At 42.8% G+C, this 144179-nt stretch overlaps 2 protein-coding genes and 3 non-coding genes across 6 annotated transcripts; all 5 read left to right on the plus strand.

Moving 5' to 3' along the window:
* Positions 1–2278: 2278 nt before the first annotated feature.
* On the plus strand, positions 2279–57712 carry atg16l1 (ATG16 autophagy related 16-like 1 (S. cerevisiae)). 2 transcript variants are annotated; one of them, XM_064984119.1, is made up of 20 exons: positions 2279–2567; positions 6918–7029; positions 7168–7261; positions 7623–7728; positions 16221–16294; positions 26982–27233; positions 27781–27846; positions 28292–28378; positions 30466–30528; positions 30803–30847; positions 32205–32307; positions 33556–33661; positions 42631–42701; positions 45627–45698; positions 48459–48579; positions 48783–48888; positions 50424–50573; positions 50947–50994; positions 51287–51388; positions 54678–57712. In XM_064984119.1, the coding sequence occupies exons 2-20, from the start codon at positions 6924–6926 to the stop codon at positions 54769–54771; spliced, it is 1866 nt and encodes a 621-aa protein (XP_064840191.1). In that variant the 5' UTR covers positions 2279–2567; positions 6918–6923; the 3' UTR covers positions 54772–57712. The 2 variants fall into 2 exon arrangements, with proteins under 2 accessions (XP_064840191.1, XP_064840192.1); XM_064984120.1 differs by lacking the exon at positions 30803–30847.
* LOC135553522 (small Cajal body-specific RNA 6) lies at positions 32436–32702 on the plus strand. The gene has a single exon (XR_010457602.1). It is a non-coding gene; the product is annotated as a small Cajal body-specific RNA 6 (non-coding RNA).
* LOC135553524 (small Cajal body-specific RNA 6) lies at positions 33710–33977 on the plus strand. Its single transcript, XR_010457603.1, has one exon. It is a non-coding gene; the product is annotated as a small Cajal body-specific RNA 6 (non-coding RNA).
* Positions 47994–48257, plus strand: LOC135553525 (small Cajal body-specific RNA 6). The gene has a single exon (XR_010457604.1). It is a non-coding gene; the product is annotated as a small Cajal body-specific RNA 6 (non-coding RNA).
* Positions 57713–107341: 49629 nt separating the features above from the next.
* Positions 107342–142351, plus strand: LOC135552466 (S-arrestin-like). The gene is made up of 14 exons (XM_064984121.1): positions 107342–107389; positions 107632–107692; positions 107815–107859; positions 108081–108280; positions 122842–122901; positions 122986–123053; positions 124912–125047; positions 139328–139412; positions 139502–139574; positions 139782–139919; positions 140039–140116; positions 140256–140270; positions 140467–140523; positions 141832–142351. The coding sequence occupies exons 1-14, from the start codon at positions 107342–107344 to the stop codon at positions 141920–141922; spliced, it is 1155 nt and encodes a 384-aa protein (XP_064840193.1). The 3' UTR covers positions 141923–142351.
* Positions 142352–144179: the final 1828 nt, after the last annotated feature.

Consider the following 144179-nt stretch of genomic DNA (forward strand, 5'->3'; position numbering starts at 1 on the left):
ATATGCAGCAGCTGTTAAAAGGGTTGAGGGTTTGAATGGTGCTCCTGATGTGTCCATGGTGGTGGATAGGCCTTCATTGCAGGCTGCAGGCAGTGGTAGAGGCGACATGGGCAGCCGCCCAGGGCGGCAACTTGCCGGGGGCGGGACAGGGCGCCCGCACAAAAAAATACGGAATGGTGACATTTGCGTGATCGGTTTTCTATCGCTCATTTGCACGTCACGTCAATGATATCATGTCACAATGTGGGACTGTGGGTCAATTAACCTTGACAGAGTGGGCGCCATGATTCTAATTTGTGAGCTAGAAAGGCTACTGCCTGGGAAGGTCATAGTTTCATTCACATTCATAGTTTCATAGACATATTGTTGGATTTTTTTCTGGTTTGTGCGGAATCATTAGGAATAATATAAAACCAGTCTGCACACCACCAAGGTGAATTGGTTTAGTCTTGAGTCTTCGTTGACAGTGTTGGGGGATGGGTAACGTATTGATGCTCGAGTGCCAAATCAACACAAATTTGTTTCTATGTCTTTTTTACTTATTTTTGCTATCTGAGTCTTATTTTTGTATATATATATATATATATATATATATATATATATATATATATATATATATAAATACATATATATGTGTGTTATAAATGTTATGATAATTTATTTGTGTTGTTCCAAATGTCTGAGGGGGGCTGAAGGGGTCGGAGGTCGCCCAAGGAGCCATACAAGCTAGAAACGCCACTGGCTGCAGGGGTTGCCTTTCATCAGCAGAACCCTGATATTTCAAAGGTTAAGAAGGTAGACTTTGTGGCCTTTATAACTATGGTGATTAATGGCACTGCCAAGGTGGAGAGAAGGTCCAGGAAAATAGTATTATTGTGGATGTGCCGGAGAGGTTTCTCGGTGGAGGAGTTATATGCAGTGGTGGGCCGTCAGGGCCAGCAAGGCCTTCTCTGCTGGCCTAAACATCATCAGAATAAATTTATTTTTTAAATATATTTTCCCACAAATATGTATTAAATTATTCCCCAGAGTAAGAGTTACACTCTTCATTTCATACCGTTCCTCTTGGTTGCACTGCTTCCAGCCCCAGGTTGAGATTTGGAGGGCTGGTCTTTATGTTAGATATTTTATCCAATCATATTCAGCCATCATGTGTTGCCAGGGGTCTAAAATCTGCCCTCGGGCCTTCAGAATCAACAGTGCGGGCGCTTGTAGCTTAAAGTGAATGGTAATTAAAATTTAGTGTCAACCAATCAGCTTTAGAGTTGGCTATTGTACGCCTGCTGGCTGACTCCAGTGTTACACAGGAGCCAGCTCGCAGGCGTAGTGCCTGCACGTCTTTTGATTGGATTACCAATATTGAGAGGCAGGTCCTATATGGGCAGGTCTCAGAACTAGGAAACTGAACTAGGAAACTGATCAACAAATTACTACTAAGCTGTTTTTTCAACCCACAATGGCGGAAGGAGAAGATATCGATTTGGTCGAGGATATAATTATAACGCCATTCTCAAGACAAACTTTTCAAGAAAAGTTAGTCATTGTCAGGAGAGGTAGACGCCGACGCTACAAAGCCGATGCTACAAAGACAGGCTCCGAGAAGCACTGCAAACTACTGCTGGGAATGCCTATTATTTGCAAGTGATCGATTTGGTGTTTGGAGCCACACTGGCTTTGCAAACCTGAGTTGTCTAACCAAGGCATCAACGAGACACCAAAGTACGGCTGGGCACTTACAAACAACGGTGCTTTTGAAAACTTTTGGGGACACCCGAGTGGATCTACAGCTCAACGAACAAGCGCGCAGGGCAACGAAGCTGCACAATGAAAAGATATTGTACTCTTCCCCTGCAATTCTCTGAATAAAAATGTCAATTTCAAGGTGAAGCAACGCCTGGTTATACTGCGTTTCTGTCTAAATGTATAGTGTCTAGAGCCATGGCATCATAATGATGGTAATAAGAGGTGGATTAATTCGGGTGGGACTGTGTAGGACTTCACTGAAGGCTCAGGCCCCAGAACCACGGCACGCTACTGGTTATATGGAATATTTTCACAAGCCGTACCACCCTCTCAGATCCTACAGCCTGAGAAGGGAGATATGGAGATTTGAAAGAAGGAAGAAGTGAGAGTTTTGGTCAATTTACAATTTTTATTTGGGTGGATTAAGTTAGTTTCTCTATCATGTATGGATTAAATTATTTCCCCCTTTTTAAAAAAAAAACCCGTCCAGTTGGTGGCGCCAATACATATTTTTGGGATGTAGTCCGCCATAAAACCCACAGAAGAAGAAGCAGTACCTACACCTGGTTGTTTGTGACCAAAATGTGCAATCCGAGATGATTTTCTGTTTATTTTATAAATAGTTTTGGCTCTCGTCTCCGCTGATGAATATCGACTATCTTAATTCGCTACCTGGCTGTTAGGTATCACAAGCTAGCCATGTGGTTTAAATAGGAAAACTTTTTTTCAAAAGATCAACCAACGCCAATTTCGCACAAGTAAGCAGCTGAAAACTACTAAATGTCATGATCTGAGTGGATGTGGAACTATCTACGCTAGCTAACGTAAGTTAACATTTCCATGATGCTATTTATCACGCTAGCTAATGACTGTGTTTGAAAACATCGCTACATAGCTTGCAAGCTAGCGTTAGCAGATAGCCTGCTAGCTAGCTTGTCGTACTACAGACGTAACGTACGAATTTGTAAAATTAAAACTACATGTATCGTTAGCTAGAAAACATTAGCTACACAAACTAACGTTAGGTATTTTTAACTAGCTGGCTACTAGCTAGTTAATGTAGGAGGCATTTGTGTCGTAAATTTAGCTAGCTAACGTTAGCTTGCTAACAAGCTCCTAGCTAGACCAGAGCGGGCTACCATAATCTTCGAAGTTGACAGGTTAATTCGCTGTTTATGATTGTGTATAGTACTTGCTTGCGCAGTCAATCGGAAGGCTATGCCTTTCACCAACACCACATGACGTTGTTACTGCTCTTGTAAATGATTTAACAAGCCGAGCTCTCTGCCATCCAAGACTTCTAATTTACCAGGCTGTGTTAGAGGAAGGCCCAACATTTTTCAGACTCAAGTCACCCAAGCCATAGACTGTTCTCTCTGCTACCTCATGGCAATTGGAACCAACAGTACCCTAACAGCTTCTACCCCAAGCCATGAGACTGCTAAATAGCGAATGAAATGGCTACCCGGACTGCTCGCATTTACCCTTTTTTCTCTCACTATTTTACCTACTTTACGCACACACACTGGACTCTACCCACACACTTGCACATACTAACACCCCACCACACACACACTACATGAGCCTGCACACATGCATACTGATGCCTCACACTTTCACACATGATGCTGCTACTATCATATCTATGCTGTTGTCACTTTGCCCCTACCTAAACTCAGCAAAAAAATACACGTCCTCTCACTGTCAACTGTTTATTTTCAGCAAACTTAACATCTGTAAATATGTGTATGAACATATGATTCAACAACTGAGACACAAACTGAACAACTTCCATAGACATGTGACCAACAGAAATTGAATGTGTCCCTGAACAAAGGGTGGGGGGTCCAAATCAAAAGTAAGTCAGTATCTGGTGTGGCCACCAGTTGCATTAAGTACTGCCGTGAATCTCCTCCTCATGGACTGCACCAGAATTGCCAGTTCTTGCTGTGAGGTGTTACCCCAATCTTCCACCAAGGCACCTTGAAGTTCCTGGACATTTCTGGGGGGAATGGCCCTTACCCTCCGATCTTGACATGTTGCTTCAATAAATCCACATAATTTTCATACCTCATGCCGCCATCTATTTTGTAAAATGCACCAGTCCCTCCTGCAGCAAAGCACCCCCACAACATGATGCTGCAACCTCCATGCTTCACGGTTGGGATGGCGTTTTTCAGCTTGCAGGCCTCCCCCTTTTTCCTCCAAACATAACCATGGGCATTATGGCCAAACAGTTTTTTTTTTTTTCATCAGACCAGAGGACATTTCTCCAAAAAGTGCTATCTTTGTCCCCATGTGCAGTTGCAAACCGTAGTCTGGTTTATTATGACGGTTTTGGAGCAGTGGCTTCTTCCTTGCTGAGCGGTCTTTCAGGTTATGTTGATATAAGACTCGTTTTACTGTGGATATAGATACTTTTGTACCGGTTTCCTCCAGCATCTTCACAAGGTAATTTTGCTGTGATTGATTTGCGCTTTTCACACAAGTATGTTCATCTCTAGGATACAGAAAGCATATCCTTCCTGAGTGGTATGATGGCTGCATGGTCTCATGGTGTTTGTACAGGTGAACGTGGCACCTTCAGGCGTATGGAAATGTAATGACCCAGACCTGTGGAGGCCTACAAATGTTTTTTTCCTGAGTCCTTGGCTGATTTTATTTAATTTTCAAATGATCTGAGGTACTGAGTTTGAAGGTAGGCCTTGAAATACACCCACAGGTACCCCTCCAATTGACTCAAATTATGTCAATTAGCCAATCAGAAGCTTCTAAAGCCATGACATCATTTTCTGGAATTTTCCAAGCTGTTTAATTTCTTATGGTATTAGGGAGGCTTGCGTCCCTCTTGGCCAAAAGGCAGGGAATATGCTGTGTGGCAAATTCAAATAAAATTATATAAATCAAACTTTCATTAAATCACACATGTCAGATTTTAAAAAGGCTTTTCGGCGAAAGCATAAGAAGCTATTATCTGATAGCACAACAGTAAACAAAGAGTAGCATATTTCAACCCTGCAGGCGCTCCACAAAACGCAGAAATAAAATATAAAACATGCCGTACCTTTGACGAGCTTCTTTTGTCGGCACTCCAATATGACCCATAAACATCACAATTGGTCCTTTTGTTCGATTAATTCCGTCCATATATATCCAAATGTCCATTTTATTTGAAGCGTTTGATCCAGAAAAAAACGCAATGTCACTACAAATTATTTCAAAAGTTGCCTATAAACTTTGCCAAAATATTTCAAACTACTTTTGTGATACAACTTTAGTTATTTTTAAATGTTAATATTCAATCAAATCATGGTCTCTGTTCAATACAGGAACATAACAAACCAAGCTACCTTTCACGTCTTGCGCAACTCTCACCAGTGTTACCCATTTCCTAGATGGTCGTACTTCATTGCACAAATGAATAACCTCAACCCAAGACTGGTGACATCCAGTGGAAGTGGTAGGAACTGAAAACAAGTGCCTAAGAAATTGTTTCCCAATGAGAACTCCCTGAACAGACAGACTTAAAAAACCAAAAACAATTCTGAACGGTTCGTCCTCGGGTTTTGCCCGCTACATAAGTTCTGTTATACTCACAGACATGATTCAAGCAGTTTTAGAAACTTCAGTGTTTTCTGTTCAAATCTACTAATAATATGCATATCTTATATTCTTGGCATGAGTAGCAGGAAGTTGAAATTGGGCATGCTATTTTTTCCAAAAGTGGAGATGCTGCCCTCTATACACTGAGTTGACTGTGCCTTTAACTTAAGGTATTTAAACTTCTGACCCACTGGAATTGTGACACAGTGAAATAATCTGTCTGCAAACAATTGTTGGACACATTTCTTGTCATGCACAAAGTAGATGTCCTAACCGACTTGCGAAAACTTTGGTTTGTTAACACTTACTCCACAAATTCCTTGTTAACTTTTGACTTCAACTGTACCTGTGTGAACAACAGTCACAACTCTATGTACATTTATTCCGTTGACAAAATGCTATGTTCGTCCACATCAGTGCATTCTTAACAACCTAACCATTACTAAACTTCTATTAGATCAAATGAGCAATTCCATTTTTTTGTTGACTTAATCTGACACTCATTAACCACCATACAGAAACTCTTATTTTCGTGGACTGATTTTTGGGCTTAGTAAACCCTGTCGCTTCGCCTCTCTGGCTCTCGTCCATGTTTTTTTTTATTTTTGAAATTGTATTGATATATTCCACCTAACATAACATGCTGACCAGACCGGACGCGTTGAATTGCTTGCATGTGTACATTTATTTCGCAGTCATTGCACCCACGCTACTCGCGGTCATCAGCGAGCGTCCGGGTGGCCCGGCGCTGAAATCGAAATCCGTTCTTTTTGTGACACGCAACGCGCTACATGTCCGGCCTCATTTCATTGGTTTTTCTGAGCATATTCTATCATGGGTGATTTCCTGACCCTGTAATGCAAACAACGCTTCTTATAACACCAATGCCCACTTCTAAGTTAACCTCTATCCCCTAGGCACTCGAGTAGATCTGAAAGGATTGGAGTGGATAGGTATATGCAAAAGATGACGTCCACACTCCGGTAGGTTGTAGTAATGCTTTAGTTGGTTGCCAACCGCCATATTAAGTCCAAAATAAGAAGCCTGAAGGAGGAGCGATGACGAGAAACGAGATCGGTTTACTGTTTTTATCTGTGGATTAATTGTCGGAGTTGAGGACATTTGTGCATTTCAGGTAAAATAACAACCCAATGTCATACCCCAGGACAAATTAGCTAGCAACAGCAAGCTCGCTAACTAAATTGCCTAAGTCTTATGCTTTTTGACCTGTCCCCAAATTAATATAATTCGGGGTTTGTTTTGAAATTTTGACCTGAATCTCCTGATCGTGTCTGGTATGGGGGTACGAAATCCATATGCATGTGAGCGGTTTGGTCAGCATGTATGGCATTTTGAAAGATTTCATAATCAAATGGAACATGAATTTATTCTAACAAGGATGAAGCAGTACTCGCCTTGCCCATTTATTCTTAGACTTGGCTTTACTTGATATATTATTACTTAATATTGAAAGCCGTGGTGTGCCTAGATGCTTTTGCCAGTCATTTCTCTTGAAATGGGTTCACGAGACGGGGTGACGGATGTATTAACTTTTTGGTGGGTGTGTGCAGGTGGTGATGGCAGAACGTCGTGTGGAGTGTTCATGGAAGAGGCATGTCGGAGAGCAGCTGAAGCAGAGGGACCGTGTGCAGAGGCAGGCCTTCGAGGAGATCATCCACCAATGTTAGAGCCACATACCATATCTCAGTGCTCAAGATGCTATTGATGTGAAGATGCTTTTTAGTTCTGCTGCCTGTGCAGGTATCCCAGAAAGTGTGTTTTTATTTATTTAAATAAAGTTCCTTTTTGTGTTTGTCTCAGATAACCGTCTCTTGGAGAAGTCCGATCTACAGGCTGTTCTTTCAGAGAGATACCAGTCGGACAAATATGACTTTCAGAACAGACATGACGGCAGGTAGGCCTCCCCGGATTTGACCTTTGTACTTGTTTGTGTGTTGCGAAATCAAGCTACTACCCTATTGCTTATACCTATCCACTCCAGTCCTTTTAGATCTACTTGAGTACATAGGGGATAGAGGTCAATTTAGAAGTGGGCATTGGTGCTATAGAGAACCGTTGTTTGCATTAGATTGGATGGTGTTCCAGAAATCCCTTGCTTGAGAGAGTCTAAATGTGATCCTTGGGACGTCCAAATCTTAGTTACCACTGATGTTGAAACGGTTAAGGTAAGTGTTAGGGTAGGGATTTCCCAAGAATCTCGGATAGCACTAACCTTGCTTGTGACCTTGTATAACCATTTGTGTTTGATTCCTCAGCCCGGGGGCAGACTCGAGTCGCAGCGACAACCTACAGCAGGAGATGGCCCAGATGCGAATCAGGCACCAGGAGGAGCTGACAGAGCTTCATAAGAAAAGGGGCGAGGTTAGCTTGTTTATTGTGCCTGCCCGTCCAACGTCCAGCCCAAATCTTCCTCTGGAGAACTACACTGTAGGCTTTAGTACGGACCCTAACCTGGCACAGCTGACTCAGCTAATTGAGGTTCTGGGGAGCAGCTAATTAGTAGAATTGGGTGTGCTCAATTAGGTTTGGGAAGAAATCTGGAGGGTAGATCTCCAGAATGAGGGTTGGTCACCCCTTGGCTGTGTCTGAAAATGTTACTAGATGCCAAATCCTTGCTTTCTCATTTCCTCTCAAACAAACTGGCCCCGGTTTGAGGCAAAAATAGAACTGGTTTAAATTAACCACTTCATACACAGAACAAAAATGTATACTCAGTCAACAATTTCAAAGATTTTACTGAGTAAAAGTTCATAAGGAATTCGGTCAATTGAATTGAATTAAATTAATTAGGCCCTAATCTATGGATTTCGCAAGACTGGGAATACAGATAGCTTAACCTCTCTAGGCTAGATGGGACGCTACCTGACCAATTTCCAGTGAAAGTGCAGGGCGCCAAATTCAAACTACAGAATTGTAAATATTTAACATTTTGAAAATACACATGCAATATGTCAAATTAAAGCTCAACTTCTTGTTAATCCAGCCACTGTCATATTTCAAAAAGGCTTTACGGCGAATGCAAACCATATGATTATCTGAGGACAGCACCCCATCAAAAAAAAGACTATCATATTTCATCCCGCCAGGCGCGACACACAACTCCAGAAATAACGATATAATTCATGCCGTACCTTTGTGATACGGAGTCGGTGAACATATCTCATAGTAATGGGGCAAGTTGATTGGCTTTGAATAATAAATGGAAGGGCAAGCCATCAGGGCCTGTGGCCTTACCACTTTGCGTTACCTTCAGACCATTTTATTTCATCTAGATGCCGAGGGTTATCCAGAACTTTACTCATGTCCATAACTTGGATATCAATGGATGGAATATCTAAAGTTGTCCATAGCTGTATTATCTGATGGTGTTTTGGATTTGTGGAAGTTGGAATAAAATTACAAGTTGTATTAATATTAGAGGGATCACTTGTAATTTTATGGGACGAGTCATATACCTGAGAAATAAGGTGACTGGCTTTTTAAGTTGGTGTGCCAACAGGAGGCTGGCCTTGTCACCATTTTCGAAGTACTCCCCTTTGTTCATTGCAACAAACTCTGCTTTCAGTAGAAAGCAGGTTAAATGGAGTTTGAAGTTTTAGCCTCTGTGTATAATTCAGGGAATGGTGAAGTTGTATATTGGTGGTCTTGTGCCAGGATTGAGTCCAGTAGTTCTTGAAGTTTCAGTTCTTTGTTTGACCATTTTTGCGCATTGTAAGAAATTCTTTCCCCGTAATACACCTTTGGAAGTATCCTAAAGAAGAGGGAGAGGTGTCGTCATGAATACATCTGTTGGTTGAGATAGTCACAGAATTCTTTGTTAGACAATATGGTCCTGTTAAATCTTCAATTCTAATTTCTTGTGTTCGAAGTTAAAGCTTAGGCATTATTTTGGGCGTAAGGTCTGAAATTACTATAGCAGAATATTCTGTAGTCTCAACTGCGGTGAGAAAGGTTCGATCTAAAAAGTAGTCTATGCGCGAGTAGACTTGATCAACATGAGAAAAGTTGAAGTGCAATGTTACCGGGTGGTGGACGCACCATGGATCAACACAACCCATTTGGGTCATGAATGTAGAAAGAGTTTTTGCCTTCACGGAGGTCCCCGCCGACAATGAGGCGGTGTGTGTCAAGATATTAGGGAGAGAGGCTAAAATATGTCATAAATCTAGTAAAAGTGATCAACATCACCAACTAAGGCCAAAGTAAACCATGAGAGTTCAGAATCTCCATTAAAAAAAAATGTATAGATCAAGCAGACCCCAAATTTAAAAATGTGCATTCGGAAAGTATTCAGACTCTTAAAAAAAAAAAAAAAAAAAAAAAAAATTGTTACAAATTTTGTTACAGCCTTATTCTAGAATGAGGGGGGGGAACAATTTAATCCAATCTACACACACTACCCCATAATGACAAGGCAAAAACAGGTTTTTAGAACTGAAATATCACATTTACCTAAATATTCAGACCGTTTACTCAGTACTTTGTTGAATCACCTTTGGCATTGATTACAGCCTTGAGTCTTGGGTATGATGCTACAGTCTTGGCGCACCTGTATTTTGGGAGTTTCTCCCACTGTTATCTGCAGATCCTCAAGCTCTGTCAGGTTGGATGTGGAGCATCACTGCACAGCTATTTTCAGGTCTCTTCAGAGATGTTGAATCGGGTTCACGTCCGGGCGCTGGCTGGGCCACTCAAGGACATTCAGAAACTTGTCCCGAAGCCACTCCTGCGTTATCTTGACTGTGTGCTTAGGGTCGTTGTTCCTGTTAGGCTGGGACGAAGGTTCACCTTCCAAGGTCCTGAGCGCTCTGGATCAGGATTTCATCAAGGATCTTTCTGTACTTTGCTCTGTTCATCTTTGCCTTGACCCTGACTGGTCTCCCAGTCCATGCGTCTGAAAAACATCCCCACAGCATGATGATGCCACCGCCATGCTTCACCGTGCCAGGTTTCCTCCAGACGTGATGCTTTGCATTCAGGCCAAAGAGTTCAATCTTGGTTTTATCAGGCCAGAAAATCTGCTTCTCATGGTCTGAGTGTCAAGGTGCTTTTTGCCAAATTTTGAGCAGGCTGTCATGTGCCTTTTACTGAGTGGCTTCCGTCTGGCCACTCTACCATAAAGGCCTGATTTGGTGGAGTTGTAAGAATATTTTGAAGATACATACACAATGCACAGTACCAAAGGTCAAGAGGACAAATATTCAAGAGTATTAAGATCAATGGAATTAGTTGTTTGTCTGTAATGGGGGATTAATGATCAATGGGTCAGAGATATGGGAGGAATTTCAGTCCTGGACTCATAGCTACATGGCAAGTTATCATTGGTCCAAATTGTTTATGTTGAACCTGAAATAGTATACTTGTAATTTGGCCATTGACCCAGTTTTATTGCAAGAAATTCTAATTGGTCAATCACAGGCTAGGGCTGGGTTAAAAAACAACATCCTGTCCCTTTGTTCTGTGGAGAGAATCACAGAAGAGAAGCACAGGGGAGAATGAACATCTACCTCCCACAAGATTTTGTTCTCTTTGAATAAACTTATTTTCCTCCCCCTGATTTGCTTTGGGGTCTGTTTTTATTGAAGAGTAACATCAACTGCTTAGAGTGCTTCAGATATGGGAGAACCTTCCAGAAGGACAACCATCTCCACAGAGTCATTCTGGAGCTCTGTCGGAGTGACCATCGGGTTCTTGGGAACCTCCCAGACCAAGGCCCTTGTCAACCGATTGCTCAATTTGGCCGGCGGCCAGCTCTAGGAAGAGTCTTGGTGGTTCCAACTTCTTCCATTTAAGAATGGAGGCCACTGTGTTCTTGGGGACCTTCAATGCTGTAGAAGTGTTTTGGTACCCTTCCCCAGATCTGTGCCGACACAATCCTGTCTCGGCGCTTTACAGACTTCCTTTGACCTTGTGGCTTGGTTTTTGCTCTGACATGCACTATCAACCCTGGTACCTTATACAGACAGGTGTGTGCCTTACCAAATAATGTCCAGTCAATTGAATTTAACACCGGTGGACTCCAATCAAGTTGTCGAAACGTCTCAAAGATGATCAATGTAAACAGGATGCACCGGAGCTAAATTGAGTCTCGTAGGAAAGGGTCTGAATACTTAGTGGGGCAAAAAAGGATTTAGTCGGCCACCAATTGTGCAAGTTCTCCCACTTAAAAAGATGAGAGACCTGTAATTTTCCTCATAGGTACACTTCAACTGTGACAGACAAAATGAGAAAAAATATCTAGAAAAGCACATTGTAGGATTTTTAATTGATTTGCAAATTATGGTGGAAAATAATTATTTGGTCAATAACAAAAAAACATTTGACGAGGTTTTCACACACCGTTTCTGGTATTTTGGCCCATTCCTCCATGCAGATCTCCTCTAGGAGCAGTGATGTGTACCTATGATAAATTACAGGCCTCATCTTTTTAAGTGGGAGAAGTTGCACAATGGTGTTTTGGGGCTGTTGCTGGGCAACATGGACTTTCAACTCCCTTCAAAGATTTTCTATGGGGTTGAGTTCTGGAGACTGGCTAGGCCACTCTAGGACCTTGAAATGCTTCTTACGAAGCCACTCCTTCGTTGCCCGGGCGGTGTGTTTGGGATCATTGTCATGCTGAAAGACCCATCCATGTTTCATCTTCAATGCCCTTTCTGATGGAAGGAGGTTTTCACTTAATCTCACGATACATGGCCCCGTTCATTCTTTCCTTTACACGGATCAGTCATCCTGGTCCCTTTGCAGAAAAACAGGCCCAAAGCATGATGTTTCCACCCCCATGCTTCACAGTAGGTATGGTGTTCTTTGGATGCAACTCAGCATTCTTTGTCCTCCAAACACGACGAGTTGAGTTTTTACCAAAAAGTTATATTTTGGTTTCATCTGACCATATGACATTGGGAGAATCTTCTGGATCATCCAAATGCTCTCTAGCAAACTTCAGATGGGCTTGGACATGCACTGGCTTAAGCAGGGGGACACGTCTGGCACTGCAGGATTTGAGTCCCTGGCGGCTTAGTGTGTTACTGATGGTAGACTTTGTTACTTTGGTCCCAGCTCTCTGCAGGTCATTCACTAGGTCCCCCCGTGTGGTTCTGTGATTTTTGCTCACCGTTCTTGTGAGATCTTGCGTGGAGCCCCAGATCAAGGGAGATTATCAGTGGTCTTGTATGTCTTCCATTTCCTAATAATTGCTCCCACAGTTGATTTCTTCAAACCGATCTGCTTACCTATTGCAGATTCAGTCTTCCCAGCCTGGTGCAGGTCTACAATTTTTGTTTCTGGTGTCCTTTGACAGCTCTTTGGTCCTTGGCCATAGTGGAGTTTGGAGTGTGACTGTTTGAGGTTGTGGACAGGTGTCTTTCATACTGATAACAATTTCAAAACAGGTGCCAGTAAAACTGGTAACGAGTGGAGGACAGATGAGCCTCTTGAAAAGTTACAGGTCTGTGAGAGCCAGAAATCTAGCTTGATTGTAGGTGACCAAATATGTATTTTCCACCATAATTTGCAAATCAATTAATTAAAAATCCTACAATGTGATTTTCTGGATTTTCTTTTCCTCATTTTGTCTGTCATAGTTGAAGTGTACCTATGAGGAAAATTACAGGTCTCATCTTTTTAAGTGGGAGAACTTGCACAATTGGTGGCTGACTAAATATTTTTGTTGCCCCACTGTGTAAGGTATTTCTGTTTACTATTACTAAATTAGCTGAAATTTCTACATTTGTTTTTACTTTGCAATTATGGGGTATTATGTGTAGATTGCTGAGGACTTTTTAAAATATTTAATCCGTTTTAGAGTACTGCTGTAACATAGCAATGTGGAAGAAGTCAAAGCATTGAATACTTTCCTAAAATACCATTATCATGCATGTCTTGAAACTGGGGTAGCGGGGAAAATGCATTTCATCTATGTGCTTACAGTGAATGGAGGATGCTTTTCCCGTGGTTCATTTTCATGCCAGCCAGGTAGACTATACTCCTGTTGTAAAGATTAACAATGTGCTTAATATTAGGAACGTTGAGAAATAAATATAGTAGGCCTAGCCTATAGAAAGCTGATGGGATCCTCTTTAGTACAGGCCATCACTGTTTTCTCGTTCTTTTGCATAGCCTATAGAATTGTGGTGCAAAATGAGCTCCTAGGTTCTCATCAAGTTTTTGATTTTCGAACACATTTGTATTGACGTCAGTGTATAAATTGTCGGCGTAGAGAACTTAGTTTACCTGAAATGTTAACAACCCAATGTTTATATCCCAGGATAAATTAGCTAGCAACAGCAAGCTAGCTAGCTAAATTGCCATAAATGTTTAATGCTTTTTGACCTTTCCCCAAATTAATATAATTGGTTCACTTTTTAATATTTCAACCTGTGTGGGGGGGGGGGGCAGACTACGTGATGCATGCAGTCTGGTCAGCATGGAAGTCTTCTAACCAAAATATCAGCTTTACAGGGACTATGCTGGCCTGTAATAGACTTGGTCAGGGAGAGGTTGAAAAATGTCAGTGAAGACACTTGCCAATTGGTCTGCGCATGCTTTGAGTACACGTCCCAGTAATCCGTCTGGCCCCGAGTCTTTGAATGTTGACCTGTTTAAAGGTCTCCCTCACATCGGCTATGGAGCGTGATCACACAGTCATCCAGAACAGCTGATGCTCACGTGCATGCTTCAGTGTTGCTTGCCTCGAAGCGAGCATAAAAGGCTTTTTGCTCGTCTGGTAGGCTCGTGTCACTGGGCAGCTCGCAGCGGGCTTTCCCTTTTGTAGTCAGTAATATTTTTCAAGCCCTCCCACATCACACGAGCGTCAGAGCCGGTGTAGTAGGATGCAGTCTTAGTCCTGTATTGACACTGCCAGTTTGATGGTTTGTCTGAGGGCATAGCAGGATTTCTTTTAAGTGTCCGGATAAGTATCCCGCTTCTTGAAAGCGGCAGCTGTAACCTTTAGCTCGATGCGGATGTTGCCTGTAAAACATCGCTTCTGGTTGGGTTATGTACGTGCAGTCACTGTGGGGATGATGGCGTCGATGCACTTATTGTTGAAGCCGATGACTGAGGTGGTATACTCCTCAATGCCATTGGATGAATCCCGGTACATATTCCAATCTGTGCTAGTAAAACATTAAAGTAGCATCCGCACCATCTGACCACTTCAGTATTGAGCGAGTCATTAGTACCTCCTGCTTTTGTTGGGGATTGTAATCAGGAGGATAGAATTAGGGTCAGATTTGTCAAATGGAGGGTGAAGGACAGCTCTGTTTTGGTGTAAAGGTTTTCTAGAGTTGTTTTTTTTCTCTTCCTCTCTGGTTAAACTTGACATGCTGGTAGAAATGAGGTAAAACGGATTTTCTTGTTTGCTTATGGCCTTGTACAACTCGCTGAGTGATCTTAGCATCGGTTTGTGGTGTTTTAATTGATGGCTAAGAATAATATGGATGTGAACTCTCTTGGTAAATTGTCTTGAGGTATTCTACCTCAGGTGAGCAATACCGCGAGACTTCTTCAGTATTAAACATCGAGTACCAGCAGTTGCCAAATAACCTGCCCTCGATTTACCAGACGTAGCTGCTCAGTCCTGCTGATGCACGGAGAAGCCAGCCAGCTCTATATTATCCGTGTCGTCGTTCAGCCACGTCTCGGTGAAATGTAAGATATTAGTGTTTAATATACCTTTGTTAGGATACTCTTTTTAATTGTAGATCGTCCAGTTTATAGTTCACTTTTTAGTCTTTAAAGATAAAATCTTCTTCCAGTTCGAGGTGAGTGATCGCTGTTCTGATGTCCGTAAGCTCTTTTCAGTCATAAGTGGTATCAGCAACATTATGTACAAAATGAGTTACAAACAATGCAACAAAATAGCACAGGTGGTTAGGAGCCCGTAAAACTGCAGCCATCCTCTCCGGCGACATGTGTGTATAATTGTCTTCACTATTAGTCTACAATGTAGAAAATAGTAAAAATATAGAAAAACCCTGGAATAAGTAGGCGTCCAAACGTTTGACTGGTAATTGAGGCAGTCCAAACTGAGTCAGAAGTTCCCAGTTATAAAGAGGGGCATGTGCTATGCCACTGCTTTATAATAAGTTAAGAGTAACTAAAATCTTAAGATGTCAAATGATATCATGCTCAGTGCTCCAGCTATGCATTTGGTTTAGCTAAGTGGCTAGATGTCAAGATCAAGTTTCTTGGTTACTTCAAACATTCAATCCCCTCCTGGCTCAAGATCCCTGTTGCCTAAATTTGTTATGTGTCAAAAAATAGAAATAGCGCCCCTTGTATTCCGGTAATACTGTATTCTCCGGCATGAAGTGATTATATGCAATGGCAACTGAAAAAGTGGGTATGTGGCGCACCCCTGTGTACACCCTCCACTAAATCACTGTGTATGGGGCAGGAGTGGGACAGAGGACCAGAATCAAAGGCTCCATTGTTTTTGACTTTGTCATTGGCCTCATTGCCTTATAACTCACAAGACTTATGTAGCCCTGTCCCCAAAGATGCGGTGACTGATGGCTGGAAATAAAGGACTGATCATGAGTCATGATCGATCGAAGGGGTGAAATGTGTATAAGTTTTGTGTTAACCATGTGGCTAGCTGTGATTTCAAAGTAAGCTTGTTGCTCAAATGACTTTATTTACTAGACAATATCTGAAGAGCATACGACTGTTGGTTGGCTATTTAATTTGATTCAAATAAGTCTTAAAATGTCTGCGACTGTAATTTGGAGCACGGTCTGGATTTAAGACCTTGACTTTCCATTTGTTTATAATTGGGTTTGTTTTGTAACTATCAGTTGCGGATGTTTTTGACTGAATGTCTTGCTCTTCTCTCTTGCTCTGCTTTCATATAGCTGGCCCAGAGTGTGATTGAGCTGAACCACCAGATTCAGCAGAAGGACAAGGAGATTCAGCACAATGAGGCCAAGTGAGTTTACTCTACATGTTATTTAGTCTCTGTGCTTGATTGGGACTTTTTGTACTTTCCAACACTCCAGCTATTTGCTATATTGTTACCTACTGATGTCGTTCCCATGAACCAGAGGTATGGTTTCTTCCTGATAAATCAGGGATTTCTGACCATCCTATTTACACTGAACAATGGGGTGTTTCATGAGTTGAAATGAAAGTTCCCAGAAAATGTCCATACGTGCCCCGGTTATTTCTCTCATTTGCACAAATGTTTCCATCCCAGTTAGTGAGGATTTCTCCTTTGCCAAGATAATCCATCCACCTGACACGGGGCATATCAAGAAGCTGATTAAACAGCATGATCATTACACTGATGCACCTTGTGCTGGTGACACAAGGCCACTGTAAAATGTGCAGTTTTGTAATGCCACAGATGTCAGAAGGTAAGGGAGAATGCAATTGGCATGCTGACTGCAGGAATGTCCACCAGAGCTGTTGCCAGAGTTGAGTGTTAATTTCTCCGCCATAAATCGCCTCAATGTTTTAGAATTTGGCAGTACGTCAAACCGGCTTCACAACAGACCACGTCTATGGTATCGTGTGGACGAGCAGTTTGCTGATGTGAACGGAGTGCCCCATGTTGGGGTTATGGTTTAGGCATGAATAAGCTATAGCCAACAAACACACTTGCATTTTATCGATGTCAATTTCAATGCACAGAGACCATAATGAGATCCTCAGGCCCTTTGTCAGGCCCTACGTCATTCATCCTCCGCCACCACTTTTCAGCATGATCATGCACGTCGCAAGGATCTGTACACTATTCCTGGAAGCTGAAACTGTCCCAGTTCTTCCATGGCCTGCATACTCACCAGACGTGTTACCCATTGAGGCTGTTTGGGATGCTCTGGGGTTCTTAAACCTTTTCAGCCTGGGACCCAAACTAGAAATTCTGTTTTCCTGGGAACCAGGAAGACCTGCAACTATATGTAAATATGGGTACATTACATTGCCCTAACGCCAAAAACAAATGCAATATAGACGACAACAATAACCTAATACTCATAAATAGCTATTCATGTTTGATCCCCATTTAAAAACTCTTGCATATCTGTCTAGGTTTGAACTGTTGCTGTTAAAATACAATATATAATATAAATTCTGAACAGGAATAAACTGATTTGATCACATCACACATGTCTAATAGAAAACACAAGCTAAGTTTTTAATAGTGCAAGCCTAAGTAACAATACAGATGAAAAATGGTCAGGCCTATTGTACATCTTAGTTTAGAAATGATTGTTGAAAAAAAGTATAGGTCAGAACTGTGACTGTTAAAATACCATTTTTATATGAAATGTAGTAATCTGATCACATCACACGGGTGTAGACCAGAAAACACAAACACGCAATCCTAATGAGAGTTTGGCTGGTTGACTTTTTAAACAAGCAGGTCTATTCTGGCTGCTGTTTTTGACTGCAACCCTGACGTCATATGCAGCATTCTGTACTTCTAAAGGGGTAAAAGCACATTATTACCACCCCCCCCCCCCCCTTGTTCCAACTCGGGAGAGACAAAAAAAGGTTGAGAGCCATGCGTCCTCTGAAATGCATCCCTGCTATGCCGCATTGCTTCTTGACATACTGATCGCTTTACCCGGAAGCCAGCCGCACCAATGTGTCAGAGGAAACGCTGTCAGCTGTCGATCGAAGTCAGCGTGCAGGCGCCCGTTCCGCCACAAGGAGTCACTAGAGCGTGATTGGACAAGGAAATCTCTCCCCTAGTCCGGACGGTACTGGGACAATTGTGTGCTGCCTCATGCGTCTCCCGGTCATGGCTGGCTGTGACACAGCCTGGGATCGAACCCGGGTCTGTAGCGGTGCCTCAAGCACTGCAATACAGTGCCTTCGACCGCTGTACCACTCAGGAGGCCTTGTACTTGTTTTTTAAGAATTCAAGAGTTGAGAACACTGACTTGTATAGGTATGTGGTGCCAAACTTGATCAGAACATCTACTGCCATCTCAGGCAGGCAGGAGACTGCTTCCTGCTGTACCAGTAGATGACCAACCCAGAACTGTGAGTGTTGTCTCCAAAATGCATATTGCTTCAGTTTATTCCAGTTCAGAATAAAAATTATTACTTTTATTTTAACAGCAACAATTCCAACCTAGACGTGTTTTCAACAGTAAGATGTTAAGTAGGCCTGGATTTTTTTTCATCTGTACTGTTACTTAGGGTTGCAGTAAGTTTTTTTTTTTTTTTTTAAGCTAGCTTGCGTTGGTTAACGTTAGCTAGCTAGTTGTGTACAAGGTGATTGTTTGAAAAAGAAACTCACTGTATTGTAATCCCTTATTTCTGCTTACATAATCATCACCTGTTATAGAATGACAACAATACCTTGAGAGCTGACTTACTATTCCATTGTTGAAGCACTGTTTCCTGAAGCCAGGGGCGCCATTTTGGTTTTAGAAGTGGTTTAGAAGATATCATTATTAAATATGTTTAACTGATTAAGAAGACTGAACTCGATCATAGTTAATTTGGTAATAAATATTGTTGCACCATTAGACTAACAAACTACAGACTTTAAGACATCCTCTCCATCAAATTTCAGCCAGACTGACCAGCAAGCCTGAGCTGCCTGCACCCCCCACCAGCCTAGTCAATAGCTCAACTCCAACCCAATTCAATTTCCTCCCCAGTTCCCACCTTAAAATGTTTTAATTATCAATGAAAAGGTTACAATTTTATAAATAGCCCACATACTACTCAAATATACATTTAAAACACAAACAGCAATTTCATCAATTAATCTCACAGGACAAACAGTAATGTACACCTATTTTTACTTGCACACTATAGCTGGGTTGCCCCGTCCTGTCCCTAGGGGTTTACCACACTTCAGTGCCCCAACTCCGCTTTAGGATCTTAGTGAAACATTCATTTACTAGTTTTGGGTGTGTTAGGCCAATGCCGGTGACAACCCACAACAGCAGACCACCAGGACTGAGCAGCCCAGCAGCTAGGGATTGCCTAAATGGGTATTTCCCCTGACATGGGCATGTTTTCAATACAGACTCCTTTATTCTAACTGTATTCCATATAAGGCCTCCAGACCTTATGACAGTTGCCCAGTTTACCCTTAATCTTGTAGTAAATCAAAGCTAGTGATACTTAACTTGACATTTCCTGAGGATAACCAACCGTCCAATTAATGGACATGCATTACTTAGCTGCTATAAGTGCTTGGTTTCATGGTTTTGTTTGCTTATCTGAAGAAACTAAGGAAAAGGGAGAATTTGTAGGCATGTTGAGATAAAATAACATACTCTTTGAAAGAATTCAGCCAGCCTTCACAAGATCATAACATATGCAAATGTGTCCCCTTTTTGTGTTTTACACCTCAGCAGGAAAGACATTTCTGAATCCATGTAATTCCGTTTCACTGGCATGTAGTTCTTTCTATGGCTGGTTTTAAACTATATAGTAATTTGTCTAAGATATGTTTGAATCTCCAGTCATGTTCATATCTTTTAACTCTTAATCATCAATAGCTTCTTCCAGGTCTTCCTCACATTTTTTTGTTTTACTGGTTTTCTGTCATCAAAAAACAAACCTTCATACAGTTTGGAAATCAACTTTGGAGGTTTGTCGCACCTGCCTTAACCTCTTGATTACTACACATCCTGGGCCCGGGAGCGTAATCCTCAACTGACATAAATATTACTAGAAAATATTCCTTTTCATGAAATCACAAGTGAAATATATTGAAACACAGCTTAGCCTTTTGTTAATCACCCTGTCATCTCAGATTTTGAAAATATGCTTTACAGCCAAAGCAAGAAGAGCATTTCTGTAAGTTTATCGATAGCATAGAATTATGACTAGCTAGCAGCAGCCAACCTGGTCACAAATCAGGAAAGATATTAAATTGTTTACCTTTGAGCTTTGGATGTTTTCACTCACGAGACTCCCAGTTAGATAGCAAATGTTCCTTTTTTTCCAAAAATATTATTTTTGTAGGTGAAATGGCTCATTTGTTCAAGTTGGGCTGAGAAATCGACCAGAAATTGCGGTCACAACAACGCCGAAAAATATTCCAAATTTAGCTCCATAATATTGACAAACATGGCAAACGTTGTTTATAATCAATTTTTTTTATTTTTTTATTTCACCTTTATTTAACCAGGTAGGCTAGTTGAGAACAAGTTCTCATTTGCAACTGCGACCTGGCCAAGATAAAGCATAGCAGTGTGAACAGACAACACAGAGTTACACATGGAGTAAACAATTAAAAAGTCAATAACACAGTAGAAAAAAAGGGGAGTCTATATACAATGTGTGCAAAAGGCATGAGGAGGTAGGCAAATAATTACAATTTTGCAGATTAACACTGGAGTGATAAATGATCAGATGGTCATGTACAGGTAGAGATATTGGTGTGCAGAAAAGTAAATAAATAAAAACAGTATGGGGATGAGGTAGGTGAAAATGGGTGGGCTATTTACCAGTAGACTATGTACAGCTGCGGCGATCGGTTAGCTGCTCAGATAGCAGATGTTTGAAGTTGGTGAGGGAGATAAGTCTCCAACTTCAGGGATTTTTGCAATTTGTTCCAGTCACAGGCAGCAGAGTACTGGAACGAAAGGCGGCCAAATGAGGTGTTGGCTTTAGGGATGATCAGTGAGATACACCTGCTGGAGCGCGTGCTACGGATGGGTGTTGCCATCGTGACCAGTGAACTGAGATAAGGCGGAGCTTTACCTAGCATGGACTTGTAGATGACCTGGAGCCAGTGGGTCTGGCGACGAATATGTAGCGAGGGCCAGCCGACTAGAGCATACAAGTCGCAGTGGTGGGTGGTATAAGGTGCTTTAGTGACAAAACGGATGGCACTGTGATAAACTGCATCCAGTTTGCTGAGTAGAGTGTTGGAAGCAATTTTGTAGATGACATCGCCGAAGTCGAGGATCGGTAGGATAGTCAGTTTTACTAGGGTAAGTTTGGCGGCGTGAGTGAAGGAGGCTTTGTTGCGGAATAGAAAGCCGATTTGATTTTCGATTGGAGATGTTTATGAGTCTGAAAGGAGAGTTTACAGTCTAGCCAGACACCTAGGTACTTATAGATGTCCACATATTCAAGGTCGGAACCATCCAGGGTGGTGATGCTCGTCGGGCATGCGGGTGCAGGCAGCGATCGGTTGAAAAGCATGCATTTGGTTTTATTAGCATTTAAGAGCAGTTGGAGGCCACGGAAGGAGTGTTGTATAGCATTGAAGCTCGTTTGGAGGTTAGATAGCACAGTGTCCAAGGACGGGCCGAAAGTATATAGAATGGTGTCGTCTGCGTAGAGGTGGATCAGGGAATCGCCCGCAGCAAGAGCAACATCATTGATATATACAGAGAAAAGAGTCGGCCCGAGAATTGAACCCTGTGGCACCCCCATATAGACTGCCAGAGGACCGGACAGCATGCCCTCCGATTTGACACACTGCACTCTGTCTGCAAAGTAGTTGGTGAACCAGGCAAGGCAGTCATCTGAAAAACCGAGGCTACTGAGTCTGCCGATAAGAATATGGTGATTGACAGAGTCGAAAGCCTTGGCAAGGTTGATGAAGACGGCTGCACAGTACTGTCTTTTATCGATGGCGGTTATGATATCGTTTAGTACCTTGAGTGTGGCTGAGGTGCACCCGTGACCGGCTCGGAAACCAGATTGCACAGCGGAGAAGGTACGGTGGGATTCGAGATGGTCAGTGACCTGTTTGTTGACTTGGCTTTCGAAGACCTTAGATAGGCAGGGCAGGATGGATATAAGTCTGTAACAGATTGGGTCCAGGGTGTCTCCGCCTTTAAGGAGGATGACTGCGGCAGCTTTCCAATCCTTGGGGATCTCAGACGATATGAGAGGTTGAACAGGCTGGTAATAGGGGTTGCGACAATGGCGGCGGTTAGTTTCAGAAATAGAGGGTCCAGATTGTCAAGCCCAGCTGATTTGTACGGGCCCAGGTTTTGCAGCTCTTTCAGAACATCTGCTATCTGGATTTGGGTAAAGTAGAACCTGGAGGGGCTTGGGCGAGGAACTGCGGGGGGGGCAGAGCTGTTGGCCGAGGTTGGATTAGCCAGGCGGAAGGCATGGCCAGCCGTTGAGAAATGCTTGTTGAAGTTTTCGATAATCATGGATTTATCGGTGGTGACCGTGTTACCTAGCCTCAGTGCAGTGGGCAGCTGGGAGGAGGTGCTCTTTGTTCTCCATGGACTTCAGTGTCCCAGAACTTTTTGGAGTTGGAGCTACAGGATGCAAACTTCTGCCTGAAGAAGCTGGCCTTAGCTTTCCTGACTGACTGCGTGTATTGGTTCCTGACTTCCCTGAACAGTTGCATATCGCGGGGACTATTCGATGCTATTGCAGTCCGCCACAGGATGTTTTTGTGCTGGTCGAGGGCAGTCAGGTCTGGAGTGAACAAAGGGCTGTATCTGTTCTTAGTTCTGCATTTTTTTGAACGGAGCATGCTTATCTAAAATGGTGAGGAAGTTACTTTTAAAGAATGACCAGGCATCCTCAACTGACGGGATGAGGTCAATGTCCTTCCAGGATACCCGGGCCAGGTCGATTAGAAAGGCCTGCTCACAGAAGTGTTTTAGGGAGCGTTTGACAGTGATGAGGGGTGGTCGTTTGACTGCGGCTCCGTAGCGGATACAGGCAATGAGGCAGTGATCGCTGAGATCCTGGTTGAAGACAGCGGAGGTGTATTTGGAGGGCCAGTTGGTTAGGATGACGTCTATGAGGATGCCCTTGTTTACAGAGTTAGGGTTGTACCTGGTGGGTTCCTTGATGATTTGTGTGAGATTGAGGGCATCTAGCTTAGATTGTAGGACTGCCGGGGTGTTAAGCATATCCCAGTTTAGGTCACCTAAAAGAACAAACTCTGAAGCCTGATGGGGGGCGATCAATTCACAAATGGTGTCCAGGGCACAGCTGGGAGCTGAGGGGGGTCGGTAGCAGGCGGCAACAGTGAGAGACTTATTTCTGGAGAGTAATTTTCAAAATTAGTAGTTCGAACTGTTTGGGTATGGACCTGGAAAGTATGAAATTACTTTGCAGGCAATCTCTGCAGTAGACTGCAACTCCTCCCCCTTTGGCAGTTCTATCTTGACGGAAGATGTTATAGTTGGGTATGAAAATCTCTGAATTTTTGGTGGCCTTCTTGAGCCAGGACTCAAGACACGGCAAGGACATCAGGGTTAGCAGAGTGTGCTAAAGCAGTGAGTAAAACAAACTTAGGGAGGAGGCTTCTGATGTTGACATGCATGAAACCAAGGCTTTTTCGATCACAGAAGTCAACAAATGAGGGTGCCTGGGGACATGCAGGGCCTGGGTGTACCTCCACATCACCCGCGGAACAGAGAAGGAGTAGTATGAGGGTGCGGCTAAAGGCTATCAAAACTGGTTGCTTAGAGCATGGGGGATAGAGAATAAGAGGAGCAGGTTTCTGGGCATGGTGGAATATATTCAGGTCATAATGCACAGACAGGGGTGCGGGTACAGCGGAGGTAAGCCCAGGCACTGGGTGATGATGAGAGGTTGTATCTCTGGACATGCTGGTTGTAATGGGTGAGGTCACCGCATGTGTGGGAGGTGGGACAAAGGAGGTATCAGGGGTATGAAGAGTGGAACTAGGGGCTCCATTGTGAACTAAAACAATGATAACTAACCTGAACAACAGTATACAAGGCATATTGACATTTGAGAGAGACATACAGCGAGGCATACAGTAATCACAGGTGTTGAATTGGGAAAGCTAGCTGAAACAGTAGGTGAGACAACAGCTAATCAGCTAGCACAACAGCAGGTAAAATGGCGTTGACTAGGCAACGGGGCCGACAGATAAAACATAAACAAGCAGAATGGAGTACCGTGATTAATGGGCAGTCCAGCGTGCATCAGCTATGTAGCCAAGTGATCAGTGTCCAGGGGGCAGGGAAACTGGATTGAGTGTTATCCAGGTTAAAAACTAACAATGACTAAATAGCTTGTAGCTAGTTAGCTGGTTAGCTTCTGGAGGTTCTTGAGTGTGTTCTAAAAATTAAAAATAATAGCGATTCTGTATCACATTGGGTGAGGCAGATTACCGGAAGGTATAAACAAATTAAAAATCGAAAAGAGAGTAAATATGGGTCCAGTGAGTGTTTGGGATGTGGCGATTCAGACGGTTAGCAGGCCTGTGCTAACAAGCTAACAGTTAGTAGGCCGGGGCTAAACAAGGTAGCAGTTAGCGGACCGGGGCTAAACAAGCTGGCAGTTAGCAGGCCGAAATAGCAAGCAAGGAGATAGCAGGGGCTAGAGAGTTAGCCTTTGGGGGACGTCACGATGGGGTGAGTCTGTTTATTCCTCTTCATGCGGTGACATCGATAGACCGGTCGTGGGTCCGGGTATTGTAGCCCAGGAGTATGCTACGGTGGTAGGTATTGTAGCCCAGGAGTATGCTACGGTGGAAGCACAGGGGCTCTGGCCGGGCTAGCTTCAAGCTAAGTGGGTGGAAACGCTAGCCAGGAGTAATCATCCGGGGTTGCGGTTTAGCAAGATAGCTAGTTGTGAAGATCCAGCTGAAAGATGTTCCGTTTGCGGTGGGAATCCGGGGATAAAAATAAATAGGTCCGTTATGCTCTGGTGAGAGTCGCGTTGTTCGAACTGGCGAGAGCTTTCCGAGCTAAAGGTTAGCTGATGACCGGTTAGCTGAAGACCGCTAGCATAGCTGGTAGTTAGCTGGCTAGCTTCAGTTGAGGGGTTCCGGTTCCGAAGTAAATATAAATACTTAGGAAAAATAGCTACATTGGGTGAGGCGGGTTGCAGGAGAGTATTTGGAAGCTGAGGTTTAGCAAAATGTTTTAAAAGATATGTTAAGAAAAATATGTAACGAAAAAAGACATATATATATATATATATATGGGACACGTCTTTCTGCTACGCCATCTTGGGACAATCCTCAAGGTGTTTTTAAAATATCCGATAATATATCAACCTGGACAGTTGGCTTTTCACTTGGACCGGGAGGAAAAATGGCTACCTCTGTTTTACGCACAAAACACTGACTTCAGCTGACTACTGACGCAATTTTGACGTTCAGGCTCATTTTTCAAAATAAAAGCCTGAAACTATGTATTGTGACACCAGACACATTAGGGAAGCCATAGAAAAAGGAATATAGTTATCTCATTCACTGCTCAATAGGGACGCATTGGAACGCAGAGCTTTCTAAATAAAAGTCCCTTCCTGATTGGATTTTTCTCAGGCTTTCGCCTGCAAAATCAGTTCTGTTATACTCAGACAATACATTTTTACAGTTTTGGAAGCTTTAGTGTTTTCTATCCTAAGCTGTCATTTATATGCATATTCTAGCATCTTGTCCTGACAAAATAGCTGTTTATTTTGGGGATGTTATTTTTTCAAAAATGAAAAGTGCCCCCTAGATTCAAGAGGTTAAACAGCAGTTGCCCTGCCAGCTACATTAGTCAACTGAAGAGTTGCCAGTTTTTGCTCTACTTGCTTTTACAACTTGGTAAAAGAGCGCAACACATACACACTGAACTATGCTCAACTCTCCTATGCTGGTCCAGCCAGCCTTCCAGGAGCTTTGCCTTCACACAGCATGTCAGCCCGCTTTGGTGTCCAACCGGCTGGATTTAGGACCTCGAACACTCCAAACAGCCTACCCAACCGCTCAGAGGCGTCCACATGGTCCCAAAGCACACTGTTGCTACTTTGTGTATCACATTGCAATGATCAGACTGGGGTTTACTGTCATGCTGTGGATGTTTGGTCAGGACTTTTAATTTTTATTTATTTGTTTAAGAGACCCATTACTAAGCACTTCTCCACACAAAACACATTGTGGGTGCTCCTCGTTATTTGTCAATGTTTGTATGAAACCAAGAGTGAGAAACTCATCGCTGTATTTGTGTTTCAAAACGATTGATCTCAGTCAGAACTTCTGGCTAGCTTGAGTCAATTCGATGACAGCGGTGAGTGATGGTGTGTGGCAGACAGCCTACCTTCTGCTGAACGACAGCGCTGCGGTTAATGGGTTGCGGAGTGATCTTCAAGAGAACTGCCAAAAAAAGATCCGGTGAAGCACATCTCCCTCCCACTCGCTTAGCTGCCAAGCTGAGCAGAGGCACCGCTGCTAAGCAGAGCACACTGAACAGGGAGCACAGTTGCACTTGGTCTAATTAATGAAATAATAATTATACATTTACTCAAACACGTTGCGACCCAAATTTTTAAGAAAGGCTGTTCTGAATCAATGTGTACAACAGCATGTTCCAGTTCCTGCCAATATTGCATAGCAAAGTTGCATAGCCATTGAAGAGGAGTGGGACATTCCACAGGCCTCAATCAAAAGCCTGATCAACTCTATGCTAAGGAGATGTCGCGCTGGGTGAGGCAAATGGTGGTCACACCAGATACGGACTGGTTTTCTGTTTCAAGCACCTACCTACCTTTTTTATTAAGGTGACCAACTATGCATTTCTGTATTCCAAGTCATGTGAAAGGATTTGCTTATGAACTAACTTTTTATTGTTTTATATTTTTGTTCGGTATAGATTAGATTATTCGACATTGCAACTGACCATCCCAAATCGTCTTTCCTCCTTTTCCCCCTGATACGATTACATTTTTCTGCCAATCTCATCTGCCAGGATGCAGGAGTACCAGCGGCAGATTGCCGAGCTGGAGGGAGAGTGCCGGGAGCTGCGTGGACAGCTGCAGGACCTGGAGCAGGCTAACCAGACGCTGAAGGATGAGTACGACGCACTGCAGATCACCTTCGGTGCCCTGGAGGAGAAGCTGCGGCGCACCACCGATGACAACCAGGAGTTGGTGTCGCGCTGGATGGCTGAGAAATCCCAAGAGGCCAACAAGCTCAATGCGGAAAATGAGAAAGACTGCAAGTGAGTGGGGTTGTCCTGATACCGGGTATCACGATACCAGGAAGTATCATGGCAACGAAACAAAATATGAAGCATATTCTATTTCTTGAGGAAAACAACTTTGTCTTGTCACTGAGTCACATTTTATTTATTCCAAGCTTTAGCACTCCATATTTTACAGAAACCGAACCTACAAGTGAGTGAACCAGGGCGTCACAGCTTGACTCTGCTCTAATTGTATCATATCCTAGTGTGATGAGGGTGCATAGAGCAACTGGGTGGCTGGCCTGGCGCTGAGAAGGCTTGGAGACCCAGCTGTGGCTCAGGGATCACTCTTCTAGTTGCCCCCAAGTGGCCTGCATGCAATTTTAGTACTTTTTGTATTTTAATCATATAGCAAACACTCTTATCCGGAGCAGCAAGCAATCAATGGATTCAACTAAAGCAGGCAGGATGACCTCATGTCACATTCATTTTTAAGTAAAACCTTCCAAATAAGTGTTTAGGTTGTTGTGTAATCCAGTAATAAGTGCATTTTATCTAGTTATTCTCATGCTTTTCGTTCCAGGCGCAGACAAGCCAAGCTTCAGAAGGAGCTTGCAGATGCTGCAAAGGAACCCCTGCCCATGGACCCGTGAGTATTATTTACCATAGAACCACAGACTGCTCTGAGCAGAGGGATAGAGTAGTTTGTGAGCTAAACTGGTCAATTCTTAACTCCACTTGGGGTGACTCACCTTTTTTTAGTTGGGTTCATTTCTATGGCAACGAATGCATCAGCTTTAACCTTTTCCGTGGCAGGCTAACTCCACTTTATCCTGAATGAAGTGTTTGAGCTGCGAGTTCAGGACCAATCAGATTTTCTTTACTGTCGCAAAGCGTCTTCATAATACCCTTCATTCTCGGTTCAATATTTGAGGAAGATGACATTTAAATATTTTATTAATCAAATGTACAATTTAAATGCATATCACACTATACAGTTAATTATGGCAAGAGCGGATGCGAGGGATTAAGGAATTAAAATTGAGACTCACCCCTAGGATTGGTGGTTGACTTTTCTGGTCTCCTGTTCTCAGGGACGACGACATCGAGGTTCTAACTGAGGATTCTGGGAAAGGCACGAGAGAGGCCTCTCCCAACCGGCCGCTCAGCCGCACCCCCAGGTGGGAGTGAGACTCAAACATGTTCTTAGTGAAACCCTGTCCAGAAATGTCCCCTTTCGCCAGTCCTACACACTTGATGTAGATCTAAGAATTTGATAGATCTAAACAATATGGAAGTAGCTCCACCTTACCCTATGAAAGGCTTGGGTGAAATCTTCAATCAGCATATTGTTTATACCATACCTGGGTTCAAATGATTTGTTCTTTAAATACTTATTTTCAAATGAACGTACTATAAAAAGCCCACTTAATCAGATTTTTTTTCTTCCAAATACCATACGGACCTGGGTTGAAATGCATGGGAGTATTTATTTGTTGTATTAGAAAATACACTATTTCCAAATACATTCCAATATTCAGCTACTAAATATATAATCCAAATACTTGCAGTACTAGTCAAAAGTTTGGAGACACTTACTCATTCAAGGATTTTTCTTCATTTTTACTGTTTTCTACATTGTTACTACATGATTCCATATGTGTTATTTCTTAGTTTTGATGTCTTGACTATTGTTCTACAAAGTGTCAAACAAATCAAAATTATATTTGAGATTCTTCAAGATAGCCACCCTTTGCCTTAATTACAGCTTTGAACGCGCTTGGCATTCTCTCAACCAGCTTCACCTGGAATGCTTTTTCATGTCTTTGAGGAGTTTGAGGAAGCTCACATATGCTGAGCACTTTGCTGCTTTTCCTTCACTCGGCGGTCCAACTTATCCCAAACCATCTCAATTGGGTTATGGTCGGGTGATTGAGGAGGCCAGGTCATCTGATGCAGTACTCAATCACTCTCCTTGGTCAAATAGCCCTTACACAGCCTGGAGGTGTGTTGGGTCATTGTCCTGTTAAAAACAAATGATAGTCCCACTTAAGTGCAAACCAGATGGGATGGCCTATCGCTGCAGAATGATTTTGGTAGCCATGCTGGTTGTGTTCGTTGAATTCTATATAAATCACTGACTGTGTCACCAGCAAAGCACCCCACCACCATCACACCACTTGCTTCATGGTGGGAACTACACATGCAGAGATCATCCTTTCACCTACTCTGCATCTCACAAAGACACGGCGGTTGGAACAAAATCAATTTGGACTCATCAGACAAGTTCAGATTGCCACCTGTCTAAATTTCTATAACTCGTGTTTCTTGGCCCAAGAAAGTCTCTTCTTGTTGTCCTTTAGTTGTTTCTTTGCAGCAATTTGACCAAGAAGGCCTAACTCACGCAGTCTCCGCTGAACAGTTGATGTGTGTTACTCTGTAAAGCATTTATTTGGGCTGCAATTTCTAAGGGTGGTAACTCTAATGAACTTAACCTCTGCTGCAAAGGTAACTCTGGGTTTTCCATTCCTGTGGCAGTCCTCATGAGAGCCAGTTTCATCATAGTGTTGATGGTTTTTGCGACTGCAATTGAAGGAACATTCAAACTTGTTGACTTGTTCCTGATTGACTGGCCTTCGTGTCTTAAAGTAATGATGGACTGCCATTTCTCTTTGCTTATTTCAGCAGTTCTTTCACCAAATAGGGCTGTCTTCTGTATACCACCCATGTCACAACACAACTGATTGGCTAAAACGCATTAAGAAGGAAAGAAAGTCCACAAATGAACAAGGCACACCTGTTAATTAAAATGCATTCCAAGTGACTAACTCATGAAGATGGTTGAGAGAATGCCAAGTGTGCAAAGCTGTCATCACGGAAAAGGGTGGCTGCTTTGAAGAATCTCAAATATAAAATATATTTTGATTTATCACTTTTTTGGGGTTACTACATGATTCCATGTGTTATTTCATGGTTTTGATGTCGTCACTATAATTCTACAATGTAGACAATAGTAAAAATAATGAAAAACCCTTGAATGAGTAGGTGTCTGGGCTTTTGACTGGTGCTGTACTTCCAAATGTGTCTTGAAAGTAATTGAAATACCTTAAATATTTTTTCAACCAAAGTCTGGTTTATACTCAATATTTCAAATCTTTTCAAATCTACACAAGTGCCTAGAAAGCTGGGGCTAGGGATTTTTCTGGACCGGGACGTATATTTTTGGCGGAGGGTATGAAATAACCCTCTCTGTGATCCTTTCTTGTAGTAAACGTATCTCCGGACAACCTCCTCAAAGCGGCCTGTTGGACTCGATCTCCAACATATTTGGGTGCGTTTGCTTGGTTCTCTGTGGCGAGTCTGAAGTCTTCCGCTCTATGGGTGTCTGTCTGTTCGTCTGTCCTGGGTTGTGTTCATAAGGCACCAAACGGAAGAGTTGCAAAAAGTATTGCAACAGTGTGCGTTAATGAATACACCCCTGGAAAGGGGCTTTTTTCGTTTTCTGTTTCATTACATTATCAAACATTTTCCCTTATGTTACTGTGGATCCTTTGGATGGGTGTGTCCTTCCTGTTGATGGCTTCTCTCTGTCTGTCCGTCTGCAGCGTATCTGAGTCTGTGCATCCCGGACTCCTTCCTCCAGACTCCAGGTGAAACGTCACTGTGGTGTCTGTAGGGCTGACAGCTGTGTGCACGCCTGTGTGTGTGTGTGTGTGTTAGTGGAGGCATCTTGATGTAGCTACTAAAAATAATCCAGGATGATGGCACTATTAAATTTGGCTTCTCAGTGAAAACAAATCCCACGTGGGAAACTAACAATCTGAACAAGTGTTTTAATTTATCTAGGTTAAATTCGACTGACCATCAAATCTTAAACTGATCGATTGATTGAAAACCTGGTCTCGGGCATAACTTTTGCTTTGTTAGTGATTCAATGGCTTTAAAAAAAAAAATCATATTTATGCAAATTCATACATTCTGGAACTCTTGCTGAATGTTACCTTTGTCTTTAAAAAAATAATTTATTGCTTGTTTTGAGTACAAGACTAATTCCATCTGTGAATGGGGTAATTTGTTTGATAATTCCAAAGTGCTCCATCTCATAAGTATACCCTCATTAGGGTGCAAATATCACATACTGACATGCTTTTCAAAGCACCTGCGTCTTTGTATGCGATTTCCCCACCCTTATATCGTTATGTAAACAAGCGCGGAGACTTTGGGGTGTTCCATAAAGCAGGATTATTAAGTTAGCCAGTCAGCTTTGATAAGCAGTTATTTATATGTATGTATGTGTACCTTTTTATTCATAAAATTAAAAACATATTTTAAAATTTTATGAATAAAAAAAAAGGTACTTTCAACATGGGTTGTTAGATATGAAGTCTAATACCATGGTAATTTCATGTCTTTCTCTTGAGGCAACATTATGTTTGTTGGCTTACTGTAAATAAGTTAATTGTTTTTGCTCCATGTTGGTTAGCTTCCCAGCTAAAGTGGTTTACAGTTGGCAACCGCTCCTACACTATTTAGCTACTGTGACACTTGGCTATAGCGTATTGGACATAGTATGAAGCCTTGTTTGTTTGAAGGATTTCCGGTGTGGATTTACTCAATCTACCCTGCGAGTGTTGCATTTTCCTTTCCGTTAGCATAGAAACCGACTAAAATGAAGTGTGAGACAGTTGTGAGTTGCTTCTGCATGTCTTGTTGGTTACCGTTTCAGCTATGCTACGCTTGCGGTCTAGTTTGGCCGTTAGCGGCAACTGATTTGGGATCCTAGAAATCCCTGGCTTCCATTTGCTTCATGACGAGTTCCCTGACTACTTCCCACTTCCATCGCTCTGCTTTCTGACCCTGCACTGGCTTCCCTGGGACCATTGCATGTTGTGCTATGAGTTCCGTGACCATATGGTTGTATTTCGACTTCCCTGAATGCATTTTGTTTTTGATTGTCTGCGTGTTTAAGGTGATTAGTAGTTTTACAGCTCTCCTCTCTGTTGACAGGCGTCGTCCTGGGATCTCTTACGGAACATCACCTGAAAACACGGAGACGACCTCCGGAGTGTGTGCCGATGTCCGCGTTCCCTCCACTGCCCTCCATGTATTTGTAAGTATCTTGGTTTCATTTTCCTAGTGTTTTGAGATCAGGCCAGCTCTCACACGTGGACATGCGCACATTTTTATGAAAGGCGGGAGTCTTTTTTAAAATTTATTTATTTTAGGTCAGGTGCTGAAGGTCGATGATGAGATGTAAAAGGTCTGATTGCCCAAGTCCCTTCCCATTGTCCCCTCTGCTCCCAGCAGCCCCTGCTCTACTCCCAGCATGCTCTAGTTGTGCATCGTTGGTCACAGGGGCTGCTGACAGAGAGGATGACCTCACATCCTGTCTCTTTAAAAGACCAAGGTGTCAGAGTGATGGACATCCAACATGGCCAATCACCAAGGAGTGTGGGGTTGTGGGATTGGGATAGGTAGATGATCTCAAGTTTTCAAGCTGAGACCTAGACTTTAGAAAACGATGCAGAAGAGAAAGAAAAATAAATGTGATCGGCCGCCTTGACTCAGTCTTATGTAGAAAAATTTGAAATTGTGTTTTTTCTATTGAATAAACGCAGAGACACAGAACTACAAAATGGTATATCATACATTGCATTTGAGGAACAATGGGAAAGTAATTCTGCTTTGAAAGTTGTAACCCCACTTGAGAAAATGGCCCTTGACTATTTTGGGACACCTATTGGAGAGGTCTTTGTGTACACCCATTCAGGATTGTTCACACCTTTTTTTAAGCCAGCCCCACCCATCTCTTTAATGATTCACATGTGAGGTCATGTGTTAACAGTGAGTAGTGTAGTAAAGATTAAGACTAAGTGGTAAAAGTAGTAGCCTACAATGATGAAAAATTCCTGGTGAACAAAGTGTCCAGATAAAAATATTTTATAAATAGATGACACTTTAACAACTTTATTTGTATTTACAGATGGCGTACAAGTTTAAGGCACATGAAAGTTAACATGTTCCAGAAGGCATTTCTGCAAAAAAAACCTAGTCGATATACGGCTAAACTAGTCACAAATGGCTTTTATGGACTTTGCCAATTGGTCCACAGTTCCTTTGAAAGTGTGTGACATTTGTTTTGTGGTTTAAAAACAACCTCTATCTACAGTCACTGCCTGTATTTACTGTGAAAATCCAATTTTAGTTTTTATTAGGCACCAAATGGACAAATTCTGCAAATAAGATGTTTTCTGTCGCAAAACCCTTTTTGAAAAATGTTCAGTTGCGTGTGTGCCTATATCAACATGAATAACGCTGATGACCTCTGGTCACCACTGTGTGGCATTTGTCTGTTCAGGAAGCCCATGATGGGGAAGTGAATGCGGTGCGGTTCAGCCCAGGCTCCCGACTCCTGGCCACCGGAGGGATGGACCGCAGGGTCAAACTGTGGGAAGTGGTCTCAGGTATGTGACGTCTTTGTATGAGGAAAGTGTGTGACTTGTTGATCTGGAGGTCAGTGATGAAATGTAAAAGGTCTGATTGCCCAAGTCCCTTCCCATTGTCCCCTCTGCTCCCAGCAGCCCTTGCTGTACTCCCAGCATGCTCTAGTTGTGCATCGTTGGTCACGGGTGCTGCTGACAGAAAGGATGACCTCGCATCATGTGTCTCTGAGACCAAGGCGTCACAGTGATGTTGGACATCCAACATGACCAATCACCAAGGAGTATCAGGGTGTGGGTTTGGGATAGGTAGATGATCTCAAGTTTTCAAGCTGAGACCTTCATGACAGGAGAATGATTAGTTCACCAAATGGGAGTGTCAATTATGTATGTGACAATTTTAGTCTTTCCATTAAAACGCAAAGAAAAAAATCTTTAAATAGGCAAATCGGTTAAGTACAAATTGTTATTTACAATGACGGCCTACCCTGGCCAAACCTGGACGACGCTGGGGCAACGCACTATGGTACTCCTAATCACGGCCGGCTGTGATACTGCCTGGATTCAAACCAGGGACTGTGACATCTCTTGCACTGCCTGATGCAGTGCCTTAGACCACTCGGGATCCCCCTTTCCAGCCAATGACTCAACATTCTAACAGTCCAATGAATACATTTCAATTATGTGACCCGAAGAATAATCGTTTGGTTGTTTATGAAGATCACATTAGAATACTTAAACTTTTAATTTTTTAAAACATTTTTTAAACATGGCATTTGTTTATTACTTAAAGGCCCTCAACTCTGGACCTTGAAGCCAGTTACACTGCATTATTTTTTATTTTTTTCATTTTCCCATATAATCAGGGACTGATTTATACCCGGGACACCGTGTGTGTAATTTTTATTATCAGGTAGAACAGAAAACCAGCAGGCTAGATGTATGCATGTATGCATGTATGCATGTATTTAAAAAAGCTAGTTCAAGAGTTAAATCCATTATTTTGTTTTGTCAGGTTTAAAGAAACATTGTGGAAATAAGAGTGTATTAAAATATGCTATTCTGTTTATTTTTTAAGTTACTCGTCTTTGCTTAATAGCTAGAGCTATGCTGCTGCTCGAGTGGTGCTGAACGCATGGACGGCGTGGATATTCTTGGGAAAAGTTAGTTGTCAAATAACAAATTCAAGAGATGCAGCTCTATTTCCAAATAAGTGTCACAAACTGCAGAATATGCTCTTTCTGATACTACATAGAAATCAAAACGTTTTACCTGCATGGAGTCTTTCTGAAGCAGGATTTAATTGTGATGCTCCTTTCCCTGCATCTGTCAATTCTAAGCTGCGCCCATCTCTTCGTGTACACTGATAATATTGTCACTCATCAGACTGTCAATTTAATCTTGTCTTTAGGCTAACTCTTATGTGTGAAATTAGTTTCTGTATACTTTAAATGTGGTTTTGATGGGCTGGCTGCATAGGCTGGCTATCACATTTGCTTCCCCTCACGCATCAACTCGGATAGAGTCAAGCATATGTTTTGCAATATTCTAAAAGCCTACTGCAATATGTAGCATGTTTTTGTTTCTTATAGTAAATAAAGTGGTACCCTAACTGCTGCTTTTCACAAATTAAAACATAAGAGTATCTTATCTACCCATAAGGCATGCGGTCAAATGTGAGTGCCAATGCTGATAAGTAAGCATTCGTTATCATTCAGTTAGGCCTAATTTAAATTCAATTGTGTGGTAATGTGCACGATCATTGCCCTTTAATCCATTTGACTCACCACCTGGATTTGGTTTTATGTAGCAGAATTTGAAATTATTATTTTTACATTTCATTAAATTAGAGAATCAAAGCTACACAATGTCATGCACTACATTTGAGGAACAATGGGAAAGTAATTATGTTTTTAAAAGTTAAACTTGTAAACTCACTTTTGAGAAAAGGGTCTTTTGAATGTTTTATCTTGTGAAGAGATGTCTTCACCCATTCAGCATTGTTCACACCCTAAGCTTTAGCCCCACGCATCTCGTTTTGCTCTCTGAGCATTCAGAGCACACTTGATGCTCTGGCCAATGATTTGTTTACCACTGCTCTGCTGACAATTTCATTACGCTTTTTTTCCGACTTTACTGACACTGGCCATATTCAACGGGTGTAATGTCATACACGTAAAGTTAGCCAGGGAGCCAGCAAGTTAACCTTTCGACAACATTCCGGTGAAAAGGCAGCGTGCGATTTATTTTTTTATTTTATTTTTTTTATAAATATGTACAGTATATCAAGTGAGTACACCCCTCACATTTGTCAATATTTGAGTATCTTTTCATGTGACCACTGAAGAAATTATACTTTCCTACAATGTAAAGCGAGTGTACAGCTTGTATAACAGTGTACATTTGCTGTCCCCTAAAAATAACTCAACACACAGCCATTAATGTCTAAACCGCTGGCAACAAAAATGAGTACACCCCTAAGTGAAAATGTCCAAATTGGGCCCAATTAGCCATTTTCCCTCCCCGGTGTCATGTGACTTGTTAGTGTTACAAGGTCGCAGGTGTGTTAAATTTGGTGTCATCGCTCTCACACTCCCTCATACTGACTGGTCACTGGAAGTTCAACATGGCACCTCATGGCAAAGAACTCTCTGAGGATCTGAAAAAAAGAATTGTTGCTCTACATAAAGATGGCCTGGGCTTTAAGATTGCCAAGACCCTGAAACTGAGCTGCAGCACGGTGGCCAAGACCATACAGCGGTTTAACTGGACAGGTTCCACTCAGAACAGGCCTCGCCATGGTCGACCAAAGAAGTTGAGTGCACGTGCTCAGCGTCAAATCCAGAGGTTGTCTTTTGGTAAATAGACGTATGAGTGTTGCCAGCATTGCAGAGGTTGAAGGGTGGGGGGTCAGCCTGTCAGTGCTCAGACCATACGCCGTACACTGCATCAAATTGGTCTGCATGACTGTCATCCCAGAAGGAAGCCTCTTCTAAAGATGATGCATAAGAACGCCCGCAAACAGTTTGCTGAAGACGAGCAGACTAAGGACATGGATTACTGGAACCATGTCCTGTGGTCTGATGAGAACAAGAAACTTATTTGGTTCAGATGGTGTCAAGCGTGTGTGGTGGCAACCAGGTGATGAGTACAAAGACAAGGGTGTCTTGCCTACATTCAAGCATGGTGGTTGGATTTTTATGATCTGGGGCTGCATGAGTGTTCGCCGGCCCTGGGGAGCTACAGTTCATTGAGGGAACCATGAATGCCGACATGTACTGTGACATACTGAAGCAGAGCATAATCCCTCCCTTTGGAAACTGGGCCGCAGGGCAGTATTCCATCATAATGACCCCAAACACACCTCCAAGACGACCACTGCCTTGCAAAAGAAGCTGAGGGTAAAGGTGGTGGACTGGCCAAGCATGTCTCCAGACCGAAACCCTATTGAGCATCTGCGGGGTATCCTCAAACGGAAGGTGGAGTGCAAGGTTTCTAACATCCACCAGCTCCATGATGTCGGCATGAAGGATGACTCCAGTGGCAACCTGTGAAGCTCTGGTGATCTCCATGCCCAAGAGGGTTACGGCAGTGCTGGAAAATGATGGGGGCCACACAAAATATTGACACTTTTGGCCCAATTTGGACATTTTCACTTGTTGCCAGCGGTTTAGACATTTAATGGCTGTGTTGTTATTTTGAGGGGACAGCAAATTTACACTGTTATACAAGCTGTACACTCCTTTACATTGTAGCAAAGTGTAATTTCAGTGTTGTCACATGCAACGATATACTCAAATATTTACGAAAATGTGAGGGGTGTACTCACTTTTGTGATATACTCTAACTTTCACACATTAACAAGTCCAAAACAGCAAATGAAAACTTCTTGTTAATCTACCAGGTCATAGCCAAGTAAAAAAAAAACACAGCCATTTTTCCAGCCAAAGATAGGAGTCACAAAAAGCAGAAATATAAATACAATTAATCACTAACATTTGATCTTCATCAGATGACACTCATAGGACATCATGTAACACAGTACATGTATGTTTTGTTTGATAATGTTTATATTTATATCCAACAATCTGTTTACATTGCTGCATTACGTGCAGTAATGTTTTGATTAAAAAACATCCGGTGATTTTGCAGAAATACTTATAATAAACATTGATAGAGACTTCTCCTTAATGCAACTGCTGTGTCAGATTTAAAAAAAAACTTTACGGAAAAAGCATAATTTGAGAACGGCGCTCAGAACCCCAAAACAGCCAGAGGAATGTCCTCCATTTGAGTCTTCAGAAGTTCGAAAAAACACAATATTCACTTATGATCTTCATCAGAAGGGACTCCCAGGAATCCCAGTTCGACAATCAATGACTGATTTGTTCCATAAAGTTTATAATTTAGCCACTTGTTAGCGTGTTCAGCCCAGTAATCCATCTTCATGAGGGACGAGCACTTCGCCCAGACAAAAACTCAATGTTCCGTTACAGGTCGTAGAAACAAGCTAAACGATGTATGGAATGAATCTTGAGGATGATTTTAACATAAATCATCAATAAGGTTCCAACCGGAGAATTTCATTGTCTGAAGAAAAGCACTGGAACGAGAGCAAACTCCGTCGCGAGTGCGCGTCACAAGCCTAATACTCTGACAGTCCACTGACTCAAAGCGCTCTTATGAGCCCCTCCTTTATAGTAGAATCCTCAAACCAGTTTCTAAAGATGGTTGACATCTAGTGGAAGCCCTAGGAAGTGGAACTTCATTCATATCTCACTGTGAATTCAATAAGGACTGGGTTGAAATGACCAACCTCAGATTTCTCACTTCCTGTTTGGATTTCTTCTCAGATTCTTGCCTGCCATAGGAGTTCTGTTATACTCAGACATCATTCAAACCGTTTTAGAAACTTCAGTGTTTTCTATCCAATACTAATAATAATATGCATATATTAGCATCTGGGGCAGAGTAGGAGGCAGTTCACTCTGGGAACACTACTCATCCGAAAGTGAAATGCTGCCCCCTATCCCGAAAAGTTAACGTTAGCTAGCTAACAGTACACTTTAGCTTAAGACATGTTGCTAGCTAAGTAAACACTGAACCTAGCTAGGTAAGCGGAGCCTAATGTTAGCTAGCAAAGCAAACGGTTCTGGGATACCAATGTCATACACGTTAGCTAGGGAGCCAGCCAGCTAACAGTGCACTTCAGTTTGAAATGGAACTACTTTCTCTCAAGTAGAAATGTGTAATATCTGAATGTAGCTAGCTAGACTCTTACCCATATATCATCATGCATGATGGAACAGTCTCCCCTTCACGAATGCCATGCCACGGTTGCCCTTAGTTTGAAGATGTGATCAGGAGACATGTTTTCTCCTTCTCTTTAGCTATCATACTGTAATTCCACTGATTTCAAAACTTGATCCTCCAGAAAGTGGAGAGCAATACTTATTCAGCTCCACTATACATTAAAAAGCCGCTTTCAACAGGATTACCAACACATACTGACCAGCTCAAATGGACAGAAGCATCCTATATGGCAGACCAATCCGAACTCCTCTCTCGGCATGTCCAGCCTACTCATTATCTCTGCTAACAATGGCTAGTGGGAAGAGTGCTGTCTTTCTGTTGCTTAACTTCTTATGGCTGCAATCCCGTTAACGGGAGCGATATGACAACAGACAAAGTGTAGGGCACAATTAACATTCCTCAAACATACATGTAGCCCATACTATTTTAAAGCTATTCTCGTTGTTAATCCCACCAGTGTCCGATTTCAAATATGCTTTACAGCAAAACCACCACAAATGATTGTTAGGTCACCACAGCCACAGAAAAACACAGCAATTTTTTTTGTTTGTTTCAAAAAGCAGAAATGGAGATAAAATTAATCACTAACCTTTGATCTTCATCAGATGACACTAATAGGACTTCATGTTACACAATACATGTGTTTTGTTTGAAAAAGTTCATTCATCAAAATATGAGTTTACATTGGTGCGTTACCTTCTAGTTCCAAAAACATCCAGTGATTTTTTTAATTTTTTTTGCATAGCCACATCATTCAACAGAAATACTCATCATAAATGTAGATGATAATACAAGTTATACACATGGAATTATAGATATACCTCTCCTTAATGCAACCGCTGTGTCTGATTTCAAATAAACCTTACGGAATAAGCCAGCCATGCAATCTGAGACGGCGCTCAGAAGAATTTGTCACAATAGCCGACATAAACAAGAAATTGCATGATAAATACTCCCTTATCTTTGATCTACATCAGAAAGCACTCCATGAATCCCAGGTCCACAATGTTTGTTTTGTTCGAAAATGTCCGTTATTCATGTCCAAATATCTTCTTTTGTTAGCGCGTTTGGTATAAATATCCAAACGCTCATTCTGGTCAGCGTTATATCGGACAAAACCTTTAAGTTATATTACAGGTCGAAGAAACATTTCAAACTAAGTACAGAATCAATCATTAGTATGTTTTAACATATCTTCAATAAATTTCCAACCAGAGTACTCCTTGTCTTCGTGAGCAATGGAACGCAAGTGACTACCATGAGGAATAAGCATGATTAGAAAATGGCTGACTGCCAGACACCTGACTCATTCAGCTATCATTTACTCCCACAACACCATAGTCTCATTATAATTTCTATTGATGGTTGACATCTTGTGGAACCCCTAGGCAGTGCAACATCATTATCTCAAGGGGATTTCATTGGGGATACATACAAAGCTCAGATTTCTCACTTCCTGTTTTGATTTCAACTCAGGATTTTGCCTGCCATATGAGTTCTGTTACACTCACAGACATCATTCAAACAGTTTTAGAAACTTGTGTTTTCTATCCAATACTAATAATAATATGCATATATTAGCAACTGACTGAGGAGCAGGCTGTTTTTCTTTAGGCACCTTATTCATCCAAGCTACTCAATACTGCCCCCAGCCATAAGAAGTTAACCAACAAGGCTCGTAATTTCACAATTGTATTCGTATTTACAGATGGCATACAGTTTGTTATGAAGGCACATGAAAGTTCACATGTTCCAGTAGGCATTTCTGCCCGGTAAAATATTTTTTACATTCAAACGGCTCTCCTGTGAAGTTGACTTGCGACATACGCCAAGTTTCCTGAAATGGGTCACATTTGTCATTCAGTGAGGTATTTTGCACGTGGCTGGGTACCAATGTCATACAGCGCGTTGTCTTTGTGGGTTAAGTTGTGAATAGGTATGAAAACTTTTATAAAAATGGTTAGTACATTTCTGTATGAGTAAAAATTCTGTAAAATAAGTAATGCAAAATACAATCATTTTGGAAAAGCCAGGGAAGGACGTTTTTTGGTAGGAATCGTCCACTAGGAATCGACTCCAAAGATGAAATGTTTTTGGACTGGAGGAGACTGATATTAGTTGCCGTACTTCTGTGAGAGACATGTCATGGCAATTTCCTTTATTACCAAATCATGAGAGCAAACCACACAAGTCAGAGTTATCATAAAGTCCATCTTTAATTATGAGCTTCACCATAGCCCTGTGACTCTCAGATCAATTCAGTGTCTAAAATGAATTCTCTGAGTGTCAACATAATGGCAACTGAGATCCTTTATAGCAAAGGCACACCCATCTAAACTCCCATGACAAATAACAGATCTTAGGAACATTACACAAAGAACCCTTTACTTGAAAAAAAGGATTATCCTATAGCCAGACAGCATTGGCTATAAATTGTCCTTCAGTTTGGTCTCAAACTGAAGTTCTTGTCTCGTTCTTGGTACCACTTAGAACCAAAACATTACGTCATCCAATGACATATCAATTGTCAATTTCTAGATACTCTCATAAAAAATACAACCCCTCCTGGACAAGCTTACAGAGAGAAGAGTGACTGGCACACAGACATTGTGGAGCCACCTAACTGGTTCCCCATTAATCACACCATCCCTTCACATGGTTTAGGAATAGTTAGACACATTCACAGATAAGACTAACCCAACCTCTCCCCTCTCTGGACCCAAGTAACTTTTCCACATCAGCATACTTTGATAAATAAGATGTTTTATTCATTTTCATATGTTACCTAAAGAATTCTGATTCTGCTATCACAGACGCAGCTTTCATTACGAGGGATGGGGGGAGGGGCAAAGTATAGGCAGGTTGGCCACCAGGCTGTCCGAGTCAGAACCACACACTAGGCCCATCTGTCGGCAATCAAAAGCTGTATTTCGCCATTTCTTTGCTTGCAATGTCTCTCAAATTCGGTAAAGCAGGGCCTATCAATAGATAGGCCAGGATATTCCACACGAAAGACCGAAGACTGAACACACGCTCACATCATTAGCGAAGAGAAGCGCGGGCTAGCCAGCTGCACTTTGATACATTTTTTGGGGGGGAGGGGAACAGCTTTCTGTCAGGGATTTTTCTTAAAATTAAGGGCCCCAATTTTCGTTTAAACGTTCCCACCCCTTATGTCAATGCAGATTATTTATCATAGCTGCATAGAATTGCACAAAGGTTGTAATTTTGAAATGGTTGACTGTTCAGTTGGTGTGTATTTTAATGGGTACTCTTTTGTTCTGTGTTGTAGCAGTCTGTCATGGGTCTTGTTCATTCGTCACCAAAAGAAAACGGCTTGAGGGGGGGGGACTACCTAAACTCGTCCAATACGAAACGCTAATTTTAGTTTTCCGTCACATGCTACAATTTAACATGGCCCAGACATCACCCCCTTTCAAATTGACTGCCATTTATTTGTCTCTAAGATTTGAGTAGACTGGTCAGGGACTTCCGTAGGCACCGGTTAGATATGGTTCTGGGGTATATTCCCTAGGAAGCAAATGGATGGAAGCGGCGATAAACTAACCTGAATTTGTCCAATAAGAAAAGCTTGTTTTGATTGCTAAACGTTTTCTTATGCAACATTTTTTTGCTACGGTGTGCACTAATGAATACCCCTGTTTTCTTCCTGTATACAGGTCGCTGTGAGCCTAAGGGTGCTCTGACTGGCAGCAACGCCGGGATCACCAGTATAGAGTTTGACAGTGCTGTGAGTGTCATCTTGATTAATCTCCTAGCCTGTCTAAAATGGCACCCTATATCATGGATCATCAACTAGTCCGAACCATGTAAAACAGCCCCAGACCATTATTGCTCCTCCACCAAACTTTAGTTAGCACTATGCATTCGGGTAGGTAGCATTCTCCTGGCATCCGCCAAACCCAGACTCGTCTGTCGGACTGCCAGATGGTAAAGCGTGATCAATCACTCCAGAGAATGCGTTTACACTGCTCCAGATTTACACCACTCCAGCCGATGCTTGGCATTGTTCATGGTGATCTTAGGCTTGAATGTTGCTGCTCGGCCATGGAAACCCATTTTATGAAGATCCAGACGAACAGTTCTTGTGCTGACGTTGCTTCCAGCTTTAGCACTCGGCAGTCACTTTCTGTGAGCTTGTGTGGCTCAACACTTTGTGGTTGAGCCTTTGTTGCTCCTAGGCGTTTCCATTTCACAATAACAGCACTTACAGTTGACCAGGGCAGCTCTAGCGGGGCAGAAATTTGACAAACTGACTTGTTGGAAAGATGGCATCCTATGACGGTGCCATGTTGGAAGTCACTGAGCGCTTCAGTATGGCCATTCTACTGCCAATGTTTGTATATGGAGATTGATTGCATGGCTGTGTGCTCGATTTTATACACCTGTCAGCAACAGGTGTGGCTGAAAAAGCTAAATCCACCAATTTGAAGGGGTGTCCACTTTTGTATATAAAGTGCATTCAGACCCCTTGACATTTCCCACATGTTGTTACGGTACAGCCTTATTCTAAAATTGATTTCAATATTTTCCTCATCAATCTACTCACAATGACCAAGTGAAAACAGGTTTTTAGGAATTTTTGCAAATGTATTAAATAAGAAACATATTTACATAAGTATTCTCAGACCCTTTACTCTGAGGCTTGAAATTGAGCTCAGGTGCATTGTTTCCATTGATCATCCTTGATGTTTCCACAACTTGATTGGAGTCCACTTGTGGTAAATTCAATTGATTGGACATGATTTGGAAAGGCACACACCTGTGTATGTATAAGGTCCCGCATGTTAGAGCAACAACCAAGCCATGAGGTCTTAGGTATTGTCTGTAGAGCTCAGCTCTGGGGAAGGATATCAAACAATTTCTCCAGCATTAAAGGTCCACAAGAACACTGTGGCTTCCGTTCTTAAATGGAAGAAGTTTGTAACCACTAAGACTTTTCCTAGAGCTGGCCGCCCGGTCAAACTGAGCAGTCTGGGGAGAACGTGATCAAGAACTCGATGGTTACTCTGACAGAGCTCTGGAGTTCCTCTGTGGAGATGGAAGAACCTTCCAGAAGGACAACCATATCTGCAGTGGTCCACCAATCGGGCCTTTATGGTAGGATGGCCAGATGGAAGCCACTCCTCAGTAAAAGGCACATGACAGCTCGCTTGGAGTTTGCCAAATGCCACCTAAAGACTCCCAGACCATGAGAAACAAGATTCTCTGCTCTGATGAAACCAAGGTTGAACTCATTGGCCTGAATGTCGAACACCACGTCTGGAGGAAACTTGGCACAATCACTAGGGTGATGTATGGTGGTAGAATGCTGTGGGGATGTTTTTGGCAGAGCCTGGGTGACTAGTCAGGATCAAGGGAAAACTGAATGGGGCAAAGTACAGCGAGATCCATTTTTTTCTGTTCAGGTCCTCAGACTGGGGCAAAGGTTCACTTTCCAACAGGACAACGACCCTAAGTATACAGCCAAGACAACGCAGGAGTGGCTTTGGGACAGGTCTCTGAATGTCCTTGAGTGGCCCAGTCAGAGCCCGGACTTGAACCCAATCAAACATCTCTGGAGAGACCTGAAAATAGCTGTGCATCGACGCTCCACATCCAACCTGACAGAGTTTGAAAGGATCTGCAGAGAAAAATGGAAGAAATTCCCCAAATACAGGTGTGCCCAGCTTGTAGCTTCATACCCAAGAAGACTTGAGGCTTTAATTGCTTCCAAAGTTGCTTTAACAAATGACTGAGTAAAGGGTCCTGAATACTTGTCTAAATGTGATATTTTCTGTATTTTGCTTTGTTGTTATGGGGTATTTGTGTTTGTGGACTTGGGGGACAATTGAATACATTTTAGAGTACGGCTGTAACATAACAAAATGTGGAAAAAGTCTAGGTCTGAGTTCACTGTGCATTTGGAAAGTATATTTCACTATGAAATCACTTGGAGCTGATTTGCTTGTGTTTTTAGTCATGTCCAACAATAAAGAAAATAAAAAGGACCCTGCCCTATAAAGTGAAGCGCACTTTATAGGAAATAGGCTGCCATTTAAGGCAAGATCGAATTTCCCCTATTCAGGTCACAGGCAACCTCTGTCTTCTGTTTTGCTACCTCTGCAGCAGGGTTGGGATCAATTACATTTCAGAAATTGAAGGCCTAAATGGAATTGACCCCAACCCTGCAGCATGACCAGTAATAGAAATTGGAGGGGAGACTATGGATCTGTCTCCGTTCATACGTGCGTTTGTTATACACGATATGACACCACTAGCCCAATTTTGACAACCTTGTGAATGACACATTTTTCCATAGGGATCCGGCATTTACAAACTTTGAACAAGCATATCTCCTGTCCTGTTTGAACTTGAATTGTTGGCAATAATTGGCCCAAGGGCTGCATTATGCGTGGGGGATGACATGATTTATTTATTTTTGCTTGTGGATACTTGCACAGGAAGTTTAATGAGTCACGACTGTCCATCGTTGGTCTTTTGTGAGCTGTTGCAACCTGAACCATTTTTTTTGTTGTCTTACTTTGAACTAGATTTCTTGTTTCTTTTCAGTGGGCCTCAGAGTTCAGGTTTAGAAAATGTAATTGAATGACCTATGTCTGATTGCAATGATTTTCTTCCACTCCACTGTTTAACTGGGTGATGTGTGTCGCAGGGCTCCTACTTGCTGGCTGCATCCAATGACTTTGCCAGTAGGATCTGGACTGTGGATGACTACAGACTGAGGGTAAGTATGCCTCAGAAGGGCCCTTCTATACATCAGGACAAAACTAACCCAATTAGCTTGTCCTTATTGTTGTAGCATGCAAATGAAGGTTGTAGGGCTGACCCCATTTTGTCGACTGGTCGAGTAGTCGCAAATGGATGAAATAATTTTTTTTATACGAAGAACCTGTCTGATTGCTCCTGTATCAGTGGACTAATCCATTGACTAGTTTAAACAATGTTTCAACTTCGTTGCAGACTGGCTATGCATGGCCAATGTGATTTATAGAATGTTTATTTATATCAGTATATTTTCTACCTGCAGGCTGCAACGTTTCAGTGTTTGCTTTATGTAGGTTATTTTTAGATTTGTATCATTTAGATTAACCAAAATGTAAGTGATTTTGAGATACAAAGACGACGAACTAAATTAAACATTCCGCAAATGAAAATCATAACTGGCTCGCACATCGGTAGAAATTGTAAGATAAATTGGCTCTCCAAATGGAAAAGGTTGCCGACCTCTGGTGTAGCCTATTCCCGGTTACTTCAGAGGTGTTAACGGCAGAATCTGCGAAGGCCGGCAGGAGGAGGGGGTATCGGGAACATTTTTAAAAAGTTTTTATTTTTTTCTCCTGGTTAGGCCATCTTCATCTCTGGCTTCCTCTTGAGTCATTTGTGTGTCATAATTATTTGAGCAGTGTGCTTAAAGCATCAGACAAGCTCAATACATACAGTGCATTAGGAAAGTATTCAGTCCCCTTCACATTTTCCACATTTAGTTACATTACAGCCTTATTCTAAAATGGATTAATTAAATATTTTCCTCGCCAGTCTACACACAATACCCTATAATGAAAAGTTTGCACATTTAAGAGAAACCTTACGTAAGTATTCAGACCCTTTGCTATGAGACTTGAAATTGAGCTCAGGTGAATCCTGTTTCCATTGATCAATGTTAATGTTGCTACAACTTGATTGGAGTCCACTTGTGGTAAATTCAATTGATTTGAACACGATTTTGAAAGGCACACACCTGTCCATATAAGGTCCCACAGTTGACCGTGCATGTCAGAGCAAAGACCAAGGCATGAGGTCAAAGGAATTGTCTGTAGAGCGCCGAGACAGGATTGTGTCGGCACAGTTTTGTGGAAGGGTACCAAACAATTTCTGCACTATTGAAGGTTCCCAAGAACACAGTGGCCTCCATCATTCTTAAATGGAAGACGCTTTGAACCACGGAGACACTTCCTAGAGCTGGCCGCCCGGCCAAACTGCGCAATCGGGAGAAGGGCCTTGGTCAGAGGTGATCAAGAACCTGATAGTCACTCTGACAGAGCTCCAGAGTTCCTCTGTGGCGATGGGAGAACCTTCCAGAAGGACAACCAGATCTGCAGTGGTCCACCAATCGGGCCTTTATGGTAGGATGGCCAGATGGAAGCCACTCCTCAGTAAAAGTCCCATGACAGCCCGCTTGGAATTTTTGGCAAAAGGTACCCAAAGGACACTCAGACCATGAGAAACAAGATTTTCTAGTCTGATGAAAGCAAGATTGAACTATTTGGCCTGAATACCAGCATCACGTCTGGAGGAAACCTGGTGTCGCTCATCACCTGGCCAGTACCATCCCTGCGTGAAGCTTAGTGGCAGCATCATGCTGTGTGGATGTTTTTTCATGAACGGGCTGGGGGATTGGTCAGGATCTAGGGGAAAGATGAACGGAGCAAAGTACAGCGATCACGCTCCAGGGCGAAGGTTTACCTTCCAACAGGACAACGACCTTAAGCACACAGCCAAGACAATGCAGGAGTGGCTTTGGGACAGGTCTCTGAATGTCCTTTAGTGGCCCAGCCCAGAGCCTGTTCTTGAACCCGATCGAACATCTCTGGAGAGACTTGAAAATTGCTGTGCAGCGACGCTCTCCATCCAACCTGACAGAGCTTGAGATAATCTACAGAGGAGAAGGGGGAGAAATTCCCCAAATACAGTTGTGCCAAGCTTATAGCATCATACCCAAGAGAACTTGAGGCTGTAATCTCTGCCAAAAGTGCTTCAAGAAAGGTCTGAATACTTATTTAAATTGTTATTTTTATACATTTGCAAAATGTGTAACCTGTTTTTGCAGGTTATGGGGTATTGTGTGTGTGTGTGTGGATCAACTTTAGAATAAGGCTGTAATGTAAAAAAAATATGGATAGTCAAGTGGTCTGAATAATTTCCGAATGCAATGTACATAAGAACATAAGCCCCTTTCGGAGCCTAAAATAACTTTGTTTTAGGCTGTGTTTGTGAGAGACGGCAAAAATCCTGTGCTGATGGTCAATGATGTGATGATGTAAAAGGTCTGATGCGCAGTTCCACTGCCTGCTATCCATCGGCTCCTAACAGCTCCTGCTCTACTCCCAGCCTGCTCTAGTTGTGCATCGTTGGACACGGGCTGCTGACGTAGAGGATTGTCACATCCTGTGTCTTTAAGAAACCATGGAGTCACTGTGACAGAAGTCCGACAGAACCAACCCCTAAGGAGTATCAGGCTGTGATACGGGGCTGGGCCGCTGATCCCAACTTTCAAACTGAGACCGCACCGGTGTTCTCAAACACAAAGGGCCATGAGTTTTCCTTCACCTTAACGTGACTGAGTGAAATCTCCAGGCCTAGTTAGTTATAGGCTCCAACTATGGCCCAGAGATTGTGCTCACTTGGCACGAAATGGAAGAAAATGCTCAGTGAAACACTATCTGAGCTTGGCCAATAAATGCTTGTTTTCGTTCGTTCCCCCCAGCACACGCTGACAGGCCACAGCGGGAAGGTGCTGGCGGCTCGCTTTCTCCTGGACAACGCTCGTATCGTCTCCGGGAGCTACGACAGGACTCTGAAACTGTGGGACCTGCGCAGCAAAGTCTGTAAGAGTTGACTTTTTTTCTTATCCCCTTTAGTTTTTGCATTTTGTTTGTTCCTCCTTCTCTCTGGTTCCCCTTTTTTAAAAGGATTTGTATTTTTTCAGCCACACAAAATGGCTTTTAAGATTTTAACGCAGATAGTGTATGGTCTACTCATTGCAGATTAGTTTTTCTTGTTAGGAACCCCCAGTCTGTTTCTTCCTCAGGCATGAAGACTGTGTTTGCTGGGTCCAGCTGTAATGACATCGTTTGCACAGAGCAGTGTGTCATGAGCGGCCATTTTGATAAGAAAGTGCGGTTCTGGGACATCAGGTGAGTGTGTAGGGATAGTCCCCATTTTTAGATGGGGGGTGTATACATCCAACTAACCTTAAAGGGGCAGTCCACAGGGGAAACAATCAAGCGATTTACCTGCCCCTATTTCGGTAAAGTACTGTGTGATAGGGCTGGAGAAATAGGACTTACCATCCATGATATCAAAATTAGTTTTAACCATATTTTGAGGTTATTTAGTGTTTTTGTACATTTACTTTGTAAACCAACATTGTAGTAAAATAACGTTATATTTGGGGTTCTGGTGGTTCAATGTTTGAACTAAGCTCATGGCGGAAAATGGATGGCGGAACTGCAGATTGCCCCTTTAACCTGACAAACTGTAAACATAACCATATCCCTAGTAATGCTTAATGTATGCTTCCCATTTGTTTTTCAAAGTCTTCCATGAAATTAGCAGCAGCAGTACAGAAACGTCTCTCGGCAAATGCATTCTTCTCTCCTAGATGTGGAATTAAAGGGGAATTACACTCAAATAAAAATGTTAGTTTTTTTTTTTGCCCAAACCTCCAAAGGTCATCTGATTTAAGCATTGACATGGATCTGTTTCTCTATAAATGATTGTAATTTTGAGCAGTAAAATGCAAAACCAAAAACAAGGAAAAATAAAACTGGGAAGATATGTAACAAAGTTTTTGGGGAAAATGTACATTTTACAGTACCCCCTTAAGACAATAGCAATGTTGCTGGAAATTGAGGGGTATGAGTGCACTAATGAGCAACATGGACATGAAATAGATTTCATATGAAGCACAAATTCAAAATAATTTCCCAATTTAAAATTTCTTAATCTCCTATAGCTTGTTATTGCGAGGTGACTGTCACAGCTGTACTGCGATTAATCAGCAAACAAGCAACAAGGGGTTGCCCTTGCTTAGTCCATCCACTGAACCTGCTGCTAGTCAACTCCATGGCAATGCAGACAAAGATTACTACTATATATTTTGCTAAGTTCTAACTTAAGCTAGTTAAACATACAAAAAAATGACCTAAAATGGAAAAAGAAATGTAAATGGCTATAGCTAGCTAATCTACGTGGTTAGCTAGCTAATTTAGCCAGTAGGTCCCCCTGACTGCTTAAATTCCAGTTAGCATGCTAACCGATTAGCATACACCCTACCAAACTTAAAAGTAGTACTCATGCTAGAAAAGGAGGAACATGTTGCTCTCATGCTGCGATAGGGGAGTATCCAAATACTGGAAGTGGAGAACCCAGCTGGGGAATATCATACATACCCAGTGTAATTGTGTCGTGGGCAATGGTTGTATAGTGTCTTTGCCTTGAAGCTAATTTTCTTGTGACACTGGCTTTTTGTCCTGGGATGTATTCACTAGGAACCAAGAGGAAGCATACATGCATAAACTGGGAGGGACCTACATGAATGTGTCCAATAAACTTATTTTGCTACAGTGTGCTCTCATGAATGCCCCCCTCTCCTAACACTTGTAATTTTTTAGCTTGTGGCATCTGCTGAATCATTTGATTGTTCGTTTTTTTTTCTTCTTTTTTTTAGAGCGGAGAGTATAGTCTGCGAGCTGGAGCTCCTGGGCCGAGTCACGTCTCTTGACCTGAACCACGACCGCACCGAGCTACTCACCTGCTCCCGGGACGACCTGGTTAAGATCATCGACCTGCGCAGTAACGCGGTCCGCCAGACCTTCAGGTACGGGGACGTCACTGCTCTAGTACTGTAGACTACAGATCACTCACTTGACCGCCACACACCAATTGCTGTGTCAAGCCAGCGCTCAGAGTTTTCATTTAATATATTTAGTTATGGAGAGCCTCACCCATATTGTCAATTGAGCAATTGGATGCGTTGGTAGTCAGAGATTCTCTTTATTCTTATTGGTGAATAGATACTATATGTAGGCAATGGAATTGTCCTAATAGTGCAAACCCTGCATGTCTGGCACTCCAGGCACAATCAAACACTCAATGTATTTCAAAGGAAACCAAATACTATTTGAACCCATGTTTGACGTGGATTAGTGGTGTTGCAGGTTTATGTTGTGTGTTCTCATCTCTCCTCCCAGTGCTCAGGGCTTCAAGTGTGGCGCTGACTGGACCCGAGTCACCTTCAGGTGAGTGACACCTTTTACACCAATATTGTGTCCTAAATGGCAACCTATTCCCTACATAGTGCACTACTTTTGACCAGAGCCTATTGGGCCTGGTCAAAAGGAGTTCAGTAGGTAGGGAATAGATTGGACTGTGTCCCAAACAGCTATTGGTTTAGTTTTACTAACATCGGTTGTGGTCAAATTCCCTACCTTTCTCCATGCAAGTGTGCACATGCTCACCTCTCCAACCACAGTCCCGTGACTCCATTGAGCCCCTTATTTTGAACCTACTATTGCCTTGTGTACTCCTCAGTCCTGATGGCAGTTACGTGGCGGGGGGCTCTGCAGACGGCGCCTTGTATGTGTGGAATGTCCTGACGGGCAAGTTGGAGCGCACCCTGGACAAGAACCACTGGTCAGTTTGAACTTCCGGAGTAGGATCAAGTCTTCCTTCCACACTGTTTTCCAGTCAGTTTTGCACTTGTTTTTTAATGGTTTCAGGTTCAGGATTTGAAGGTAAGCCATAGACCTGGATATACAGCTTTAGTACCACAAAGCCTGTTTTAACTTGAGCAGTGCCATTGAGGACTTTGACCATTTTGAGGTAGTGAACTGGGTGGGACTTTCTATGCTGTGTTTCCCATAGAATTTTAGCTGTAATGGCAAGGGTTCGGGTAAGGATTATCTGAGGGTCCCAGGGGCATGAACCACCTGGAGACTTTTTTTTTTGTATAAGGACTGAGAAAGGCAGTTCTGGGGAGTGACATTCTACTCAAAAATTGATGAAAATAGAATTAAATAGGCTGAGACACAGGGTTAACCATATGCATACTCAATTGGGCTAATCATTAGCTAGATCCCAAACTCTAAACATGATCAATGTGTTTAGTGTTCCACCAAAAACTTAACATAAACACAGTGAATGTGTTACATTTATTCCCCGGTCTCACCTATGCACACAGTGAATTATGGAGGCTAAATGCGCCTAAACCATGCTCATATACAGCACTGAGCTCTCCTTTTTAGGAGTTGAGAAGGAGTAGTAGCCATGGAAAGCTGGGATTCCCCTCTTTGTAACAAAGTCGATCAAAATTGCTTTCAGAATATTACTGCAATTGAATTAAGAAATGTGCATTGACTGCTTATCAGAATACATGTTTCTCTCCTTGTGGCACTCGCAACTTGAATGCACCTCAAGGAATATTTATTTCTCGCACAGAACACACACAACGACAAGCTGATTAGGTAAATACCTTGGTAAACTATTCTACTATGGGGTTGTTGCTGTTCATTACTCTTGTTGACAGTTCAAGACTCTTCAAAGTTTATATTGGCTGATACTACTGCTATGGGTTACGGAAATATCACCTGCTGCCATCTTGGATGGAATTCTGTATCAACCAATATGAACTGGGTTGGTTGGGCCCTGAATGCTGATTTGGCTGAAAGCCATGCTATACCACAGGTGTGACAAAACATCTATTTTTACTGTTCTAATTATGTTTTTTTTTTTTAACCAGCCACCTTGGGGGTTTGTGATATTTGGCCAATATACCACGGCTCAGGGCTGTGTCCCAGCACTCTCCTCGTGCGTAAGACCAGCCCTTATTGGCTGTATACCACATCCCCTCTGGCCTTATTGCTTAAATATACAGTGCATTTGGAAAGTATTCAGACCCCTTGACTTTTTCCACATTTTGTTAGGTTACAGCCATATTCTGAATATTGTTTTTCCCCCCCCCCTCAAAAATCTACACACAATACCATACAATCACAAAGCAAAAACAGGTTTTGAGATGTTTTTGCAAATTTATTTTAAAAAATAAACTGACATTTTGCATAAGTATTCAGACCCTTTACTCAGTACTTTGTTGAAGCACATTTGGCAGTGATTAAACCCTTGATTATTCTTTGGTATTGTGCTAAAAGCTTGGCACACCTGTATTTGGGAAGTTTCTCCCGATCTTCTCAAGCTCTGTCAGGTTGGATATGGAGCGTCGGCTGGGACTTGTCCCGAAGCCAGTCCTGCATTGTCTTGGCTGTGTGCTTCTGGACATTGTCCTGTTGGAAGGTGACCCTTCGCCCCAGTCTGAGGTCCTGAGTGCCCTGGAGCAGGTTTTTATCAAGGATCTCTCTGTACTTTGCTCTGTTCATCTTTCCCTCCATCCTGACTAGTCTCCCAGTCCCTGCTGCTGAAAAACATTCCCACAGCATGATGCTGCCACCCATGCTTCACCGTAGGGATGGTGCCAGGTTTCCTCCAGACGTGACGCATGGAATTCAGACCAAAGAGTTAAAGCTTGGTTTCATCAGACTTAAGAACCTTGTTTCTCATGGTATGAGTCCTTTAGGTGCCTTTCGGCAAACGCCATGCAAGCTGTTATGTCCCTTTTACTGAGGAGTGGCTACTGTCTGGCCATTCTACCATAAAGGCCTGATTTGCTAGAGTGCTGCAGAGATGGGGGAACCTTCCAGAAGGACAACCATCTCCACAGATGAACTCTGGAGCTCTATCAAAGTAACCACCGGGTTCTTGGTCACCTCCCTGACCAATACCTTCTCCCCTGATTGCTCAGTTTATCTGGGCGACCAGCTCTAGGAAGAGTCTTGGTTGTTCCAAACTTCTTCAATTTAAGAATGATGGAGGCTACTGCGTTGGACCTTAAATGCTGCAGAAATGTTTTGGTACCCTTCCCCAGATCTGTGCCTTATCACAATCCTGTCTCGGGGCTCTACGGACAATTCCTTCGACCTCATGGCTTTGTTTTTGCTCTGACATGCACTGTCAACTGTGGGACCTTATATAGACAGGTGTGTGTGCCTTTCCAAATCATATCCAATCAATTAAGAAGGTATAAATTAACTTTTAACAAGGCACTCCTGTTCATTGAAATGCATTCCAGGTGACTACCTCATGAAGCTGGTTGAGAGAATGCCAAGAGTGCAAAGCTGTCATCAAAGCAAAAGGTGGCTACTTTGAAAAATCTGAAATATAGAATGTTTCCAGATGTTATTTCATTGTTGTGATGTCTTCACTGTTATTCTACAATGCAGAAAATAGTAAAAATAAAGAAAGCCCCTTAAATTACTAGGTGTCCAAACTTGTGTGTGTACATTTGGGGCAGCAGGTAGCCTAGTGGTTAGAGCGTTGGTCTTGTAACTGAAATGTTGCAAGATCAAATCCTCGACAAGTTAAAAAGTCTGTCGTTCTTCCCCTGAACAAGGTAGTTAACACACTGTTCCTAGGCCGTCATTGAAAATAAGAATAGTTAATTTTTTATTTACCTTTATTTAACTTTGGCATTATGTGGTACTGTGTAGAGATTGATGAGGAAAAATTTATTTAATCCATTTTAGATTAAGGCTGTAACGTAAAAAGTCAAGTGGTCTGAGTACTTTCCAAATGCTCTGTACTCGTCAGCAAACATTCAATTACTGCAATGGCATTAAATCACAAACTGTGTGTTTTGCCTGTTCAGACAACACACTCCAGGTGGCAGTATGACCCCTTTGTTTGTTGACTGACTCATGGTAGAAGAGATTGTACTTTAAAATGAAGTTAGCCCTCAATGGCGCAGCCCATGCGGGCGCAGATGCAAGTAAAGGCGCTTTTTCTATCTCTTTGGGCTAAGGTGCAACTTCTACCTGACACTCCTGTTATGCCATCCTGCTCAGGTTTGATGTTCTGTTGTCTCTTCTCTCAGCTCGGCCATCAACTCGGTGTCCTGGTCGCCATCGGGAGCCTACGTGGTCAGTGTGGAGAAGGGCAGCAAGGCTGTCCTCTGGTCTGACATGTGATTGGCTATGCTCTGCTCTGGCCCTCTGCCATTGGGTGACTGGCTCTGTCTGGACTGTTCAATGGAGGCACTGACTGGATGGGGGTTCCCTAGCCCCACCCTCTAACGGCCAACCCCCGCATCAACTTTGCCTCACTGGCATTGGACCATTCTGTGCTCCGATACGTTGGGAGGAGTTGTTTTCTTACCTAAAGGAGGTCATCCGGTGGCCCATAGGTGGCAGCAGAGTTTTAGTGTCCAGTTGAATGTGTCAGTGATGAGCCATGAAGGCAGAGTTTTCTCTTAAAGTTAAACAAAATTATATATCCATTTGAAATTATATCCAACCAAGGCAAGGCGAATGAGTTAGACAGTTTAACTAAAAGATGACATAAAACAGTTGTTGCCAAATTGCCACTATAAACAGAGCTGGATTGTCTGGTTTTTACGGCTGCAATTGGACACGTCGTTAGGTTTTACAAGACCTTGGGATGGGCAGAGGTTTTTAAAGTTTAAGTCTGTCTCCTGGGCCCACTTTTTCCATACTTATCTGATCGTATTTCTGTAATTGGATAGAATTAATCCGTAGAAATAGAATTAATAGAACACGTGCATCATTGACTTGAATGGGGACGTCTGTTAGAACTAATCTATTTCTATGCATTTAATCTAAACAAATTGCCAAAATCCGATCAGGTAACTTTGAAAAACTGTGCCCAGGTTTCAGTTTTAAATACAATTTCTTTTTTTGTCCTTAAAAAAAATAAATGCATGGTGCAGTTCCCGGTCTTTCTAATGTTGTAGCAGTGTTTCCATTCACTTTGCACCACCTTTGCTGTGTCTGAAATGGCACAAGGTGGGTGATTGGTTGGTTGTCTCCAACTGTATGGGAGCATTGAGTTGTCTTGTTAATACTGTAATGCTGTGCTCTTCAAACCTTGTCCTGGATACCCACAGGGCCTGTTATATAGCTCTGCACCAACACACCACAACAAGTTTATAAGTAGTTGTACTTGGCTGGAACAAAAGCCTTACACACCTCGTTGGTCCTTGGGACCAGGTTTGAAGACCACTGCTGTAAGGAGTGAACACGTGTTGTGAACAAGAGTGAACACAATTCTCTAAAACAAACTCATGTGCCAATCACAATGACCATGCCCCCCATGTAACATTTAAACAAGGAATGCTCTGTTTGAGATGACAATTCTCTAGACAGCTGGAATGAACCCACACACTTGGCACATCTGCTTAATACTATTTATTCAGGTGGTTGTTCAGTGTTATGTCCTATCAGTCACTGTCAACATTAAAATAATGCAATGTTCCGGTCTTGGAGGGCCACAGCATGTGCTGGTCTTTTTGAAATTCTGTTATTGATCGGTCGGTCAACTGTTAGACCTGTTTATTGGTCAGCTCACCTCGATTCCAGGGGTGAAATGCTGGGCCGCGTTCTGGAGGGATGCATAGTTCAGGACGTTGCAAGAGATGTTTCCCGTAGAGCTGACATGATTCCCCACTATAAAAGCATGTACAGTATGATCTAATCTACAAAATGTATTTGTATTGGAACTTTTATGTAAGCCAAAAGCTGACCCCATCGTCCAAAGACGTTAAGCAGATACTGTGGTCCTCCATAGCCTGGGGATTAGCTCCACTCCTTAACACTTGCATGCTGTTTTTCTTAGTTTTTTTTTCTTTTTCATTTCAATGGACTTGTTGACACACATGACATATGTGTCATGTTTACATGATGCTGTTCTAAATATCAATGACTAGTATCTATCGTTCACCACATGGGCAGGGAACCCCAGTCCCGCAAGGATCACTCGGTCCAATGGGATCTGCTGACAAAGGGCCAGGTTCAGTAGTGAAATATTGTCGAACATTGCAGGTAGAAATACCATAAACAGAATCAATGATTCCTTTGTTCGATATGTCAGAGCCATGTTTACTTATTTCTATCTGAAAGTTCCACAACGTTGAGTCCTGAGGGGTATAGTACAAAGCAAGATCAATGCTTTAGCCAGTGAACTTGCCTAAATATTCTGAAATAACATTTTTTTGAAGGACACGTTTGAAAATGCATGGTCTGATTAAACTAACAACCAGAAGCACATATCTTAGTTTAGATTTCCTAATGAACCTGAATCTGATTAGTTCTGTTTATCAAAGTTAGCTGGCTAACTCATTGATCCTGCTTGTACTATACACTTCTGCTGAAAGCACCCAAATTTGCACTTGTAATTTATCCAGAGGGGAAAAGTTTAAGATAAAGTTTGAAGATCAATGGTGTCATGTTTTTGGCTTTGGTCATGTTTTCCACTCTGACAATAACTGGTGCAAACACTGAGTAAATCTGGCACAGAAGTGTCTTTCACTCATTTAATAATGAAATATTCACTATCTGATTTGAGTTGTATGAATACATGCCCTGGAGGATGCAAGGCACTGATAGAATCAAGCAGGGGATTCTCTCTTATGTGTTCTGTTGACAGGCCAGCATATCCTGCCCTCTTCGGGGTCATGTTCAGTAGGCACCAAATAGGAGAAAATGAACTGAAACCGGGGAGGACTATCTGGACTTGTCCAATAAGACAGCTAATTTTCGTTTCCCATTTTATTTATTTTTTTGTTCCATGTTCTTATGAACATGACCCAGGACTCCTTTTCCCACAGTTAACTCCAAGCTTCAGTCATCATGTACAGGCCAGGGGAAGGGGAGGTTGGTTTTGAAATGTGCTTGGTAAACTGCTGATCAGCAGTCCTTTACCCCACCCCTCTGCGATCAGCAAAAAGATTGTAAAGCTTAAGTTATATTATGTATGTATATGAAACATGTATGTGTTAATGTATGCACACTGAGAAAGTGTGGGAACATTTGTGTTATATTGTTTTTTTTGGGGTGAGGCAGATGGTAACTGACTACAGATGACGTGTGTCAATAAAATTACTATCTTACTGTTGATGTGCACTACAGCAAACTACATAATTATTAGTCATATGAGAGATTATATTTAGGCACATGGTTTTCTCAATACAGCGAACAGCGTTTCCACAAATTGTGTAATGATTGCATGATCTTGGTTAGCCCGTAAAATATTCTGTGATTTGTTCTCGATTAGGTTCTGGGGATAAGCGTGTTAGAAATGGCGATTTCCTGTATGCGGAGTCCTCACCCTCACAAAAGGGAACTCTCAGCCTGTTTGTCATCCGTCGAACCAAAGCAGTTTGAGCACCGCCTTCACCCGATCCTGGTAGGTCCAAATAACCAGTTACGAAACCCAAGAGCCGGCACTGATGCTGCTTGTTATCACGCATCCCATAGGATGGTGACAGATTCTACGGTACCAGTTATGTTAAACTAAATCTGTCCACTAGAGATTAATGGGTGCATAATGTCAGAAGTAGTTTCATTCAGAAATATTGGATCCTTGAAAGTACAAATGCAATATTTATTGCCGTTTCAATTCATGATATACCCATGGATTATTGGTGAATATAACTTAAACTAAGCTCGAGGCATTTCATAATGCAGGGCTGGCTGCAGCTATAACAGCCTCCACTCTTCTGGGAAGACTTTCCACTAGACGTTAGAACATTGCTCTAGGGACTTGCTTCCACTCAGCCACGAGCATTAGTGAGGTCAGGCCCTGATGTTGGGAGATTAGGCCTGGCTCGCAGTCGCTGTTTCAATTCATCCCAAAGGTATTCGATGGAGTTGAGGTTAGGGCTCTGTGCAGGCCAGTCAAGTTGTTCCACAACGATCTCGACAAACCATTTCTGTATGGACCTCGCTTGGAAGGCATTGTCATGCTGGAACAGGCAAGGGCCTTTCCCAATCTGTGAACAGGCAAGGGCCTTTCCCAATCTGTTGCCTCAAAGTTGGAAGCACAGTATCGTCTAGAATGTCATTGTATGCTGTAGCGTTAAGATGTCCCTTCACTGGAACTAAAGGGCCTAGCCCGAACCATGACAAACATCCCCAAACCATTATTCCCCTTCCACCAAACTTTACAGTTCACACTATGCATTGGGGCAGGTAGCATTCTCCTGTCATCCTCAACTCTGATTCGTCTGCAAGATGGCGAAGGGGGATTCATCACTCCAGAGACCACGTTTCCAGAGTCCAATGGCGGTGAGCTTTACACCACTCCAGCCGACGCTTGGCATTGCGCATGGTGATCTTAGGCTTGTGTGGCTACTCTGCCATGGAAACCCATTTCGTGAAGCACCCGATGTACAGTTATTGTGCTTCCAGAGGCAGTTTGGAACTCAGTGAGTGTTACAACCGAGGACAGGTGATTTAATTTTTATTTTTATGCGCTTTAGCACTCGGCGGTCCCGTTCTGTGAGCTTGTGTGGCCTACCACTTCGCAGTTGAGCAATTGTTGCTCCTTGATGTTTCCACTTCACAATAACAGCACTTAGTTGACCAGGGCAGCATCCTATGATGGTGCCACGTTGAATGTCACTGAGCTCTGCAGTAAGGCCAATGTTTGTCTATGGCGATTGTGTGGCTGTGTGCTCGATTTAAAAAATAAAAAATTATGAACCTGTCTGCAACTGGTGTGGCTGAAATGGCCAAATCCACACATTTGAAGGGGTGTCCATGTACTTTTGTGTGTATATATTTATAGTGTATCATGTTGATCTCATGGACTATTTTAGGCCCTGCATCCATAGAATTGTTGTCCATTTCCTTTCAGATGACACATTTGTGCCTGCATTAGGTCATTGGAAAGTTTGATAATGTGTTTCAGAAAGGGGTAGTGTCTGTTTTTAGACATAGTTATAGAATGTATGGTGCCCTATGGTAATATACTGGCAGAACACAATGGCCATCAAAAGCTTGCTGTGTGAATTATGTATTAAATAAGTTGTAACATGCAGATGGGCTTCAGTATTCTGGATGAGTTAGAGGTCTATGAGTAAAAGTGCTCATCTAGGAGAAGGTCGCAGAGTTGCAGTTGAATTGCAGTGGTGACCCGCACCTGTGGGTTCATGCTCTACACACAACAGAATCAGCTAAGACATTTCCTCGAGGGAAGTGTCTGTTGCAGAGAACGACAGTCTCGTCAAAGGTCTTTGCGTGGGCAGGTTTTCCAGGGAGGAAGAGCATCTCCGTCCAGTTATGGTTTAACTTGATGTGGTGGGCTGGTAATTAACCTGAGATGTGTGGTAGGGGTAGATATGTCTCCTGTTTTGGACTGTTTTCCGACTGTTCCTCCTGTTCTATAAGGAGACTTCCGATAAGGCCAACTTACGCATGAAAAGGAACGAGGCAATAGCCCTAGCTGCTCTTGGGCCTCCACCCTGCTACCCTCCTGGGGTGGCTGGTAGCCTAGCGGTTAGAGAGGCGAGCCAGGGGTTGCCAGTTCAAATCTCGGGTGTGACGGGAAAAATCTGGCGTGCAGTGAGTTGGCAACTGTAGGTTCCTAGATTCCATTGCCTGTCGTTGTGCCCTTGGCCGCAGAAGCACCTCTCCAAAAAAAACTGTCTTTAGGAGGGTTCGGGTTAAGAGCAGGAGTCACGTTTCGGTTGAACCTTGTGTGGAATTGACCAATGAAATAATCTTAAGTGCGACACTTGGGGCTGTCACGTGTATAAGGGCTGCTTCCCAGGGTAAAGTATTCACTTCAAGGAGAATAATCCAATTTAAGGAAGATGCCTCAATTCTACAATGCATCGGTGAGTAAAGCGGGTGTACCGTAGCATCTGAGTGATGGGTTAATATGTTTTAGTGAGATTGTGGAACAGGATGGGTGATTTCAAATTGTGATTTTGCTTGCGCATGTGTAACCCCTCAATTCTTGACTGGCGCTACATTGCATGACTGATACCCTGACTACTCTCCAGCGTTGCAAAATGCATTTAGAAATCTAGATTATTAAATTATTGCATCCACACTGCTCGCCCGCACCAACGAGCATCTTATTTTGCCAAGGGCTAAAATAGTCAGTTTTATTTGTGATGCTGATCGCGATGCAAGTCCTGCCTCTCCTATCTCCTCATTGGTTTATAGAAGCAGGTACCCACGTGCCATCTCATCATTGGTTATACCCATGTGGATGACTGAAAGATGAACTAGGTCAGTGGCGGTAATGCACCTAATTTATGAAAATTGCCAAACTCAATATGAAGTCAAGAGAAGAAAAAGCCTGGAAGGAGAAGAGATGACTAGAAATTATTCGGTTGACCTGTTTATGTGGATTAATTGTTGGAGTAGAGGTCCTTGTGCATTTCAGGTAAAATAATAATTCAATGTTTATATCCTTAGCTAAATAGGACAACTTGCGAGCTAAATTGACAATGTTTAATGCTTTTCGACCTGTCCCCAAATTTAATATAATTGGTTGTTTTGTTTTTGATATTTTAATCTGCGTGTCGTGATCGCGTTTGGTGTAGGGGGACAAAATACATTTATTCACAATAGCGCACGCGCGCAGCCGGTTTGGGTTCCGTGAGACGTGCCAACACAGGATTTTCGGGTTCAGGCGAGTGCCCCGTTTTATTGTAGTCTGGCTTTGAAGCACGCAACAGGGGTTAAATTTAGAATCAGACCATTATGAATGTAGATTCCTCCAGCTCCTGTACATGAAAATGTAACAGTTTCAACTGTCTTGACTGCTCGTGGTAACGTTAGCCAATGAGGCGTGAAATGGCTAACAAAGTAAACATTCAGAACGTTAGCTCAGCATCAAGATACTGAGATATTCAAATATCTGAGTGTGATCTTCACAGTTTGATTATAAATATACACTGCTCAAAAAAATGAAGGGAACACTTAAACAACACAATGTAACTCCAAGTCAATCACACTTCTGTGAAATCAAACTGTCCACTTAGGAAGCAACACTGACAATAAATTTCACATGCTGTTGTGCAAATGGAATAGACAACAAGTGGAAATTATAGGCAATTAGCAAGACACCCCTAATAAAGGAGTGGTTCTGCAGGTGGTGACCACAAACCACTTCTCAGTTCCTATGCTTCTTTGCTGATGTTTTGGTCACTTGAATGCTGGCGGTGCTTTCACTCTAGTGGTAGCATGAGACTGAGTTTACAACCCACACAAGTGGCTCAGGTAGTGCAGCTCATCCAGGATGGAACATCAATGCGAGCTGTGGGAAGAAGGTTTGCTGTGTCTGTCAGCGTAGTGTCCAGAGCATGGAGGCACTACCAGGAGACAGGCCAGTACATCAGGAGACGTGGAGGAGGCCGTAGGAGGGCAACAACCCAGCAGCAGGACCGCTGCCTTTGCAAGGAGGAGCACTGTCAGAGCCCTGCAAAATAACCTCCAGTAGGCCACAAATGTGCATGTGTCTGCTCAAACGGTCAGAAACAGACTCCATAAGGGTGGTATGAGGGCCCGACGTCCACAGGTGTGGGTTGTGCTTACAGCCCAAAACCGTGCAGGACGTTTGGCATTTGCCAGAGAACACCAAGATTGGCAAATTCGCCACTGGCGCCCTGTGCTCTTCACAGATGAAAGCAGGTTCACACTGAGCACGTGACAGAGTGGAGACGCCATGGAGAACGTTCTACTGCCTGCAACATCCTCCAGCATGACCGGTTTGGCGGTGGGTCAGTCATGGTGTGGGGTGGCATTTCTTTGGGGGTCCGCACAGCCCTCCATGTGGTAGCCTGACTGCCATTAGGTACCGAGATGAGATCCTCAGACCCCCTGTGAGACTATATGCTGGTGCGGTTGGCCCTGGGTTCCTCCTAATGCAAGACAATGCTAGACCTCATGTGGCTGGAGTGTGTCAGCAGTTCCTGCAAGAGGAAGGCATTGATGCTATGGACTGGCCCGCCCGTTCCCCAGACCTGAATCCAATTGAGCACATCTGGGACATCATGTCTCGCTCCGTCCACCACAGACTGTCCAGGAGTTGGCGGATGCTTTCGTCCAGGTCTGGGAGGAGATCCCTCAGGAGACCATCCGCCACCTCATCAGGAGCATGCCCAGGTGTTGGAGGGAGGTCATACAGGCACGTGGAGGCCACACACACTACTGAGCCTCATTTTGACTTGTTTTAAGGACATTATCAAAATTGGATCAGCCTGTAGTGTGGTTTTCCACTTTAATTTTGTGTGACTCCAAATCCAGACCTCTATGGGTTGATAAGTTAGATTTCCATTGTTAATCTTTGTGTGATTTGTTGTCAGCACATTCAACTATGTAAAGAAAAAAGTATTTAATAAGAATTTCATTCAGATCTAGGATGTGTTATTTCAGTGTTCCTTTTATTTTTTGGAGCGGTGTATATTCATAAGGCACTTATACAGTCAGACTAGACTTGTATGAGGATTATGACATGGTATAGCACAAAAAGGAGCGGAGCTCAACTTTCTCCATACCGTCTCTGGCCTAATCATAAATGAAAGAACTCAAAAGATTGCCTCAACGGTGAACTTGACACAAGACCAATACCAGGTTATACCAGGCGGGGGAAGTAAGAACAATGCATAATAGCCTTGACTAGATGAAAAACATATTGGAACCATTCTCACACTTCATACAATTACTTGCAGGTGAAAACTGCTCCTGCTATATTCTCCCCCTCCTTGAATACGGCAAAATATCCGAACATATTCAATAGTTTTAGTGCAACAGTACATTTTTCCCTCAGATTACACTTAAATTGAAATCTACATTGCTCAACAATGTCAAACCACAAGGCTGTATCATAAGAATTCACTGCTGCCTACAGTCGTGGCCAAAAGTTGAGAATGACACATTTCTTTTCAAAGTTTGCTGCTTCAGTGTCTTTATATAATTTTGTCAGATATTTACTATGGAATACTGAAATATAATTACAAGCATTTCATAAGTGTCAAAGGCATTTATTGACAATTACATGAAGTTGATGCAAAGAGTCAATATTTGCAGTGTTGACCCTTCTTTTTCAAGACCTCTGCAATCTGCCCTGGCATGCTGTCAATTAACTTCTGGGCCACATCCTGACTGATGGCAGCCCCTTGCATAATCAATGCTTGGAGTATGTCAGAATTTGTGGGGTTTTGTTTGTCGACCGCCTCTTGAGGATTGACCACAAGTTCTCAATGGGATTAAGGTCTGGGGAGTTTCCTTGCCATGGACCCAAAAGATCTGTTTTGTTCCGCGAGCCCCTTAGTTATCACTTTTGCCTTATGGCAAGGTGCTCCATCATGCTGGAAAGGGCATTGTTTGTCACCAAACTGTTCCTGGATGGTTGGGAGAAGTTACTTTCGGAGGATGTGTTGGTACCATTCTTTATTCATGGCTGTGTTCTTAGGCAAAATTGTGAGTGAGCCCACTCCCTTGGCTGAGAAGCAGGCCCACACATGAATGGTCTCAGGATGTTTTACTGTTGGCATGACCCATGACTGATGGTAGCGCTCACCCTGTCTTCTCCGGACAACCTTTTTTCTCGGATACCCCAAACAATCGGAAAGGTGATTTATCAGGGGAAATGACTTCACCCTAGTCCTCAGCAGTCCAATCCCTGTACCTGTTGCAGAATATCAGTCTGTCCCTAATGTTTTTCCTGGAGTGAAGTGGCTTCTTTGCTACTCTTCTTGATGTAACGGATGTGAAATGGCTAGTTGGCGGTGGTGCGAGCTAATAACATTTCAATCGGTGACGTCACTCGCTTTGAGACCTTAAAGTAGTGGTTCCCCTTGCTCTGCAAGGGCCGCGGCTTTTGTGGAGCGATGGGTAACAATGCTTCGAGGGTGACTGACGTGTGCAGATCGTCCCTGGTTCGCACCCAGGTTGGGGCGAGGGGACGGACGTAAAGTCTGTACTGTTACATTGACACCAGGCCATCCTCAAAGTCTTTGCCTCACTGTGTGTGCAGATGCACTCACACCTACCTGCTGCCATTCCTGAGCAAGCTCTGTACTGGTGGTGCCCCGATCCCGCAGCTGAATCAACTTCAGGAGACGGTCCTGGCGTTTGCTGGACTTTCTTAGGCGCCCTATTCACAACAGTTGAACCGCTCTCCTTGAAGTTCTTGATGATCTGATAAATGGTTGATTTAGGTGCAATCTTACTGGCAGCAATATCCTTGCCTGTGAAGCCGTTTTTGTGCAAAGCAATGATGACTGCATTGGTTTCCTTGCAGGTAACCATGATTGACCGAGGAATAACTGATTCCAAGCACCACCCTCCTTTTGAAGCTTCCAGTCTGTTATTCAAACTCAATCAGCATGACAGAGTGATCTCCAGCCTTGTCCTCGTCAACACTCACACCTGTGTTAACGAGAGAATCACTGACATGTCAGCTGGTCCTTTTGTGGCAGGGCTGAAATGCAGTGGAAATGTTTTTGGGGATTCAGTTAATTTGCATGGCAAATAGGGACTTTGCAATTAATTGAAATTCATCTGATCACTCCTCATAACATTCTGGAGTATATGCAAATTGCCATCATACAAACTGAGGCAGCAGACTTTGAAAATTTGTGTATTTCTAAAAACTTTCGGCCACGACTGTATAGACTTGAAATCATTGGTCACTAACACTGATCACTAGTCACTTTAAAGTTTTCATATCTTGATTTTTCATCCCATATGTGTACAGTTGAAGTCTGAAGTTTATATACACTTAGGTTGGAGTCATTGAAACTCATTTTTCAACCACTCCACAAATTTCTTGATAACAAATTATAGTTTTGGCAAGTTGGTTAGGACATTACTGTGTGCACGACACAAGTACATTTTCCAACAATTGTTTACAGATATTTAACTTATAATTCACAATTTGTGGGTCAGAAGTTTACGTACACTAAGTTGACTGCCTTTTTAAACAGCTTGGAAAATTCCAGAAAATTTTTACAGCTTTAGAAACTTCTGATTAGGCTAATTGACATCATTTGAGGCCTACCTTCAAACTCAGTGCCTCTTTGCTTGACATCATGGGGAAATCAGCCAAGACCTCAGAAAACAAATTGTAGACCTCCAAGTCTGGTTTATCCTTGGGCGCAATTCCTGAAGGTACCACGTTCATCTGTACAAACAATAGTACGTGTTGTGGAATATCGACTCAGAAATATAACACTTTTACTAGAACCTGTGAATTCAATATAGGCTGTAATACAGAGTTGGAAAGCCGAGCCCTTCCATGGAAGGACTTCATTACATACGTAGCCGAGACTAAATTCTCATATTACAGAGTCCTGCCTTTAGGATTCTCTCTTTGCATTAAGTATATAGAGTTCCCTCCCTCTATCTGAAAATAGCTTTCATTGACCTTTTTTAATCATTATCTTTTCTTCTCAGTTCTTGCTTAACGCCCACATCTGACAGCTGTATAGGTTATAATGGTAGCAGGCCCTGGTAATATGTTCCATTCCTTTATATAGCAATTCTGTCTTAGCTCATCAAACTGGACAGCCTAGATGCTGCTAATAATGGAAATGTAATCATAGTCATGAGTTTTGCTCCAACATGTGCAAGTATGAACACCATGGGACCACACAGCCGTCATACTGCTCAGGAAGGCGACACATTCTGTCTCCTAGAGATGAACGTACTTTGGTGTGAAAAGTGCAAATCAATCCCAGAACAACAGCAAAGGACCTTTTGTGAAGATGCTGGAGGAAACGGGTACAGTAAAACAAGTCCTATATTGACATAACCTGAAAGGCCGCTCAGCAAGGAAGAAGCCACTGCTCCAAAACAGCCATAAAAAAAGCCAGACTACGGTTTGCAACTGCACATCATGGGGAAAAAGATCGTACTTTTTGGAGAAATTTCCTCTGGTCTGATGAAACAAAAATAGAACTGTTTGGCCATCGTTATGTTTGGAGGAAAAGGGGGGGCTTGCAAGCCGAAGAACATCATCCCCCACCGTGAAGCACGGGGGTGGCAGCATCATGTGTGGTGGTGCTTTGCTGCAGGAGGGACTGGTGCACTTCACAAAATAGATGCCATCATGAGGCAGGAACATTTTGGCTATATTGAAGCAACATCTCAAGACATCAGTCAGGAAGTTAAAGCTTGGTCGCAAATGGGTCTTCCAAATGGACAATGACCCCAAGCATACTTCCCAAGTTGTGGCAAAATAGCAAAAGGACAACCAAGTCAAGGCATTGTCGTGGCCATCACAATGCCCTGACCTCAATCCCATAGAACATTTGTGGGCAGAACTGAAAAGGGGGGTGTGTGTGTGCAAGGAGGCCTACAAAGCTGACCATTACCCCAGTTCTGTCAGGAGGAATGGGCCAAAATTCACCCAACTTATTGTGCGAAACTTGTGGAAGGCTACCCAAAACGTTTGACCCAATTGAAGCAATTTAAATGCTATGAAATACTAATTGAGTGTATGTGAACTTCTGACCCACTTAGAATGTGATGCAATAAATCAATCATTCTCTCTACTATTATTCTGACATTTCACATTCTTAAAATAAAGTGGTGATCCTAATTAACCTAAGACATGGCATTTTTACTAGGATTAAATGTCAGGAATTGTAAAACTGAGTTTTAAATGTTTTTGGCCAAGGTGTATGTCAACTTCCGACTTCAACTGTACATATTCTTATTCCATCCCTTTACTTAGATTTGTGTGTATTAGGTAGTTCTTGTGGAATTGTTAGATTCCTTGTTGATATCGCTACACTGTCAGAACTAGAAGCACACGCATTTCACTACACTCACAAAAGCATCTACCAACCATATGTATGTGACCAATAAAATTGGATTTGATCTAGGTTTTGTGTGTTGCCCATACTATGTTCAGAATCCGTTCCACTATAAGCTTCACTGGTGGACTTCTGTTGGACAAGCCGTGCCCTCTTCAGGATTCTCATCCTATTCAGTCACACCACTTCAACCCTGTTCTTGATCAAGATTTCTACCGTGGGACTGGGTGGGTGGGTGGGTGGGTTCCTAGCTGCTAACAAAACTTTGCTCCATAACTCAAACCTGAGTTATGCATGAGCTGTTCAGTACGACTGTGTGATCACGCTCTCTGGAGCCGACCTGAGTAAGACCATTTTAAACAGGTCTACATTAACAAGGCTGAGGGACCAGATGGATTACCAGGACGTGTGCTCCGGGCGTGTGCTGACCAACTGGCAGGTGTCTTCACTGACATTTTCAACATGTCCCTGATTTGAGTCTAATACCAACATGCTTCAAGCAGATAACCATAGTCCCTATGCCCAAGAACACAAAGGCAACCTGCCTAAATGACTACACACCTGTGGCACTCACGTCCGTAGCCATGACGTGCTTTGAAAGGCTGGTAATGGCTCACATCAACACCATTATCCCAGAAACCCTAGACCCACTCCAATTTGCATACCTCCCATCTCTATTGCACTCCACACTTCCCTTTCCCACCTGGACAAAAGGAACACCTATGTAAGAATGCTATTCATTGACTACAGCTCAGCGTTCAACACCATAGTGCCCTCAAAGCTCATCACTAAGCTAAGGAACCTGGGACTAAACACCTCCCTGTGCAACTGGATCGTGGACTTCCTGACGAGCTGCCCCCAGGTGGCGAGGGTAGGTAGCAACACGTCTGCCATGCTGATCCTCAACACTGGAGCTCCCCAGGGGTGCGTGCTCAGTCCCCTCCTGTACTCCCTGTACACCCACGACTGCTTGGCCAGGCACGACTCCAACACCATTAAGTTTGCAGACGACAAAAGTGGTAGGCCTGATCAACGACAAAACAGCCTATAGGGAGGAGGTCAGAGACCTGGCCAGGTGGTGCCAGAATAACAACCTATCCCTCAACGTAAAAGGAGCACTGAGCACGCCCCCATTCTCATCGACGGGGCTGTCGTGGAGCAGGTTGAGCGCTTCAAATTCCTTGGTGTCCACATAAACAACAAACGAGAATGTCTGGTGTGTTCGGACCAATCATGTAGAGGGCACAGCAAAGCCTGTTCCCCCTCAGGAAACTAAAAAGATTTGGCATGGGTCCTAAGATCCTCAAAAGGTTCTACAGCTGCAACATCGCTAGCATCCTGACCTGTTGCATCACTGCCTGGTACGACAATTGCTCGGCCTCCGACCACAAGGCACTACAGAGGGTAGTGCGTACGGCCAGAGTACATCACTGGGGATAAGCTGCCTGCCATCCAGGACCTCTAAACCAGGCATTGTCAGAGGAAGTGCCCTGAAATTTGTCAGACCCCAGCCACCCCAGTCATAGGCTGTTCTCTACTACCGCATGGCAAGCGGTACCGGAGTGCCAAGTCTAGGACAAAAAGGCTTCTCAACAGTTTTTACCCCCAAGCCATAAGACTCCTGAACAGGTAACCAAATGGTTACCCGGACTATTTGCAATGTGTGCACCCCCCACCCCCCCAACCCCTCTTTTTTTTACGCTGCTGCTACTCAGGGGAAATGTTCATCATATTTGCATAGTCACTTTAACCATACCCCCATACCCACATGAACATACTACCTCAATAAGCTTATCTGTATATAGCCTTGCTAGTCTTATTTTCAAATGTCTTACTACTGTTTTATTTCTTTACTTACATACACACACTTTATTTTTTTCTTCTCCGCACTATTGGTTCGAGCCTGTAAGTAAGCATTTCACTGTAAGGTCTACTACACCAGTTGTATTTGCCGCACGTGACAAATAAACTTTGATTTGATTTACTCTCAGGTCTAGGCTGCACACAGGGACCTTCTTCAACCAAACTGACTGCACTGGAGACCATGAAGGCACTCATCTTCACTTCCAGGCAAGACTAGAACGTTCACACACAGCAGCAGGTTGTGATGGACTACTTTGGACTGGCCTGTGACGGGGTCACTGATCTGGAAGGTGTGGGTCTTGGGATTTCTTTCCACCACCGTGTCGATGAACACCCTCCCATCGGTCTACCAACTTCCTCTGTCCTCTCTTGTTTGCTAGAAGAACTCTGTCACCTGGCTCGATGAGTGCGCCTTTTACTCTCCTATTGTAAATATTTGCTTTGCGCTTCTGCTCACCACTGGTGTGTTTATCAGCGAAGACCATTGCCCCCTGGAGATCTTTCTTCAGGCCCTTCACATACTTTGGGTATGAGACATTGCAATCTTATCACACAGCGTACTTGAACATTACGTCAACAGACAGACTGGGGACTCTACCAAACATCTGGTAGAACGGGGGGAAACCAGTGGTCTCATGGGCAGTGCTGTTATACAGTACCAGTCAAAAGTTTGGACACCTATTCATTCCTGGGTTTTTGTTTATTTTTACTATATTCTACATTGTAGAATAATTGTGAAGACATCAAATCAAATTTATTTATATAGCCCTTCGTACATCAGCTGATATCTCAAAGTGCTGTACAGAAACCCAGCCTAAAACCCCAAACAGCAAGCAATGCAGGTGTAGAAGCACGGTGGTTAGGAAAAACTCCCTAGAAAGGCCAAAACCTAGGAAGAAACCTAGAGAGGAACCAGGCTATGTGGGGTGGCCAGTCCTCTTCTGGCTGTGCCGGGTAGAGATTATAACAGAACATGGCCAAAATGTTCAAATGTTCATAAATGACCAGCATGGTTGAATAATAATAAGTCAGAACAGTTGAAACTGGAGCAGCAGCACGGCCAGGTGGACTGGGGACAGCAAGGAGTCATCATATCAGGTAGTCCTGGGGCATGGTCCTAGGGCTCAGGTCCTCCGAGAGAGAGAAGGAGAGAATTAGAGAACGCACACTTAGATTCACACAGGACACCGAATTGGACAGGAGAAGTACTCCAGATATAACAAACTGACCCCAGCCCCTGACACAAACTACTGCAGCATAAATACTGGAGGCTGAGACGGGAGGGGTCAGGAGACACTGTGGCCCCATCCGAGGACACCCCCGGACAGGGCCAAACAGGAAGGATATAACCCCACCCACTTTGCCAAAGCACAGCCCCCACACCACTATTTCACTATGAAATAACACAAACATGTAGTAACAAGTGTTAAACAAATCAAAATATATTTGTTGCTTCAAAGTAGCCACCCTTTGCCTTGACAGCTTTGCACACTCTTGGAATTCTCTCAACCAGCTTCGTGAGGTCACCTGGAATGCATTTCAATTAACAGGTGTGCCTTGTTAATTTGTGGAATTAATGCATTTGAGCCAATCGGTTTATTTTTTTGTGACAAGGTAGGGGTGGTATACAGAAGATGGTCTTTTACCAAATCGGACTAAGTCCAAATTATGACAAGAACCACTCAAATAAGCAAAGACAAACGGCAGTCCATTACTTTAAGACATGGTCAGTCAATCCGGGAAATTTCAACAACTTTGAACATTTCTTCAATCACTCAAATGTATTTATGAAGCCCATTTCACATCAGCCAATGTCACAAAGTGCTAAATGGAAACACAGCCTAAAACCCCCAAAAGTAAGCAATGTAGAGGCACGGTGGCTAGGAAAAACTCCCTAGGAAGAAACCTAGAGGAGAACCAGGCTCTGAGGTGGCAAGTCCTCTTCTGGCTGTGATATGTAGAGATTATAATAGTACATGGCCAAGATGTTCAAACGTTCATAGATGACGAGCAGGGTCAAATAAAAATCAGTGGTTGTAAAGGGTGCAACAGGTCAGCACCTCAGGAGTAAAATGTTTGTTGGATTTTCATAGCTGAGCATTCAGAGAGAGAGTAGAAAACAGCAGGTCCCGGGCAAGGTAGCACGTCTGGTGAAAGTTTCAAGTGCAGTCGCAAAAACCATCAAGCGCTATGATGGCCACAGGTAAGGAAGACCCAGAGTTACCTCTGCTGCAGAGGATAAGTTCATTAGTTACCAGTCTCAGAAATTGCCACACCTAATAAATGCTTCAGAGTTCAATTAATGGACACATCAACTGTTCAGAGGAGACAGGCCTTCATGGTCAAATTGCTGCAAAGAAACCACTAAAAGCCACCAATAAGAAGATACTTGTTTGGGCCAAGAAACACGAGCAATGGACATTGTCAGTCTGAGTCTAAATTTGAGATTTGTGAGACACAGTGTAGGTGAACGGATGAGTAGGTGAAAGCTTGCGTAGTTCCCACCATGAAGCATGGAGGAGGTGGTGTGGGGGTGCTTTTGCTTGTGACACGGTCTGTGATTTAGAATTCAAGGCATACTTAACCAGCATGGCCGCCACAACAGTATGCAGGCATACAGCATCCCATCTGTTTTGGGCTTAGTCCCACTATCTTTTTGTTTTTCAACAGGACATTGACCCAACACGCCTCCAGCCTGTGTAAGGGCTATTTGACCAAGAAGGAGAGTGATGAAATGCTGCATCAGATCTGGCCTCCACAATCACCCGACCTCAACCCAATTGAGATGGTTTGGGATGAGTTGGACCACAGAGTGAAGGAAAAGCGCGGCTCAGCATATGTGGGAACTCATTCAAGACTTTTGGAAAGCATTCTAGGTGAAGCTGGTTGAGAATGCTGCTTGCTAGCTGCTTTGTGGTCTGGGCAATGGAAGGTATGAGCGAGCTTGGTAAAGTGATATGTAACCACCAACACGTCCATAGGTCTGTTCTTCAGTCTACAGCTGTCCAGAAGTGCATACAGACCAACTGCAGCAGCGCTGTTGTCTTGATACCCTTGAGTGGTGCCAGGCCCTCTGGCTCTGGTGTTTTACCCACCCTGACACAGCACTTGACATGGCTCTGCACATCACGTTCCATAGTACTCCGATAGAATCTGCTTGACGAGGTTGTTTGCTCCTGGCCTGTGTGACCTGCCTCATTATGGCATCTTCCTCTCGCAGTGATTGGGGTACTTGGTATATCTTTTTCCTAGTGATTGGGTCCTTACCCACTCTGTATAGGATTCTATCCTCCAGCACTAGCTTATCCCACTGTTTTTCAAGAGCTTCAGCGCAGTCAGCGGCTCATTGCGTCGCTCCCGTCTGGATGGTTGGTGGCGGCATTCCACATAGATCACACGGGCTTACTCTGTTCCCTCGCTGGTTGGCTCCGAGGTAATTTTTAGGCCAGGATGCATTGCCATCCATCCCTAGGTCGGTGACAATGGACATGGCTTGCCAAGGCTATATTTCTGATTCTGGCAGCGGTGTTCCAGTTGGCATGACTGTCAAGAATGGCAGAAACTTCATCAAAAATGAGCTCACTGAAAGTGCAGCTGTGAAGGCTCTCACTCTCTTCCTGGTCTTCTAAGTGTACAAGTGAACATTGGACCACCTAAACATACCCTGGACTTTATCACCTGACAGCTTTTCTGGCTCAGAAGATTCTCATATGGCACACAGGATGGACACTCTAATGCTATTGCCTGTGAAAGGCTCTCTGCTGAATGTGTAAGCCACAACATTATTTTGCCCAGGGGCGTATTTGAGATTGACGTTATAAGCAGTCAGCTTCGCCACCCTACGCTGTTAACAGGCATCCAGATTATCAGCCAATGCCGTGTAGGGATGCCCCTTTAAGAAGTTCAGCTACTGACTAGACTGCCCACTTAAGCGCTAGGAATTCAAGACTGTGCAGGATAGTTGCTCTGGGCTCTGTTCAATGACTTGCTGGCAAACGCTGTAAGGTGTGCTCTGTCTTCACCTGGTGTTACTTGCATTACTTGTATTGGAACAGTTTGGGATGAAGCGTTGATACTGTCGTTCCTGGGGTTAGTGAGGTATCTTTTTGGGGCTCGATTCTGGACTTGAGGGAAAATTGGGTCTTTACATCAATCCTAGCTGAGTCAGTGGACACCAATGCTTTCAACGACGTGGCCAAAGAAGTGGACTGAACGTGAGAGGGTTGACACTTAGGTGCATGTTTGAGGTTATGCACACGCAGCTGCTCAAAGACCATCTCCAGGTGTTGCATGGGTTCCTGTTAAGTTGGAGTGAAAATCAGGTCGTTGAGTTAACAGAGCAGAGACAGGAAGTCCTGATCCCTGAAGATATTCATCATGCGCATTAAACTGGCTTTGGCTGTTGCAGAGGCCTTGAGGGAGACTGTACTCATGCAGTCTAACAGGAGAGGAGAAGGCAGTGAGCCACTTATTGTCCTCATAAAGAGGGTCTTTGTAGATTCCGAGGGTGAGGTCCATCGTACTGAACAGTGCAGTACCTCCCCAGGGCAGCAAGGCAGTCAGCCTGGTGTGTGAGAGAGTGCGCGTCTTTCAGTGTCCGGGTGTTGAGCCAGCGAAAATCAGTACAGACGCACAAGTCTCCGTTCTTCTTCCACACTAGAACAAGAGGTGAAGGGAACTCACTTATTGACAACCTGATGATCCCCATCTCCATTTCTGTAAGGCAGCCTGAATGGTCTTTCATCCATCAGATGAATCCAGTGGACGAAGTCTTTTGCAGCACCACAGTTTGTCATTCGAGAAGATGTATTCGAGAAGAGTATTTCAAGGTGTTTTCACATTTCGTTCTTCCATTGGTCAGATATTTCACAGGAGTCCAGATCCAAGTTGCTGAGGCCATGCTGCTTCATTGCTTCAGCAATGTTGGAAATCTGTGTGGGTTGATCAGTAGACATGTTGGCTGTTGGACTTCACACGGGCAGGGTCTGCCTTTTCCACATACTCCAGAGCTATACATGGACACACGTCGGCTATCTTGGCAATTCTCTGTATTGTTATGGAATTTTTTCGTTGGGGTTTATGACCTTCATAGGGACCCATCCATCCCCCCCACAGTGGAGTTACGACACAGCCAACCAGGATATTTTGAGGGATGGAGCGAGACTTGGTGGATTCTTCCAGGGCTTCCACGTGATTTTTCAGGGAATTTACCCGAGACCAGGTGTTCATGTCAGACACCTCACCTTTCCACCGGACACCAGCGAGCATGGCAAGAAAGTCAACCCGTTCTGCGTCATCAGGGTTGTCTGGCACCAAGACAATCTCCCAGTATTTATCTGACTCCTTGAATATGTGTGAAATATTTTATTACATTGGTTCCAATGATGAGTTTTGCTCTCTTTACCAGGAACGACCAGCATGGGCACAGTCATCTATCATTCATATACTTAAAGCTGTAAGTCACACACCCTCTGGGTGTACTCTCTTCCCTCCACATGAAACTAAAATGACACCTGTATTCTGCTGCACATTATAAGTCCCGGGAGCCAGCATCAATGAGCATCTTCTCTACAGCTTCACTCACAGTACACGCTATAGAGCCTGTGTTTAACACAGCCTTCACTGTAGTACGCCCATTAACAACAACTGGGGTATTTAACAAACTATCACTGCCATTTAAAAGCTGTGATTTATTTATTTTATTTCACCTTTATTTAACCAGGTAGGCAAGTTGAGAACAAGTTCTCATTTACAATTGCGACCTGGCGATTAAAGCAAAGCAGTTCGACACATACAACATCAGTTGCACATGGAGTAAAACAAACATACAGTAGAAAAATGTCTATATACGATGTGAGCAATTGAGGTGACAGGGAGGTAAAGGCAAAAAAAGACCATGGTGGTGAAGTAAATACAATATAGCAAGTAAAACACTGGAATGTTAGATTTGCAGTGGAAGAATGTGCAAAGTAGAAATAAAAAGAATTGGGTGCAAAGGAGATAAATAAATACAGTAGGGGAAGAGGTAGTTTGGGCTAAATTATAGATGGGCTATGTACAGGTGCAGTAACCTGTGAGCTGCTCTGACAGCTGGTGCTTAAAGCTAGTGAGGGAGATAAATGTTTCCGGTTTCAGAGATTTTCGTAGTTCGTTCCAGTCATTGGCAGCAGAGAACTGGAAGGAGAGGCGGCCAAAGGAAGAATTGGTTTTGGGGGTGATCAGAGAGATATACCTGCTGGAGCGCGTGCTACAGGTGGGTGCTGCTATGGTGACCAGTGAGCTAAGATAAGGGGGACTTTACCTAGCAGGGTCTTGCAGATGACCTGAAGCCAGTGGGTTTGGTTACGAGTATGAAGCGAGGGCCAGCCAACAAAAGGGTACAGGTCGCAATGGTGGGTAGTATATGGGGCTTTGGTGACAAAACGGATGGTACTGTGATAGACTGCATCCAATTTTTTGAGTAGGGTATTGGAGGCTATTTTGTAAATGACATCGGGTATTTTTGGCAGCATGAGTGAAGGACGCTTTGTTGCGAAATAAGAAGTCAATTTTAGATTTAACTTTGGTTTGGAGATGTTTGAGTCTGGAAGGAGAGTTTACAGTGTAACCAGACACCTAGGTATTTGTAGTTGTCCACATATTCTAAGTCAGAACCGTCCAGAGTAGTGATGCTGGACAGGCGGGTGGGTGCAGGCAGCGATCGGTTGAAGAGCATGCATTTAGTTTTACTTGTATACAAGAGCAGTTGGAGGCCATGGAAGGAGAGTTGTATGGCATTGAAGCTCATCTGGAGGGTTTTTAACCTCGAGGCTAGGGGACGGTTGCGTCCCACTTGGGCAAAAAACAGGGAAAATGCAGCGTGGCTAATTTTAAAAAATGATATAAAAATCTAACTTTCATTAACCTCTTGAAACTCCCCATCCCGGATCCGGGATTGTGACTAAGCCTCAGGCTCATTAGCATAACGCAACGTTAACGATTTCTGAAAATCGCAAATAAAATTAAAATAATGCGTTTGCTCTCAAGCTTAGCCTTTTCTTAACAACACTGTCATCTCAGATTTTCAAAATATGCTTTTGAACCATAGAAATTGACTAATTTGTGTAAGAGTATGCAAAGCTAGCATAGCATTTTGTGTAGCATGTAGCACGCAACATTTTCACAAAAGCCAGATAACCAAATAAATAAAATCATTTACCTTTGAAGAGCTTCTGATGTTTTCAAGGAGGAGACTCCCAGCCACATACCAAATGCGCAGTGTTTCCTGAAAGCGTCTGTGTGTAGGAGAAATCGTTCCATTTTCTACATTGCGCCTGGCTACTGAAACGAACCGAAAATGCAGTCACCTACAACGTGAAACTTTTTCCGGATTAACTACATAATATCGACCGAAACATGGCAAACGTTGTTTGGAATCAATCCTCAAGGTGTTTTTTCACATATCTCTTCATTGACATGCAGTTCATGGAAGCTTGCTTCTCTCTCTGTGCCCCATGGAAAAATACTGGCAGGTGACTTTTGCGCACCAATTTCGGCGCAGGACACCGGGCGGACACGTGGTAAATGTGGTCTCTTATGGTCAATCTTCCAACGATCTGCCTACAAATACGTCACAATGCTGCAGACACCTTGGGGAAACGACAGAAAGGGCAGACTCATTCCTCTTGCGTTCACAGCCATATAAGGAGATCATGAAAGACAGAGCCTCATTTCCTGGATGCCAAGTCATCTTGGTTTTGCCTGAAGCTCACGTTAAAGGGCACGCACAGAGAAGATATTTGTATTTCTGGACACGTCAGAGTGTTTTCTTTCGAACAGTAGCAATTATATGCATAGTCGAGCATCTTTTTGTGACAAAATATCTTGTTTAAAACGGGAACGTTTTTCTTCCAAAAATGAAATAGCGCCACCATAAGTGTAAGAGGTTAAATCACACATTGTAAGATACTCAATTAAAGCTACACTCGTTGTGAATCCAGCCAACATGTCAGATTTTTAAAAAGGCTTTTCAGCGAAAGCATAAGGAGCTTTTATCTGATGACAGCACAATAGTCAACAAAGAGTAGCATTTTTCAACCCTGCAGGCACCACACAAAACGCAGAAATAAAATATAACACATGCATTACCTTTGACGAGTTTCTTTTGTTGGCACTCCAATATGTCCCATAAACATCACAATTGGTCCTTTAGTTTGATTAATTCCGTCCATATATATCCAAATGTCCATTTTATTTGAAGCATTTGATCCAGAAAAAAACGCAATGTCACTACAAATTATTTCAAAAGTTGCCTATAAACTTTGCCAAAATATTTCAAACTACTTTTGTAATACAACTTTAGGTATTTTTAAACGTTAATAATCCATCAAAACCATACTACTTTTCACGTCTTGCGCAAATCTCAACAGTGTTACCCAGTTCCTAGATGGCTGCCTTCTTCATTGCACAAATGGATAACCTCAACCAAATTCCAAAGTGTGGTGACATCCAGTGTAAGTGGTAGGAACTGAAAATGTTTCCTAAGAAATATCATTTGCCAATGAGATCTCAGTGAACAAAAAGAGAGAAATAATAATTCTGAACTGCGAGTCCTCGGTTTTGCCTGCTACATTAGTTCTGTTATACTCAGACATGATTCAAACCGTTTTAGGAGTTACGTGTCCAAAGAAGGGCCAGAAGGATACAGAATGGTGTCGTCTGTGTAGAGGTGGATCAGAGACTCACCAGCAGCAAGAGTGAAATCATTGATAAATACAGAGAAAAGAGTTGGTCCAGGAATTGAACCCTGTGGCACCCCCATAGAGGATGCCAGAGGCCCGGAGAACAGGCCCTCAGAGTTCAGTGTGTCAAATCGATCTGAGAAGTAGTTGGTGAACCAGGCGAGGCAATCATTTGAGAAACCAAGGCTATCGAATCTGCCGACGAGGATGTGGTGATTGACAGAGTCGAAGGCTTTGGCCAGGTCAATGAATACGGCTGCACAGTATTGTTTCTTATCGATGGCGGTTAAGATATCGTTTAGGACCTTGACCGTGGCTGAGGTGCACCCATGACTAGCTCTGAAACCAGATTGCGTAGAAGGTGCGGTGGGATTCGGAATGGTCGGTAATCTGTTTGCTGACTTGGCTTTCGATGGGACCTTTGAAATGCAGGGTAGGATAGATTTCGGTCTGTAGCAGTTTGGGCCAAGAGTGTCCCCCCCCTTTGAAGAGGGGGATGACCGCAGCAGCTTTCCAATCTTTGGGAATCTCAGATGACACGAAAGAGGTTGGTTGAACAGGCTACTAATAGGGGTTGCAACAATTTCGGCAGATAATTTTAGAAAGAAAGGGTCCAGATTGTCTAGCCCGGCTGATTTTGTAGGGTTCCAGATTTTGCAGCTTTTTCAGAATGTCAGCTGACTGGATTTGGGAGAAGGAGAAATGGGGAAGGCTTGGGTGAGTTGCTGTGGGGGGTACAGTGCAGTTGACCGCGGTAGGGCTCGTCAGGTGGAAAGCATGGCCAGCCGTAGAAAAATGCTTGTTGAAATTCTCAATTATAGTGAATTTATCGGTGGTGACAGTGTTTCCTATCCTCAGTGCAGTGGGCAGCTGGGAGGAGGGTGTTCTTATTCTCCATGGACTTTAGTGTTCCAGAACCTTTGAGTTTGTTGCAGGAAGCAAATTTATGCTTAGAAAAGCCAAGGCTAGCCTTTTCAACTGCCTGTGTATATTGATTTCTGACTTCCCTGAAAAGTTGCAGATCACTGGGGCTGTTCGATGCTAATGCAGAACGCCATAGGATGTTTTTGTGTTGGTTAAGGGCAGTCAGGTCTGGAGAGAACCAAGGGCTATAATTGAATGGGGCATGCTTATTTAAGATGGTGAAATCGATTTAGAAAGGCCTGCTCGCTGAAGTGTTTCAGGGAGCGTTTGACAGTGGTGAGTGGAGGTCGCTTGACCGCTGACCCATTTCGGATGCAGGCAATGAGGCAGTGATCGCTGAGATCTTAGTTGATGACAGCAGAGGTTTATTTAGAGGGCAAGTTGGTTAGGATGATATCTATGAGGGTGTCCGTGTTTACGGCTTTGGGGTGGTATCTGGTAGGTTCATTGATAATTTGTGCGAGATTGAGGGCATCGAGCTTAGATTGTAGGATGGCTGGGGTGTTAACTTCTTGATGCAACCATCCCTTTAGCGGGATCATTTTCATCAACATCCGCTGAATTGCAGAGTGCCAAATTCAAATGAAATTACCAAAAATATTTAATTTTCAAGAAATCACAAGTGCAATATAGCAAAACACAGTTTAGCTTGTTGTTAATTCCCCTGCTGTGTCAGATTTCAAAAAGCTTTTCGGCGAAAGCATACCAAGCGTTTGTTAGGACATCTCTCTCAGCAGACAAAATATTACAAACAGCTAGCAGCCAAGTAGATTGGTCAGAAAAGTAATACAATGAATTGCTTACCTTTGATCTTCGGCTGTTTGCACTCACGAGACTCCCAGTTACACAATAAATGTTTCTTTTGTTCCATAAAGATTATTTTTATATCTAAAATACCTCCATTTGGTTGGCGTTATGTTCAGAAATCCACAGGCTCAAGCGGTCACGACCGGGCAGACAAATTCGAAATAGTATCCGTAAAGTTTGTAGAAACATGTCAAACGTTTTTTATAATCAATCATCTGGTTGTTTTTACACTATAATCGATAGAATTTCAACCGGACTGTACCTTCAATAGGAGAGAGAGAGAAAATGTCTGCTCCAAGCTTTTGCTCATGCAAAATGCTGCTGGCACCCAGCCATACAATGACACGATGTGATCGTTCTCGCTCATTTTTCAAAATACAAGCCCGAAACTGTCTAAAGACTGTTCACAACATGTGGAAGCCATAGGAAAAGGAATTTGGTTGATATCCCTTTAAATGGAGCGAAGGCAGGCTATGGAACCGAGAGCTTTCAGGAAAAACAGCACTTCCGGGTTGGATTTTCCTCAGGTTTTCGCCTGAAATATCAGTTCTGTAATACTCAGACAATATTTTGACAGTTTTGGAAACGTTAGAGTTTTCTATCCTAATCTGGCAATTATATGCATATTCTGGGCCTGAGAAATGGGCAGTTTCATTTGGGTACGTTTTTCATCCAAACATCAAAATACTGCCCCCTACACTCAACATGTTTTACGCATGTTCCAGTTTAAGTCACCTAGCAGCACGAGCTCTGAAGATAGATGGGGGGGGCAATCAGTTCACATATGGTGTCCAGAGCACAGCAGGCGGCAATGGTGAGAGACTTGTTTTTAGAGTTGTTTTTTTAAAAGTAGAAGTTCAAATTGTTTGGGTACAGACCTGGAGGCTAGGCTATCTCTACAGTAGATTGCAACACCACCCCCTTTGGTCATTCTATCTTGTCTGAAAATGTTGTAGTTAGGGACGGAGATTTCAGAGTTTTTGGTGGTCTTCCTAAGCCAGGATTCAGACATGGCTAGGACATCTGGGTTGGCAGTGTGCTAAAGCAGCTTTTAATGTTAACATGCATGAAACCAAGGCTATTACGGTTACAGAAGTCATCAAAAGAGAGCGCCTGGGGAATAGGAGTGGAGCTCGGCACTGCAGGGCCTGGATTCACCTCTACATCACCAGAGGAACAGGAGGAGTAGGATAAGGGTACGGCTATGAGAATTGGTCGTCTAGGACGTCCGGAACAGAGAGTAAAAGGAGGTTTCTGGGGGTGATAAACTAGCTTCAAGGAATAATGTACAGACAAAGGTATGGTAGGATGTGAATACAGTGGAGGTAAACCTAGGCATTGAGTGATGAGGGATATTGTCTCTAGAATCATCATTGAAACCAGGTGATGTCATCACATGTGTGGGTGGTGGAACTGAAAGGTTGGATAAGGTATGATGAGCAGGGCTAGGCTCTACAGTGAAATGGCATATTGACATTAAGGAGAGGCATGCTTAGCCGAGTGATCATAAGTGAGGAGTGAGGTTGGTTGGGGTCGCGGCGATTCAGACAGCTAGCCAGGCCATGGGTCGCAAGCTGGCAGAGGATGGAGGTCTGTTTTTAGCCTCGTGCGTTTCCGTTGGCAGATTAGTGGGGTTCCGTGTGATAGAGGGGACCAATCCAGTTGGCAAAATAGATATAGTTATAGTGACCTAAGAATATTGTCCGATAGACCTATTCAGATAGCAGCCGATAAGGCGGCTAACGTTTAGCTGGCAGCAGATGGGCGTTCAGGTAACGTTGCGATGGAGGGGCCAGATAACTCCCTCGGTCAGATAGTCGGTAGTCCAGTCGTGAAGGCCCGGTGGGGCTTCGCATCGGGTCAGGATAGGTGATTGCAGCACAGGAGTGGCTGATGGAACTCTTCAGCTGGCTTGCTCCGGAATAATTGATGTTTGCTCCAGGACCGACGTAAGCAATAGTCACTCCGATAGCAGCTAGCTAGCTGCAAGATCCAGGTGTAAATGTCCAAAGCTTGCGGTAGAAATCCAGGATATGGAAAGAAAATTGATCCGGTATGCCCTTGTCTGAGTCGTGTTGTACAAAACTGGCAATAGCTTTTCGAGCTAAAGGATAGCTGATGACGACCAACCGTGGTTAGCTGAATACTAACGTTAGCCAGTAAACTGGCTAGCTTCTATTGTGGATTTCAGATTTGAGGTGAATAATACGTGGGGTTTTTTATTGGTGAGGCGGGTTGCAGAAGAGTGTTTTGAAGTTGAGATTTTTAGAAAAAACTATATATAAAAAGATATTGCGAAGAAAAGGGTGTGGGTGTGGGAACGGACGTCTGACTGCTATGCCATCTTGGAACAATAATGTGTGTACTGAACTATGACTTGAGAATGACTGGGAAAATCTCACTGATTACTTCATACACTCTAGATCTGGTGTCACTGAGGAAGTTTTCATTAAAGCCCACACTTCCCTTCTCAAAATGTAGGGTGTCTAGTTTCACTGACTGGGAGAGGCTGTCGCGGTGGGTGTGAGTGACATGTTTTGGGGGAGACGGGCTATTCAGGACTTGACTCAGCATGTCTGCCATTCTATCCATACTGCTCTGCATTGAGGCACTGATTACTTCTCTGGGGCTGCTGGATGTTTTGTTTACATGTTTGCGACACTCACATGGCGCGGCTGATTGTGTGCTGTCACTCACCACTGCAATGACCTGCCTGGCGGTCGAGTGAGTGCTTACTGGGCCTGCATTTCAGCTCTGATATTCATAGATTATCCCGCACCTCCTTCGCTGTTCAGCTGTCAACCATCTTGCTCTTAAACACAACAGACGGATAACTCAGGGCAATTCCTCACAAACATCATGGCTACCTCCTGTTTCGGATTTTCCATTCTCCTCCCTTTGCTTTGGAAACACTCATCTGCTGTGTCAGCTACTTTCTTCAGACGCACCCAGTAATCAACACGACTTTCATGGGCCTCGGGCAGAGTATTGTAGAAGTCTGCAAGAGGCATGCAGGAATAGGAGAGGTCACTGAAGTGTTGCTTGAGGATAGCATGAATTGTCAGGGTGTTGTACAAAATCAAGAGATGTGTCACTGTGTAATCCTATTTTCACCACAGATTTGGCTCTCCCCATAAGCCTACTCATTATCTTATCAGACTGGTCAGCAGCACGGACATCCTTCTTTCTCCAATATGTTGTCATCAAATCAACCCACTTATGGACAGAGTACTTGTCAGCTCTGTGTCTGTGGTGCGTTGCTGCTATCACTGGTACTGCTCTGTGAAGGTGTTTATTCTCCATCAGACATCAACCTCGCTGTGACAGAATCCCCATTGTGTGTCCCCAACTCTGTAACTAAAGCACCTAAATGCTTGAATGTATTGTCTGCTTTACGTGACTGATGGTAGGGAGTGGAGGTGCATGGGGCCTGTGTCACCTTGTCATACACATTATCACTAACGAACTCATCAGAAAATAACTGCTCACACAATATGTGAACCCACTGATCCTAGCACAATAACTGAGTGATAAGGAATGGGCCTACCCCTACTGTACCAACCTGTGTTTTAGGGCGTACACAAACGGTTTGAAACACATTATCACTGTTCCCCTCTGCCATTGTTAATCATAAAAACACAGTACCAGAATTTAAAATATGAATAATCACACAATACAAATGACCACTGACGCTTGATGGCATACTATCAGTGTAAACAAATCTGACAACTCATTAGGCAAATATGTTAAGAACTTGCGCTAATTGCGTAACCTGCACTGTCTCTGTGGATGCAAACTTGTCCGCTGTCACACCGCTTTGTAGCTGCGTCCCGCCACCGGCAGTGAATCCTTCATGAACTCACAAGGTCACGGCACCAGATGTAACCCCTCGATTCTTGACTGTCACTGCTTTGCAGGACTGATACACGTGCCCACAGGATCATTGAGTTCAGTCAAGTGCCCAGTTTATTGTAGTCTGGCAGTAAAGCACACAACAAGATGGACAATACATTGGAAACAAGTACTGGAAACAATAGAACACTATGAAATATCTGGGAAACCAGGCCTGGTGTTCATAGCTGACTTTGAAAATGGTTGTGATAAAGTATGACTGGAGTTTATATATAAATTCCTGGAAAATGTCATTTATTTGCTCTTATAAAGTGGGTTAAAGTTATGTATAGTAACCCTAGGTGTAAAATACACTGCTCAAAAAAATAAAGGGAACACTTTACACAATGTAACTCCAAGTCAATCACACTTCTGTGAAATCAATCTGTCCACTTAGCAAGCAACACTGACAATAAATTTCACATGCTGTTGTGTAAATGGAATAGACAACAGGTGGAAATTATAGGCAATTAGCAAGACACCCCCAATAAAGGAGTGGTTCTGCAGGCGATAACCACAGACCCCTTCTCAGTTCCTATGCTTCCTGGCTGATGTTTTGGTCACTTTTGAATGCTGGCGGTGCTTTCACTCTAGTGGTGGCATGAGACGGAGTCTACAACCCACACAAGTGGCTCAGGTAGTGCAGCTCATCCAGGAAGGCACATCAATGCGAGCTGTGGCAAGAAGGTTTGCTGTGTCTGTCAGCGTATGGAGGCGCTACCAGGAGAGCATGGAGACAGGCCAGTACATCAGGAGACGTGGAGGAGGCCGTAGGAGGGCAACAACCCAGCAGCAGGACCGCTACCTCCGCCTTTGTGCAAGGAGGAGCAGGAGGAGCACTGCCAGAGCCCTGCAAAATGACCTCCAGCAGGCCACAAATGTGCATGTGTCTGCTCAAACGGTCAGAAACAGACTCCATGAGGGTGGTATGAGGGCCCGACGTCCACAGGTGGGGGTTGTGCTTACTACAGCCCAACACCATGCAGGATGCTTGGCATTTGCCAGAGAACACCAAGATTGGCAAATTCACCCCTGGGGCCCTGTGCTCTTCACAGATGAAAGCAGGTTCACACTGAGCACGTGACAGAGTCTGGAGACGCCATGGAGAACGTTCTGCTGCCTGCAACATCCTCCAGCATGACCGGTTTGGCGGTGGGTCAGTCATGGTGTGGGGTGGCATTTCTTTGGGGGGCCGCACAGCCTTCCATGTGCTCGCCAGAGGTAGCCTGACTGCCATTAGGTACCGAGATGAGATCCTCAGACCCCTTGTGAGATCATATGCTGGTGCGGTTGGCCCTGAGTTCCTCCTAATGCAAGACAATGCTAGACTTAATGTGGCTGGAGTGTGTCAGCAGTTCCTGCAAGAGGAAGGCATTGATGCTATGGACTGGCCCGCCCGTTCCCCAGACCTGAATCCAATTGAGCACATTTGGGACATCATGTCTCGCTCCATCCACCAACGCCACGTTGCACCACATCCTGTCCAGGATTTGGCAGATTCTTTTGTCCAGGTCTGGGAGGAGATCCCTCGGGAGATCATCCGCCACCTCATCAGGAGCATGCCCAGGCGTTGTAGGGAGGTCATACAGGCACGTGGAGGCCACACACACTACTGAGTCTCATTTTGACTTGTTTTAACACATTCCATCAAAGTTGGATCAGCCTGTAGTGTGGTTTTCCACTTTGAGTGTGACTCCAAATCCAGACCTCCATGGGTTGATAAATTTGATTTCCATTGATCATTTTTGTGTGATTTTGGTGTTGGCACATTCAACTATGTAAAGAAAAAAGTATTTAATAAGAATATTTCATTCATTCAGATCTAGGATGTGTTATTTTAGTGTTCCCTTTATTTTTTTGAGCAGTGTAGTAAATTATGGCTACATCTCAGTTTTAAACTGTCAAGAGGAGTGAAACAAGGTTGTCCACTATCTGCATGTCTATTTATTATTGCCATTGAAATGTTAGCTGTTAATATTATTGTTGGATCTAATTTTAAGGGATTAGATATCCATGGCTTATAATCAACGGTGTCATTGTACGCTGATTCATGTTTTCTTTTCAATTCACATTGAGAATCCCTCCACAGCCTCAGAGGATCAAGATATTATTTCTAACCTCTGTATTAAAACCAAATTATGATGTGTACTATATTACATATTGGATCACTAAAAAATACAACTTTTACATTACCATGTTGTTTACAAATAAAATGGTCTGATGTGAACATACTCATTATGCATATCCTGAAAAAATCTCACTCCAATACATTTCAATAGAAAGTTGGCAAAAATAGATAAGATCTTGCTACCATGGAAAGGAAAATACCTCTCATTAAAAAGTTATACTTCAATCCGAAATGGTTCTCTAGCAAATTAGTAAGAATCTCTCACCCCATGTTCAGGAATAGTCTTTTCCCCTTTATTAAGATGACAACCGCTCACTTTCGGTTATTTGAAAATGAAATTATATCCCCCCAAAACGTTTTGAACAAGCCATAGAAAGTTTGCAATTTCAGTTTAATCCACCTGAAAATACAGAACAAATAATACAAGTACTGTGGTTAATATCTATACTAATTGATAAAAGAAAAACAGGAACCTGAAGATCTCGTACAACGCTGTGTACTACTCCCTTTATAGAACAGCGCAAATCGTCTCTAACCAGAAAAGGAGTGGGAGGCCCCAGTGCACAACTGAGCAAGGGTTCAAGTACATTAGTGTGTATCGGGGCGCCTCACTCCTTCTATTCTGGTTAGAGACAGTTTGCACTGTTCTGTGAAGGGAGTAGTACACAGCGTTGTACGAGATCTTCAGTTTCTTGGCAACTTCTCACATGGAATAGCCTTCATTTCTCAGAACAAGAATAGACTGACGAGTTTCAGGAGAAAGTCTGTTTCTGGCCATTTTGAGGATTTAATTGAACCCAAAAATGCTGATGCTCCAGATACTCAACTAGTCTAGAAGGTCAGTTGTATTGCTTCTTTATTCAGTACAACAGTTTGCAGCTGTGCTAACATAATTGCAAAAGGGTTTTCAAATGCTCAATTAGCCCTTTTAAAATGATAAACTTGGATTAGCTAACACATCGTGCCATTGGAACACAGGAGTGGTGGTTGCTGATAATGGGCTTATGTACGCATATGTAGATATTCCATTAAAAATCAGCCGTTTCCAACTACAATAGTAATTTAGTCCCATGTGTATCTTCAATGTTTTTGTCGCACTTCTCTGCTTTATCTTGGCCAGGTCGCAGTTATAAATGAGAACTTGTTCTCAACTGGCCTACATGGTTAATTAAAGGTGAAATAAAAAAAATAACAATGTCTACACTGTATTTCTGATCAATTTGATGTTATTTTAATAGCCAAAAAATGTGCTTTTCTTTCAATAACAAGGACATTTACTAGTGACACCAATCTTTTGAACGTGTGTGTATTTACCCCCAAAATATAAAATGATTGGAAATGATGCCGATAGTGACCTTTGTTGTTTCTATAATCTATCTGCAATATTAAATCTGATCCACCCCAAATAAATAAAATATTTAAATGTAGCACACAACACAGGTTTATATTTTTTGTTCAGTATAAATACCATGCAACAATTTAAAAGATTTTGCTGAGTGACATTTCATATAAGGAAATTTGTCATTCATTAGGATTTCATGACTGGGCAGTGGCACAGCCATGGGCTGGCCTGGGGCTGCAAAGCTCACCCACTGGGGAGCCAGGCCCAGCCAATTTGTATGAGGTTTTCCCCACAGAAGGGTTTTATTACAGATGATAACTCCTCAGCCCCCTTCCCCTCAAATGATCCTGCAGGTGAAGAAGCCAGATGTGGATGGGCCGGCGTGGGTACACATGGTCTGCAGTTGTGAGGCCGGTTGGAAAACAACATTGTAGAGAAATTAACATTGAATTCTCTGGCAACAGCTCTGGTGGACATTTCTGCAGCCATGACAATTGCATGCTCCCCTCAACTTGAGACATCTGTGGTGTTGTGTGAGACAACTGCATTTTTTGTCACCAGCACAAGGTGCACTTGTGTAATGATCATGCTGTTTAATCAGCTTCTTGATATGTCACACCTTTTCAGGTGGATGGATTATCTTGACAATGGTTAAAATGCTCACTAGCAGGGATCAAATCAAATTTATTTGTCACATACACATGGTTAGCAGATGTTAATGCGAGTGTAGCAAAATGCTTGTGCTTCTAGTTCCGACAATGCAGTAATAACCAACGAGTAATCTAACCTAACAATTCCAAAACTACTACCTTATACACACAAGTGTAAAGGGATAAAGAATATGTACATAAAGATATATGAATGAGTGATGGTACAGAACGGCATAGGCAAGATGCAGTAGATGGTATCGAGTACAGTATATACATATGAGATGAGTAATGTAGGGAATGTAAACAAAGTGGCATAGTTTAAAGTGGATAGTGATACATGTATTACATACAGATGCAGTAGATGAGTACAGTATATACAAATGAGATGAGTAATGTAGGTTATGTAAACATATTAAGTAGGATTTTTTAAAGTGGCTAGTGATATATTTTACATAAATTTCCATCAATTCCCATTATTAAAGTGGCTGGAGTTGAATCTGTGTGTTGGCAGCAGCCACTCAATGTTAGTGGTGGCTGTTTAACAGTCTGATGGCCTTGAAATGGAAGCTGTTTTTCAGTCTCTCGGTCCCTGCTTTGATGCACCTGTACTGACCTCGCCTTCTGGATGATAGCGGGGTGAACAGGCAATGGCTCTGGTGGTTGTTGTCCTTGATCTTTATGGCCTTCCTGTGACATCGGGTGGGGTAGGTGTCCTGGAGGGCTGGTAGTTTGCCCCCGGTGATGCGTTGAGCAGACCTCACTACCCTCTGGGGAGCCTTGCGGTTGTGGGCGGAGCAGTTTCCGTACCAGGCGGTGATACAGCCCGACACAGGATGCTCTCGATTGTGCATCTGTAGAAGTTTGAGTGTTTTTGGTGACAAGCTGAATTTCTTCAGCCTCCTGAGGTTGAAGAGGTGCTGCTGCGCCTTCACAACGCTGTCTGTGTGGGTGGACCAATTCAGTTTGTCTGTGATGTGTACGCCGAGGAACTTAAAACTTACTACCCTCTGCACTACTTTCCCATCGTTGTGGATAGGGGGGTGCTCCCTCTGCTGTTTCCTGAAGTCTACAATCATCTCCTTAGTTTTGTTGACGTTGAGTGTGAGATTATTTTCCTGACACCACACTCCAAGGGCCCTCACCTCCTCCCTGTAGGCCGTCTTGTCGTTGTTGGTAATCAAGCCTACCACTGTAGTGTCATCCACAAACTTGATGATTGAGTTGGAGGCGTGCATGGCCAAGCAGTCGTGGGTGAACAGGGAGTACAGGAGAGGGCTCAGAACGCACCCTTGTGAGGCTCCAGTGTTGAGGATCAGCGGGGTGGAGATGTTGTTACCTACCCTCACCACCTGGGGCGGCCCGTCAGGAAGTCCATTACCTAGTTGCTCAGGGCAGGGTCGCGACCCAGGGTCTCAAGCTTGATGACGAGTTTGGAGGGTACTATGGGGTTAAATGCTGAGCTGTAGTCTGAACAGAATTCTCACATAGGTATTGCTCTTGTCCAGATGGGTTAGGGCAGGGTGGTTGAGATTGCATCGTCTGTGGACCTATTTTGGAGTGGGTCTAGGGTGTCAGGTAGGTTGGAGCTGATATGAGCCTTGACTCATCTCTCAAAGCACTTCATGATGACGGAAGTGAGTGCTACGGAGCGGTAGTCGTTTAGCTCAGTTATCTTAGCTTTCTTGGGAACAGGGACAATGGTGGCCCTCTTGAAGCATGTCGGAACAGCAGACTGGGATAAGGATTGATTGAATATGTCCGTGAACACACCAGCCAGCTGGTCTGCGCATGCTCTGAGGACGCGGCTGGGGATGCCGTCTGGGCCTGCAGCCTTGCGAGGGTTAACACATTTAAATGTTTTACTCACGTGTATTGTCCTCAAAGCAGGCAAAAAAGTTATTTAGTCTGCCTGGGAGCAAGACATCCTGGTCAATGACGGGGCTGGGTTTTCTTTTTGTAATCCGTGATTGACTGTAGACCCTGCCACATACCTCTTGTGTCTGAGCCGTTGAATTAAAAGCACGGGCAGCTGCCTTAATGCCTTCAACAGCATTCAGGGCACAACAAAGTGCATCTTCGCCATAACCACCACGATCATATATTTTCTTGTAAACTGATCTGAAAATGAAAAGTGTCTTAATGGTGAAGAAAGCCTCCTGAGTGGTGCAGTGGTCTAAGGCTCTGCAGCGTTTGAGGCGTCACTACAGCCCCGGATTCAATCCCAGGCTGTTTCACAGCCAGCTGTGCCCAGAATACCCATGAGGCGATGCACAATTGGCCCAGCGCCGTCCGGGTTAGGGAAGGGTTTGGCTGGGGGGTCTTTACTTGGCTCATCGTGCTCTAGTGACTCCTTGTGATGGGCCGGGTGCCCGCAGGCTAACTTCGGTGGTCAGTTGGAAGGTGTTTTCTCCGACACATTGGAGCGGTGGGCTTCCAGGTTAAGCGGGCATGTGTTAAGATGCGCGGGTCATGTTTCGGAGGACCGGTGACTTGACCTTTGCCTCTCCCGAACCTGTAGGGGAGTTGCAGTGATGAGACAAGATCGCAATTGGATATCACGAAATTGTGGAGAAAAAGGAGTTAAAATACCAACAAAAAATATATATATATATTGCGCCTATTTAATGCAGCCCTTGCAGTTAATAGATCGCAAAGCAGCAACAGAGCTAAACATTTTGGAACAAGTTCACTTTCATCCAGAGCCTAAAAACGCATATCAAGTGCAAGTTAGCGGTTTAGCTCACATCTGAAGGCTGGAGGGCATTTAGGATGTCTTCCATTGCGGCTCTCTAAAATATCCTAATGATTATGATCACATAAGGCCCATCAGTGTAGCCTGTTATCGCCTGAACAGCTCTTCACGCGGAGATGCCATACTGTCAATGTCATAACTGTCAAATTATAGAAAAAAAGAGAAACAACATTCTCTAGTAATACTAGTCCCGTCTGAATAGGGCTACAGCCTTAACTCCTGCAGATTTAAGCATTTCTTGCATAAAAATTATACACCAAATGTAGGCAAAATTTGGACTTGGGAACAGGAGTGGAGAAATATGATTTTATTTCTTGCTGCGTCTTGAGAGAATGCAATGCTCAGTTAGCACCTCTACACCTCTCTGTCTTCATCTTTAAAGCTGATTAGTATTTCAACCACACAAAATATGTATCGAAGCCGAACTAAACCTTCCTTACAACCGGTGAAAGCAAGTGTTTATTTAGTCTTTTAGGGCAAACTAGAATGACAAAAGAGAAGATGCATATCTCTAATTAGAGACAAATAGCCTACAAAAATGTTGAAATTATAAGTAGAAATATCTAAATCGGGTGTAAGGGGGGAAAAAAGTAATGCGCCCCCTGTCAAAAAAATAATTCTGCAGTCTCAGACTGAGCCTATATAGCAAATGTTCTATATTTGCGGGTAGGGTTGCACATTTTGGGGAATATTCAGAGGTGGTATCTTTCCGTGGGAATATATGGGAATTAACTGAAATTAACTGATACATAGATATAGATATATTTGCAAATTATTAAAAAATATTGTTACGAATTGAGCTTTAATTAAATGAGTTGACTCTTCACATGTGAGGACTGAACAACAAAAGGGAATATTGAATGATCCCCAATGATCCATCGCATTTCCCATAGACGTTTTCAACAAACATCTGTAAAATGATAGTCTAGAAACTAAAGCGTTGGTTGTCTTCCTCTCAGGTTTCCATGTCTTCTCCCTGGACCTCCTCAATGTCCACCTCTTGAACACCAGACTCTAAGGCTTCATCTTCACTTTCCCACCTTGTTGAGGATGGCTCGTTGTCAGGCTCAGAAACCCTCAAATTTGCCTGGATGTTCTCCAATTTTTCAATCCTTGTATTGGTCAGCCTGTTGCATGCATTAGTGTGTGTGTGTGTTCCTAAATAAGGACCAGTTGTGCTCTGAGGTGGTTGATGTTAGTGGGATTTGGAGGATGATGGAGGCAGCAGGGAAAAGAGCCTCAGATCCAAAAAGTCCCTTCCACCAGGTGGCTGATGAGATGTTGGCACGACTGCCATATTGCATCTCCATTTCAAAGCCCTTGCTTGGAAGTGTATTTCACCAGACTGTCAAGAACTTTACCCAGATCCAGGTGGCGAGACACGGTAGAGAACACCATAGGCCTTGTTGATCTCTGACACAGACAGGATGCTCTTGCCAGTATACTTGGGGTCCAATATGTACACTGTGGCGTGTATGGGCTTCAGGCAGAAGTCTTCACACCTTTTTGATGGGTTTCAGTACTACAGTTTCCTCTGCTTGAGAAGAAGAAATCCATACTGCCCTACCCACTTCACTGTTGCTCCAAGCAGAGTCTGAACATCAGACAGGATGGCATTGCCTCCCTCAATCCATGCAATGGCTACTGCTATAGGTTTCAGGAGTTTCGGGCTGCTTACCACGCGCTCCCAAAATACAGCATCCAGGAGGATCCTCTTGATGGGGCTGTCCATATCGGCAGACTGTGATTTGGTCATTTCTTGGCGAGACTCCTTCCCCTCCAGGAGACTGTCAAACATGATGACAACACCAGCACAAAGGGTGTTGTTGAGCAGCTTGAATGTGGCACTCTTATTCTTCTCACTTTGCTGGGTGAGGTAGATTGCTGCTATAACTTGATAACCATTTCCTTGGCTCTCTTGTAGAGTGTATCCATTGTTTTCAGTGCCATGATGTCCTTTAGGAGCAGATTCAATGCATGAGCAGCACAGCCAATGGGTATGATGTGAGGGTAGGACTCCTCCACTTTTGACCAAACAGCCTTCATGTTCGCACCATTGTCTGTCACCAGTGCAAATACCTTCTGTGGTCCAAGGTCATTGACTGCCTTCAGCTCATCTAAAATGTAGAGACCAGTGTGTCTGTTGTCCCTTGTGTCTGTGCTTTTGTAGAATACTGGTTGAGGGGTGGAGATGATGTAGTTAATTATTCCTTGCCCACGAACATTCAACCACCCATCAGAGATGATTGCCATACAGTCTGCTTTCAAGCACCTGGCCAGATGATTCTGCATCTTTGTTGCATTCTTCACATGTGATTTGGCACAGTATTTGCAAATGTACACCGCTTTTCCTTCTACATTAGCTGCAGTGAAATGTCTGGTGCCTGTGGCATTTTCCTGTAAAGATTAAAAAGTGTTATAAAAAAAACAATACAATCCATGTATAGATAAATAGTTAAGCAGTTAGATTAAACAACTCCTTTGTAAGATAAATGTTTTAAAATGAAACGTGTATGGAAAAAGGTGAAATAACACTCCTCAGTTAGCAGGCTCAAGGAAGCTAAAATCCACATTGTAGCAAAAACTAGCTAGCAGAAATTTTTAAGTTAGAAATTATTTAAACACACTTTGCTGTAGGCTACTATTTACGAGTTAACAAAAAAATGTCATAAAATATATTCCCCACAAGTTTTGTAATCAAAACTTAGAAAGCATGTAGTCCTTGGCGCAGACAGTGTAGTCGTGTGGGCTTAGTAGCATCTCATTAGTGTGCAAGGTCTTTTTGAATCAGCTGTACATGTGATGGAAGAATGCACTGTACATGCAGAGGGTTGCAATTCCATTGAATTGGGGATAGTTTAACCAAAATTTGCCACAAGACCAAGAATTGCCTTGTGTATCCCACATAAAAAGGTTCACTGTTGTAAGCTAACTTTATTGATGAATTTAAACAAAATTCCAGGGCTTAACTTCCCATGGAAAAATTCCGGAAATTAACCGGAACATTTCCGACCCTTTGCAATCCTATTTGCGGGTAAGGTGCAGGCCTCAGAATTTCACTTTTATAACATTTTGGTTGGTTGCGGATGGGTTGTTAGCAATTACGCGCATGAACAAACTGCTGACCCGCTTGCCACTACCAGACAACCAGCTTCCTTAATTCATCAATCAAGTACAAGGGAGGAGTGTAAACCCACAGATACTCGGCCCTCCGTGGAATGAGTTTGACAGGTCATAAATGAAACAGAACTCAAATATTGCGGCACTGGTGAACTTGACACCAGACCAATACCAATTTATATCAGGAGAGGGCGTAAGAACAATGCATAAGAGCCTTGGATAGAGACATAACATCTTGGCTTGGAATTTACTCCCTGAGAATATAATATTTTGACGAACTTCATACAAATACAGTGCATTCGGAACCTTTTCTGAACTCTTGACTTTTTCCACATTTTGGTAGGTTACAGCCTTATTCTAAAATTTCCCCCTCATCATTCAACACACAATGCCCCATACTGACAAAACAAAAACGGGATTTTAGAAATGTTGGCTAATTTATATAGTTAAAATAATATCACATTTACATAAGTATTCAGACGCAGTACTTTGTTGAAGCACCTTTGTCAGCAATTGCAGCCTCGAGTCTGCTTGGGTATGACGCTACAAGCTTGGCACGCCTGTATTTGGGGAGTGTTGCTACAGTACACAGCTATTTTTAGGTCTCTCCAGAGATGTTCAATCGGGTTCAAATCCGGTCTCTGGCTGGGCCACTCAATGACATTCAGAGACATGTCTCGATGCCACTCCTGTGTTGTCTTGGTTGTGTGCTTAGGGTCGTTGTCCTGTTGGAACATGAACCTTCACTCCAGTCTGAAGTCCTGAGTGCTCTGGAGTAGGTTTTCATCAAGGAACTCTGTACTTTGCTCCATTCATCTGTCTCTTGATCCTGACCAGTCTCCTAGTCCCTGACTCTGGAAAACATCCCCACAGCATGATGCTGCCACAACCTTGCTTCACCGATGGGATTGTGCCAGCTTGGCTTTCAGGCCAACGAGTTCAATCTTGGTTTCATCAGACCAGAGAATCTTGTTTCTCATGGTATGAGTCTTTAGGTGCCTTTTGCAAACTCCAAACATGCTGTCATGTGCACTTTATTGAGGAGTGGCTTCCGTCTGGCCACTCTGCCATAAAGGCCTGATTGGTGGAGTGCTGCAGAGATGGTTGTCCTTCTGCAAGGTTCTCCCATCTCCACAGAGGCACTCTGGAGCTCTGTCAGAGTGACCACTGGGTTCTTGGTCACCTCCATGACCAAGGCCCTTCTCATCCCAATTGCTCATTTTGGCCAGCCTCCCAGCTCTAGGAAGAGTCTGGGTGGTTCCAAACTTCATCCATTTAAGAATGATGGAGGCCACTGTGTTCTTGGACCTTAAATCCTGCAGAAATTGTTTGGTACTCGTCCCCAGATCTGTGCAGACACAATCCTGTCTCAGCTCTACAGACATTTCCTTTGGCCTCATTGATTGGTTTTTGCTCTGACATGCACTGTCAACTGTGGGACCTTATATAGACAGGTGTGGGCCTTTCCTAATCATGTCCAATCAATTGAATTTACCACAAGTGGACTCCAATCAAGTTGTAGAAACATCTCAAGGATAATCAATGGAAACAGGATGCACCTGAGCTCAATTTCGAGTTTCATAGCAATAGGTTTCTAAAATGAAGTTTCTAAAACTTTTTGAATGATGTCTGTGAGTATAACAGAACTCATATGGCAAGGCGAAAACCTGAGCGAAATCCAACCAGGAAGTGGGAAATCTGAGGTTTGTAGTTTTTCAAAGCTTGCCCGACCGAATACAGTGTCTATGGGATCAAGTTGCACTTCCTAAGGCTTCCACTAGATGTCAACCATCTTTAGAAACTTGTTTCAGGCTTCTGCTATAAAGGAGGGGGAATGGGAGCTGAATGATTCGTGGGTATGGCAGAGTCTCTCAGGCTCGTGACGCACAGTCCCGACAGAGTTAGCTCTCGTTCCAGTGCTTTTCCACAAATGGAATTCTCCGGATGGAACCTTATTGATGATTTATATTAAAAACATCCTAAAGATTCATTCCATACATCGTTTGACTTGTTTCTACGACCTGTAACGGGACTTTGAGTTTTTGTCTGGACGAAGTGCTTGCGCCTCATGTAGATGGATTACTGGGCTGAACACGCTAACAACAAGTGGCTAAATTATAGACTTTATGGAACAAATCAGTAATCTATTGTCGAACTGGGATTCCTGGGAGTGCATTCTCATGAAGATCATCAAAGGTAAGTGAATATTTATAATGCTATTTCTAACTTCTGTTGACTCCAACATGGAGGATATTTCTTTGGCTGGATTGGGCTCTGAGCACCGTACTCAGATTATGCTTTTTCCGTAAAGTTTTTTTAAAATTTGACACAGCGGTTTAATTAAGGAGAAGTCTATCTTTAATTCTGTGAATAACACTTGTATCTTTTATCAATGTTTATTATGAGTATTTATGGGATTTGATGTGGCTATCTGCAAAATCAACGGATGTTTTGGAATCAAAACATTACTGCAAGTAAAGCGCCAATGTAAAGTGAGATTTTTGGATATAAATATGCACATTATTGAACAAAACATACATGTATTGTGTAACATGATATCCTATGAGTGTCATCTGATGAAGATCATCAAAGTTTAGTGATTCATTTTATCTATATTTCTGCTTTTTGTGACTCCTATCTTTGGCTGGAAAAAGAGTTTTTCTGACTTGGCTCTGACCTAACAAAATCATATTTTGTGCTTTTGCTGTAAAGCCTTTTTTTAAATCAGACATGATGGGTAGATTAACAAGAAGTTTTTAATTTGCTGTATTGGACTTGTTAATGTGTGAAAGTTACATATTTCTAAAATATCTTTTTAATTTTGTGCGCTGCCTTTACAGCGGAATGTTGTCGAGCGGTTCCGCTAGCGGAATTCCTGTCCTAAAAAGGTTCAACTCAATTTTTCACAATTCCTGACATTTTAATCCTGCAAATTACAAATTTGTACAAAAAGTACAAATTCCCTATCTTAGGTAGTTAGGATCACCACTTTATTTTATGAATATAAAATGTCAGAATAATAGTAGAGTGATTTATTTCAGTTTTTCTTTCATCACATTCCCAGTGGATCAGAAGTTTACATACACTCAATTAGTATTTGGTAGCATTGCCTTTAAATTGTTTAACTTGGGTCTAACGTTTCAGATAGCCTTCCACAAGCTTCCCACAATTTGGCCCATTCCTCCTGACAGAGCTGGTGTAACTGAGTCCGGTTTTTAGGCCTCCTTGTTCGCATAAGCTTTTTCTGTTCTGCCCACAAATGTTCTATAGGATTGAGGTCAGGGCTTTGTGAGGACCACTCCAGTACCTTGACTTTGTCTTTTTTACCACAACTTTTGAAAAACCCATTTGGGACCAAGCTTAAACTTCCTGACTGATGTTGCTTCAATATATGCACATCATTTTCCTTTCTCATGTTGCCATCTATTTTGTGAAGTGCACTTGTCCCTCCTACAGCAAAGCACCCCCACAATATGATGCTGCCACCCCGTGTGCTTCACGGTTAGGATGGCGTTCTTCGGCTTGCAAGCCTCCCCCTTTTTCCTCAAAACATAATTATGGTCATTATGGACAAACAGTTCTATATTTGTTTCATTAGACCAGAGGACATTTCTCCAAAAAGTACGATCTGTGTCTCCACATGCAGTTGAAAATCGTAGTCTGGCATTTTTATGGCAGTTTTGGAGCTGTGGCTTCTTCCTTGCTGAGCGGCCTTTCAGGTTATGTCGATATAGGACTTTTTGTTTACTGTGGATATAGATACTTTTGTACCTGTTTCCACCAGCATCTTGACAGGGTCCTTTGCTGCTGCTTTGCTGGGATTGATTTTCACTTTTCGCAGCAAAGTATGTTCATCTCTAGGAGACAGAATGCGTCTCCTTCCTGAGCGGTATGACGGCTGCATGGTCTCATGGTCTTTATACTTGCGTACTCTTGTTTGTACAGATGAACGTGGTACCTTCAGGAATTTGGAAATTGCTCCCAAGGATGAACCGAACTTGTGGAGGTCTACAAATAGTTTTTCTGAGGTCTTGGCTGATTTCTTTTTTTCCCATGATGTCAATAAAAGAGGCACTGCGTTTGAATGTAGGCCTTGAAATACATCCACAGGTTCACCTCCAATTGACTCATGATGTCAATTAACCTATCAGAAGCTTCTATAGCCATGACAACATCATCTGGAATTTTCCATGCTGTTTAAAGGCACAGTCAACTTAGTGCATGTAAACTTCTGACCCACTGGATTTTTGTGATACAGTGAATTACTTGTGTCATGCACAAAGTAGATGTCCTAACTGACTTGCCAAAACTATAGCCCACAATCATCACCTTGATCACATTGAGGTAGAGCTTGTTGTCCTTGCACCACACGGTCAGGTCTCTGACCACCTCCCTGTAGGCTGTCTCATCGTTGTCGGTGATCAAGCCTGCCACTGTTGTCATAAGAACTGAATGATAGTGTTGGCGGCTTGCATATTCCCATGCAGTCATGAGTGAACAGGGAGTTCAGGAGGGGACTGAGCACGCACCCCTGAGGGGCCCACATGTTGAGGATCAGCGTGGCGGATGTCTTGTTCCCTACCACCTGGGTGCGGCCACGTCAGGAAGTCCAGGATCCAGTTGCAGAGGGAGGTGTTTAGTCCCAGGGTCCTTAGGTTAGTAATGAGCTTTTGAGGGCACTATGGTGTTGAGGGCTGAGCTTTAGTCAATGAATAGCATTCTCACATAGATGTTCCTTTTGTCCAGGTGTGAAAGGGCAGTGTGGCATGCAATAGAGATTGCATGATCTGTTGCTGCGGTATGCACACTGGAGTGTGTCTAGGGTTTCTGGGATAATGGTGTTGATGTGAGCCAAGACCAACCTTTGAAAATATTTCATGGCTACAGGCATGAGTGCTTTGGGTCAGTAGTCATTTAGGCAGTTTACCTTAGTGTTCTTGGGCACAGGGACTATGATGGTCTGCTTGAAGCATGTTGGTATTACAGACTCAGACATGGGGATGTTGAAAATGTCAGTGAAGACACTTGCCAGTTGGTCAGCACATGCTCGGAGTACACGTCCTGGTAATCTGTCTGGCCTTGTGAATGTTGATCTGTTTCTAAAGGTCTTACTCACATCGTCTGCGGAGAGTATGATCACACAGTCGTCTGGGAACAGCTGATGCTCTCTTGCATGTTTCAGTGTTACTTGCCTCGACGCGAACATAGAAGTTGTTGTTTAGCTCGTCTGGTAGGCTCGTGTCACTGGGCAGCTCTCAGCTGTGCTTCCCTTTGTACTCAGAAACAGGCTGCCTCACTGCTTGATAGTCAGCAGCAGCAGGTCACAGTGAGTTGTATATTCTTAAGAAAATGCCATGGCGGCCACAGTGCAATTTAGAAATAGCCCAAAAACCCGCAACCCGCGACCAATACATTTTCATCTGCAACATTCATTTGAAAGTAGCCCAATTTGTTAGAAAACCGGACATGGCGAGCCTGCTTGTCACTCATTCAACTGACAAGCTAGCGCGAGAACTACAGTAGTGAGAGCTTGTGAAGAAACTGACAAGAGCCACCTCTGTTGGCTGAAACCAGCACATACCCACTTCTATAAATAAATGATTAGTTAGAAATTACAAAGTTGACGATACATCTCACACACACAGTGGAATTTTAACATGTACATTTTGGTGGGGAAAAATCCCCCCAAAAATGTGCGATGCATGCGGGCAAAGCCACTACACAACATTAAACAATACATTAATTGCACTATAACGGTAACAAACGGTGCCCATAAACTGTTAAAGCCTACAGTAAAGCTGTCCCAACAGCAGAGCTTTCTTTTCAGTACCACGGAGTGAATCCTTACCACTGCTACACCTGGCTATTGGCGGAGCCTTGTCTGGCAGCGAAACAGTTCATTCAGCCTAATTCTTGGCCTTTTATAAAACAAAGCTGATGTGGCTGACTTGCTTAAATAAATGTGTTTTCTACTGACAATTGAGGTCAGTGGCGATTTTAGCATGTAAATCTTTCTGGAGCAAAAAAAAGTGGGATGCATGCCAGCAAAGCCACTACACAACCAACACTAAACAATAAATGAATTGCACTATAACGGTGACAAACGTTGCCCACAAACTGTTAGGGCCTACATATAGCTGTCGCAACAGTAGTCCCAGCACCTTACCATTGATGCACCTGGCTATCAGCGGAGCCTTGTCTGACAGAGAAACAGTTCATTCAGCCTCATGTACTGCCTTTAAAAAACCACAACTGATAAATGGCTGACTTGCTTAAACAAATGTGGTTTCTAATGACAATTGAGATGTACAAACTATGGCATAAAGGGATGACAAGTGGATAAGAGGCAATTTGTATTTCGATTATTACATTAATGAGCCAGCTAATGTAGGACGGACGTAGTCAATACAACTATTTGTTTAGCACTTTCAGAACATGGACCGTTCTTACATTGTAATCCCTGTACACCAAGTCAGAACCATAGGATAAATAAAGGGGACATATAAGCAGACAATGAAAGCTCTTACAATATTTGATGATTACATTTCTCAAGAACAGGTTATAGGCTACATGTGCACCACCAAGTCAGAACAGTAGGCACAACTAAGAGGGGTAAATAAACCAAATTAAAAGGGAGAGGCACATGGGCTTACACTTACACTTAGTATTACTTTCTTAGCTACATTATACATATCTCCCTGGCATATTACATAATTTATGCAGCAGTAAACAATACATTTTTGGACTCACTTTGTTGTGCTGTGCTCACTTGAACAGGAAGGTGGCACAGCGGTCCTTCATGGGCAAATTTTGTCCTCAAAGTCTGGCATTCTCTGGATTTAAGGTCCAAAAAAAACAAGTTCGAATCATGGTGACGTCATTGATCTTCAGGTCATAGCTCTAGAAAGACGACAGATTTTCAATTCCGAGTTGGATGACCGTTCAAAACATATTTTCCCAGTCGGAGCTTGTTTATTCCCAACTTCCCAGTTGTCTTGAACTCACTGAAGTCATGTTTTTGCAGTTGTTTTGAGCGCGACACAAATCCTGTTTAATTGACAGCATGGTCGATGTTGAATGTTTATAATTTTAAACTTGAAAAAGAGACCCTTAATCACAGATTTGGGACCACACAGACACTTCACTTCACAATATCACTGATTCCTTCCATACCACATTGTTGAATTTGCATTTTCCAACTTGTTGTGTAATGTTTATGGCCGATGAGCACCGATACGCTATCTTTAATTTCTCTTCATTGTTTTCTCTTCATATGACAAGGATTAAAAATGTTTTACCAGTATATTGTTGAATTGACTCATGATGCTGACTGCTAGCTAAGATTTTGAAAGTCTGATAATGACATCAGTCTAATCAAAGCTACTGTACATATGTGATTTGAAGTCATTTTATCTGTGGAAAATGACCTTGAGCCTTCTTGGATTGGCACTTCCAATGTAACTTCTATGGCAGCATTCAAGGGGCAAGAATTTTCTAGCTCTACCCTTAGACTTGGCGGCGACATAGTAACAGAACAGTATTTTGAGATTATTGTAGTTTGTGGCATTTTGGGGGGGTTGTTTGTGGTAGTCTTGGGTAATTCATAGGCATGACCTTTTGTTACAAATTGTCTAATGTTTGATGTCACATAGTTTCATTCAGATATATTGGAACTAAAATGAATGTAATATATAATAATATATGCCATAGCGCATCCTGACGTTGCAAGTGTCATGCTCTACCAACTGAGCCACACAGTACCACATTAATGTGATTATACCATCAGACATTAAATACACAATCATACATTGAATATGTAAGCAATGCATGCTCTTTCAGGTGCATGTGGGCAAATGCATGTCAGTATTAAATGCAGAGGAAGGACTGTAACTCCCTCTGCCCATCTTTGTTTACCTACTGTATTAACAGTTTGTGTGTAGAAAGGTCTGTGAGAGAAGAAATTGCAGCGATTCATCTCTGGTGATTAATATTCAGTGTAATCCCCTAGGCCCCTCTGCTGATGTCAGCCTGCAGACTGCTGAGTTTGACAACAAGGTCTTTACAGCTCAGTCAGGCAGGAGAGACTGCACGGTAGTACACCTGTACGGTGTCCACATTAGGACAATCCTAATAAGATTGACGCTGCCCTCATATGGACACCTTATTACAGACCCGACTGACCAGTCCTCAGACAAAAACTAACCCCCAGCTACAAATAGTCCAAGTTAACAAATGTAACTTAAGTAACAAGGTTCATGAAATCAATCATTTGCTAGGAGCAGATGACATTCATATTCTGACAATCACTGAAACTCACTTAGATAATACCTTTGATACAGCGGTAGCAATACATGGTTATAACATCTACAGAATAGACAGAAATGCCAAAAGTGGGGGTGTTACCGTTTAATGCTTCGAGAGGATCTCATGATAAGTACTGTTATAGTAATATGGCTACAGGTTCATCTCCCTCACCTAAAGCCTATTCTGTTGGGACGCTGCTATAGACCACCAAGTGTGAGTAGTCAGTATCTGGATAACGTGAAATGCTTGATAATGTATGTGCTATCAACAGGGAGGTGTATATTTTGGGTGATTTAAATATTGACTGGCTTTCACCAGGTTTCCCACTCAAGAAAAAGCTTAAAACTGCAACTGTTAAATCCCTGTGGATTGATGAGGCAAAGGGAATGGTAAATAAGTCTGGCTGCACAACCGATTGGCAAACGTACTGCAAATTGAGAAATCATGTAACTAAACGTAATAAAAAGAAGAAACTATACTATGAAACAAGAATAAATTACATAAAGAATGATAGTAAAAAGCATCGGAGCACCTTAAATTATATTTTGGGCAAAAAGGCAAACTCAGCTCCACCATTCATTGATTTCAGATGGTTCATTCATCACAAAACCCACTGATTTTGACAATTACTTTAATGATTGCTGATCTTGCCAATGAAAACACACTTAGGCATGACATGCCAGCAACATATGCTGACTCTACACATCCAAGTATAACTGGTAAAATTATGAAAGGCAAGCATTTTCATTTTGAATTCCACAAAGTGAGTGTGGAAGAAGTGAAAAAATTACTGTTGTCTATCAACAATGACAAGCCACCGGGGTCTGACAACTTGGATGGAAAATTACCGAGGATAATAGCGGACAATATTGCCACTCCTATTTGCCATATTTTAATTCTAAGCCTACGAGAAAGTTTGTGCTCTCAGGCTTGGAGGGAAGCAAAAGTAATTCCACTACCCAAGAAAAGCTCCCTTTCCTGGCTCAAATAGCTGACCAATCAGCCTGTTATCAACCCTTAGTAAACTTTTGTAAAAATGTGTGTTGGTCCAGATACGATGCTATTTTACTATAAACAAATTAGCAACAGACTTTCAGCATGCTAAAAGGGAAGGACATTCAACAAGCACAGCACTGATGATTGGCTGAGAGAAATTGATGATGAAAAGATTGTTCGACTTTTTTTAATGACATTATTGACCATAGTCTGCTGCTGTAAAAACGTATGCATTATGGCTTTACACCCTGTGCTATATTGTGGATAAAAAGTTAGTTGTCTAACAGAACAGAGAGGGTGTTCTTTAATGGAAGCCCCTCCAACATAATCCAGGTAGATTCAGGTATTCCCCAGGGCAGCTCTATAGGCCCCTTACATTTTAAAATGTTTACTAATGACATATCATTAGCCTTGAGTACAGCCAGTGTGTCTATGTATGCAGATGACTCAACACTATTCACATCAGCTACTACAGCGAGTTAAATCACTGCAATGCTTAACAAAGAGCTGCAGTTAGATTCAGAATGTGTGGCAAGGAATAAATATCTCAAAACTAAAAGCATTCTATTTGGGACAAATCATTCACTTAATCCTTAACCTCAACTAAATCTTGTATTAAATAATGTGGAAATTGAGCAAGTTGAGGTGACTAAACTGCTTGGAGTAACCCTGAATTGTAAACTGTCATGGTCAAAATATGGTGATACAACAGTAGCAAAGATGGGGAGAAGTCTGTCCATAATAAAGCACTGCTCTGCTTTTTTAACAACACTGTCAACAAGGCAGGTCCTACAGGCTATAGTTTTGTTGCACCTGGACTACTGTTCAGTCGTGTGGTCAGGTGACACAAAGAGGGACTCAGGAAAATTGCAATTGTATCAGAACATGGCAGCATGGCTGAACAGTAGAGAGATCATTAATACAATGCATGTTATTCTCTCGTGGCTCAAAGTGGAGGAGAGATTTACTTCATCACTAATTGTTTGTGAGTGTTGACATAATGAATGCACTGAGGTGACTGTTTAAACTATATGGCAGGAATCTCGGACACCCATGCATACCCCACAATACATGCCACCAAAGGTCTCTTCACAATCACTAAGTCAAGAACAGACTGGGAGGCGCACAGTACTACATAGTGAAATGGCTACATGGATCTCTTTTCCACATCAGGTAACTGATGCAAGCAGTAGAATCCATTTTTAAAAAACAGTTAGAAATACACCTTATGGAACAGCAGCTACTGTAAACAGACACGCATACACATAAGACACACACTCTTCACACATACACATGGATGTTATATTGTAAATATGTGATAGTGGATTAGTGGCCTGAGGGAACACACTAAATGTATTGGGTAAATTGCTATGAAATGTAATGGCATGTAATGTTTAAAATTGTATATAACTGCCTTTGTCAGGGTGTGTATGAAGGCGAAGTCAGGTGCAGGAGAGCAGAGTATGATTAAATAAAGCCACTTTATTATAGTTCCAAACAGGGAGCACAACAAAATAAATGCGCTCAAGAAACAGAACAATAAAGTAAAGCGCTTAGCGAACATCACTTGAAACAGAGGGTTAAATACAAGTATATTGAGTGGGGGAATGAAAACCAGGTGTGTATGAAAACAAGACAAGACAAATGGATATATGAAAAATGGAGCGGCGATGGCTAGAAAGCCGGTGACATTGATCGCCGAACGCCGCCCGAACAAGTAGAGGAGCCCCGAATTCGGCGGAAGTCGTGACAGCTTTAATGTTGCTGGACCCTAGCAAGAGTAGCTGCTACCTTGGATCCTTAATAAATACATATGACAAAATTAAAAATAGAACTCATTTACATAAGTATTCACACCCATGAGTAAAAGCACCTTTGGCAGTGATTACAGCTGGATCTGGATTGTGCAACATTTTCCCATTCTTCAATATTCTTCAAGCTCTGTCAAATTGGTTGATGATCATTGCTAGACAACCATTTTCAAGTCTTCCCATTGGATTTTCAAGTAGATTTAAGTAAAAACTGTAACTCGGCCACTCAGAAACATTCACTGTCTTCTTGGTAAGCGACTCTAGTGTAGATTTGGCATTGTGTTTTAGGTTATTGTCCTGCTGAACGGTGAATTTATTTCCCAGTGTCTGATGGAAAGCAGACAACCAGGTTTTCCTCTAGAATTTTGTCTGTGCTTAGCTCCAGTTAGTTTTTTTTTTATCTTGAAAAACTCCCCAGTCCTTAATGATAACAAGCATACCCATAACACCACTATGCTTGAAAATAATTTTTATTCTGGACAAAAAGTGAATAGATTTGCAACATTTTTTGCAGTATTACTTTAGTGCCTTGTTGCAAACAGGATTTATGTTTTGGAATATTTGTGTTCTGTACAGGCTTCCTTCTTTCCACTCTGCCACTTAGGTTAGTAATGTGGAGTAACTACACTGTTGTTCATCCATCCTCAGTTCTATCACAGCCATTAATTCAACTCTGTAACTGTTATAAAGTCACCATTGGCCTCATGGAGAAATCCCTGAGCGGTTTCCTTCCTCTCCGCCAACTAGGTTAGGAAGGACTACAAAGTAGTACCTGGCCACTTACGGAGACCGTCGATGATCTGTGAAACACGTCAGTTAAGATGGCTGAAGACATAATTATTGCTCACGTTACCCTCAACCTATTCAATATATACAGTATGTGTGTTAGTGGATATGGAATGAAGTGTGACAACAGCTTGTCTGCCTGTCTCACAGCAGCAGTGTGCTCTGGTAGGAGGATCCATTGTACTTTGTAAGAAGAATGTAATGGGACAATTTGAGTTGAACCATGGGCTGTTCAGTAGTCTCTCAAAATAGGCCGGCAATCCTATATCTTTATCTTTGTAGCGAGTGGGTGTATTGATACACCATCCGAAGTGTAATTAATCAGGGATATTTAGTGTCTTTAAAAAAAAAATATGCATCTACCCTTCTTTGCGAGGCATTGGAAAACCTCCCTGATCCTGGTTGAATCTGTGTTTTAAATTCACTGCTCGACTGAGGGACCTTACAGGTGTATATGTGGGGTAGTGAAATTAGGTAGTTATTCAAAAATCATGTTAAGCACTATTATTGCACACACAGTGAGTCCATGCAACTTATTATGTGACTTGTTAAGCACATTTTTACTCCTGAACTTTTTTAGGCTTGACATAAGAAAGGGGTTGAATACATAGTGACTCAAGACATTTCATCTTTACGTTTTTGGTTTATTTGTAAAGATTTTGAAAAACATAATTCCACTTCGACATTATGGGGTATTGTGTGTAGGGCAGTGGGGAAAAAAATCTGAATTTAATACATTTTCAAATTGTGGAAAAAGTCAAGGGCTGTGAATATTTTCTGAAGACACTGTAGTAGTAGAATGGCTCAATGCTCAGTCAGAGGTCGCGTTCCAGACAGACAACATTGCAACAGTTGCATTGCATCAATTAATAGTGGCATGCCATGTCATCAACTGTGCAGTCGGGCATCAGATTACTAGCTGATGTGGCTAGTGTATATGTTAAACACCTATCCAGATGTTGTGTGTTGTGGCATACCTCTGCAATATAGTCAACCTGGAACGCTGCCAGTGTGTACGACCCATCACGGTGCACTCTGCTGGTTAGGCCTACCGTACATGTGTAAGGATTATGTCCTCGTGCTTCAGATCTTGGCCCTTAATCAAGCTGATGGAAAAGAGCTGACGATCCAATTAGTAACTAAACTCCTGCTTTATCCCGAGGGAGGCGTGACAGGGAGGACCTGAGGTGGGATGAAGTCGTCCCTAGACACTGATCTATGGTCAGTTTTGACACTTTACTCCACAGTCGTTTAGAATAGGATTCATAGAGGGTGAACTTATCCTAGATCTGTGCTTAAGGGCAATTTCTGGCTTGAGATAAGGCAGAGTTGAGGGGGGGGGGTCAGCAGCACCCACACAGATCATAAATGCAGCCACATAGTTGTGCCTGGTACACTAGTGTTACCTGCAGCTGACCCCTACACGTCCAGCACTACAACTACAGGTCAGTCAACCTGCCCTTGTGGCATTTCTACTGTATAGGTTGGGTGTGGGGAAGATGGGTGGTTAAGCAAGTTTGTGTAGCAATTATAAGGTAGTTATGATACGATGCAGCAACTTCCCTAGACTGGTATTGAGAAAATAGCAATGCCAGGTGAAGAGGCAAACTATTAGTACAATGAGAAAAAATTGGGTTGATGATATCATATTGATGGGGTTTTTAGAACTGGAGGCTTTAAACTGTTTTCTGCAGCCATTTAGTGTTTTATTGCCATTACACTGATAGACTGAGTCAGATTTGTATCTATGCCTGCAGATATCGAATAAAGACAGCCGCCAATCAAACATCAGCCTTTATTTGATCCTATGTCAGTCAGCCGCATTTCTAGTGACAATGTAATTTCTTCTGTAGATTTCAGAGACTAAAACCATGAGCCCCAAACATGTTATCTTCAAGAAACTCTCCCGTGATAAGTCGGTGAGTATCCCTCCTAAGGCCAGCAAAGACAGTACCAGAGTTGTCTTTAAAAAATGATGTATTAATTTTGGTTTTATCCTATCCATCTGCCCGTGCTTGTCATCTATGTTCTTTTCTCCTGTTTGTTTGTTTGTTTGTTTGTTTGTATTTGCAAGCAGTTGGTGACAACTACAACGATGTAGGCTATGTGCAGGGCCGTTTGTCATTACCATTGGAAAAGTCTCATGTCTGATCTGTCATAGGTTGGGGTGTACATGGCCAAGAGGGACTTTGTGGATCACTGTGACTCTATCGACCCTGTTGGTGAGTGTGTGACCGAGAAACAAAACCATTTCAGGGAAGGGAAGGACTTGCTTCTATTTGGATCTTTTTGCCTTGTGCTTTTGTCATGCTCAAGGGCTATTTCTCTCCCCTATATGAATCAGATGGAGTTGTGCTGATCGACCCTGTACAGGTCAAAGGAAAGAAAGGTTGGTTTTTCAACTTTGAACTCATGTCAGCTTTGTAAATTAGGAATGAAGAGGGGCCAGGAGTTTTTCCTGACCATGTAATTTCACGATAGGAAAATCTCTGGGTCCCAGTTATAGCCTATGAATAGGGCACCAAGGTTTTCCTAGTAAGGTTACATTGTACCTAGGAATGAATGTAACTGTCTATAAAAAAAGCAGTGAAGACGTTGTTTGCCCCATAGTGTTTGTCATGCTGTCCTGCACGTTCCGGTATGGCAGAGATGACATGGACGTGATGGGTGTAGCGTTCCGTAGGGACATCTTTCTGACCACCCGACAGGTGTACCCCGAACTGCAGGACAAGGAAAGGAGCATACACACCAAGATGCAGGAGAAACTACTGCGCAAGCTGGGAGACAATGCCATTCCTTTCTTCTTTGAGGTGACTGAGAACAGACGCATGCTTTGGGGTGAAGTGTACCCTAGGTACAGATCTAGGATCAGCTCCCCTTCCCCAAATCCTAACCTTAGCCATTAGCGGGGGAAATTCTAATCTGGCCCAAGATCACATCTAGGGGCAACTTCACCCTACACCGCAGACACACAGTACAAAGGCATCATGCCCATAGGGGGCACAGGGGCTTCTGCACTCAGATTTATCCTGTTTAAAAAATATTAAATATTAATGTTCCATTTTCTGTTGTTTCTCTGTATACTACTAACCACCTTGCACTTTTATGAAGTTGGCTTCAGCTAGCCCATGTACAGTTGAAGTCGGAAGTTTACATACAAAAACAATTTCCTATCTTAGGTCAGTTAGGATCAACACTTTATTTTAAGAATGTGAAATGTCAGAATAATAGTAGAGAGAATGATTTATTTCAGCTTTTATTTCTTGCATCACATTCTCAGTGGGTCAGAAGTTTAGATTCAAACACTATCAGAGTGTTAGCATTGCCTTTAAATTGTTTAACTTGGGTCAAAGTTTCGGGTAGCCTTCCACAAGCTTCCCTCAAGCTCCTGACAGAGCTGGTGTAACTGAGTCAGATTTGTAGGCCTCCTCGCTCGCACACACTTTCTATAGGATTGAGGTCAGGGCTTTGTGATGGCCATTCCAATACCTTGACTTTGTTGTCCTTAAGCCATTTTGCCACAACTTTGGAAGTATGCTTGGGGTCATTGTCCACTTGGAAGACTCATTTGCGACCAAGCTTTAACTTCCTGACTGATGTCTGGAGATGCTGCTTCAATATATGCACATAATTTCCCTTCTCATGATTCCATCTATTTTGTGAAGTGCACCAGTACCTCCTGCAGCAAAGCCCCCGCACAACATCATGCTGCCACCCCTGTGCTTCACGGTTGGTATGGTGTTTTTCGGCTTGCAAGCCTCCCCCTTTTCCTCCAAACAGTTCTATTTTTGTTTCATCAGACCAGAGGACATTTCTCCAAAAAGTACTATCTTTGTCCCCATGTGCAGTTGTAGACTGTAGTATGGCTTTTTTATGAGGGTTTTGGAGCAGTGGCTTCTTCCTTGCTGAGCGGCCTTTCAGGTTATGTCGATATAGGACTCTTTTCACTTTGGATATAGATACTTTTGTACCTGTTTCCTCCAGCATCTTCACAAGGTCCTTTGCTACTGTTCTGGGATTGATTTGCACTTTTCACACCAAAATACGTTCATCTCTAGGAGACAGAACGCGTCTCCTTCCTGAGCAGTATGACGGCTGCGTGGTCCCATGGTGTTTATACTTGCGTACTATTGTTTGTACAGATGAACGTGGTACCTTCACGCATTTGGAAATTGCTCCCAAGGATAGATCAGACTTGTGGAGGTCCCAAAAAAATGCCTGGCTCATTTCTTTTGATTTTCCCATGATGTCAAGCAAAGAGGCAGGTGTTTGAAGGTAGGCCTTGAAATACATCCACAGGTACACCTCCAATTGACTCAAATTATGTCAATTAGCCTATCAGAAGCTTCTAAAGCCATGACATCATTTTCTGGAATTTTCCAAACTGTTTAAAGGCACAGTCAACTTAGTGTATGTAAACGTCTGACCCACTGGAATTGTGATACAGCGAATTATACGTGAAATAATCTGTCTGCAAACAATTGTTGGAAAAATTACTTGTGTCGTCTACAAAGTAGAAGTCCTAACCGATTTGAAAAAACTATACTATACTATATGCAGAAAATGTATGATCTGTTTTTTTTTTTTTTTACATAGAATTACACATAATGATTATGGCTCTAGATTGTAAGGTAAAGGCTGTTTCAGGTTTTTGAAAAATGCAAAATGTTCACATTTACAGATGAGGGGCTTGCCCCCCTAGAGCCCCCCCTTATCTGCGGCAACAGGTTGATCAGATTAAAAAGTGGATGTGACACTGTAAAACACTGACAGTAGTAAGTAGTGATGTGACACTAACAGAATAATAGTACTAAGTAGTGATGTGACACTGTAACAGACTCAAAGTAATAAGTGGTGAAGTGACACTGGAACAGACCGACATTAGTAAGTATTGATTTGACACTGTAACTGACTGGCCGTAGAAGTAGTGATGTGACACTAACAGACTGACAGTAGTAAGTGATGTGACACGAACAGACTGACAGCAGTAAGTAGTGATGTGACACTGTAACAGACTGACAGTTGTAAGTAGTGGATATGACACTATAACAGACTGACTGTAGTAAGTAGTGATATGACACTGTAACAGACTGACTGTAGTAAGTAGTGAGTGTGACACTATAACAGACTGACAGTAGTAAGTAGTGAGTGTGACACTATAACAGACTGACAGTAGTAAGTAGTGATGTGACACTGTAACAGACTGACCGTAGTAAGTAGTGGGTGTGACACTATAACAGACTGACAGTAGTAAGTAGTGAGTGTGACACTATAACAGACTGACAGTAGTAAGTAGTGATGTGACACTAACAGAGTGACTGTACTAAGTAGTGATGTGACACTGTAACAGACTGACAGTAGTAAGTAGTGGGTGTGACACTATAACAGACTCAAAGTAGTAAGTGGTGAAGTGACACTGGAACAGACTGACAGTCGTAAGTAGTGGATGTGAAACTGTAACAGACTGACAGTAGTAATTAGTGGATGTGAAACTGTAACAGACTGACTGTAGAGATGTGCCACTGTAACAGACTGACAGTAGTACGTAGTTATATGACACTATAACAGACTGACTGTAGTAAGTAGTGGATGTGAAACTGTAACAGACTGACAGTAGTAAGTAGTGGGTGTGACACTATAACAGACTCGAAGTAGTAAGTGGTGAAGTGACACTGGAACAGACTGACAGTCGTAAGTAGTGGATGTGAAACTGTAACAGACTGACAGTAGTAAGTAGTGGATGTGACACTGTAACAGACTGACAGTAGTAAGTAGTGATATGACACTGTAACAGACTGACTGTAGAGATGTGACACTGTAACAGACTGACAGTAAGAAGTAGTGGACGTGAAACTGTAACAGACTGACAGTAGTAAGTAGTGATATGACACTAACAGACTGACAGTAGTAAGTAGTGGGTGCGACACTATAACAGACTCGAAGTCGTAAGTGGTGAAGGGACACTGGAACAGACTGACAGTAGTACGTAGTGATGTGACACTGTAACAGACTGATAATAGTAAGTAGTGGGTGTGACACAATAACAGACTCAAAGTAGTAAGTAGTGATGTGACACTGTAACAGACTGACAGTAGTAAGTAGTGATGTGACACTGTAACAGACTGACAGTAACATTTAACATTTAAGTCATTTAGCAGACGCTCTTATCCAGAGCGACTTAGTAAGTAGTGGATGTGAAACTGTAACAGATTGACAGTAGTAAGTAGTGATGTGACACGAACAGACTGACTGACTGTAGTAAGTAGTGATCTGACACTGTAACAGACTGACAGTCGCAAGTAGTGGATATGACACTATAACAGACTGACAGTACTAAGTAATGATATGACACTGTAACAGACTGACTGTAGAGATGTGACACTATAACAGACTGACTGTACTAAGTAGTGAAGTGACACTGTAACAGACTGACAGTAGTAAGTAGTGGGTGTGACACTATAACAGACTGACAGTAGTAAGTGATGTGACACTGTAACAGACTGACAGTCGTAAGTGATGTGACACTGTAACAGACTGACAGTCGTAAGTAGTGGGTGTGACACTATAACAGACTCGAAGTAGTAAGTGGTGAAGTGACACTGGAACAGACCGACAGTAGTAAGTATTGATTTGACACTGTAACTGACTGGCCATGGAAGTAGTGATGTGACACTAACAGACTGACAGTAGTAAGTGATGTGACACTAACAGACTGACAGCAGTAAGTAGTGATGTGACACTGTAACAGACATGACACTATAACAGACTGACAGTAGTAAGTAGTGATATGACACTGTAACAGACTGACAGTAGTAAGTAGTGGATGTGACACTATAACAGACTCGAAGTAGTAAGTGGTGAAGTGACACTGGAACAGACCGACAGTAGTAAGTATTGATTTGACACTGTAACTGACTGGCCGTAGAAGTAGTGATGTGACACTAACAGACTGACAGTAGTAAGTGATGTGACACTAACAGACTGACAGCAGTAAGTAGTGATGTGACACTGTAACAGACATGACACTATAACAGACTGACAGTAGTAAGTAGTGATGTGACACTGTAACAGACTGACAGTTGTAAGTAGTGGATATGACACTATAACAGACTGACAGTAGTAAGTAGTGATGTGACACGAACAGACTGACTGACTGTAGTAAGTAGTGATGTGACAATGTGACACTGTAACAGACTGACAGTCGCAAGTAGTGGATATGACACTGTAACAGACTGACTGTAGAGATGTGACACTATAACAGACTGACTGTACTAAGTAGTGAAGTGACACTGTAACAGACTGACAGTAGTAAGTAGTGGGTGTGACACTATAACAGACTGACAGTAGTAAGTGATGTGACACTGTAACAGACTGACAGTAGTAAGTAGTGGGTGTGACACTATAACAGACTCGAAGTAGTATGTGGTGAAGTGACACTGGAACAGACCGACAGTAGTAAGTATTGATTTGACACTGTAACTGACTGGCCGTAGAAGTAGTGATGTGACACTAACAGACTGACAGTAGTAAGTGATGTGACACTAACAGACTGACAGCAGTAAGTAGTGATGTGACACTGTAACAGACTGACAGTTGTAAGTAGTGGATATGACACTATAACAGACTCGAAGTAGTAAGTAGTGGGTGTGACACTATAACAGACTCGAAGTAGTAAGTGGTGAAGTGACACTGGAACAGACCGACAGTAGTAAGTATTGATTTGACACTGTAACTGACTGGCCGTAGAAGTAGTGACAGCAGTAAGTAGTGATGTGACACTGTAACAGACTGACAGTTGTAACTAGTGGATATGACACTATAACAGACTGACAGTAGTAAGTAGTGATATGACACTGTAACAGACTGACAGTAGTAAGTAGTGATGTGACACTGTAACAGACTGACTGTAGTAAGTAGTGAGTGTGACACTATAACAGACTGACAGTAGTAAGTAGTGAGTGTGACACTATAACAGACGGACAGTAGTAAGCAGTGATGTGACACTGTAACAGGCTGGCCGTAGAAGTAGTGATGTGACACTGAAACAGACTGACAGTAGTAAGTGATGTGACACTGTAACAGACTGACAGTAGTAAGTAGTGGGTGTGACACTATAACAGACTCGAAGTAGTAAGTGGTGAAGTGACACTGGAACAGACTGACAGTCGCAAGTAGTGGATGTGAAACTGTAACAGACTGACAGTAGTAAGTAGTGGATGTGAAACTGTAACAGACTGACAGTAGTAAGTAGTGATATGACACTGTAACAGACTGACAGTAGTAAGTAGTGATGTGACACTGTAACAGACTGACTGTAGTAAGTAGTGAGTGTGACACTATAACAGACTGACAGTAGTAAGTAGTGAGTGTGACACTATAACAGACTGACAGTAGTAAGTAATGGGTGTGACACAATAACAGACTGGCCGTAGAAGTAGTGATGTGACACTGAAACAGACTGACAGTAGTAAGTGATGTGACACTGTAACAGACTGACAGTAGTAAGTAGTGGGTGTGACACTATAACAGACTCGAAGTAGTAAGTGGTGAAGTGACACTGGAACAGACTGACAGTCGCAAGTAGTGGATGTGAAACTGTAACAGACTGACAGTATTAAGTAGTGGATGTGAAACTGTAACAGACTGACAGTAGTAAGTAGTGATATGACACTGTAACAGACTGACTGTAGAGATGTGTCACTGTAACAGACTGACAGTAATAAGTAGTGATGTGACACTGTAACAGACTGACAGTAGTAAGTAGTGGGTGTGACACTATAACAGACTCGAAGTAGTAAGTGGTGAAGTGACACTGGAACAGACCGACAGTAGTAAGTATTGATTTGACACTGTAACTGACTGGCCGTAGAAGTAGTGATGTGACACTAACAGACTGACAGTAGTAAGTGATGTGACACTAACAGACTGACAGCAGTAAGTAGTGATATGACACTGTAACAGACTGACAGTTGTAAGTAGTGGATATGACACTATAACAGACTGACAGTAGTAAGTAGTGATATGACACTGTAACAGACTGACAGTAGTAAGTAGTGATGTGACACTGTAACAGACTGACTGTAGTAAGTAGTGAGTGTGACACTATAACAGACTGACAGTAGTAAGTAGTGATGTGACACTGTAACAGGCTGGCCGTAGAAGTAGTGATGTGACACTGAAACAGACTGACAGTCGCAAGTAGTGGATGTGAAACTGTAACAGACTGACAGTAGTAAGTAGTGGATGTGAAACTGTAACCGACTGACAGTAGTAAGTAGTGATATGACACTGTAACAGACTGACAGTAGTAAGTAGTGATGTGACACTGTAACAGACTGACTGTAGTAAGTAGTGAGTGTGACACTATAACAGACTGACAGTAGTAAGTAATGGGTGTGACACAATAACAGACTGGCCGTAGAAGTAGTGATGTGACACTGAAACAGACTGACAGTAGTAAGTGATGTGACACTGTAACAGACTGACAGTAGTAAGTAGTGGGTGTGAAACTGTAACAGACTGACAGTAGTAAGTAGTGATATGACACTGTAACAGACTGACTGTAGAGATGTGTCACTATAACAGACTGACAGTAATAAGTAGTGATGTGACACTGTAACAGACTGACAGTAGTAAGTAGTGGGTGTGACACTATAACAGACTGACAGTCGTAAGTGTTGAAGTGACACTGGAACAGGCTGACAGTACTAAGTAATGATATGACACTGTAACAGACTGACTGTAGAGATGTGACACGATAACAGACTGACTGTAGTAAGTAGTGATGTGACACTGTAACAGACTGACAGTAGTAAGTAGTGGGTGTGACACTATAACAGACTCGAAGTAGTAAGTGGTGAAGTGACACTGGAACAGACTGACAGTAGTAAGTAGTGGATGTGAAACTGTAACAGGCTGACAGTAGTACGTAGTGATGTGACACTATAACAGACTGACAGTAGTAAGTAGTGGATGTGACACTATAACAGACTCGATGTAGTAAGTAGTGATGTGACACTTACAAACTGACTGACTGTAGTAAGTAGTGATGTGACACTGTAACAGACTGACTGTAGAGATGTGTCACTGTAACAGACTGACAGTAATAAGTAGTGATGTGACACTGTAACAGACTGACAGTAGTAAGTAGTGGGTGTGACACTATAACAGACTCGATGTAGTAAGTAGTGATGTGACACTTACAAACTGACTGACTGTAGTAAGTAGTGATGTGACACTGTAACAGACTGACAGTAGTAAGTAGTGGGTGTGACACTATAACAGACTCGATGTAGTAAGTAGTGATGTCACACTTACAGACTGACTGACAGTAGTAAGTAGTGATGTGACACTGTAACAGACTGACAGTAATAAGTACTGGATGTGAAACTATAACAGGCTGACAGTAGTAAGTAGTGATATGACACTGTAACAGACTGACTGTAGAGATGTGTCACTGTAACAGACTGACAGTAATAAGTAGTAATGTGACACTAACAGACTGACTGACTGTAGTAAGTAGTGATGTGACACTGTAACAGACTGACTGTAGTAAGTAGTGATGTGACACTGTAACAGACTGACAGTAGTAAGTAGTGATGTGACACTGTAACAGACTGGCAGTCGTAAGTAGTGGATATGACACTGTAACAGACTGACAGTAGTAAGTAGTGATATGACACTGTAACAGACTGACTGTAGAGATGTGACACTGTAACAGACTGACAGTAATAAGTCGTGGATGTGAAACTGTAACAGACTGACAGTAGTAAGTAGTGGGTGTGACACTATAACAGACTCGAAGTCGTAAGTAGTGATGTGACACTGTAACAGACTGACTGTAGAGATGTGACACTATAACAGACTGACAGTTGTAAGTTGTGATGTGACACGAACAGACTGACTGTAGTAAGTAGTGATGTGACACTGTAACAGACTGACAGTAGTAAGTAGTGGGTGTGACACTGTAACAGACTGACAGTCGTCAGTAGTGGATATGACATTATAACAGACTGACAGTAGTAAGTAGTGATATGACACTGTAACAGGCTGACTGTAGAGATGTGACACTATTACAGACTGACAGTAGTAAGTAGTGATATGACACTGTAACAGACTGACAGTAGTAAGTAGTGATATGACACTGTAACAGACTGACTGTAGAGATGTGACACTGTAACAGACTGACAGTAATATGTAGTGGATGTGAAACTGTAACAGACTGACAGTAGTAAGTAGTGATATGACACTAACAGACTGACAGTAGTAAGTAGTGGGTGTGACACTATAACGGACTGACAGTAGTAAGTAGTGATGTGACACTAACAGACTGACTGACTGTAGTAAGTAGTGATGTGACACTGTAACAGACTGACAGTAGTAAGTAGTGGGTGTGACACTATAACAGACTGACAGTAGTAAGTAGTGATGTGACACTGCCACTGACTGACAGTAGTAAGTAGTGGATATGACAGTATAACAGACTGACAGTAGTAAGTAGTGGATGTGAAACTGTAACAGACTGACAGTAGTAAGTAGTGATATGACACTGTAACAGACTGACTGTAGAGATGTGACACTATAACAGACTGACTATAGTAAGTAGTGGATGTGAAACTGTAACAGACTGACAGTAGTAAGTAGTGATGTGACACTGTAACAGACTGACAGTAGTAAGTAGTGGGTGTGACACTATAACAGACTCAAAGTTGTAAGTAGTGATATGACACTGCAACAGACTGACTGTAGTAAGTAGTGATGTGACACTGTAACAGACTGACAGTAGTAAGTAGTGATGTAATGTTCTAATAATCTGACATTAGTAAGTAGTGGGTGTGACACTATAACAGACTGACTGTAGAGATGTGACACTATAACAGACTGACAGTAGTAAGTAGTGGGTGTGACACTATAGCAGACTGACTGTAGAGATGTGTCACTATAACAGACTGACAGTAATAAGTAGTGATGTGACACTGTAACAGACTGACAGTAGTAAGTAGTGGGTGTGACACTATAACAGACTGACAGTCGTAAGTGGTGAAGTGACACTGGAACAGGCTGACAGTACTAAGTAATGATATGACACTGTAACAGACTGACTGTAGAGATGTGACACGATAACAGACTGACTGTAGTAAGTAGTGATGTGACACTGTAACAGACTGACAGTAGTAAGTAGTGGGTGTGACACTATAACAGACTCAAAGTAGTAAGTGGTGAACTGACACTGGAACAGACTGACAGTAGTAAGTAGTGATGTGACACTGTAACAGACTGACAGTAATAAGTAGTGGATGTGAAACTGTAACAGGCTGACAGTAGTACGTAGTGATGTGACACTGTAACAGACTGACAGTAGTAAGTAGTGGATGTGAAACTGTAACAGACTGACTGTAGAGATGTGTCACTGTAACAGACTGACAGTAATAAGTAGTGATGTGACACTGTAACAGACTGACAGTAGTAAGTAGTGGGTGTGACACTATAACAGACTCGATGTAGTAAGTAGTGATGTGACACTTACAAACTGACTGACTGTAGTAAGTAGTGATGTGACACTGTAACAGACTGACAGTAGTAAGTAGTGGGTGTGACACTATAACAGACTCGATGTAGTAAGTAGTGATGTCACACTTACAGACTGACTGACAGTAGTAAGTAGTAATGTGACACTGTAACAGACTGACAGTAATAAGTACTGGATGTGAAACTATAACAGGCTGACAGTAGTAAGTAGTGATATGACACTGTAACAGACTGACTGTAGAGATGTGTCACTGTAACAGACTGACAGTAATAAGTAGTAATGTGACACTAACAGACTGAATGACTGTAGTAAGTAGTGATGTGACACTGTAACAGACTGACTGTAGTAAGTAGTGATGTGACACTGTAACAGACTGACAGTAGTAAGTAGTGATGTGACACTGTAACAGACTGGCAGTCGTAAGTAGTGGATATGACACTGTAACAGACTGACAGTAGTAAGTAGTGATATGACACTGTAACAGACTGACTGTAGAGATGTGACACTGTAACAGACTGACAGTAATAAGTCGTGGATGTGAAACTGTAACAGACTGACAGTAGTAAGTAGTGGGTGTGACACTATAACAGACTCGAAGTCGTAAGTAGTGATGTGACACTGTAACAGACTGACAGTTGTAAGTTGTGATGTGACACGAACAGACTGACTGTAGTAAGTAGTGATGTGACACTGTAACAGACTGACAGTAGTAAGTAGTGGATATGACATTATAACAGACTGACAGTAGTAAGTAGTGATATGACACTGTAACAGGCTGACTGTAGAGATGTGACACTATTACAGACTGACAGTAGTAAGTAGTGATATGACACTGTAACAGACTGACAGTAGTAAGTAGTGATATGACACTGTAACAGACTGACTGTAGAGATGTGACACTGTAACAGACTGACAGTAATATGTAGTGGATGTGAAACTGTAACAGACTGACAGTAGTAAGTAGTGATATGACACTAACAGACTGACAGTAGTAAGTAGTGGGTGTGACACTATAACGGACTGACAGTAGTAAGTAGTGATGTGACACTAACAGACTGACTGACTGTAGTAAGTAGTGATGTGACACTGTAACAGACTGACAGTAGTAAGTAGTGGGTGTGACACTATAACAGACTGACAGTAGTAAGTAGTGATGTGACACTGCCACTGACTGACAGTAGTAAGTAGTGGATATGACAGTATAACAGACTGACAGTAGTAAGTAGTGGATGTGAAACTGTAACAGACTGACAGTAGTAAGTAGTGATATGACACTGTAACAGACTGACTGTAGAGATGTGACACTATAACAGACTGACTATAGTAAGTAGTGGATGTGAAACTGTAACAGACTGACAGTAGTAAGTAGTGATGTGACACTGTAACAGACTGACAGTAGTAAGTAGTGGGTGTGACACTATAACAGACTCAAAGTAGTAAGTAGTGATATGACACTGCAACAGACTGACTGTAGTAAGTAGTGATGTGACACTATAACAGACGGACAGTAGTAAGTAGTGGATGTGACACTGTAACAGACTGACTGTAGTAAGTAGTGATGTGACCCTGTAACAGACTGACAGTAGTAAGTAGTGATGTAATGTTCTAATAATCTGACATTAGTAAGTAGTGGGTGTGACACTATAACAGACTGACTGTAGAGATGTGACACTATAACAGACTGACAGTAGTAAGTAGTGGGTGTGACACTATAGCAGACTGACTGTAGAGATGTGATACTATAACAGACTGACTGTAGTTAGTAGTGGGTGTGACACTCTAACAGACTGACAGTAGTAAGTAGTGATGTGACACTAACAGACTGACAGTAGTAAGTAGTGGGTGTGACACTATAACAGACTGACAGTAGTAAGTGATGTGACACTGTAACAGACTGACAGTAGTAAGTAGTGATGTGACACTATAACAGACTGACAGTAGTAAGTAGTGATGTGACACTATAACAGACTGACAGTAGTAAGTAGTGACTTAATATTCTAATAATCTGACATTAGTAAGTAGTGATGTGACACTGTAAAAGACTGACAGTTGTAAGTGTTTTTTATTTTTATTTTAATTGACCTTTATTTAGCCAGGTAGGCAAGTTGAGAACAAGTTCTCATTTACAATTGCGACCTGGCTAAGAATAAAGCAAAGCAGTTTGACACATACAACAACAGAGTTACACATCGAATGATCAAAACATACAGTCAATAATGCAGTTGAAGAAAATCTATACACAGGCAATAAATAGGCCGTGGTGGCGAAGTAATTACAATATTCCAATTCGACACTAGAGTGATTGATGTGCAGAAGATGAATGTGAAAGTAGAGATACAGGGGTGCATTGGAGCATTGGAGCAAGATTAATAAATAAATACAGTATGAGGATGAGGTAGTTGGATGAGCTATTTACAGATGGGCTATGTACAGGTGCAGTGATCTCTGAGCTGCACAGGCAGCTGGTGCTTAACGCTAGAGGGAGGTAAGAGTCTACAGCTTCAGGAGTTTTTGCAAATCATTCCCAACATTTGCAGCAGAGAACTGGAAGGAATTTGCTTTTGGGGGTGGCTAGAGAGATATACCTGCTGGAGCGTGGGCTATTGGTGGGTGCTGCTATGGTGACCAGTGAGCTGAGATAAGGCGGGGCCTTACCTATCAGAGACTTGTTGATGACCTGAAGCCAGTGGGTTTGGCGACGAGTATAAAGCGAGGGCCAGCCAACGAGAGCGTACAGGTCACAATGGTGGGTTGTATATGCGGCTCTGGTGACAAAACGGATGGCACTGTGAAAGACTACATCCAATTTGTTGAATAGAGTGTTGGGGGCTATTTTGTAACTGACATTGCCGAATTCGAGGATCGGTAGGATGGTCAGTTTTACGAGGGTATGTTTGGCAGCATGAGTGAAGGATGCTTTGTTGTGAAATAGGAAGCCGATTCTAGATTTAATTTTTGATTGGAGATGCTTAATGTGAGTCTTGAAGGAGAGTTTAAAGTCTAACCAGACACCTAGGTATTTGTAGTTGTCCACATATTCTAAGTCAGAACTGTCCAGAGTAGTGATGCTGGGCGGGCGGGCAGGTGTGGGCAGCGATCGGTTGAAGAGCATGCATTTAGTTTTACTTGCATTTAAGAGCAGTTGGAGGCCACAGAAGGAGAGTTGTATGGCATTGAAGCTCGTCTGGAAATTAGTTAACACAGTGTCGAAAGAAGGGCCAGAAGTATAAGTATAACGAATAGTGTCGTCTGCGTAGAGGTGGATCAGAGAATCACCAGCAGCAAGAGCAACATCATTGATGTATACAGAGAGGCGAGTCGACCCGAGAATTTAACTCTGTGGCACCCCCATAGAGACTGCCATAGGTCCGGACAACAGGCCCTCCGATTTGACACACTGAACTCTGTCTGAGAAGTAATTGGTGAACCAGGCGAGGCAGTCATTTGCGAAACCAAGGCTGTTGAGTCTGCCGATAAGAATGTGGTGATTGTCAGTCGAAGGCCTTGGCAAGGTCGATTGCAGTCGATGCACAGTAATGTCTCTTATCGATGACAGTTAGGATATCGTTTAGGATCTTGAGCGTGGCTGAGGTGCACTCATGACCAGCTCTGAAACCAGGTTGCATTGCGGAGAAGGTACTGTGGTCAAAGACCTTATAAAGGTAGGATAGGTATAGGTCTGTGGCAGTTTGGGTCTTTGAAGAGGGGGATGACCGCGGCAGCTTTCCAATCTCTGGGAATCTCAGACGATACGAAAGAGAGTTTGAACAGGCTATTAAAAGGGTTTGCAACAATTTTGGCAGATCATTTTAGAAAGAGAGGGTCCAGATTTTCTTGTCCGGCTGATTTGTATGGGTCCAGATTTTGCATCTCTTTCAGAACATCAGCTAGCTGGATTTGGGTGAAGGATTAATGGTGGGGGCTTGGGCGGGTTGCTGTGGAGGGTGCTGGGCAATTGACCAGGGTAGGGGTAGCGAGGTGGAAAGCATGGCCAGCCGTAAAGAAATGCTTATTGAAATTCACAATTATTGTGGATTTATCGGTAGTGACAGTGTTTCCTAGCCTCAGTACAGTGGGCAGCTGGGAGGAGGTGCTTTTATTCTCCATGGACTTTACAGTGTCTCAGAACGTTTTGTAGTTTGTACTACAGGATGCAAATTTCTGCTTGAAAAAGCTAGCCTTAGCTTTCCTAACTGCCTGTGTATATTGGTTCATAACTTCCCTGAAAAGTTGCATATCACGGGGGCTATTCAATGCTAATGCAGAACACCACAGGATGTTTTTTTGCTGGTCAAGGGCAGACAGGTCTTGAGTGAACCAAGGGCTATATCTATTCCTGTTTCAAATGTTTATGAATGGAGCATGCTTATTTAAGATGGTGAAGAAGGCAATTTTAAAGAATAACCATGCATCCTCTACTGACGGGATGAGGTCAATGTCATTTCAGGATACCCCGGCCAGGTAAATTAGAAAGCCTGTTCGCTGAAGTGTTTTAGGGAGCGTTTGACAGTGATGAGGGGTGGTCGTTTGACCGCAGACGGATGCGGGCAATGAGGCAGTGATCGCTGAGATCTTGGTTGAAAACAGCAGAGGTGTATTTGGAGGGCGAGTTAGTTAGGATAATATCTATGAGGGTCCCCGTGTTTACGGATTTGTGGTTGTACCTTATAATTTGTGTGAGACTGAGGGCATCAAGCTTGGATTGTAAGTAGTGATGTGACACAGTAACAGACTGACCATAGTAAGAAGTGATGTGACACTGTAACAGACTAATAGTAGTACGTAGTGGGTGTGACATAGTTCTGCCGAAATTGACAGCATGATGTGTTCCGTGTCTTTCAGTTCCCAGACAACCTGCCGTGCTCTGTGTGTCTGCAGCCGGCTCCATCCGATGTGGGCAAGGTGAGTAACACAGCCAGCAGTAGCCTTTCTACCTCAATTAATGTGCGCTGTATGGTATTCTAAATTCTCAACCTCTGTTCACAGCGCTGCGCTGTCGAATTTGAAGTAAAGGCTTTCTGTGCCGAGAACCAAGACGAGAAAATTGAAAAGCGGTAAGTTCAGACTCAGAAACAAACATTATTTTTTATTTAACCTTTATTTGGCTAGGCAAGTCAAATTCTTACTTTCAATGACAGCTTACACCGGCCAAATCCGGATGGCGCTGGGCCATTTGTGCGCCGCCCTATGGAATTCCCAATCACATCCGGTTGTGATACAGCCTGTTGAAGTACAGTGCAGTTCCACCTTCCCAACTCATATACTAAACTCAGCAAAAAAATAAACGTCCTCCCACTGTCAACTGTGTTTTTTTAGCAAACTTAACATGTGTAAATATTTGTATGAACATAACAAGATTCAACAACTGAGACAAAAACTGAACAAGTTCCACAGACATGTGACTAACAGAAATGTAATAATGTGTCCCTGAAGAAGGGTGGAGGGGCAAAAAAAGTAACAGTCAGTATCTGGTGTGGCCACCAGCTGCATTAAGTACTGCAGTGTATCTCCTCCTCATGGACTGCACCAGATTTGCCAGTTCTTGCTGTGAGATGTTACCCCACTCTTCCACCAAGGCACCTGCAAGTTCCTGGACATTTCTGGGGGGAATGGCCGTAGCCCTCACCCTCTGATCCAACAGGTCCCAGACGTGCTCAATGGGATTGAGATCCGGGCTCTTCGCTGGCCATGGCAGAACACTGACATTCATGTCTTGCAGGAAATCACGCACAGAATGAGCAGTATGGCTGGTGGCATTGTCATGCTGGAGGGTCATGTCAGGATGAGCCTGCAGGAAGGGTACCACATGAGGGAGGAGGATGTCTTCCCTGTAACGCACAACGCTGAGATTGCCTGCAATGACAACAAGCTCAGTCCGATGATTCTGTGACACACCGCCCCAGACCATGACGGACCCACCACCCCCAAATCGATCCCGCTCCAGAGTACAGGCCTCGGTGTAACGCTCATTCCTTCGACGATAAACGCGAATCTGACCATCACCCCTGGTGAGACAAAACCGCGACTCGTCAGTGAAGTTTACTTTTTGCCAGTCCTGTCTGGTCCAGCGACGGTGGGTTTGTGCCCATAGGCGACGTTGTTCCCGGTGACGTCTGGTGAGGACTGGCCTTACAACAGGCCTACAAGCCCTCAGTTCAACCTCTCTCAGCCTATTGCAGACAGTCTGAGCACTGATGGAGGGATTATGTGTTCCTGGTGTAACTTGGGCAGTTGTTGTTGCCATCCTGTACCTGTCCTGCAGGTGTGATGTTCGGATGTACCGATCCTGTGTAGGGGTTGTTACACATGGTCTGCCTCGGTGAGGACGATCAGCTGACCATCCCGTCTCCCTGTAGCGCTGTCTTAGGCATCTCACAGTACGGACATTGCAATTTATTGCCCTGGCCACATCTGCAGACCTCATGCCTCCTTGCAGCATGCCTAAGGCATGTTCACGCAGATTAGCAGAGACCCTGGGCATCTTTCTTTTGGTGTTTTTCAGAATCAGTAGAAAGGCCTCTTTAGTGTCCTAAGTTTTCATAACTGTGACCTTAATTGCCTACCGTCTGTAAGCTGTTAGTGTCTTAACGATCGTTCCACAAGTGCATGTTCAGTAATTTTTTATTGTTCATTGAACAAGCATGAGAAACCGTGTTTAAACCCTTTACAGTGGAGATCTGTGAAGTTATGTGAATTTTTACCATTATCTTTGAAAGTCATGGTCCTGAAAAAGGGACACTTCTTTTTTTGCTGATTTTATATTGTCTTAAGTTTTTCTGGATATTTGTGTATTCTGGTTTACTGCACTACAGGTCCAGGTCATTGCATTTCAGAATCTAGTGTTATACTGCATGACAATTCTTCACCAAGCCACCAGGCTACTTACTGATTGTTGCGCTTTGTCTCCCACAGGAGCTCTGTGCGTCTGGCCATCCGTAAGATCCAATACGCACCGGAGGATAGTAAAACCATCCCGTCCTCAGAGATCACCTGTGAGTTCCTCATGTCGGACAAACCCCTGCATATGCAGGTCAGCCTGGAGAAAGAGGTAAGTTTTCCTTCAGAGAAACCAATCAGTCAGCATCAGTTCCTCACCATGGGCTAGAATTGTAGGAGAAAAACTTTGAACATAGGGGAGTGACAGCAGCCCTGGAAAGGCAAGATTTAAAATTAGGAGTTTAGTACCAAAGTGCTTTATCCACCAAGCTTTCACATTTATTTTTTCATCAGAAATGTTTGGTTATATGTACCTTCATGTGTGTGTGTTAAATATTACTGTTCTCAGATTTTTTATTTATAGATTTTAGATGTGTATTAAAATCGTGGGGTGTAGAAATTAGAATGCACCAATATGTTTTCAAATAACTGCCATTTTTCTGGCCCGCAAATTTTTTATTTTTTATTTTTTCACCTTTATTTAACCAGGTAGGCTAGTTGAGAACAAGTTCTCATTTGCAACTGCGACCTGGCCAAGATAAAGCATAGCAGTGTGAACAGACAACACAGAGTTACACATTGAGTAAACAATAGACAGGTCAATAACACAGTAGAAAAAAGGGTCTATATACATTGTGTGCAAAAGGCATGAGGAAGTAGGCAAATAATTACAATTTTTCAGATTAACACTGGAGTGATAAATGATCAGATGGTCATGTACAGGTAGAGATATTGATGTGCAAAAGAGCAGAAAAGTAAATAAATAAAAACAGTATGGAGATGAGGTAGGTATAATTGGGTGGGCTATTTACCGATAAGACTATGTACAGCTGCAGCGATCGGTTAGCTGCTCAGATAGCAGATGTTTAAAGTTGGTGAGGGAGATAAAAGTCTCCAACTTCAGCGAATTCTGCAATTCGTTCCAGTCACAGGCAGCAGAAAACTGGAACGAAAGGCGGCCAAATGAGGTGTTGGCTTTAGGGATGATCAGTGAGATACACCTGCTGGAGCGTGTGCTACGGGTGGGTGTTGCCACCATGACCAGTGAACTGAGATAAGGCGGGGCTTTACCTAGCATGGACTTGTAGATGACCTGGAACCAGTGGGTCTGGCGACGAATATGGAGCGAGGGCCAGCCGACTAGAGCATACAAGTCGCAGTGGTGGGTGGTATAAGGTGCTTTAGTGACAAAACGGATGGCACTGTGATAAACTGCATCCAGTTTGCTGAGTAGAGTGTTGGAAGCTATTTTGTAGATGACGTCGCCGAAGTCGAGGATCGGTAGGATAGTCAGTTTTACTAGGGTAAGTTTGGCGGCATGAGTGAAGGAGGCTTTGCTGCGGAATAGAAAGCCGATTTGATTTTCGATTGGAGATGTTTGATATGAGTCTGGAAGGAGAGTTTACAGTCAAGCCAGTCACCTAGGTACTTATAGATGTCCACATATTCAAGGTCGGAACCATCCAGGGTGGTTAGTCAGGCGTGCAGGTGCAGGCAGCGAACGGTTGAAAAGCATACATTTGGTTTTACTAGCGTTTAAGAGCAGTTGGAGGCCACGGAAGGAGTGTTGTATGGCATTGAAGCTCGTTTGGAGGTTAGATAGCACAGTGTCCAATGACGGGCCGAAAGTATATAGAATGGTGTCGTCTGCGTAGAGGTGGATCAGGGAATCGCCTGCAGCAAGTTGATATATACAGAGAAAAGAGTCGGCCCGAGAATTGAACCCTGTGGCACCCCCATAGAGACTGCCAGAGGACCGGACAGCATGCCCTCCGATTTGACACACTGCACTCTGTCTGCAAAGTAGTTGGTGAACCAGGCAAGGCAGTCATCAGAGAAACCAAGGCTACTAAGTCTGCCGATAAGAATATGGTGATTGACAGAGTCGAAAGCCTTGGCAAGGTCGATGAAGACGGCTGCACAGTACTGTCTTTTATCGATGGCCGCTATGATATCGTTTAGTACCTTGAGCGTGGCTGAGGTGCACCTGTGACCGGCTCGGAAACCCGATTGCACAGCTGAGAAGGTACGGTGTGATTCGAGATGGTCAGTGACCTGTTTGTTGACTTGGCTTTCGAAGACCTTAGATAGGCAGGGCAGGATGGATATAGGTCTGTAACAGTTTGGGTCCAGGGTGTCTCCCCCTTTGAAGAGGGGGATGACTGCGGCAGCTTTCCAATCCTTGAGGATCTCAGACGATATGAAAGAGAGGTTGAACAGGCTGGTAATAGGGGTTGCGACAATGGCGGCGGATAGTTTCAGAAATAGAGGGTCCAGATTGTCAAGCCCAGCTGATTTGTACGGGTCCAGGTTTTGCAGCTCTTTCAGAACATCTGCTATCTGGATTTGGGTAAAGTAGAACCTGGAGAGGCTTGGGCAAGTAGCTGCGGGTGGGGGGGGGGCGGATCTGTTGGCCGAGGTTGGATTAGCCAGGCGGAAGGCATGGCCAGCCGTTGAGAAATGCTTGTTGAAGTTTTCAATAATCATGGATTTATCGGTGGTGACCGTGTTACCTAGCCTCAGTGTAGTGGGCAGCTGGGAGGAGGTGCTCTTGTTCTCCATGGACTTCAGTGTCCCAGAACTTTTTGAGGTCGGGGCTACAGGATGCAAATGTCTGCCTGAAGAAATGGCTTTTTACAAACGAATCAGTCCTGAAAAACATCTCTGTGGCCCTCTGCTGAATTTTGAAATCCCAATGTGGCTGGAATGGAAAATTTGTATCCTGTATATGTGACTGTGATCTGTGGTTGTCTCGCCGAGTGATCTAAAGATCACTGTAAGTTGCTCTGGATAAGAGGATCCGCTAAATGACTAATGTGTAAAATGTTAATATTTTACTTACAGATCTCATATTACTGTATTGTTTCATAAAAAAATATATGCATATACTGTAGTACCAGTCAAAAGTTTGGACACTATTTTCTACATTGTAGAATAATAGTGAAGACAACAAAACTATGAAATAACATATATTTTAGATTCTTCAAAGCAGCCACCCTTTGCCTTGATGACAGCTTTGCACACTCTTGGCATTCTCTCACTCAGCATCATGAGGTAGTCACCTGGAATGCATTTCAATTAACAAGTGTGCCTTGTTAAAAGTTAATTTATGGAATTTCTTTCTTTCTTAATTTGTTTGAGCCAGTCAGTTGTGTTGTGATGAGGTAGGGATGGTTACCTCTGCTGCAGAGGATAACTAAGTTCATTAGAGTTAACTGGACCTCAGATTTCAGTCCAAATAAATGCTTCACAAAGGTCAAGTAACAGACACATCTCAACCTCAACTGTTCAGAGGAGACTGCATGAATCAGGCCTTCATGGTCGTATTGCTGCAAAGAAATTATTACTGAAGGCCACCAATAAGAAGAAGAGACTTGCTTTGGCCAAGAAACACGAACAATGGACATTAGACCAGTGGAAATCTGTCCCAAATTTGACATTTTTGGATCCAACTGCCGTGTCTTTGTGAAATGCAGATTAGGTGAACGGATTATCTCCGCATGTGTGGTTCCCACCGTGAAGCAAGGAGGAGGAGGTGTTATGGTGTTATGGTGTTGGGTGCAGGCACACTTAACAAGCATGGCTACCACTGCATTTTGCAGTGATACGACATCCCATCTGGTTTGCGCCTAGGGGTACTATAATTCGTTTTTCAACATGACAATGACCCAAAACACACCTCCAGGGTGTGTAAGGGCTATTTCACCAATAAGGAGAGTGATTGAGTGCTGCATCAGATGACCTGGCCTCCACAATCACCCGACCTCATCCCAATTGAGATGGTTTGAGATGAGTTGGACCACAGAGTGAAGGATTTTTTTTTTTACCTAGGCAATTCGTTTTAGAACAAATTCAGCATACGTGGGAACTCCTTCAAGGCTTTTGCTGGTTGAGAGAATGCCAAGAGTGTGCAAAGCTGTCATCAAGGCAAAGGGTGGCTACTTTGAAGAATCTCAAATAGATTTTTGGGGGGATTTGTTTAACACTTTTTTGGTTACTACATGATTCCAAATGTGTTATTTCATAGTTGTGATGTCTTCCCTATTATTCTAAGATGTGGAAAATAGTTAAAGATAGAGAAAAACTAACTTTTGACTGGTACTGTATATAGATGTCATACATGTATAATTTGTACAGTTCTTTATTAAAAAAGTAGTTATTTGTCACATTTGACTGTGTAAAAGGGTTTATAGGGTTTTGCAACAAAACCTGATTATTTTTCTCTCTGAAATGTAACCGTCGTGATAGATTTCAAACAAATACATGTATGCCATTGAGCAACCCCATGCCATGAAAAGGTGGTGAATCAAACTCTTCAAATGAAAATGAAACCAAAACCTCTAATGAAACTGTCATAACTGTCTCTGTCTGTCCGCCACTCTCACTCTCTCTTTCCAGAGTTGTGGACTCAGTCACATGACTTGGATTCAAGTCTGACTCAAGTTACAAATTTGATGACTTGAGACTCGACTTGATAGAAAATAAAATAACTTGAGAGACGACTGACTTGAGACCAATGACTTAGTGTCATCTGGCCAGGTTTTGCAATGTTTTGTTACTCATTTTGTGGCACAGCATTTATGTGGATTACTCTGCATGCAGCCAGAGATTGTTGCCTCAACGTCTCACTTGCAACAAAAATTGCAACAAATTAGCTAGTGAAACGCAGACTTGCCCCTCTGATTGGACCAGCAAAATGTCAATCAACACAGGCCGGGTGAGCAAGCGAACAGATTGCTGTACAGCTATAGGATAGGGTGCAGCGCAAATTGTATGGAGAGAGCATTTTGTCCTATAGCTTGTCAATGAGGAGCTTTACAGAGCTCTCCACATTGTTCCAAAATTTGAGAGATGCAGCGATGCGGTACAGTTCTTGATATGGCCGATGTGTGCCCCCGGAGGCTCCGCAATTGCGTTACACCCTTCATATGAAGCCTCCGACCACATTCATCAGATCAAGCATAAACTGGCTTTTACGCATCAACAAGCATTGCAGTGCCATCTGAAGAAATTACCTAAACTCACCAGTGGCCAGACGTTTTCACGAGGCTAATCATGCTGTGACTGATCTTAAATTCTGTGCCATTGACCGTTTTTTCTCAAGCCGCAGATGCCGCAATATGGATGAGTGCCTTCTCCAGTGTGAAGTCCGATGGATCTTCCACTTAAAGATTCTACACCCCCAAGGGCTTAATGAGGAATTGGACCTTGTATGTTTCTTGTAGTGTTGTCTACATGCAACAGCAGTCCCCCAAATAGGAATCACTACAAAACTTATTGTATGACCTCTTATACACTATATTATTCCCAGCCTTTGGAACTTTGGTGTTTCTAGATATGGTTACTATATTGTGATCACTACATCCGATGGATTTTGTGTTCTTTTGTTCGTTAAGTTGTGTTTTTAGTAACTATTTTTTTTTTGCTTATTTTGTACATAATGTTGCCGGTACCGTCTCTTATGACCAAAAATAACTTCGACATCAGGACTGCGATTACTCAGCACGGACTGGCAGAATCCTTTTTTTACTTTAACGAGTCTTACGAGCCCAACGCTAACGATATACTGCTTTCTGGGGAACAGGCCCAGATCCCTGTGATCTGCTTGAAGAGGAGGAGGAGGAGGAAAAATAAACCCCCGCTTCCTTCCATTCTGCTAGCAAACGTGCAATCTTTGGAGAATAAATAGATGACCTAGGCGCAAGATTAAACTACCAACCGGACATTCAAGACTGTAATATTGGGACATAAAAACTGTAATATATTATGCTTCACGGAGTCATGGTAATACTATCAACATAACATACAGCTAGCTGGTTATACGCTGTACTGGCAGGATATAACAGCGGCATCTGGTAAGACAAGGAGTGGCAGGCTATGTATTTTTGTAGATAACTGCTGGTGCACGATATCTAAGGAAGTCTCGAGTTATTGCTCGACTGAGGTAGAGTATCTCATGATAAGCTGTAGACCACACTATCTACCTAGAGAGTTTTCATCTGTATTTTTCAAAGCTGTTTACATACCACCTCAGTCAGAGGCTGGCACTAAAAGAGCATTGAATGAGCTGTATTCCGCCATAAGCAAAGAAGAAAACGCTCACCCAGACGGCACTGTTAGTAACCAGGGACCTTTTTACCAAATTTCTATCAGCATGTTAAATGTACAACCAGAGGGGGAAAAAACTCTGGACCACCTTTACTCCACACACAGAGACACATACAAAGCTGACCATCATTCTATCCTCCTGATTCCTGCATACCAGCAGAAATTAAAGCAGGAAGCACCAGTGACTAGATGAATAAAAAGTGATCAGATGAAGCAGATGTTAAGCTACAGGATTGTTTTGCTAGCACATACTGGAATATGTTCCGGGATTCATCCGATGGCATTGAGGAATACACCACATAAGTCATTGGCTTCATCAATAAGTGCATCGATGATGCTGTCCCCACAGTGACCGTACATACCCCAACCAGCCATGGATTACAGGCAACATCCGAACTGAGCTAAAAACTAGAGCTGCCGTTGTCAAGTAGCAGGACTCTAAAAAGGAAGCTTATAAGAAATCCTGCTATGCCCGCCGACGAACCATCAAACAGGCAAAGCGTCAATACAGGACTAAGATCGAATCGTACTACACCGGCTCCGACGCTCGTCAGATGTGGCAGGGCTTGCAAACCATTATAGCCGAGCGCTTCCCAGTGACACAAACCTACCAGATGAGCTAAACTACTTCGAGGCAAATAGCACTGAAACATGCATGAGAGCACCAACTATTCCAGAAGACTGTATGATCACGCTCTACACATCTGATGTGAGTATGACCTTTAAACAGGTCAACTTTCACAAGAACGCAGGGCCAGACAGATTACCAGGACGTGTACTGACCAACTGGCAAGTGTCTTCACCGACATTTTCAACCTGTCCCTGACCAAGTTTCATAATGCCAACATGTTTTAAGCAGACCGCCATAGTACCTGTGCCCAAGAACACTAAGGTAAACTGCCTAAATGACTATCGACCCGTAGCACTCACGTCTGTAGCCATGAAGTGCTTTGAAAGGCTGGTCATGGCTCACATCAACACCATTATCCCAGAAACCCTAGACCCACTTCACTTTTCTAACCGCCCTAGATGATACAATCTCTATTGCACTCCACACTGCCCTTTCCCGCCGGGACAAAAGGAACATCTATGTGAGAATGCTATTCATTCACCATAGTGCCCTCAAAGCTCATCAATAAGCTAAGGACCCTGGGACTAAACACCTCCCTCTGCAACTGAATCCGGGATTTCCTGACGGGACGCCCCCAGGTGGTAAGGTTAGGTAACAACATATCCGCCACGCTGATCCTCAACACAGGGGCCCCTCAGGGGTGCTTCCTCAGCCACCTCCTGTACTCCCTGTTCAGTCATGACTACACAATTATCTCTTTTGTCTTGATCATTTTGAGAGAGAATTTGTTGTCCTGGCACCATGCGCCAGGTCTCTGACCTCCTCCCTATAGGCTGTCTCATCGTTGTTGGTGATCAGACCTACCACTGTTGTGTCATCGGCAAATTTAATGATGGTGTTGGAGTCGTGCCTGGCCATGCAGTCATGACTGAACAGGGGGAGTACAGGATTCAGTTGCAGAGGGAAGTCGTTTGTAAGTCGCTCTGGATAAGATGTAAAATGTAAATGTAAACGTATGTGATTTCAATATTTCATCAAGATGCCCACACAAGAAAGAGCTTCAAACTGTAACCAGTTCAGTCAACTTAACAGGGTAGTTACAAATACAACAGGTGTAGACCTTACAGTGAAATGCTTACTAAAGAGCCACTAACAAACAATGCACGAGCCAACGAGCCACTAACAAACAATGCAGTTAATATATATATATATATATATAGCTTCTGATAGGCTGTTATTCTGACATTTAACATTCTTAAAATAAAATGGTGATCCTACCTGACCTAAGATACTAGGATTTACATGTCAGGAATTGTGAGTTTAAATGTATCAGGCTAAGGTGTATGTTAACTTCCGACTTCAACTGTATATTCCATCTAATACTACAATACTTGCTAGAATTTCATCATTCCATCACCGTAACGTTTATTGCAACACATAGACGTTTCTGTTTCATGTTTGATAGGCCAACAATACATTTTCCTTTCTTACCCAGCTATGAGTGGGCATGATGTTTATAGTGCACATGACCGTTAGCAAGAGGTAGTTATGTTTATTTAATTCAATGTATGGTTTCCATTGTTAATATTTATCAGGTTTTGAAGGAGTTCGGTGTGACTGTGTCCTACTGTATGTCTCTGTCAGTTTAGTTGTGCGTAATAGGAGCGTGCGTGCCTCATTGTGCATAGAACTAGGCTACATAGCCTGCGCTCAATGCTTTGGAGCCAGGACGTTGAATAAGATACAATTATTGTTCCATGTATGCATGGTGTTGAAATATAATGAATAAACATTCATCTGATTAAGACGAATGTGCGTAGCAATAGATGTGGAAATTGCCTTTTACACTGTAGAACAAATTTATTGATTGTTATTGCGAATTGGGTAATTGTATGGTCCTAGGGTTCCAAGTGCTTATATTCTGTGGACCTACCTGTTTGAGCTCCTGTTAGACATGTTCAATTTGGTTTCGCAAGGGGAGGCTGTACAGTCTTGCCTTCTACCAGTGCCTGTTCTGATAGGACAAGTTAAGCCTGATACAGAGGCTATTGTTTGGGGGCTATTGCCGGTGTATATTTGGAAAATCTACTTGTATATTTTGTATGATATGGCTCTTTCACCATTGACTCACCAAGACCTGTCAATAACTCGACACTCTGAGTACATCAAACTGCTTTTCCTTCTGCTGATTTCGTGCCCTTACCAGTACTACAAGGTCCATTTTTTACAATTACATAGGTTGATAAAGATACAGTATATCCTACTATACTCCAGCATAGCACCATACACTATATACAGTATACTATACACACCAACATACAGTCAGCACAGCTACCGCATGTCATAGGTATGTCAAAGAATTGCATGCATTACACTGTAACCTGTTCCTTTTAGTTACTTCAATGACATTTTTGCAACAACCTTTTTTAAACAATTTGTATTATGGTTGATGTCGGAAGTAGTTTCATTCAAAAATGTTAGTGCCTTAAAGGTTGTCATGATCGTTATAAGGAGTAGACCAAGATGCAGCGTGGTATGTTTCCAGACTTTATTTTGGAATGGAAAACTTCAAAAAACAAAAAAACACAAACAAACAAAACATGAAGCTAGAATAATACTCACAGGCAACTATACATAGACAAGATCCCACAAAGCATGATGGGAAAATCTAAATATGATCCCCAATCAGAGACAACGATAAACAGCTGCCTCTGATTGGGAACCATATCAGGCCAACATAGATATACAATTCCCATAGATAACCCACCCTAAATCACACCCGACCCAACCAACATAGAGAATAAACCGCTCTCTGTCACGCCCTGACCATAAGGGTTCAATTTGAAATTTTTACATTTGAATTAATGATGTACTGTTTACAGATGTTTTTATCTTAATTTAATCACTCTTTTCCCAGATTCTTTGCCACAGGAAATGCATACTTGTAGTGTAGTCAAGTTTTAAAAAGGCTTCTAAAGTTTGTAATTTACACTTTGACTTGATTTGCCCTAACAAAAAATATGTAAATCCCTACAAAAATGTCAATTAACTATAATTTACATAATAATTCATATGTCCTGTTGCTGCAGGATTATTTTCCTGCTGTGAGAAACTGGTCATATTAAGATAGGACATCTGTACCTTTTCATTCTTGAAGAATATACAGTTCCTTCGGAAACTATTCAGACCCCTTGACTTTTTCCACATTTTGTTACGTTACAGGCGTATTCTAAAATTTACTAAATTGTTTTTTCCCCTCATTAATTTACCCCATAATGACAAAGCAAAACAGGTTTTTAGGAATTTTTGCTAATTTATAAAAAAAAATTAAAAAATGAAATATTACATAAGTATTCGGACACTTTACTCAGTACTTTGTTGAAGCACCTTTGGCAGTGATTGCAGTATTGTCTCTTCTTGGGTATGACGCTACAAGCTTGGTACACCTGTATTTGGAGAGTTTCTCCCATTCTTCTCTGCAGATCCTCTCAAACTCTGTCAGGTTGGATGGGGAGCATTGCTGCACAGCTATATACAGGTCTCTCCAGAGATGTTCAAGTTCGGGCTCTGACTGGGCCACTCAAGGACATTCAGAGACTTGTCCCGAAGGCACTCCAGCGTTGTCTTGGCTGTGTGCTTAGGGTCATTGTCCTGTTGGAAGGTGAACCTTTGCCCCAGTCTGAGGACCTGAGCTCTCTGGAGCAGGTTTTAATCAAGGATATCTCTGTACTTTGCTACATTCATCTTTCCCTCAACCCTGACTAATCTCCCAGTCCCTGCTGCTGAAATACATCCCCAGAGCATGATGCTACCGCCACCGTGCTTCACCGTAGGGATGGTGCCATGTTTCCTCCTGATGTGACACTTGGCATTCAGGCCAAAGTGTTTCATCTTGGTTTCATCAGACCAGAGAATCTTCTTTCTCGTGGTCGGAGAGCTCTTTAGGAGCCTCTTGGCAAACTCCTAGCAGGCTGTTAAGTCTCTTTTACTGAGGAGTGGCTTCTGTCTGACCACTCTACCATAAAGGCCTGATAGGTGGAGTGCTGCAGAGATGGTTGTTCTTCTGGAAGGTTCTCCCATCTCCACAGAGAAACTCTAGAGCTCTGTCAGAGTGACTATCGGGTTCTTAGTCACATCCCTGAACAAGGCCCTTCTCCACCAACTGCTCAGTTTGGCCGGGCGACCAACTCTCGGAAGAGTCTTGGTGCTTCTAATCTTCTTCCATTTAAGAATGACGAAGGCCACTGTGTTCTTGGGGACCTTCAATAGTGCAGAAATGTTTTGGTACCCTTCCCAGATCTGTGCCTCAACACAATGCTCTCTCTGAGCTCTACATAAAAGTTCTTCGACCTCGTGGCTTGGTTTTTCCTCTGACATGCACTGTCAACTATGGGACCTGATATAGACAGGTGTATGTATTTCCAAATCATGTCCAATTAGTTGAATTTACCTCAGGTGGACTCTAATCAAGTTGTAGAAACATCTTAAGGATGATCAATGGAAACAAGATGTACCTGAGCTCAATTTCAAATTTCATAGCAAAGGGCATGAATACTTATGTAAATAAGTTATTTCTGTTTTTTATTTGTAATACATTTGCCCCAAAAAATTGTAAAAATGTTTGCTTTGTCATTATCGGATATTGTGTGTAGATTGAATATGTTATTTTTATTTAATACATTTTAGAATAAGGATGTAACTTAACAAAATGTGGAAAAAGTCGAGGGGTCTGAATACTTTCGAATAGACTGTACCTACATACCTCAGGAGCTTTGTACAACTGTTTACCCCCTTCATAGCACTAAATATTAGGTTGTATTGCTCCATTGTTTACTCCATGTTTAGAATATGTTTATATAGTTTCAAAATATGCATGATACTCAATGGCGGACTGGCCGTCGGGAGCACCGGGACATTTCCCGGAGGCCTGAGTGTCGTTTTGGCCTGCGGTGAATAGTCAACTTGACCAGCAATAATATAGCTAGCAGGAATAAGTTGAGAAATCCATCAAATGGTGTGCGCACCAAAAATGACATCTTGTCTCTCCGCAACGCATATAGCAACCTGCTTCTCTACGAATAACATTTTCGACAATTCGCACGGTGAAATGAACAGCCAGAAGAGGAAAGGTGGAGCAGAGAGGGAGAGAATAAAAAAGAGAAAGGCCCTTTGCCACAGATGCAGCTAAATAAGCGACATGTTCACCAGTAAGGGACCAGGTCAGTCAAAAACACTAGCTAAACCACACACACGACACCCAGCATGGCTAGCTAAGTGGCCTAGCTAAAAAATAGTGGCACAACGACCGGTAGACTAAACAGTTTGCACGTCTTCGTGGAGGAATTATATCATAGCAATGAGTGCAACATAGTGATCATAATATGACATTGAAGGCAAAATTTTTCAACTAGTTCAAAATACTAAACCTAGACTATGGACTTGCCAGTATTCGGTCATGACTCATGCCACATAAGCTAGGGAAGGTGCACATACACTGTACAGCGAAACAGGCTACAGTAACTTAACCATAATACATCCATGAACGTAACACAGTAGTAGCCTGTGTGACACAGCACAGGCAATGACAAAGATCATTAGCACCATTAGTACCAGCATTACAAATTACAATAACATACAGCTCTGGGAAAAATTAAGAGACAACTCCAAATTAAGAGACCACTCTTTTAAAAAAAATTCCAGAGCTGTATTCATGTTGCCTACTGATACTCTATTATCATATTCACTATCATTAGTGTATGTTCTTTGCAAAGGTGGAGAAGGAAGCAGCAGCATCACTAGAGCTTCTGGTGCTCTTGCAGAACTGGAGGTGGTGGTCAGTTCAGAGTCAGACTCAGAGCAGGAACCTTCAGCTACAACTGAAGAGCACAAACCTAAACATGGAGGCTATGATTTTAGATTAATATGTGCTTTATTTATGAGATTATCAGTAGGACTGTAATCGGGGGGCATACAATCGATGACTGCACAAGTCATTTAAGTTTAGGTTATTTACAATGTTAATCTCATTCTGCAGACCAACCAGATGTGCAGAGAGAGAGGGTCAGAGCCCAGTACATGGAAAATAGAAAGGCACAGCGAAAGCACTGAAAATCCATTTGATTATTTTGCCCATCAGTCCAAGGATTTTGACTTATTTTTTTCAGTACCACCCAAAACAAACCCCTCAGTCATTCCCAATATATTCCACTCCAAAGATGGCACAAACAGAAAATGTCTGACATACAATGAAGTAACTCACTCCTTGTTCTGCTCAGTATGTCTTGCATTCGCAAAACCTTCAGCCAGTGATAGTGCATTTATCAAAGGAGGCATGCAGGCCTGGAAACATGCCCATTAGAGGGTACAGGAACATGAGAGAAGCAAGACCCATAGAAAAAGTGCAGAAGCCTTTTTCCTCAGAGCCGGCAAAGCAGACATCTGTACCCTTCTGAGAGATAAGCAAATGTCAGTTCAACGAGACCAGGTCAGAAAGAGGAGGCAGGTCATGGAACGTGTGATTGATGTAGTTAGTTGTTGGGAAATGTGGGCTTAGCTACAGGACACAGACACTAAGCTGCATATAACTTGGATAACATGGATGACAATCATGGCAAGTTTTTGAAATTATATTGCTACTAGTGGTAATTACTTCCTGGTTACTCTGAAGTAGCTATGACTCTTCCTTAACAGGCTGACAAGGGTGAAAGAACATTTGCTGTGAGTTAAAGCTTTTGTACAGAGGCATGTTTTTTGTACTTTCATATTATACTTGGAGTTATGTAGCCAATGTTCAATTTCATTGACTCAGTGTATAGATGTGTTTATTGTGTGCTGTTGGCTTTATGGACACCAGTGAGTGAACATTGTAATCTACATTTTTTTGTAGAGGTCTTTTTTGACTTTTGTATTATACCTACTTACATTGTTGTAGCTTAAGTTCTGTGTGTGTGTGTGAAGTTTTTTTTATATGCTTGATGCTTGAATATAAAGATAATAATTTGTGCATTTGATATTTCATTATCTTTTTAAAAAGTGTAGGCTAATAGTTTTGTGTGTCTAGCCTTGTACATTTGTATGTGCTATGATTGGTGTATTCCTAGAGAGTTTGAGGGTGCACCCATAGCATACCTTGAAAATTGGTCAGTCCCAAATGTTTGTATTTTGTAATGTGGATAACTTTCTTCCCAGATGAACATAGTGGCCAAATGTATAACTAGTTTGGTACCTGTTACATCAACAGATAGGGTTAGCCTACAAAATTAGCGTTCTAGTGGTTTGCGTGAACAGGGTGGCCTGGGATGGAGTCAAATCCCCAGCCTAAACTGTTGTTTCAGTCTGCCCCTGATGATACTGTTACGTTGATCTTATGGAATATTAGTCTCTGCATCCACAATTCCAGCAAAGAAGAAGAATACTTATATTTTCCGTTCAGATTACGAAAATGTGTCTTTTGCTTTCAAACCTTGGAGTACTCGGTCAGCCACAGTGCAGCACCCCTGACGCAATTTTTTGTGTTGATTTTGGTGCCTTGCTAAAGGGCACATCTGGCTCGACTTGACTTGCTCTTAGAATAAACAACTTGGACTTGACCCGTTATACTTCGGACTCGACTTGAGACACGAACCTTGTGATTTGAGACTTGCTTGTGACTTACACCCTCATTCCTCTATTAATAGTGGCTTGGTCTGTGTCTTCCTCTCTCTCTCCCTGCAGACACACTACCATGGTGAACCAATCAAGGTCAGTGTCTACATCAACAACAGCTCCAGCAGATCACTGAAAGACATCACTATTGCAGGTGAGAATGTTGTTGTTGCTGTTGTTTGGCGGTGTGGTGTTTTGAAGTGACCTACTATATATGTTCATTCTGCCTGCCTCCTTCTACAGTGGAGCAGGTGACCAACGTGGTACTTTATTCCAATGACAAGTATGTAAGGGCAGTTGCCCTAGAAGAGACCTCGTAAGTATCAATCAATCAGTCTCTTGTACAGACAATTTAATTGGATTTAATAAAATACATTCCCCATTGAATAACTTTCTACCTCTGTTTAGATTTTCTATTTATGCTACCTTTATTGCTGGTGATTAGTTTTTTGGTCAAATAAAGTTACATCATCAAGCTGGTGGAATCACAAATAAGGCAATGTCTTCCTATGTTTCCCCACAGAGATATAGTGCCCCCTGGAACAACCCTGAAGAACGTGTACACCCTCATTCCTCTATTGGCTGCTAACAAGGAAAGACGAGGCATTGCTCTGGATGGGAAACTGAAGCATGAGGACACCTGTCTGGCTTCCTCGAGCATGTGAGTGAGCATAACTATGCTCTGCTGCTCTGAGATCTCACACTGGTTTACATTTTCAAGACGGCAGCAGAAGATCTCTAATATTCTGACCTGCCCCTCCCCCTCTCTCCTGCCTGCAGTGTGAAGGAGGAAGTCCTAAAGGAAGTGCAGGGTATGCTTGTGTCATACAAAGTGGTGGTTAGGCTCAATGCTTCTGGGTGAGTATGTGAATCTTCTATAGCTAGCCATAGCATATCTACCATAACATAATCTAAGCTCCTATGTTAAATATTCTAAATAATACCACTTCATTTAATCTTCATTTAATCACCTTCTTTCCTGATCTATTCTCAAAAGGATGGTGGGATCTAGGTATGTCTGATTTCAACTAAATATGATTAAGTAACTGGTTCCACAGGTTCTTTTTTTACTCATCTTTTCGGTGAAAGTATTACGAAGTATTCATTTATTTTTTATTTTTTACATTGCAGTCATTCCGTTAGTAATAAAAAATAAAGTTTGTCTGTCATACCTATTTTCATTTTTGTGAATGTATGTTTTATTCCAGTGAGGTTGCAGTGGAGGTCCCATTCCGACTCATGCATCCTAAACCTGAGCCAGGTTAGTTCAGGGCCTCTTAAACCCCAGCCTCTCTCTTTATGTCCACAATGTCCACTATGTCTTTCACAAAGCTATCCACCTACACCACCCTTCACTCTCCCTTCATCAACCTCCATGCATTCCCTCTCAGAGCCCTTGATGACTGACTAGGGCTGGGAGTCTTTCCCTGGACAGGTCACATAGTCTGGAAAATCTCCTGGCCTTTTAAATAACTGTCTACTGCACACCTTACAATCACTGTCAAGCTTCTATTAGAACATTTTGCAGTCTGTTTCAAGCAGTGTTCAGAGGCCAATGCATTTAATCAGCTTGTCTTATTGCTGATTCCTCTTATTACTAAATCCACCCCAGTGACCCCACTGCTGTGTAGACAAGCTTACAAGTAGCTTTGTAATGTCCACACATACCTAATACGCCTCCATCCAGATTACATTTAGGCCTATATAGAGAGGACACAATCTCTTCTGATGACATTCTTTTATGTTATCCTTTTATGATGACCACTTTCTTTCCATTCCTTTTCCATACCTGGATCTGTTTGCATTATACAGCTAAGGAGGGGTAAGCCGCTCCTGTTTTGTTGTGATGTCAATTCATGCCACTCCCTGTTTTGTTATGTGTGTGATCCATAGAAATAGAAAGACATTAAATGTAATGCTGAGCGTCAAGATTTAACTTCCTGGCATGGGTACACTCAATATTGCCACCAGTCCACCGATCACGGATTTTTGACTTGACTGTAGATGTCCGTTCTATAGATTATATTTCTGTGGTGTGATTCCTTCTGCTTGCCTGTTGCTCCTATTATTCAGTGTTAGATCCTTTTGTTTTGCATTCTATTTTGTGTCACTGTGCGTCCTCCTGATCCAATAGTCCAATAGGACTTGGCTAAATTGAAATGGTATAGTGACAGACAGTTTTATAACCTCCTTTGTCCTATTTGTAATTTTCCTAAACTGTGTCCTCATCGCTGTTTATGGGCGTGTGTGTGTGGTGTGTGTGGTGTGTGTGGTGTGTGTGGTGTGTGTGGTGTGTGTGGTGTGTGTGGTGTGTGTGGTGTGTGTGTGTGTGTGTGTGTGCGTGTGCGTGCGTGCGTGCGTGCGTGCGTGCGTGCGTGCGTGTCAGGAAGAACTGACTGGTGAGAGACCTGACTGGCTTTCTCTTTGGACTGATACTGATGTTTCCTTGTGCCCCTCTTTCTCTCTCTCCTCTCTCTCTCCTTTCTTTCTGCCCATCTCTCTCTCCCCTCTGTGCCTGTCCTTCTCCACCTCTTCAAATCGTTGTTAACTCAACACTATGGCTGTGCTGGCAGTGAGTCTGATGACATGGTGTTTGAGGAGTTCAAGAGGGTCTACCTGAAAGGAGTCATCCCTGACGATGATGAGTCACCCACCGAGGCGTGAGCGGGCTGTCCAAGGAAGCAGAGCTCTTGCATGGGTCAGCCACACTGTCGAGCCATGGCCAAAGGCCTAATGTACAGCATCAGCTGGACGTCACAGCTTGAAATGCTGAGGGTCATGAAGAACCGAAAGGCGAGATGATGTAGAGAGCTTTTAAGAATTGTCTGCTTATGTAATGTTGTCACTTGTCTGCTTTGCTGCATGACTCATTGCTCCATATTGGTCAGGTCGTTATTGTTAAAGAGATGTGTTCTACATGACTTACCTGGTAAAATAAAGGAAAATCAATAGATAAAATAAGATTAGATGCCATGGTATTGCCATTCAGTATACCTGTAGACAAATCCAGACCCAAGGCCTATGCTTTATAGTAATGTTCACTGTTGTATTGATTTACTGTACGTTATACAGAATACATCTGTACTGAATCACTATGGACTTTTTCTTTAACATTTTATTTGTGATTTTCTTAGAGAACAAGCATATACAGACATCCAAAAACATTTAAATATATGTGATGGAAACCCAGTGGGTGCCTGTGATATGGGAGAAAAGGTTGCCTTCTGATGCTTAAAGAACGTGACCCTACATTAAGCACCCTGGCTCCTACAGAACACACACTCTTCCCCTCCTCTTCTTATTGTATCAGTCTCTCCTTTACCTTTCATACAGAAGCTGTTCTGTTGCTGTCCGTCGACAGAACAGCACTTCCACTTAGTTACTATTTAGGCTGAGCACACCGTCCTCTTCCTTTCTGTCTAACATTACTGTAGCTACACGGCTGTGCCTTCTCACGTATCCTTCCATCGCACTGAACACAGACACACATAATGCTTCTTTCTATAACTACATCAGTGGTTCTTCAGCAGATCTCTCAGATTGAGAGGGAGCCTCTTTGAACCGTGGTTCTGATGTAACAAGGTGTCTCCCGGTGACTGCCATGATCAGTTTACACTGACAGGAGCACAACTTTGCTTGGAGGATTTTTTGTGTGACTACCCTTTTGTAAGACATGTTCAGATACAAAGGAAAATAATAACTGTAAGAAGAATACAAATCCACTCACATACATACCCACACGCAAACTGATGTAATATTTAATGATGTTCGCTTAAAACAACCATGCACACAAACATATCCCAGGAGGCAGATTGAGGCATCTTTTCATGTGGGTTTCTAGCAATGTTTCAATTGCACATGTTGATAAAAACAAAAAAACTTTCCAGAATAGCTGATTCTGCCGAAACACAGAACAAAAACACAGCAACAAACAAGCACAGAACTAAAATACTGTGGGAGGGCAGAGAGCTTACAGTTCCAACATTAACTGTTTGTGTTATGCTTGAGAGGGCAAAGTAATATAAGGTTAGACAAATATGTAGATCGAGTATCTAGGTGCTTTTTCAGATGGCTATTGGCACTTTTTCATAAATCAAATCAAATTATTTGTCACATACACATGGTTGGCAGATGTTAATGCGAGTGTAGCGAAATGCTTGTGCTTCTAGTTCTGACCATGCAGTAATATCTAACAAGTAATCTAGCCTAACAATTTCACAACAACTACCTTCTACACACAAGTGTAATGGAATTAATAAGAATATGTACATAAAGATATATGAATGAGCGATGGCTGAATGGCATAGGCAAGATGCAGTAGATTGTATAGAGTACAGTGTATACATATGAGATGAGTAATGTAGGGTATGTAAACATTATATAAAGTAATGTGGCATTATTTAAAGTGGCTAGTGATACATTTATTACATCACTTTTTCATTATTAAAGTGGCTAGAGATGAGTCAGTATGTTGGCAGCAGCCACTCAATGTTAGTGGTGGCTGTTTAACAGTCTGATGGCCTTGAGATAGAAGCTCGGTCCCCGCTTTGATGCACCTGTACTTACTTCGCCTTCTGGAGGATAGCGGGGTGAACAGGCAGTGGCTCGGGTGGTTGTTGTCCTCGAAGATCTTTTTGGCCTTCCTGTGACATCGGGTGGTGTAGAGGATGATGGCGAACACACCTAGGAGCATGCGTACAACCATGGGGCCCAACCACGAGAGGTCCACCCAGGTGAGAAGGTCTTGGTGCTGATCCCCATAACAGAGAGCAAAAAATGACATCGTCGAGCGGGTGGGTGACGTCAATTATAAGGTCATCCAACCAGAGTGGAGAAAACACCTCCAGCTTTACCATATGAACCTTCTAAAGAGATGGCAAGCACGAGAGGCGCTGTGCGCAATGTGGTCCCTGGAACAGCA

This window comes from Oncorhynchus masou, chromosome 13 (genome assembly GCF_036934945.1).
Source record: "Oncorhynchus masou masou isolate Uvic2021 chromosome 13, UVic_Omas_1.1, whole genome shotgun sequence".
Lineage (NCBI taxonomy): Eukaryota > Metazoa > Chordata > Actinopteri > Salmoniformes > Salmonidae > Oncorhynchus > Oncorhynchus masou.

Bases quoted from the DNA above. Each gene is read 5' to 3' on its own strand.
- atg16l1 (XM_064984119.1), top strand. From the start codon at position 6,924: ATGGCAGAACGTCGTGTGGAGTGTTCATGGAAGAGGCATGTCGGAGAG. The intron at 7,262-7,622 runs GTAGGCCTCCCC...TTGATTCCTCAG, and splicing joins CAGAACAGACATGACGGCAG to CCCGGGGGCAGACTCGAGTC. The intron at 7,729-16,220 runs GTTAGCTTGTTT...GCTTTCATATAG, and splicing joins TTCATAAGAAAAGGGGCGAG to CTGGCCCAGAGTGTGATTGA.
- LOC135552466 (XM_064984121.1), top strand. From the start codon at position 107,342: ATGAGCCCCAAACATGTTATCTTCAAGAAACTCTCCCGTGATAAGTCG. The intron at 107,693-107,814 runs GTGAGTGTGTGA...TATATGAATCAG, and splicing joins TGACTCTATCGACCCTGTTG to ATGGAGTTGTGCTGATCGAC. The intron at 125,048-139,327 runs GTAAGTTTTCCT...CTCTCCCTGCAG, and splicing joins AGGTCAGCCTGGAGAAAGAG to ACACACTACCATGGTGAACC.